Source organism: Myotis nattereri (genome assembly GCF_964212035.1).
Source record: "Myotis nattereri genome assembly, chromosome: 5".
Lineage (NCBI taxonomy): Eukaryota > Metazoa > Chordata > Mammalia > Chiroptera > Vespertilionidae > Myotis > Myotis nattereri.
Genome location: NC_138080.1, coordinates 68,393,006 through 68,537,184, shown reverse-complemented (window position 1 = coordinate 68,537,184; position 144,179 = coordinate 68,393,006). Strand labels below are relative to the sequence as shown.

The 144,179-nt window shown below is 40.2% G+C and overlaps 2 protein-coding genes across 4 annotated transcripts; both read left to right on the top strand.

The window, feature by feature from the left end:
• Window positions 1-50,602: 50,602 nt before the first annotated feature.
• INTU (inturned planar cell polarity protein) lies at window positions 50,603-115,986 on the top strand (the record flags this gene model as incomplete). Of its 3 annotated transcripts, none has more annotated exons than XM_081093009.1 (16): window positions 50,603-50,691; window positions 63,924-64,462; window positions 68,890-68,975; window positions 76,580-76,786; window positions 81,243-81,361; window positions 82,653-82,742; window positions 83,904-83,981; window positions 87,318-87,507; window positions 98,784-98,837; window positions 100,184-100,246; window positions 101,495-101,716; window positions 102,575-103,048; window positions 104,638-104,735; window positions 107,528-107,717; window positions 110,538-110,695; window positions 113,959-115,986. In XM_081093009.1, the coding sequence occupies 16 exons, from the start codon at window positions 50,603-50,605 to the stop codon at window positions 114,068-114,070; spliced, it is 2,769 nt and encodes a 922-aa protein (XP_080949135.1). In that variant the 3' UTR covers window positions 114,071-115,986. The 3 variants fall into 3 exon arrangements, with proteins under 3 accessions (XP_080949135.1, XP_080949134.1, XP_080949133.1); XM_081093008.1 differs by lacking the exon at window positions 50,603-50,691 and adding an exon at window positions 56,117-56,339 and having other exon boundaries at window positions 81,246-81,361; XM_081093007.1 differs by lacking the exon at window positions 50,603-50,691 and adding an exon at window positions 56,117-56,339.
• Window positions 115,987-121,414: 5,428 nt separating this feature from the next.
• On the top strand, window positions 121,415-138,935 carry SLC25A31 (solute carrier family 25 member 31; the record flags this gene model as incomplete). The annotated part of the gene is made up of 6 exons (XM_081091884.1): window positions 121,415-121,658; window positions 126,985-127,112; window positions 128,793-128,910; window positions 131,324-131,478; window positions 133,789-133,914; window positions 138,744-138,935. 6 exons carry the CDS (start codon window positions 121,415-121,417, stop codon window positions 138,933-138,935), a joined length of 963 nt encoding a protein of 320 aa, XP_080948010.1.
• Between the last annotated feature and the right edge of the window lie 5,244 nt (window positions 138,936-144,179).

Sequence of the window (144,179 nt, the reverse complement as noted above, 5' to 3'; positions counted from 1 at the left end):
AAGGAAGGAAGGGAAGGAACTTATCTAGATGACAAGCTACAAGGTAAATATTTTCAAAGAGTATCGGATTATAGACAAGAAGATAAATAAGAAGCGATTGTATACTTTCAAAGTCAATGGTGTGCTAACAATAAACAATGGTAATGTGGATGGACAGGAAGAGATGGATAAAAGAGTTGTTAAGGAGAGAGAATAAGCCATAAGGACTAAAAGTATTTGTAGAGGATAGAGGAATGGGATGCCTCTTGGGTTTCTGTTTTAGGAAATTACCCATTTGAAAAAAGCACAACTTATCATTAAAGGCCAAGGTCTTCTGTGAAGTATATTGACTTACCCAACCTTGACCTACCCCATGGCCTAAAATCTAACTCCACTCCTATGCCTGCCCTACTGATTACAATCACTCGTCTAATCAACCTGTACCCTCTAATGCAGTGGTTCTCAACCTGTGGGTTGCCAACCTGTGGGTCTCGACCCCTTTGGGGGTCGAACAACCCTTTCACAGGGGTCGCCTAAGACCACCGGAAAACATATATAATTGCATATTGTTTTTGTGATTCATCACTATGCTTTAATATGTTCAATTCATAACAATGAAAATACATCCTGCATATCAGATATTTACATTACGATTCATAACAGTAGCAAAATTACAGTTATGAAGTAGCAACAAAAATAATTTATGGTTGGGGGTCACCACAACATGAGGAACTGTATTAAAGGGTCACGGCATTAGGAAGGTTGAGAACCACTGCTCTAATGGATTTGAGTTTCCTGAAGTTGGAAACTAAAAAGGATCTTTTCTTGGTCTGTTAGCTTCCTTTCTGCTTTGGGCCATTAAGATGAGTTCCGTTTTGCCAGAAATTCCTAGATTTTGAGAAAGAGAGGGACAATTGGGAAGACAAAGAAGAAGACACAGTAAAACACATAGAAGCAGGTTTGGGAAGGAAATATAGGAAAGAAGAGCTTCTGAAGTGTCACTAAGGGTTACAAACTTGTTCATTTAATGTTATTTAAAAAGCCCAAATAAACGTGGGAATTACTTTTTAATTACTTCTGGTTGCTAGACTGTTTCTTTAACATGGTACTGTGCCAAGACTGGACCATATGGGGCCTAGGAATTTATTTGGATTAGAAATGAAGTATGCATGCATGAACCAAGTTAGTATGGGCATCTTCCATTAAAAGACTCTGTTTCATAGTATTTTGTGTGCGTTTTTGTTAAGCATGGGACTTTGGTTTCAGCCAAAGTTATTGCCTCTGCTGGGATTCAGACACAACTGAGCATGTCTGCTGAGGTAGTGGCAGCCCACAGGTGTCTGTTATACAAATTGATCTGCCCAAGGGTGCAGGGTGGCTGCAGGGAGTAGGGCTTTTCAAGGCACACCATGAGAGACACCTGGGATTGGAAGGGAACTTGTTGACTATCCTGCTCAGGACCCGTGGACTCATGTTTGAGCTCTAAAGGAGAGGTGCTACAGGCCAAAATGGAAAGAAGAAAAAAACAAACAAACAAAAACGGTTTTCCCAAAGGAACTTAGGAGACACAGGCTAAGACCCCCTTCGTGTGCCTGCTGACAAAATGCATTCTCTGTGGAGCACTGCTTGTTTCTGAGTCAAGGTCAATTGCAGGACATATGACTGCTTTTGGTCCCCCCAGCTTGTACCTTTGGGGAGCTCTAGGGGTGTAGGGACAGCAGGCACTAACTACTCTCAGAGATTTTCTCAGATAAGGGGACAACCACTGAGCAGAGGACTATTTAGGAGTTCAGAGGAAATACCCCCAAAGATACCCTAAAAACAGACTTGGTAGGGAGTTTTCAGGAGGTGAAGGCTCTCATTAGTTGGTAAAATTTGAATTGTTAGAGTGAATGTGACCTCACAAATGACAGCAGAAGCCTTGCCCAGGCTCCGATATAGCCATGGCAAGTATAAATACTTGCTGCATTGATAAGTAGATCTCTTGATCTTATTTAGTGAGTAAATCCTACCTCATTTCAGGAAGGATTCAGACAGTTGGATAGTTTTTTTAATAGCAAGTTACAACATGAAGCTATTCAATTGAAAGAAATAGTGGCGGGGGGGGGGGGGGCTCTTTCTAAAAATCTAAGAGGCCCCATGAAAGCCTATTTGTTGAGCATTTACTCACTGTGTTGTTACACTAAAGCTCTTCATCAAAAAAGCTTCACAAACATGACCCGTGTTGTTTGAAATGCTGCAGTATGAAATGGCCTGAGAACTCACTTCAGGAATGGAATGCTGAAATTAGAAGATTCTATTTATACAGAATGAGAAAAAGGAAAAATTAGCAGCCTGGCACAGAAGCAGGTGTGTCGTATCATGAATGTTGTGTGGAATACATGTTTTTGTTTTATTTCAAAAAGGGACCCTATAATCCCTGGCTGGGTGGCTCAGTTGGTTAGAGCATTGTCCAGATATGCCAAGGTTCCAGGTTCAATGCCTGGTCAGGGCACAGACAGGAAGTAACCAGTGAATGCATGAATAAGTGGAACACAAAATGATGTTTCTCTCTCTCTCTCTTTCTCTCTCTCTCTCTCTCTCATCAACCATTAAAATTTTTAGAAAGGGACCCTATAGAAGCCCCTTTTCCCCTTTACATTGCCCATTACCACCATTTTGCATTTTCATAGCATATGCACCCAAAAGGCTCACAAATCTCTTACTAAAAGATATTATAAAGTAGAGGATATGTGCTATTTTGTTTTGTTGGTAGTGAAGCTGTGCTAGTCTTTGAAAGAATAATTGACTCCCACAGATGCCTTTGGGTTTCATTGATAACCAAGTGAGAATGTTTCAGAGATGAGATGACCCGCAAAGAACTATATTATAATCTTTAAATAAAGAACAGGAAATGGATCAAAATAAGCCTTCAGAAGTCTAAAAATATGACATATCATGGTTCCTTTTCTATTTTCCTTCTGCACAAGTACTTTTATACTTTCTCAAAAAAAAAATTCTTTCTTCGTTTTTAGGAAACCCAACAAACACAAGAAAAATCTATAAAGCTATTGGTTTCACTTTTTCTTTAGAATTCCTGTATACCCTAATAAAAGATTTTCCTTGATGCTAATGCCAGCAAAGGGGATCTGAAATTTGATCCATTTCTGGTAGTAAATTTAATAAAGATTTTTAGACACTGATCAAATCTCATTCTGCTTCACAGATGTCACAATGAAAAAGTCAAAACTTGTTACAATTTCCAACTAGAAAACAGCTCCTTCTCATTGCCCAGCTTGCAGCTAAACATGGGTACCATGATAAATGTAGAGATACAGAGCATCCGGCCATGGTCAGACATTACACAGGTGTCCTTCATAAATGTCAGAGGCAAAATCAAGTATTCCTTGGAGACTGGAGTTTTCAGGGCTAAAGCTCTAGACACATCCATCACAGGAGCCAGCAGGATGCCATTGCCCCAAAGCAGGGCCAAGCCAAGCGTGCTCAGTTACATTAAGATCTCGCAGCACATTCAGTAATCAGGGGCCCTCAAATGGAAACCCAAGCACTAGAGCAGAAAAGTCATCATGGGGAGTGAAATCACAGACATTCAGTTTCAACTTGTGGAAGCTCACGGTAGAATTGCAGTCATTTGCTCTGGACTTTCTACAGCAAAAGGAAATCAAATTAGTCCAGGAGGAAAGTATGCTGTGGTTTTCTTTTCCGAGGAAAACACAATTTGCTCTCTCCTATTATGTTTGACTGAGGTCAGAAATGACATTGTTGCCAGTGTGTCTGCCGTTAAACGTCTTGAATAAGCCTTTAAATAATGGTAAGTAAAATACTGAGCAGACACAGAAAAACCCCAAAGGTTTTCTTTTTGAAGCCAATATGAATCATTCATTTATTTCAGTAGCTTGAGACACTTACGTATAAACACACTTAGGAGAATTAGTGATACTATACACAACATGAGTCATTTAAAACCTCATCTTCTTTCATTAGGAAGTCCAGTCTTGAACCTGGCTCAGTTTGAGCAAATGTTTCTTGATTTGACTGTACATTATTTTAATCTTAAGTCAACAACTTAGCTTCAGTCTGAATGTTATTTGACCTAAAATTTTAGCTTCCTTTAAGGCATTTGGGAATTTCTCATTAGAAACATTTATTCAAAAAGCCAATAGAATTCAGGAAGTTTATGCTAACCGAAGCATAAAATTCTTAGAGAAATCTAGGACAGTGATTAGTGACAGTTTAGGTTAAGCAGCTATAACAAAGACTCCCAAAATGCAATAATTCAAACAAGATGGGATTTTCTTTCTCTCCCGTGAAACAATTCGGAGATAGATGGCTAGTCCACAAAGCCATCCATGATCCGGATTCTTCGTATCCTTTTACTTTGCATCCCCTAAAGTGTTGTCCTGGCTATGTGGTCAAAACTGAGTCACCAGCTAGAAGGGAAAAAGATAGAAAGTAGAGAGCAAGCCACTTCCTTTAAAGAACTAACACAGAAGCTACCCACATCACTGCTGCTCACATTCTACTGACAAAAACATATTCACGCAGCCACGTCTGGTTACAAAAGAGATGGAAAATGTAGTCTTTTAGCTGGAAAGCCATGTGCCTAACTGAAATTCAGAGGTTCTCTTACTAAAACAAAAAGAGAATGGATACGGTGGGACAACTGCAGTCTCTACCACAGACAGTGTACCCTGAAGTGTATTAAGGAAACGCTAGTTCCATTAGATGTCAGCAGGCTTACTAGAACTCAAGTTCTTTACAGCTGGACTTCTCAGAGCCTAACGTTCAAATTCTTTGAGGAAGGAACAGCCTCGCTACATTTCCTAAATTGATTTGACCATGGAACCCGTTTTTCAAAGGTCAACTCTTAGAGCTAATACTTTGTGGAACACATTTTGGGAACTGCCACCCTAGATGTGCCACTCAGTAACGCTGGTGACCTATCACAGTTTACCCAAGTGAAAAATGAAAACACGGAAAGGGCTAAATATACCAAAGATTGCGTATTTGAATTCTCACAGTGACTCACGAAGATTATTCTGTGAAACCATCTTACTTTTTCCTTAAAAGGGGAGAAAGGGTATTTCTTTATAAAAGACAAAATGTATATATAAAAATAGCTCAAAGGTGTTATATGCAGCCACACTTATTAACTGTTTAACTTATTTAATGACATTCTGCCATTATTACATGGTTTCTCTTATAATTCTTCTTGGTATAAAATTTCAATTACCCTATATTCGCAGGCAATATGTTGTAGCAGTTAATATCAGAAACCCTGGAACCAGACTGCTTAGGTAAAAGCAGCTGCTGGGTGTGTGCTGTGGGGCCTGTTTTCTCAGCTTTCAAATGGGAACAGTAGAAGTGATTTCCTCACTGGGATGGTAGGACTATAAACTGACTCAATACATGCCAAGTGGTCAGACATGTTCTTGGTACACAACGACTAGAGAGACATTATTATTTCTACATAATCAGTGTTCTTTTGTCCCTTGCTCAGCCTCATCATCTGGAATCACTTCCCAGTGCTAGGGATGGAGCATGTCTCTAAAGCTACAGTTCTCGCCTTTGGCTGCGTGCTGGAATCACCTGGGAGCTTTAGAAAATTCCGATGCCCCAGCCCAACACCAGAACAATCAAACCAGCATCGTCAGGTGTGAGGCCAGGCATCAGTAGTTTTTAAGTCTTTTTAGATCATTTCAATTTTAGCCAAGACTGAGAATCACTGCTCTAAAACTTCCTTAACACCCAGGGATGCAATCTCAAAGATTGGCTACTTAACCTTAGTGACTGAAGACATCAATTTTATGGACTTCCTTTGCAAAACCCAACTAGGAACACTTTCTCAAATAAACAATCTATTTTTCTTGTTTGAAGTCTGCGAAGCCAGAATGATGCCTACCTTGTCTACTGTTGTACCCCTGCCCCTATGACAGTATCAATGTATTGGTATGTAGTAGGTCCTAATAGATATCTAATAAATGAATGCATGACTTAAATTACAAAATAAGAGTGTAGTGAGAGGGACTTTGGAACCTACCAGCCCTGGGTTCAAATCCTGCCTTCAGCACTTCCCAGCTATGTGACTTCAAACAAGCTATCTAACATGAGCCTGTTTCCTTGTCTATAATATAAAGACTATAATATCTACCTCATTAAGTTTTTGTGAGGATAAAATTAGGAGTTGTATTTAAAGTACCCATCACAGTGGCTGCTATATAATAGAGGTCCTAAAGATATTAGTTTTCTTCCATTCTTACCACTCTTTCCCAGGATAGTAATTAAGATAATGGGTGATGGAGACATTAATAACTAAATTTTACTCACACTCTGCCTCTTAGTAGCTATGTGACCTTGAGTCAGTTATTGAATCCCTTCAGGTCTTTGTTTCCTCATCCATAAACTGAATACTAATAGTTCTTACCTTACTGTATTATAAAGGATGAAATATAATATGAAGAAATTGGTACAGTGGCTAGAATACACTGTATTTCACCTAAGACTTTATCAATGTTAAGGTGCATCCTGATTTTAGAGATGTTTACATATGGATAAAAAATATGTACCTCTTGGAATTGATAAAATATGGTAGTGAGAGCTTAATACATTTTTGGTGTTGTAATCACATATAACTCATTATTTAGGAGTTTCGTGTGGAGACCCTGGAGTTGAGCTGACAGAGAGATTGGGAAGATCAATTTAACTCCTATAAAGCTAAAGGAAATTAGGAGAGTTAACCTTATGGCCACAATATAGTGTGGTTAAGGTAATAATAGAGGTATATCCGTGGTGTGGCGATACTAGAGAAGCTGCAATAAACTCTGACCTAGGAGTTGGGGCAAGGAATGGGGAAGCGAAGATGGAAAGCAAAAGCTTCACAAAGAACTGATTCAGAAATAAGGTTTGAAGAATGAACTAAGTGTTTAATAGCTTGGAGGGGACATCCAAGACAGAGGGGAACACAACTAAAACCTACCAAATACTGGAGAAACAGAAGATAGCTCAGCATTACTAGAAGGTAAAATGCTTTCCTATTGGATGAGAGAGTTCACACGAGTCTAAGAGGCCCATGAAAATAAGCCCTCTTCATTCCCTGAAGGGATGGATGGCTTTTAAGCAGAAGAATTTAAATCCATTCTGAGAGGAAACATAATAAAATAAATGTACCTAATCACCTAGCCCTGCAGGATAATACAGGAAAGATGAGTGAAATCTCTAGCGCAAAAAGATAAACAGACTTGGAGTTTGTATTTCCTAAGAAAAGTATGTACTGATCAAAGAACAAGCAATGACAAATTTGAGTAGCCTTCATGTTTCCAAGAGACTAGTCCCAAACAAGTCCATTAGAAAATAGGTTATTCCTTTAAAAAAAAAACATAAAAACATTTATTTAAGCATATTTTATGTCCATTCTAAATTTTAAAATTTACTCTTAGTATAATGACCCCCTCTTTTTGGTATTCAAGCTCACTGAGTCTTATTCCAGTTCTCGTGCTAATAACAGTTTTTAAAGAACAACAATTGGATTTTGTATATATTTGGAGGTACTACATCTTTTACAAAGATGTACAAGATAAACTCTGACTACCACATTATTTAGAATCAGTAGATAGTTGATGTTCGATACAAAAATTCCCTTCAGAAAGGTCAAGATAAGAACATATTCTTATATGAAGAAAACAAATAATCCTCATGCAGCTGTTCACTGTGGAGGATATGGAACCAACCTCCCTGAGTTTCTGCTGCACTCTTGAAATAGTACATGTTCAGTCTTTTACATATATCCATTTCTGACCACTTTGCATATATAATGAAATTCTGAAGGACTAGGCAGAAAATGGAAATTACTAATCTTATGCATATTGACAAATGCTTTTGGTTTTCAAATATTTTGTTTGGTGCTGTGTAATAAAGGATATACTGCGATCCTCCCGGAGATCCGGCCAAAGGCCACATGTATGTATACACAGCATGTGCTACAACTTAGCAGGGCTCCAACAATGAGCACAGCAGACATAAAATCTTGCTGTCAGGAAGCATATGTAGACTAAGTCAAACAATAAAAACTAAAAGCAACAAACCATGAGAATGAACCCCACACTACGGGGTTTATTCACTACTTACAGGTAGGTCCTTCCAGAGGAGCCAGAATTTGAGAGACTCCCATTGGAGCCTGCCTGACCTCTAAAGTATTGAAACCAAAGGTTGTACATAATCAGTGTCTGAGTTTGGACCTACCAGTCTGTTCCTTTCATCCTCCCTCCCCAACCATGAAATATAAATACCCAAGTGGACCAACACTATTTTAAACTGCAGTTGACTATCAAAATCTTAGCTGGAATTATTTGATCAGTCAGACTCAGGGAGGGTCAGAAAGGAAGAACAGGAGATGCACAACAAGGGAGACCCTTGACCAGCTCAGCTAAAGCTCAGGTACTTTCCACTCCGGACTTCTTTCGTTAGTATCATGACTCCTTTGGAGACTTTCTCAAAATAGTCATTCTTCTTTAAAAAGCAACATCTGCCCCTTGGTTCTCTAATCCAAAATCACCTGTTAAGCTTTTTCCACTTTAGTTCTATCCCCTGTTCTTCTCTGAAAGAATTTTCTCAAATTCCCAACACCCTCCTCTGCTGTGTTTAGGTTCCTTAGCAATCAGTAGGGGGCAACAGCTAATGATTTACAGCTTTTCTGCTTTCTTTGCAGACTATTTTAAGATAGAGAGGGAGATTTTCCTGTCACAAAATTGAGCTGTAACAGAAATAGCACAAGGGAAAGAATTTAACACCTTCCCTTACACCCTTGCAGCTCTGGCTCCCTGAGCATGGGGTGGCAGTTGTCCTGGGCTCTCTCTCCCCAGAAAAACCCATAGCCTGGGCACGAGGAATTAGCAGAGAATGAGTAATAACTAACATTCTCCCTTGCCCCAATCATGCTTTGTCTTCTAAGGGCACATACATGGCTTAGAAAAATGTTTTCTAGAAAGTGATTGTGCATTCAAAGGAGAGGGAGAGAGAAGAGAGAGAGAGAGAGAGAGAGAGAGAGAGAGAGAGAGAGAGAGAGAGAGAAAGAAAGGACATCTTTTAAAATTTTATATTTCAAAGGAGTAGTAAGTATGCACAAAGGAGGTAACAATGAATAAGAACAGAGGAGATGGAACAAGGGTGAAATGCAGTGGAGACCTGCTCCATAGAGGTGTCTCCAGCATAGCAGCTCTCCCACTGTAGTCACAGCTGGTCCTCACAACCAATTGGCCTGAATGTCAATTTCACCCAATGACACCAACAGCAATCAAGACAGTGCTCACAGCGCACAAAGGGGTGCCCCAAGAGTGTCCACCTCAGCTGATTGGGGAGGCTGAGCCACTGAGCCCTATGGGACAAAAACTACACAAGGCCACTCTACCAACTCAAGAAGACATAGTAGCTCTATTCAATACATAGAAACAAACACAGGGAAGCAGCCAAAATGTGAAGACAAAGAAACATGTCACAAATGAAAGAAATAAAAGAAAGCAAACTACTGGATATGGAGTTCAAAACAATGGTTATAAGGTTACTCAAGAATATTCTAGAAACCTCCACGGGACATAATGAAACTTTTAAGGATCTTAGTGAGAAAGTAAAAAAAAAAAAAAAAAAAAAGGAAAAGGACAAGTCAGAAATTAAGCATACACTGACTAAAATAAAGAATAATATACAGGGATTCAACAGATTAGAGGATCCCAAGAATCAGATCAACAATTTGAAATACAAGGAAGCAAAAAACACCCAACCAGAAGAGCAAAAAGAAATAAGAATCCAAAAATATGAAGATAGTGTAAGGAGCCTCTGGAACAACTTCAAGCATACTGACATTCGCATTATAGGGGTGCCAAAAGAAGAGAGAGAGCAAGATATTGAAAACTTATTTGAAGAAGTAATGACCAAAAACTTCCCCTACCTGTGAAAGAAATAGACTTACAAGTCTGGGAAGCACAGAGAGTCCGAAACAAGAAGAATCCAAAGAGGACCACACCAAGACACATTATAATTAAAATGCCAAGAGCAAAAGACAAAGAGAGAATCTTAAAAGCAGCAAGAGAAAAACAGTTAGTTACATACAAGGGAGTACCCATACAATTGTCAGCTGATTTCTCAACAGAAACTATGCAGGCCAGAAGGGAGTGGCAATAAATATTCAAAGTGATGAATAGCAAGAACCTACAACCAAAATTACTTTACCCAGAAAAGCTATCATTCAGCATTGAAGGTCAGATAAAGAGCTTCACAGACAAGAAAAAGCTAAAGGAGTTCATCACCACCAAACCAGTATTATATGAAATGATGAAGGGTATGTTTTAAGAAGAGGAAGAAGAAAACGATAAAAAAAAATGAACAAAATGGCAACAAATATATAGCTATCAACAACTGAATCAAAAAATCAAAATAAATAAATAAGAAATCTAATGAACAGAATAAACTGGTGAATAAAATAGAATCAGAGACATGGAAATGGAGCAGACTGATGATTCTCAGAGAGAAGGAGGTGGGGGTGGGAAGAGATTAAACAAAAATCTTATATGCATAGCCAAAACCGGTTTGGCTCAGTGGATAGAGCGTCGGCCTGCGGACTGAAGGGTCCCAGGTTCGATTCCGGTCAAGGGCATGTACCTGGGTTGCGGGCACATCCCCAGTAGGAGATGTGCTGGAGGCAGCTGATCGATGTTTCTCTCTCATCAATGTTTCTAACTCTCTATCTCTCTCCCTTCCTCTCTGTAAAAAAATCAATAAAATATATTTTAAAAAAATCTTATATGCATATATGCATTACCTATGGGAAATAGGGTGGTGAAGGCCTGGGGTGGGGCGGGAACTGGGTAGAGGGGGAAAATCGGGAGGAAAAGAGAAACATCTGTAATAAAGATTTTTTTAAAAAAGAAAATGTAGATTTTTATTAATTCACTTTAAAATAAATATAATAAACATTTTACATGTTACCATAAGTAATAGTTTTCTTTTTAAGGATAACTATATTTTCCAAAACAAAAATACCTTGTGGGAATATGGGCATTTCTCTTTCATTTTTTGCAAATTTATTTGCAAGTCTCTTTAATGTCTTGATTTATAGAAGACAATGAGGTTATTAGAGCTACATTCTCATCCCATCTATGATGATAAGGTATATAGTTTCTGGATAACTCCAACACACACTCATGAAAGAATAAGAGTGGAAATGCCAATATCATCTTAGTATCATTATAAAGATAGTTTAGACCTCAGACTATACATTGGAAACAGCTGGACTAGACCATGAGCGGCTTGTGGGTAGAGAAAGGAAAGGAGAGAATAAACCACTTATGAGTGTCTACCACATGGTAAGAATTTATTAATATTAAATCACTTCACCTAGAAACAATTTAAGGAGATTGTCATTATTTCCTTTGTCTATGCAGGTGAGGAAACAGACTCAGAAGGATGCCAAGTTCAGACAGCTGGTGAGAGGCAGAGCCAGTCTGAAGCTGATTTATAAACATCAAGCTATCTTAAGGAACGTGTTATCAATATTATATCACTGTATTAATTTTCTATTGCTGCATAACTTACCACAAATTTAGCAGCTTAAAAACACCCACGTATCCCCATAGTTATGAGTTATGGAATTTGAAGTCCTAGAGCTGCTCAGAAGGATTCTCTGCTCTAGGTTTCACATTCAAGCTTTAGCCCACCTGAGTTTCCATCTGGAGGTTCTGGGTATCAAAGTGCTTCCAACCTCACTGGAGCCATTGGCCAAATCCATTTATTTCCTTGTAGTTATAAGGCTGAGGTTCCCGTTTTCCTGCTGGGTGCTGGCCAGGGTCACTCTTGGCTCCTGTAAGTTATTTTCAGGTCCTGGACACCTGGCTCTCTCCACCATCAAGCCAGCAATGGGAAATCTCCTTTGTATATAAGAACCTTGCCGTCTACTTGCCTCTTTTTTCATTTCCCCACTTCCCCAGAGCTGAAATATGTGTACTGACCTCTCTCTGTTCCAAGAGGAATGCATATGTCTGGGGTCAGTTGCTCGGTCCTGTCCCAGGTGTACTTCATGGAGCCCAGCAGATAAAACCCACTGTTTCACAGCATCTGGGTGTATCTCCTTGCACCGTCTAGACTAGACTCTTGAATCTAGATTCAAAAAATCAGGCAGCCTTGGCTCTCCCCCAGACCCATGGTTCCATGTCCCCAGTTTTCTATGAGGAGGGGAATCCATTTCTACAGGTCATAATGCCAACCCTCTTTCACCTCCTCTCAAAATGTCTTTCTCCTCAGTCCTTTTCTTCTCATAAAGATAATTCCAGACATTCTGATGTCACTCTTCCCACCTGCACTAAATTTAGAAATCAGCTCTATAGAACATTGCTCCAAAACAGCTTCATTAGGTGCACAGTATATGCTTTTAGGATTAAAGCCTTTGGAATTCTACAAATTCTGGTCAAAACATTATTAAATATTAAACAGAATTAAAATATTTATTTTGTTCAGAGAAATTTATAAGAACATTGCAAAATCCTTTAGAATAACTGAAAACCAACTCCCTCTCCTCCTTTCCCCGCTGGGTTGCTGTAAAATTAATGCCATCCAAAAAGCATGGCAGGCTTCATAAGCAAACATTTGTTTTTTGTTTTATTTTTGGTTATGTAGTTTTTCACTTATAAATATTTGAAAAGAAAACATTCCAAGAATAATAGCACTCATTGCTTTCCACATGCAGCCATCTATTGTAATATCTGCGGAACACCATGGAATTAGCACAGGGATTTATGAATTGCTATAATAGTAATGACAGAGTGTGGCAGGGTCAAGGAGGGAGAAAAGAGGAGATGGGAGGAGACAGGAGGGAAAGGGAAGACAAGGCAATAAGAGCCATGAAGAAGAGGGACAGACAGACATACAGAACGTGATCATGCCATTAAAGAGAGGCAATGATAACAGCATCGTTATGCCTTGACTAATTAATTAATATTTGTTGGGCAGTTTTAGGATCTTCTGTTTGTGTATCCAGGGATATGGACAAGAAGTAAATACAACTGTCAATCTACCAGTCAGAGCTTTCAGAAATCCACATATCCAGGCCTGAGTCACTGGTCTAAGTCCCATGATTTTCACCTGAGGATCCAAGAGTAAATGCAATAAAAGGAAATGTCTGAGTCCACAGTCAACGTGGAGCTGCCTTTTTTGATTTATATCCATGCGTAGGAAACAGTAATATTCTAAAGAATAGAAAAGCATTTTTTTAGGACACAAAAAAAATCTGTATGGTTTGCTCACATGGTAATGTGATTATGGTTACTGAAGAATGAAAATTACACAAGGTCAATGCTATCTTTTTGACAGCCCTGTACCCTGACTAGTCTCAGAAGCTAAAAGTATAGACACTTTCTTTAGTATTTTTCTTTCTCTTTCCAATCACTCATAGGTCTCTCATTTTTCACAAGCCTCCTGCATCCTTCTGGTGTAGGTTTTTTGAAGTAGGTTTGCTGGGTTGCCATTACAAAGTACTGCAGGCTGGATGGCTTACAAAACAAAAGTATATTTCCTCACAGTTCTGGAAGCCAGAAGTCCAAGATTAAGAGAATGACAGTGTTGATTTCTTCTGAAGGCCTCTATCTTTGACTTGTAGGTGGCTGTCCTCTCGCTGTGCCTTTACGTGATCCTCTCTGAGTGTATGTGTCCTAATCTTCTCTTCTTATAGAGATATGAGTCAGCCCTGGCCAGTGTGGCTCAGTTGGTTGGAGCGTTGTCCTATACATCAAAAGCTTGTGGATTTGATTCCCAGTCAGGGCATATACCCAGGTTGTGGGTTTGATTCCCAGTCCCAAGCAACCGATCCATGTTTTTCTCCCTCTTTCTCTCCCATCCCCTCTTTCTAAAATCAATTTTAAAAATTGTCCTTGGGTAAGGATTTAAAAAAAAAAAAAGAAGAAGAAGAAGAGCTATCAGTCATATTGGGTTAGGACTCATCCTAATGATTACATTTTATGACGATTACCTCTTTGAAGACCTCAACTCCAAATGCAGCCACATTCTGAGCATTGAGGGTTAGGACTTCAACATATGAATTGGTGGAGGGCTGCGGGGGAAGGGGGAGAGAGAGATACAATTCAGCCCATAACACTGATGTTTGAGAAAATTTGCTTTTATAAAAGAAATTTACCAGTGGTTATTAGTCATCTTCATCAATTGTTGCTGTCATCTTTAAGGCATCTTTTCAATTAAAATGGAAATAAAACCCACCAAGGTTTCCACAAGTAAAAACTCTGAATGGAGGTTTTTTCAGAACAAGGGATGGACAAGCAAAGCCTCATTTCTTCCCCTGAGTTTTATCTCCTATTTGTGACTTTCTCACTTTCATTCTAACTACCACCATGCCATACATGATGTAAACATCCTGTTTTCATTTGGTTGTTTGTTTAAAGTTTTATTTATTAACTTCAATAAAAGGGGGTCATAAAACATTGAAAAATTGTGGAAATCATAGCTGTAAACTCAGGCAAGCCCTAAAAAGTCCAAAGTGATGGATCACTGAAACTAGTGTCTAAAATCATACCTCTTCCATTCATGTAATGCCAGGCCACCTACTATTTATTTTACTTTGGGCCTCAATTTCTTAATCTCTGCAACAGGACCCGTAATTGCTCTGTGGGGACATTGAAAAGAACATCCAAACCTGGCTGGTTCCCATAGCTGACATTGGCCCACTCCTGCCCTCTGGTGGCAATTTTTAGAAATGTGTAGGCAGTGACAAGGGCAAAAATAAAATAGGGAAACTGAAAAAGAAACCTTTCCTTATAATGCAGACTAGCTTTGTAATTGTTCATTTTCTTGCCTTTTCAGTGCTTTTTCTTTTCTATAAGTAGCTCAAAACAAACAATGCACAAAATTTCAAGTCACTTACCCCAGGGAAATTACAGTATACTTTTTATCTTTATTTTTCCTTTGTCCTCTAAATCACAGGGATTTTTAGCAGATATCCATTCTTGTATCATTAATGAGGCCTCTTTTACTATGATACAATGCACATAACATAAAACTGACCATCTTAACCCTTTTTAAAAAGAGTACAGTTCATTGGTATTAAGTACATTGACATGGTTGTGCTAGTTGAAAAGAAAACAATTTTATAGTGTTTTCCTAATTCAGAAAATAATTGCCATAATTGTAAATAGTTCACAGGGATTTTAAAAACAGAAGTAGTCCTAACTGGTTTGGCTCAGTGCATAGAGCGTCAGCCTGTGGACTGAAGGGTCCCAGGTTTGATTCCATTCAAGGGCATGTACCTTCGTTGCGGGCACATCCCCAGTAGCGGGTGTGCAGGAGGCAGCTGATCGATGTTTCTCTCTCATCGATGTTTCTGGCTCTCTATCCCTCTCCCTTCCTCTCTGTGAAAAATCAATAAAATATATATATTAAAAATGTTATAATTATTGAAAAACAACACCTAAAGTGCATTATGATGATTTATCTTTTTCCTATCAATTTATAAAAGCTATTTAAAAATTACTAACATACTTATCTACTAGTAATGCCAGTTTGTATTTTAAATTTTGGAAATTCCCTTTTACCTCAAGGCCATTCCACTATTAAAAGTAGGCCATGAGAATGGAATATTGCTTCAAGAGAGTGATAAATAGGAAGACAAAAAAATTCAAATTCTTGACTTTGAGTTCCAAAATAAGCACATGACATCTATAGTAAAGGAGGCAATCTCATAAGTCAGTGCCTTTAACTGCAAAAATAAAAATAAATTTCCTGGTCAATATCTGTCATATACCAGTATGTTGCAATTTTTTTCCTAGGTAATTTACCTTTCAGACTTATGGGGGGTTTATTTGTTGTTTGCTTTGTTGTTGCTGTTGTTGTTGTTGTAATATAGATCTTTGTTTTCTGGATTAGGTGTCATGCTTTTGAAAGGTTTCCACAGGCCCCACATCATAAAATATTCAACTATATTTTTTCCATTATTCTTATGGCTTCACTTCTTGTAATTAAATCTTTGATGCATCTATATTCATTTAAATGCAGGGACTAAAAGAAGAAATCCAGCCTTTTTTTCCAAATTATCATCAGTTTTTCCTAATTGATTCATTAAATAGTTTATATTTTCCTTGTTATATTTAAAGAAAGCTGTATTATACATTTATTATTTATATGTACAAAAGTTTATATCTGAATTCTGCTTCATTAACCCATATAGATTCTATTATACCAGACTGCTAAAGCTTCAGTATATTTTAATATGTGAGTGACCAAGTACCCTCTCATTAACATTTATTTTAAGAAATTTCCTGGATATTTTCACATATTTCACCTTTCAGATAAAATTTAATTTTGTCAAAATTTACCCAAAACATTCAATATAATTTTATATTCAATAAAAATTGATTATTACACTATTGTGACTTCCTATTCCAAAAAAATTATGAATTAACATATGGAAATTAATAACCTTCATAATCTACACTAATAAAAGAGAAAAATGGTAATTGGCGTACGGCGATACCGTTTTCATTGGCTAATCAGGGCTATATGCAAATTAACTGCCAACTAAGATTGGCAGTTAACTGCCAACAAGATGGTGGCTAATTTGCATACGTAGGCACAATGCAGGGAGGTGAAAGGGAAAGCAGGAAGAAGCCCCCTGCCACTGACAGTGATCGGAAACCCAGGGGGGAGCTAAGAGCTGGGGGGCAGGGCAAAGGCGGCCCTGGGGCCGCCTTTGCCCTGCCCCCCAGCCATGATCGGAGAATCAGGCGCCTTTGCCGCCCTGGCCAGTGATAGCAGGAAGTAGGGGTGGAGCCAGCGATGGGAGCTGGGCAAGGTCAAAGCTGGCAGTCCCAGGAGCTAGGGGTCCCTTGCCTGGGCCTAAAGCGAATCCCACGATCACGGCGCCCCCCGCTGCCACTGCAGGTCCCCGCTGCCCAGGCCGGACACCTAGGCCAGAGGCGTTAGGCCTGGGCAGGGGTGGAGCCTGCAACCGCGGGGAGCTGGGGGTCCCCTGCCCAGGCCTGACACCTCTGCCGGAGGCCTCAGGCCTGGTCAAGGGGCCGATCCGGTGATTGGTGATCGGAGGGTGATGAGGGTCAACTCCTCTGGCTGAGGCATCAGGCCTGGGTGGGGGGCGGAGCCGGGGATTGGGGGGATATGATGGTCCCCTTGCCCAGGCCTGAAGCCTGGGTCAGAGGCGTCAGGCTTGGGCGGGGGGTGGAGCAAGTGATCAGAGGGAGATGGGGGTCCCCTGCCCAGGCATGATTCCTGGGCCAGAGGCCTCAGGCCTGGGCGGGAGCCAGAGCCAGTGATCGGGGGAAGGTGGGGGTCCCCTGTCCAAGCCTGACACCTCTGGCGGAGGCGTCAGGCCTGGGCAAGGGGCCGATCAGGCGATCGGAGGGTGATGGGGGTCAACGCCTGAGGGCTCCCAGTATGTGAGAGGGGGCAGGCTGGGCTGAGGGACACTCCCCCCCACACACACACACACCCAGTGCACGAATTTCGTGCACCGGGCCCCTAGTTATTAATAATCAATAATTAATTAGAGGATGTAAGGGTAGGGGGAAAACCCATTTAAAATAACAATAAAAAAATTAAAATACTTGAGAAATTTTACCAAGAAATATGGAAAACCTGCATTAGAAAAACTTTAAATCACTCCTAAAAGACATAAAGTAGACCTGAATAAAAAGAAAGTCATGCTTTGTTCTTGGATAGGAAGACTTGACATCTTAAAGATGTCAGTTGTCCCTAAGTTGATTTATGAATTTAATAAAATCTCTCAATGAAAGTAACAACAAGCTTCTTAATGGAACCAGACTAAATTGATACTAAAAGTGTCATTTCAGTTCACTACAGCAAAAATTGACTTTTTCACAAGTGGACCTGGAACAACTGTTTAGCCATTTGAAAAAAAGGATAAAATTAGACCCATACCTCGCAGTACACACACATGCACACATGCATACACATACACACACACACTTCCAAATGGAATAGAGAGTTTAGTGTAACAAATAAAACTATGCAAGTATTAGATGAAAACATGGTGGAGTTCTTCATTAACCTGGTATAGGAAACAATTTCCTAATCATAACTAAAAACACAGAAGCAATTTTTTAAAGATTGACAAATTTGACTCCATAAATTTAACAACTTTATTGAAGGGAAAAAAAGGCAAAGTGAAAAACAACTGACAAACTGAGAAAAAATATTTAGGGTATATATCACAGATAAAGGGCTAATACCCCTAATGTATGATGAACTCTTAAAAGTTGAAGGCTAGAAGATCAAAAACATAATAGAAAAATGGGCAAAAGACTTGAACAGATAGTTCATACAAAAATTATATTAAAAAATGGCCCTTAACTATATGAAAAGATGTCCAACCTCACACAAGATAAGAGAAAAAGGAAGACAGCCACTCTCCTGGCAAGGTGTACAGCCACTCTCATACGGTGCAGATTGGAAAGCAAACACAACAATTAAACAAGAACATGATAGGAGAATAGTCCAGTGTTGAGCCCTCGCAATAAAAATGAGTAAGACCAAAAAAAAACTTTTTTAATGAATAAGACACACTCCCTCTGGATGGTAATGGGAGCAGGGGAGGAGAGAACTGGGGAACATCTGTCAACAATAAAAAATTTTTAAAAGACACACTCCCTGTCCTTGCATGTGCAGTCTCTGTCCCCATCTTTGAGAAGAAAACAGTGCAGGAGAGTTAGACACATCCTATCTAATAAAAGAGAAACATGGTAATTAGTGTACGACCGCTACCCTTCCCATTGGCTAATCAGGGCAATATGCAAATTAACTGAGAGCCAAGATGGCGGCCGGCAGCCAGGCAGCTGGAAGCTAACATGAGGCTTGCTTGCTTTAGTGACGGAGGAAGCCAAGCTTCCCCGCCTGCCTTGCCGGCCTCTCAGCTGCACTCTAAGCAACTATGTTACAAAAATAGAAGCTAAACAAAACCCTGGGCTTCAGCCAGCAGGACCGCAACATTGTTTCAAATACAGAAGGGTAAACAAAGGCCAGAAGCCTGCTTTTAGCAGCGGAAGTCTCATAGCTGGAGCCGAGCCTCAGAGCTAAAGCTGGCCCAGAATAAAAAAAAAAAAAAGAAAAAGAAAAAAGGAGCAGTTGGGAGCTTCAGTCCCAGCCTGAAAACAGCCCTCAGCCCCTCACCCAGACTGGCCAGGCACCCCAGTGGGTACCCCCACCCTGAAGGGTGTGTGACCAGCTGCAAACAGCCATCATCCCCTCACCCAGGCTGGCCAGGCACCCCAGTGGGGACCCCCACCCTGATCCAGGACACCCTTCAGGGCAAACCAGCTGGCCCCCACCCGTGCACCAGGCCTCTATCCTATATAGTAAAAGGGTAATATGCCTCCCAGCACCGGGATCAGTGGAGCCGCAAGGCCTCCCGGCACCGGGATCAGCGTGACAGGGGATAGCGCCCAAACCCCCTGAGCGCCCTGCGGCTCTGTGTGTGACAGGATGCGGCGCCCCAACCCCCCCCCCCCCGCCCCACGGGCCCTGCTCTGTGTGTGACGGGGTAGAGCCATAACCTCCCCATCGGCCCTGCCCTGAGTGTGACAGGGTGCGGCGCCCCAACTCCCCTATCGGCCCTACTCTGTAAGTGACAAGGGGGAGCTCCCCAACCCCTGATTGACCCTGCTCTGTGAGTGACAGGGTACGGAGCCCCAAACCCCCTGGTGGGCCCTGCTCTGTGAGTGACAGGGGGCAGCGCCCCAACCCCCTGATTGGCCCTGCTCTGTGCGTGACGGGGGTGGCGCCACAACCTCCCCATCAACCGTGCCTTGAGTGTGACAGGGGGCGGTGCCCCAACCCCCCAATCAGCCCTACCCTGAGCATGACTGAGAGTGGCATCACAACCTCCTGATCCGCCCTGCTCCGTGCATGACAGGGGGCGGCACCCCAAATCCCCAATCAGCCCTGCTCTGACCCCAACCAGGGGCTGCACCTAGGGATTGAGCCTGCCCTCTGCCACCCGGGAGCAGGCCTAAGCCAGCAGGTCGTTATCTCCCAAGGGGTCCCAGACTGCGAGAGGGCACAGGCCGGACTGAGGGACCCCCACCCGCCCCCCCCCCCGAGTGCACAAATTTTTGTGTACCAGGCCTCTAGTCCATATATATAAAAGCCTAAGTGACTGTTGCAACCAAAACAACCGAATGGACAACGGAACAGGCTGTGTGAGGTGACCAGGCCGGCAGGGGAGTTAGTGAGGGACAACCAAATGACTGAGCAGCAGTCTGTGTAGGGCGACCAGGCCAGCAGAGGGGGGCAGTGAGGGGTGACCAGGATGGCAGGGGGTAGGGCAGTTGGGAGCGACCAGGCTGGCAGGGGGGGCAGTAAGCGGCACCCAGGCTGGCAGGGGCAGGGGGAATTAAGGGTGACCAGGCCAGCGAGGGGCGGAGACAGTTGCAGGCGACCAGCCAGGCAGGGGGTCGCAGTTGGGGGTGACCAGGCCATCACGGGGGGCAGTTAGGGGTGATCAGGCAGTCAGGCAGGTGAGCAGTTTGGAGCCAGTAGTCCTGGACTGTGAGAGGGTGCAGGCTGGGCTGAGGGGACCCCACCCCAATGCATGAATTTCGTGCACGAGGCCTCCAGTAAAATATAATTTCAGTGTACCCTGCCAAGTGCCAGTCATGACAGCAAAGAGAAGGGCACTTGACAGATGACGAGGGGCGGGCTCCCTGGAGGAAGTGACGCCTAAACCAGTGCACGTGAGCCAGAAGGAAGGTGCGAGGGAAGGGCAAGGGCAAAACACTTGCACTTCATCACATCAGCAAGATAGAGCCACCGGGGTACCTTAGGAAAAGTGGCAATGTTTCCTTCCCCAGCAGATATAACCCTGCCAATGGGACCAGAATACCTGAAAGCCAAGAGGCCATCCCTCCTCAGCCCTACAAACTGGCCTGTCACTCGCCTTTTCTAGCTTCCAGGACTGTCTAACATTCTCCATGAGTGAGTGGATACATTCAATCAGATTGCAGTGAAGTCTGGCTCTCCTGGGGACCATATGGATTTTTACAATCTGATCTTTCTGTGTTGGTATTAGAGTCTCCCTCCTAAACTGTAATCTGATTCCCCACCTCTTGGGTATCACCTCACCACAGAGCCCATCTCAGGAAATAAATGGTCAGGTGTGCATTCCAAATACATATATCATTCTCTCTGTAATGCACATAACAGATTGCAGAGAGCAATGATGGCCCAATATGGAAGCCAGGTAGTAGAATATAGAAATAGTCTAGCAGAGAAATGATGAGGGTCCAATGAGGGCAATCCTAATGGGGATGGGGAGGAGGTACCAGAGTTACCTGAAGTCCTAATCCTTCTCCCACATACAGAGGAATTAATTATCTCATTATAATGCTGAAGCCTAAAAATATCTTAATCTAGTATTTAATTAATATTATCAAAAATCACCTATACAATAGGAAGGCTTTATAACTTCATTTTTATTGACCAGTTCAGAATTTGAGCACCGGTTTAATATTTTTCTTTAAAAAACAAAGGCAGCATTTGTGATCATGTTTATTGAGGTGGAATTTACCTGGCATCATACCTGTATAGACCTCATGTCATTCATGTAATTGTAGCAATGAAAACACAATCACAAAAGTGGCAGAATTAAAATAATGATCAGATCTCTTATTATGAATGAGCCTCGTGAAATGAAATTAGCCACTTCTCCAAAAATGGCTTTTAGCACTTGTTACAAAGAAACTGGAGGAGCAGAGTGCAGCACAGAGCAAAATCAAGCATTTTTTGTTTGTTTTCTGTCCACTGTGCTATTTTCCAAAAAAGAATTTTCTCTTTCCTCTTATCTATTTCTTTTTCTTGACAGTAACCTATCAACATTACTTACTGTAATAAATTTTAACTGCTTTCTATTTACATCTGCTTAAATTAGTTCCCTTAGTTCTTTTTAGATGAGATTCTTCTCTTTCACATCATGCTGTTCTCCATACAAATGTGTGTCTACATACATATATGCATGTACACATATGCACATCACAAAAAAAGAGATCTTTTTTTCTATGACTGTCCAGCAGCTTAGGGAGGTGATCTTTGCAAATACTTGCTATTGAGTTATAGAATCAATCGTTAGGTAGAGATTGCAGTATCATTAGCTTACTTCAACAGCAAAGTAAGATGAGAGTCTAATGAAATTTGCAAAAGTTTTCCTTTTAGAAGAGATGTACATTTAAAAAATTTGGCTATCTGGTGTTTTACAACTTGCTTGAGAATTGCTTAAAGTCCTACACCACACAAGCCTTTAAGTTTAACATATTTGCCTCTTACCGAATGCCATCTGGTGTAGATCAGCTTATTATATATAGCATCATCCCCAAAGAATTCTCTGTATTATATATAAATATTATAATATGGGTTGTAATAAGTTATGAAAAAAATGCAAACACATCTGGAGGTCATTTAACAAAAATCAATAAACCTTTATGAATTGAAGCATTATTCATATGTTAATCTGATTGGCTCACTAAACATTTCCATGGTTTCACTAAACATTGCCAGTTTGTGCAAATAAGCCTCAGCGTCGATCAAAAGACTCAGTGGCTACATAAACACTAAGTTCTTCATAACACTATTCCTTAGAAAGCTATAATCCTCTCACATTGGAGAATCTCTATTTAGGCAATAGAAATTCGAACACTTCCAGCTATACCAGCAAGGGAAATATAGTCATGGAGAATTGCAACTGTCTATCATCTAGGGAGTCTATATATGAGAAACTACTCATTAAAGATTACTTTGCTCTAATTTTCTAAATCATTACTTCAAACCTCAATGTCCCTTTGTCTATGCCAATATAACTATTAGATATTCCCATAAAAGGAGTCCTTATACATTTTCAGACCACCAAAACCACAGTCACACATATTTATGATCCCAATGGACTTGCCCTTGCAAAATTCCTACTGATTTCAGCGTGACACACCCATACCCCAGAGTATAGTCAGTTTCTCATCTACTCTAATGAGAGAAAACATGTTATTAATAAAGCAGGTGGCAACCATTACAAATGTCTTTTTAAATATTAAATAGTGGAGGATTTCTCTGAGCCAAGAAACAGTAATAGGCAATATCCATTATGTGCACTGTACTGGCAAAGTTCCTCTTTTATAGACTCTTACCAGGATTGAGTGGTTTAACATCTCACCCTAAAAGACAGAAAGGTCACTGTTTCTGACAGCCTACCTTGTGCCAAGCACAGTACTGGGCACGTTATATGCATTATTATTTTTATAATGTATACACAGAGAAGTAACTGAGGTTCTTACAGGTCACAACAAATTACCTACCAAAGGACACATGATTTTGAAGAGTCAGACTGACTTCAAAGCCCAAGCCCTTCCCAGTGTACCACACTGTACACAACCCTAACTATGGGCATGAAACACTAAAATGGAAAGGTGTTCTCAGTTAACTCACAGATCAGCCCAAGTGTATGGAGAGAAAGTAGCTCCCCCATTTGGAAGTTAATATGGTTTTTTCTCATGAGTCCCTACACTCTCCCTCTGGACAGTAGGAGCAAAATTACTAAATGTCAAATCTGGTTCATCCAGGAGTTTGCACGGTCTCCACAGGTGGCATCCCCTGGTCCCTCTGCCACAGAGCAGCAAGCCTCATGTTCTAGATGGCCAGGCAGTGGCGCCTACCCCACGAGTAAAATGCTCTAAATTTGCTCCCTCATATGGAAAAGGGGGTAAATTCAGGATTTTACAAAACCCTTTTTTACCAATAGCCTGGTTTGCAAGACTATGATGTTGGAGCACATTTGAACTCATGAGCTACATTCCAGCCACACCTTCCTTCTCTCCATCCCCACCCCAAGGAAATGGGTTTCCAGACTGGACGAAGCTAAGGTTATATATTCAGAAGGAGAAAATAGAAAAGTATGTTAATTAATTTCAAACTATGATTTTATCAATCATATAAGCATAGTTGGATGCAGCTAGTACAATAGAACCCCAACTTGGAGAAACTATTTTTCATTTGACAATATAAACTGTTTTTATTAATACTAGAGGCCAGGTGTACAGGTTCATGCACCAGTGGAGTCCCTCGGCCTGGCATGTGCCCTCTTGCAATCCGGGACCCCTCAAGGGATGTCAGAGAGCTGGTTTCAGCCCAATTCCCGGAGGGCCTCTAGTATGCATATAAGAGCTTTGGTTAATCTCTTCCCACCCTCCCCCTTCACCCCTTCCCTCTGAGAGTCATCATTCTGTTCCATGTTTCCATGCCTGTACTTTGAGCGTCTGCCCCCTGGTGGTCAGTGCGCATCATAGCGATAGGTAGAACAGTCAGTCGATTGGTGGAACAGTCGAATGGTCACTTTGGCTTTTACTAATATATATATAGATATTGTATACATATTTTTATTATACATATTATTAAAATAAGTGATGGATGATAAATTGTTGCAGAACCTTTTAAAGGGGTTTCCCCCCTCAATTTCATTTAACTATTAAAAATTAATGCACAAAATAAATAAAAATATATAAAATCATAATTATTTCCCTCGCACTCCACTCCCCAAGGTAACAGGAGTAATGTTACCTGGGGTCAGTGTGTACTGCAAACAGACAGACGGACATATGAATAGGAATTTTTGTATCATTATATACATAATCTACACACATTACTCTGTACTTGCTTTTCTCACTTAACACAATTGTTAAAACCTAATTCTCAAAATGGTTAAAACAAAGTTCCACACAAATATAATGGCCACACGTCAAATTTTTATTTGACTCATTAACGAGGAACTCAGCAGAGAGACAATATTGATTCAATTTGGATATGAGAAACTTGGACTTATATAAACAGTGAAAAAAGGAATGCTATAAATAAGGCTGCTAGATTAAATATAAAACTGGTCATTGTCCTACAGGGAAATAAAATCATGACCTTTGGGGTTATCTCCTTTACTATACAGAGAAAAAAATCATTACACCTTATTAGATTTCTACAAGTTAAACTTTAACCTTACAGACAGTCCTCAGGTTACGTCAGACTCGACATACGTCGTTTTGTGGTTATGTCGCCATCTCTCATTTATTTATAAAAAAAAAAAAAGTTCCGTCATTTCAATGTATGCACATATGTGCTTTATGTTTTTTATTATTTATTTACCACAAGTAAAGGTCAGTAATTGTTATTTTTCTTTTTTTCTTTTTAAAATATATTTTATTGATTTTTTTATAGAGAGGAAGGGAGAGGGATAGTTAGAAATGTTGATGAGAGAGAAGCATGGATCAGCTGTGTCCTGCACACCCCCTACTGGGGATGTGCCCGCAACCAAGGTACATGCCCTTGACCGGAATCGAACCTGAGACCCTTCAGTCGCAGGCCGACGCTCTATCCACTGAGCCAAACCGGTTAGGGCTGTTATTTTTCTTTTAAATTTTGTTTACTGTTTCACTTCATTACTGGGTGTACGTGCTCCATGTGAGTGACGTAGGTGCTTATGTAAGTGGGTTCCGACTTATGGCACAAATCGCGTTACATCACGCCGTAGGAACGGATCTCCGACATAACCGGAGGACCTACTGTACTGAGATGTAAAATGCTGGGCCCTAATCAATTGTGATCATTAAGTCAAGCCAAGACTCTCTAGCTGACCCTCAGACTGGTTTGTTAGAAATTGCTATAACAGAATATAAAGATCATGGAATCATCTTTTTGGCTTTATTTCCAAGTTTTGAAAATTTATATCCATCCAGATTAATAAATATGCCTTTAATTCATTTTTAATAACTGTATAATCAATCCACAGCATAAATGTTCTACAAATAACACAACAATCCTCCTATTGATGGACATACAAGTTTTTTTCAACATTTTGACCACTACAAATAATGTTACTTTAATATCTTTGTGTATGTTCTTTGATATGGATGCTTCTATTTCTAAAATAGAGTCCCAATAACAGGGGCATCGAATTCAGAGAAAACAGACATTTTAATTGAATAGCTATTGCCACACTCCTTCATGATATAGCCTCCAAAGTATTTTGTGGCTGGCCATCAGCATGTAATTACAGCTGCCCTTTAGAGCCAACATGAGAAGAATCAGGAGGAAGAGGTTGTGTCAGGACAGTTGGTGTTGCTCAATGGTTAAGCATCGATCTATGAACCAGGAGGTCACAGTTCGATTCCCGGTCAGGGCACATGCCTGGGTTCTGAGCTCGATCCTCAGTGGGGGGTGAGCAAGAGGCAGCCAATCAATGATAATCTGTCATCATTGATGTTTCTATCTCCTTCTCCCTCTCCCATCCTCTCTGAAATCAATACAAATATCTTTTTTTAAAAAAAAAAAAGAGGTTGTGTCAGGGACATGTGTCTTTGCAGCTTCCTCCACTTAACTCTACCCTTTCTTTAACCCAGCTCTCATCCATCGTCTCCCTAAATACACATCCGTAACTATTGCATTTATAAGTACACATTTATTTTGATTACACATTAGTTTAACCTGTGGAACTATAAACTCCTCCAGGCCAGAGTTTGGTTTTTTTTTCACATACACTTCCCACACTCGGTGGTAGAAGCCTTGAGTTCTCACCAAGTACTTTCTGATTGAACATCTAATGAGGCTCTCTAGCTCTGGTTTCAGGGAAATAGTTCCAAACTGAGGAAACAAAACCTCTGCCAGCACAGTGGCAACACCCTGCCTAAGTAAACAGAGAGATTGTAGTGTTTCACTCCTCTGATCTCTTCTGGTTTTGATTTTTTTAACAAGAGCACCACTTCAAAAACAATCCTAGTGTGGCTCCACTCAAATAACTCCAGTAGGAGGTGGTAGCCTCCCTCCATGAAAACCAAACCAGCACTCAATCCTTTTGTTCCTAGGTCACAGATAAGATCCAAAATCTACCCAGAGTGATACAGGCCAGAAATATAAGCCAAATACAATGCCTTCTCTCAAGACTTCTTCCTAAGTGTGCTTCCTACTGTTAAAAAAAGATAAACTGAGGCATATTTTAAAAAGGTTTAACAGTTTATTTGAGCAAAAATGTATTCAAATTGAGCAGCACCAAACCAGAAGTGGTTATGAGTTCTCCACCAACAGCAGCCAAGGACAAACTTTCTAATAAAAGAGAAACATGCAAATTGGTGTCACTCCACTATGCCCACCAGCCAATCAGGATAAGTATGCAAATTAACCCAACAAAGCTGGTGGTTAATTTGCATATGCAGGCATGGAGCGAAGACTGAAGGCTCCATCTGAGCAAAGACTGAAGACGACTGAAGACTGAAGAGGCTTGCCTTCTCTGCTACGGTAGGCTTGGCTTCTCTGCTGTGGCCAGAGTGACGCCTGGGTCCCAGGTGCCGAAGGAAAACCCGTGCCGGCAGCCAGGAGCCAGGGGGAGGAAGGCCTATTGCATAGGCCTCTAGTATGTATGTGTGTGTGTGTGTGTGTGTGTGTATATATATATATATATACTAATAAAAGGGTAATATGCTAATAAAAGGGTAATATGCTATAGACCGGATAGACCAGATGTCTTCCGGACGTCATTCTGGATGTCCTGCCTGACAAAGCTGGGGGCATGGCCCGCCTGCAAACTGCCCACAACCCCTCACCCAGGCCTACCCCACCCCCCAGCGAGGAGACCCCACACCCCAATCTGGGGCCCCCTTCAAGGCAGGCCAGCTGGCTCCCACCAGTGTACCAGGCCTCTATCCTATATAGGGCAAATTGACCCTAACGGCAGAACGACTGCTGGACCAGTCGCTATGAGGCACCCTGACCACCTCTTGGTCCCTTTCCCTGGTAGGCAGGCTCCAATCACTTGATGGCCACCCACAGCAGGGGCGGGACCGGCGAGCTGGCGGGAACAGCTGACTTCTTGGTCCCTTACCCCGACCATCAGGCACCAATCACCTGATGGCGAACAGGGAACCAGGGGGGCGGGGGGTGGGGCTGGCTGCAGGCAGCTGGGGAAGATAGCCCTGATCACAGGCCAGGCCTAGCGACCATACCCACACACGAATTTCATGCACCAGGCCTCTAGTATACATATATAAAGAAAGAAAGAGAGAGGGGAAAGGAGAGGGGGAAGAAGGAAGGAAGGAAGGAAGGAAGGAAGGAAGGAAGGAAGGAAGGAAGGAAGGAAGGAAGGAAGTCCAGTAGAAGCAAGGCCTTGAATAGCCAATAAAGATATCCATGTGGACATGGAGCAATTGCACTGTCACATACTCATCTCTTCTACTTCCTCTACTACTTTCTCCAAGCTAACAGAAACTGCTGCCCTTTCTCTTTAAGCTATATTTAACCAATTTTCTGAGTAGTCAACACATACAAGAACCCACTTTAGAATATTGGTCAGATGAAATACTATGGAGTAGTAAAAGCCATCTGTGCCCTTCCTGTATGCCCTCACGCTGGGCTTTATCACTTCTGTGCCCTTGGCCTGACCTCCAAATGCTAGTGTCTGCATCTCTTTGCCTGAAGGCTTTCTCACACTCAGAAAGGAAGTATTAGGGAATTAACACCCTATGGGGAAAGTCTTTGTGCAATGATGGATAAAAGGTGATGTATAAATACCCAGTTCTTTGCCCCTCGAGTGAGATCACTGTTCTCCATTGAGATGAAGCTCTAGTTTTCCAGGAAGATAACTTGCCTTTTACTGGCCACTTCCCTTCCCTGTATCACATCCTCATTTCCTTAGTGGTATTTACTGAGATCATGAAAGTCAAAGACATCTGAAAACCACCCAAATGTCTTTCAATGAATTAATGTTTAAATATCTATACATGGAATACTACTCAGTAATAAAAAGGAATGAACTATTAACACACACAACAATAGATAACTCTCTAGGGACTTACGCTGAGTAAAATGGGCTAATCCCCAAAGAATATATAGTGTATGATTTAATTTATATAACATTGTTGAAATGACAAAATTTTATAAGTAAACAGATTTGTGGTTGCGAAAGTTTAGGAATGGGGGAGACACAAACCTACACGTGATAATAAATTTCAGAGAAGTAGATATACAACACACACACACACACACACACACACGCACGCACACACACACACACACACACACACGAGTACAAGTAAATCTAAGTAAAATCTATGGATTTCTTGTAATATTAACTATAGTTTGGCAAAATGTTGCCATTAGGGAAAACTGGGTAAAGGATGTATAGCATTCTCTGTATTATTTCTTACAACTGCATCCAAATCTATAATTATCTCAAAATAAGAAGCAGCCTTTTAACAATTATCTTCAGATTTTAATCATCAAAATCATGCAATCTACTGGAACTAACTCTTAACCCATAAAAAGCTTTCATGAAGTTGGGACAAAGACCCCAGGTCTAAATCACTTCGCTCAGTCTTGATTGCTGCATTAAGCAGCATTTTATTATATGGTTACAATCAAAAGAATTTGGATCACCTCAGTTGAGATGTATGCTGCTGAGTAGGGAGCGTGAGGAACAGAAGGACAAAGGACAAGAGAAGCATGTGTTCGCTGCCTCAGCAATCCTCCCTCAAGCAAGTCAATAATTAGAAGGCAGAAGAGGTCATTGTCTGCAGTCGAACAATGGCCTATTCACAGAAGAAACCAACACTGAAGAAAACAATTGGGTTGGGACTGTTGTTCACCATAATGAAAAGCCACCCCTAGTTTGAATGACCTGGGCAAGGACACTGTTCTGCTGCTCCTGATGCCCACGCAGCAATGTGTATGCAAATCTGGCAGTTCCCTCTTTAGAACAAGGCCCATAAAATCATCATTTTATCCATCCAGAAACCTAAGGGCAGAAGTGGGAAGTGAATTGCCAACAACATCTCAGAGTTAGTAAATGACAAAGCCAGGATTCAAAACCAAGTTTCCTCATTCTAAGGCCAGGATTCCTTCCAAGGCCAGCACGGCTGCTCTGGCTTTAGACAGTTTTTAGCTAATAATCCTACTAAACATTTCAAGTGGTGGAGGAAGAGCTGCCTGATTCAACTGAACATTATTATCTTTCATCATATGGATGGTGAATGTTAGTTGGAGAGATAAACCTTTGGGTTCATATGCAGACAAAACTGTTGCATGTGAATATCTCATTTCATTAGTAGCATATTAAATGTGTTCAAGTACACTTGATCCTCACACAATCCTATAAAATAGGTAGGGCTGGATTTGTTATAACCATTTATTAAAGGGCGAAAAATGAGGCTTAGGGAGGCTGACTTGCCAAAGATGACATAGTTTTTTCTATTAGAGGTGAAGCTGAAACAAAACACATTTTTTATCTGCAAGAGTTTTTTTACACTTTTTTCTATTTTATTTTATTTTATTTCAATTTTATTTTATGCACAAGAGAATATATATTATGATCAAGCACTCAGCTTAAGAACTGAACCTCGCCAATGATGTTGAAGCCACTGTAATCTCCTCCTGAAAGGCCACTGTTCTTCACAAGTCCAGGTTTCCTCATTCCCATACACTTTATAATGGGAAGGGTGCCCCTGGAGTTGAGTGCCAGGCAGCCCTGCCCCCATCTCATCTCTACCTTTGGTCCTGAACTGTGTTTATCATTACCTTACTTTTCTTGATAATTCACCATATATCTGTATTGCTCTAAAAATGTGGTGTTGAAACAAACAAAATGGAAACAGACTCATAGATACATTGAACAGACTGTCATCAGAGGAAAGGGGTGGGGTGAGGAGCTGAGTGGAAAAGGTAATGGAATTAAGAAATACAAATAGGCCCTGACCGGTTTGGCTCAGTGGATAGAGCGTCGGCCTGTGGACTGAAGGGTCCCAGGTTTGATTCCGGTCAAGGGTATGTACCTTGGTTGCGGGCACATCCCCAGTAGGGGGTGTGCAGGAGGCAGCTGATCGATGTTTCTCTCTCATCGATGTTTCTCTCTCATCGATGTTTCTCTCTCATCGATGTTTCTCTCTCATCGATGTTTCTAACTCTCTCTCTTCCTCTCCCTTCCTCTCTGTAAAAAATCAATAAAATATATTTTTTTAAAAAAAGAAATACAAATAGGTAGTTGTAGAATAGTCACAGGGATGTAAATTCCAGCATAGGGAATAGAGTCAATAATATTGTAATAATTCTGTATGGTGCCAGATGGGTACTTGAAACATCATGGAGACCACTCTGTAAAGTACATGATTTTCTCACCACTATTCCAAACATCTGAAACTAATATAGAATAATATCAAACATAAACTGTAATTGAAAAAATAAAATATATATATAAATATATTATTAAATTTTGCCTATTTTTTAAATATTTCAAATGAACTCATACTGTTCATAGTCATCTACAACTTGTTCTTTTACTCCATGTTCTGTGTCTGAGCTGTAGCTGTATCAGCTGTAACTATACTTCATTCATTTTCCCCTGCAGTATGGTATTCCACAATATGAATTTGCCACATTGTGTTCATCTATTCATAGTGCCTCCTGTTTTCTAAGGTGAATAGTTCTGTGCATTTAAAATCATTATAAAATGAGTATGATTCTCCATCTACATAAGATAATGAGCAAAGTGAAAAATAAGTTGAGGTGGTTTACAAATGTGATTCTGTAAGAATTGGAACGTAAGATAGCCAAAAAGTGGACAGACGGAGGAACTACAGGTGTCTTAGAAGGTTGGAGAGGCCCGTGCTGCACACAGGTAACACTGTGAAACTGGCAGTGAGACATTTAGACACGGACTGGAAAATGAGGTCAACAGAAGAATCATTATGTATCACATGTCTACACAAAGTAAAGTGGATGTGTTTTAGAGTTCAACGTCCCCAAAATCATAACCTGCAGACATCAACACACGGGCAGAATGAATGAATCCATCTTTTTCCCCTCTGATAAGCAGTTTGAGCTGCAAACAGCAGTTGATGTAGGTAGAAAACTGTTTCCACTAAGTTCTCCCCATTCTAACACACTTTGTGTCTACATGGATTTGGGGGGAAAAGAAAGAGAAGACTTTGGAAGGATGTTCTCCTCTAAAATTAGATCCACTTGGTGGAAAGGGTCACCAATATCCAGAGCTTGACAAAATTCCTTGGGATCATCATTGACACTATGATCAGGCAACCATCTGACCCCAACTTGACTTAGGACATTTTTCTACTGAAGAGAGAATAAGATAGCCAGTCAATGCCAAGATTTTTTCCCACTCGGGAGTTACATACTTCAGTGTAAATATTGGACTCAATTTATAAGTTTGATTTAAATCCAGAAGCATCGCCACCTCCTCACAGGTGAACTAATTAATTCAATGTACACCGAGGTGAAATCCTTGATCAGGCACACATTGAGTGCCTGGGAAGTACACTGTTCCAACCCAAATCTGATCTACTCTGTAACAATGCCATTTATAATGTTTTCCAAAATTGTAATGTGTTTTTAAAAAAAAAAAAGTCAGTCTTTAAAATCACCCCAAACAATAAAATAAAGCAAAATTATTTTATTTCTGATTGCAAAATAAGAGTATAAAAGCATTTCCTTAAAAGCACATTATTATAATTAACTAGAGGCCCAATGTACGAGATTCGTGCAAGAGTAGGCCTTCCTTCACCCGGCTGCTGGCACCAGCTTCCCTCTGGCACCCGGGACCCGGGCTTCCCTCCGGCCTGGCTTCGTCCAGAAGGATGTCCAGAATGACGTCCAGAATGACATCTGGTCTAATTAGCATATTACCCTTTTATTATTATAGATCATTGGAATCTGTATCTTTAAATGTGCCTGTAATTTCAGGTGATTTCATTATTCTAAATGCATGGGAGATGACGCAGTAGAAGTTCATGGATAGATTTGGGAGTTAACCTCAATTCAAAAATATTTGTTGAGCCCCTACCATGTGTCCAGCCCTATTTTGGACACTGCTTGGAAAGATCAAACTGTGGATAAGATACTCCTCCTGTCCTCAAGGAGAGAAGAGTATAAAACAAATAGTATATATAGTATAAAACAAGTATGGTAAAATAACCATAATATGAAACAGGTCCTAAGACCTGGTAAAGACATAAACTAAATGTATATATCTAAAAAAGGGGATGTCACATTCAAACATGAAATGGGCCGGGGGTGGGGACAGTTAATAAAGGATTTGGTATTTGGGTGTCATCTTGAAGATGACAGAATTTTGGAAGATGGAAATAGAGAGTGTTCCTACTAAATGGAACAAATGTGTGAAAGTGAGAAAATATGGCACAATTTTAAGGGGGAAAAGCAAATTAATAGGTTTGACTAAAGTGTAGAGAATGGAATGGAAACGCCTGAGAAGTTATATTGGTCAAGTATATTATGGAGGACCCTAAATACGAGATGAAAAATATGTACTTGATTTCAAATATGCTGGTGTGTCACTGAAGGTTTTGGTCAGGGGTAGGAAGCAGGCTGAGGGTGAGAGAGGTTCAAAATAATGTTGGTAGTTCAAGAAGACAAAATGCAAAGGATTCTGGGAGAAGCTGCAGTGTTGGCCCCAGGCTGTTACCCTAAATGCCTCATTTTCTCTGGTAGTTGCCCAGCATATTTCCAAGGTTGAAAAAAATAGTTGCAGATATGCCTCATTTCCAAAGTAGATACAGTTCCTCCCAAAAGGTGGATAAATAAAATTTTAAAAGATCAAATTGTATTCTGTTTGCCCAGGAATCCTGCAGTGCTACCATTTTCAAAACAAAAGATCATTTGTGCTAAGAAAGCAATCCATGATTTATTTCTCAACCTTTTTTTAAAACCTATTGCCCCTTTATAAGAAACCTAAAAAATCTCAGCCCCTTTTTAAATGTTATTTGAAATTTCAATGTAAAATAATGAATAAGAATACTTCAAAGTAATTATACATGTAGACATGCTTTTTTAAACTAAATATGCTTGTTGGGATTCTGATGTCCCACCAGCTACCTCCCAGAGTACTCTCCTCCATACCACACCAAACACATCTATAATATTTGAACAAAAACACTGACTCTAAAATAGAACTATTGTTTAAAAAACAGTGCTTTGCTGTCTCAGAGAGAATTCCACACTAAAAAAAAGGGGGGGGGGAGCAGAGGGGCTTATTAAACTTCCTAAATATCTAAAGGCAGGAAAAAAGGGAATAATCCAAATAGTCAAATATGTTTTACTTTGGAATACTAACAGAAATATTTTCTAATTATGTTTAACTTAATCTCTTATTGCATTTCCTAATCCCATATTAATTTATAACAAGGAGACAGACTAGAAATAGCACTTATTGGAAGGAGCTAGTGAAAGTTCCAAATCATGTTGGAATCCTATATAATAAAAGCCTAATATGCAAATTGACTGAAAGGTGGAACAGCTGGCTAACCAACGGTCGCTATGACGCACACTGACCACTAGGGGGCAGATGCTCAACACAGGAGCTGCCCCCAGCCCGCAGGCCACAGGCCAGCCAAGGCAGGTGCCAGCAGGGGCCCCCTGATCACCCTGCCAATTGCCCCACAGATCGGTCCTGATTGCTGGCCAGGCCTTGGGACCCTACCCGTGCAAAATTTCATGCACTGGACCTCTAGTAATCTATAAAATAGATAACCCACACACAGAAATTTGACAACCAAGATAGTGTAAGGTTAATGACTCAAAAGAGATGCAATTGTCCCTTTGTAATTTTCTTATATTTTAGGTTGGTAGGCTTACATTACAATTGGAAAACATCACTGTCACAGTTCTATCATTTTCCTTTATTTGACAAAATTTTCCCTTGCTTTTATCTTTCTTGTTCCTCAGGTGATATACCTAGACACTATCCATCAACTAGGCTGTCATTTCTCAGGAAAGTACCAAAGCAAAAAGGGAGGATGGGTCACAAAATGAGCTGTTAACCCCATTTTTACAGATGAAAACACTGAGCTTATAAATATCAAAGTCAGAATTAAAACCCCCAAATGACAACTTCTTACAGTTAAACAGTACTTTATACTTTTTAAAAGGATTTCATACATATTATTTTAATTTATTTAACTTTCATTAGATTCTTTCTTGATCTGAAAAAAATGAGTTCCTAAAGGCAGGGTAGGATATGTTAAGATTTATATTTATGACATTTGGATTTTAAAAAGATGTTTTTCCACATTAAATATATAAAGATGGAGGGTAAAAATGCTAAGAAAATCTTTTCTTGGATTTTCTGTTAAGCCATGCGGTTTTATAAAATTACCTATTTATAAAATTGTTACTATGATTTTACATATTGTGTTACAAAATCAAGCAAATAAATATTTAGCCATATGTGCAGTCTAAAATAAACTTACCCAAAAGAAATTGAGGCTAAAACAAAGTGCTGCCTTTTTCAGTCATCTTCAGAGTAAAAGTTCGTGAGGATTTGCATTTAGTCTCCATTCTTTGGGAACATTTTGCTGTGGCATATAACAATACTGTGAGAACTGCAACACCAACTCAATACCTTGTACATGGAGAATGTGCCCAATAAAAGAGTTGATTTCATAAATGAATAAGTTAAATGATATAGACAGCAAATGAAGTGTAATAAGAAAGATTGAGAATGGAAAGTGGGGCTTTTTTGGAGATATTTCATAATAAAATTGTAATGAGTAATGTATAGATTCCCTTTAACTCATTGATGTTACTTCCACATCATAATTTATTTTCATATTTTTAAATTCTGTGTGCATTAAAGGTCTAAAGTTATGTTGTTTGTTTTTTAATTTTGTTTTATTGCTTAAAGTATTACAAAGAGTATTACATATGTCTCCATCCCCCCGCCCCCTGCCCCGACAATCCCCTGGCCTCCCCTACCCCCCAGTGTCTTATGTCCATTGGTTATGCTTATATGCATGCATACAAGTCCTTCGGTTGATCTCTTACCACCTCCTCCCGCCCCCCAACCCTCCCCAGCCTTCCCGCTGTAGTTTGACAGTCTGTTCGATGCTGCTCTTGTTGTTTGTTTTTCTATCTACTCTAGAAATTCTAAAACCTTTGATAATTTGTATTATTTGTTGACATATTTTAATAGAAATTTAAGTCACATTAAAAATTATTTCAGGATGCGTTTCCATTACAACCTCAGTGTATATTGGCTATTCTTGTGCCCCATGGCCCACTTATTCATTTTTTGTTTTTGCTTTTATTTTTTAAGTATTCAGTGACATATTTTAGAAAATGAAAATTTTCATATTTTATTTCTGAAGCATATGAGCAAATTGCATTGGAAAGTATAAAAACAAACTGTACAAATGTCTTTCAACAGAGCAATGAATGCCCTCTAGTGTTTCTTGCTAGAATATCAGTTTTAATAACAAAGATAAATTGAATATGTAAATTATATTTTCATAGCTATTTAAAAAGTAAACTCATAAACAATGAAATCTGAATGTGAATAGTGCTGTAAATGTTACCCAAAAGTGGAGTGGCAAGACATTTGGTGAAGTGTCGTCCTATCTAAATAACAGATATGATTGTGATGTACACTCAAAGGGATAGAAATCAGAGCTGTTCTGAGGTTTTCAGAAATGGGGAGCTGAACCTCTGAAATACGCCTTCTACCTTTTAGTACTATCACCCTCCTTGCTAACTCCAAACTAAAGTAATTACAGGAGTCATACTTAAGGCATCAATATACAGGAATTAGTCCCCAAAGCCGTACTTGTGTCCTGCCCATGGGCTCGCATATACAGATACAGAGCTTCTATCTCTGGAAGACAGAACCCTATTCCACTGGCATCCTCTGCCTTTGCTCGAGTACCCCTGTTGGTTATGCCATGTGAAAATAGAACACAGTAAAGCAACACAATTTACCTGGACACATGACAAACGGCAGTGTTCCCCATGTGCCTTAATTTATTATTATTTTTTTGTTAATCCTCAACTGAGGATACTTTTCCCACTGATTTTTGGAGAGAGTGGAAGGGAAGGGTAGAGACAGAGACAGAGAGAAACATCAATGTGAGAGATGAGACCCATGGATTGGTTGCCTCCCACACATGCCCTGACCTGGACTGGGGATCGAGCCTGCAACCGAAGTACATGTCCTTGACCTGAATCAAACCTGTGACCCTGCAGTCTCTGAACCAGCATTCTAACCACTGAGCAAAACCAGGTAGGGTGCCTTGCCCTAACTTGACGCTGCAGCAATCATACCAAGAATAAAAAAATGTCAGTGCCTGAGTGGTCACGAACTAGTGACTGGTGTATCGAAGGCAGCATTTGCTTCAAGAGAAGAAGCAGGGACACCAAAGCAGGTCATGGATAGCCAAGCTTGTCACGACTTAGCAGATTCCGGCATATTAGCTCAGTAACTAAGGAAAGTGATTGTAATTATCACAAGCCAAATAAGAGCATTGGGAAAAACTGCAGTTGAATACATCCATCAGTGGGTATTTGTTGTTTTTCTTACATGGTATCCTTACACCTTCCTTTGAGGGAACCACTTTTCTTCCAGCGCATGGAACTGGGGCTGAGTGGAGGGTATTTAACTCTCAGGAGCAAGGGGTAGGCACAGAACACAACCTTAGCCAGACTTCAACTTGAAGACTAGGAATCTTAGACAGAGTGAGGAGGATGAAAGGTTGTTCCCTACCTCCCCAGACCTGCCCATTCCCACATGTCCATGGCCTAGATGTTAACTTTTCCTAGGAATCTCTGTGAGATTCCAGTATCTTATTATTTTTTCCTCTTTGATTAAGGTAGCCAGAATAAGAGTGCTGCATCGAATAACTTGATGATAATAAGTAGGGGCCCAGTGCATGAATCTGTGCACCTTGAAAGGAACTGTGGGCCATGAGGCTGCAGTAGGCACAGGGGCAGGTGTCAGCCCATCCTCCGTGCCCCCACCTGGCCCCTCCCGTCGCAACCCCCAGTCCCGTCTGTTGGCAGCCCCACTCACGCCACCACTCCCACACGCTGACAGCGCCAGCCCCACCCACACCCGCTGACAGCGCAGAGCGATTGGTGCCAGCGCCAGCAGCGGGTGCAAGCAGGGCTGGCACCATCAGTGGATGTGAGTGGTGACAGCTGCCCCAATCACTCATCAGGAGCAAGAGGAGGTGGAGAAACCCTCAGGGGTGATCGGGGCTGGCAGCCGCCACTCATACCTGCTGATGGCACCGAGTGATCGGGACCAGCGCCAGGCACTGGCAGCAGGTGTGAGCAGCAGCTCTGGCGCCAGCTGTGTGTGCGAGTGGGGCCGGCACTGGCAATGGGTGCGAGCAGGGCCAGTGCCAGCAACAGATATGAGTACCAGGTGGGACCACGGCCCACAGAAGCAAAGAATTTTCAGTAACTACCAGAGGCTCACCCCGATGACAGCGACCGGTGCCCCGACTTGGTCTGGCGCCCCTTCTCACCTGCTCCACCATCCCGCCGTGGCCAACACCTGCCATGTTCTGCACATGTCCCCTGGTGGTGAGTGCATGTCATAGCGACCAGTTGTTCGGTTGTTTGGCTGTTTCGCCATTCGGTCTTTTTGCATATTAGCCTTTTATTATATAGGATGTTATACTTACCTCATTTACGGGTACATAAAACATGAAGAATAAAGTTAAATGGTAAATTATATTGTGTTTAAACTATAAGTGAATAATTTGTGCATAACATTTTGTTATAGAATAACTTTGTCAGCTACAGTTTTAAAACAAGATTTATAGAGAAGTTACTTTTTTTTTTTTTTTGGTTAATCTCACCTGAGGATATTTTTTCCATTGATTTTTAGAGAGAATAGAAGGAGGGGAGTGCCAGAGAGGGAGAAACATTGGTGTGAGAGAGACACATCAATTGGTTGCCCCTACACACGCCCCAACCAGGGCCAGGGATCAAGCCTGCAGCCAAGGTACATGCTCTAACCACTAAGTAAACAAGCTAGGGCAAGAAGTTAGTAGTACATTTTAATGTACTTTCATAACAACCTCCAGTAGAGTATAATAAAAAAATATTAGACCAAAAATATTTTTATTGCTATTCTGTACAAATTAATGAAACTATCTTCTTTAACTCTTTGCTTTAATTGTCAGGTAGGTATAGATAGGTCTCTTTTCTGCCACTACCAGACAAAATCAAAAGAGAGATTTACTTCTCTATCTCATCCAAATCCTTCTATTTAAATTGATACTACTTTTGTTTTTATTTTTAATCTTTCATACAATAGTTATATGATAAAATCATTTTCTTTCTTAGTAAAGTAATTCATATATTTTATGTGAAGGAAGCAAAGTAAAATAAGATCAACTGTGTTTATTTAAATTGTTTCAAAACATTTTTATTTAAGGAATCTCTTAGCATGGACTCTGAAATCCATAACTCCTATGTAAGGTCAGAACACCTGCTTGCCTACTTTAGCAGATAATGTCATTAGGAAAACAATTAAACAATGATAAAGTACCCTCCACATGCTATGTGCTTTCACTCACCCAGTGTTTCCATGTGAACGCTTTCATTTTAACCTAATGACTGTAAAGAGTCAAAGATTTGTAGCCCCATCTTACAATGAAACTGAGGCTAAAAGAGGGTGATCACGCAGTGAATCCAACTCAGACACAGATATTCCATCTTCCAGGCCGTGGTTCTTTCCACTCTACCACACACCACAGTGTGAAGTTTTATTTTCCTAGCATCGTATTACCTCTTAGAGTCAGTATCAGTGAAACGGAAGTAAACCAAGAACATGTCTTGACACAGAGCCCCGGGGCACGTTCCAGGGGCTGCAAATTACTGGTGCTCACTGCCTTTCTATCAGGAACTGCAAAGTGTCTTTCCAGATTATTTGCTAGAATATTCCAATAACGTATATCCCTTTTCAATGACAAAGTCAAACAAATCTGCATTTAACACCAGCACTTAATACTGAAGTGTAATACTGAATATAATTCACTCTGTGTATACAAAGATGACATTAAAGTCCCTCTGTGTATTAAAAAAAAAAAATCCATAAAGGTATTTTTTAGAAGAGGTATTGGACTTGCCCTGATTCATATCACCCTGGCCTAAATGCCCTATTGACTGGTGTAAAACAAGATGGTTGGCTAATTTAGGAGGCCCCCTTTGCATGCAGCATCAAACAGCCAAGTGGCCTCAGAAAACACATGTCCTTTTCCACACATGCACTAGTCAGCCAAGCTATGGGAGACACAGACCTGAGTTTAGTTAGTATCTCAAAATCTATTTCAATGCATGAAAGCCATATATTAGACAACCCAGATGTCAGAAAATGAGAGATGACTCCCCTTCCAAATTTTCCCTAAAACTTCCAGAACGAATATTGTGTTAGTCTGGGATCTCTCAGAAGCAAGTACCAAGACAAGATTTTACAACAAGGAAATGCCAATGTAAAAAGAAATACGGAGGGGGCTGGGAAAGGCGGGTTGAGTTATCAGATTGCATACAAATCTAATTCGAGAGAATGAGAAGTTGAGAGACGATTGAACAGACAGATCCATACTGCTGCACAATCCAAAAAAAAGTCTGGCAAAACCCTTGGGGCAGGCCTGGAGCCCAAGTGGGCCAACAAAGCAGTTCCATATGTCTCCCAGGTCCTGGTCTGTCTCCCTCACAGGGGGTAACAGCCAATGGGGGGTGTGGCCTGCCTAAAAAACCAAGGAGTGGATGGATTTAAAACACAGCGGCTAGGGACCAGGGTCTGTGAGGAGGCTTCTTACTGCTCCACTGCGGAGAGAGACTTTCTAAAACCCTTTAAAACATTTAAAGGGAAGGCCTGTTTTTGTCAGAAACGCATTCGTTCATAAAAGAAGGAATTTCACATAGTTTGGGAACAGTATCAATAGCAGTCGTATAAGTAGAATAGAACACTGGCAAAAGCCTTCTGAATGACAATTTTTAGAAGATGCACAAGTCTAACTCAGCAAATATATTTATTCAGTTTTGTTCAACACCAGGTGGAGCTCTTTTGCTTTTTAAAACAGTGAAAGAGAATGTTTTTTTCTTAATTTAATACAGGCGTAGGCTAATTACTTCATAGCTCTTAAGTCTTCTTTTTAAAATCATTTGAGAGCTTTCACACCGTATTTGTCACCATTGTAAACCTGATATTTTCCCCCAAAAAACCATGGACTAAATCAAACTGCAATATTAATAAAATAAAAGCCCAAGACTAAAAATACTGTTAAATCTCTAACATAAAATTGTAAATAATACCTTCTTAAACGTATGCTTCCTTTCAAAGGAAAAAGTTAAGAGCCCCCTTTAAACCTCACAGTAAATCCTTACACAAGTCAACAACTCGGGGAAATGCACTCCCAAACCTCTCATTTGCTCCACAAACCTTCTGCTTTATCCTATAGGAAAGATACTGCTTTTAAAAGGAGTTTTAGGTTTTAAAGATAAAGTGTAACATTTTAACAACTTTTCTATGCCAGTTCTCAAAAGGAGCTAGAGGATTACTGGAAGTTAACTTTGTTAGGAGCCGTGCTTTTTACAAGTAAACTGGGACTGCCCGGAGGCACTATTGAGTCTATGCCTCGGAATTCTTTCATTCTCATTGCAGGGAGACAGATACAGATGCAAATAAGTAAAATTTGTATCAAAAAAACATTTTTTTTAATGTCACGGTTGACATACCTTTGAAGGAACACACAGTCAGCCCTCCGTGTCCCCGGGTTCGTGTCCCCGGGTTCGCGTCCCCGCTTCCGCCTGCGGGGATTCCACGGACTACGAATCAGAAATTGGGGGGGGGGGGAGGGCAGAAAAAACACAAACCTCACCTGCCACTGACCTATAGCAAGCAGTCAGGCCTACTGGCCTACTGATGGTTGCTTGCGTCTTCACTGAACATGCAGACTTTTATTTCTTGTCATTATGCAACAACACAGTATAACAACTATTTACATAGCATTTACATTGTATTGGGTGTTATAAGTAATCTAGAGATGATGTACGTAGGAATTATACAAATAATATGCCATTTACATTAGGGACTTGGGCAACCCCACATTTATGTGTGTGTGTGTGTGTGTGTGTGTGTGTGTGTGTGTGTCCCAGAACCAATTTCCCGCAGATACCGAGAGACAGCTGTATTTAATGGAATAGTTTGTGTACCTATTTATCCTTTCATCCATTTAAAAAACAGTTACAGAGAGCGTGCTATATGCTGAAGAGAGAGGAATGAATACTGCGAACAGTGCCTTTGGAGCTTGAGAGATCAGAACACATACAACGAAGCAAGTAATTATAATAAAGGCTAATGTCAATTAGGGAATACAGAGCTATGGTAGAACACAGCAGAAAGACCTGGCGGCTGACCTAATCTAGGAGACAGAGAAGACCTCCCCAAAGAAAGTTAAGCTGATACTCCTCGGTAGGAGAGAATAAGGTGAAAAACAAAAGGCAGGGTGTTTAAGGTGAAGAAACAGCTTTTTAAAAAGGCCAGGGAGTAATCACCTTGTGATATAAATGTCTAATCACCTTGTTGTGCACCTGAAACTAATATAATATTAAATGTCAACTGTAATTGAAAAAAATTTTTTTTTAATTTCATAGGGCAGAGAGTCAAATTAGGTCAAATTCTCAAAGGTCAAAACATTTCCACATACCTAAGTATGAGGTCCTGGGAGAAGGGGGGAAAAAATAAAAGATTGGAAATATTTGTGAAAATCAGAATGTGGAGGATCTTTTGACTGAATTAGGACATTTGAATTTTATCCAAGAGCTATGGGAACTATAAGTCCAGAATGATTTAAACATGAAAGTATGAGTTTAAACTTGAAAGGATGTGATAACCAGCCTAGGAAATGGTCAGCTTACGTCACGCTGGGAGCCCTGTGGAACTTCCACTCCACCCAACAGGTGTCGCCACTGCGGCCGCCTGGATGGAGACCGCTGCCTCACCACCTGTGGATCTGCCAGTGGCCAAGACTCCACACCACATGCTCACTCTGCTTCTATCATGGAAGCCTCCGCTCTCTGTGTGTAACCTGTGTCTGTCTCTATTGGCTTATTGAGGAGGTTCCCCCTAATAAACCTGGCATTGTGGACAGACACAAACGTGTGTGAGTGACTCCTTTCAGAAATGCTCCCTTGTCAGGACACCTGCCCACTGCCCCTCACTTGGGGCGGAGTGGGGGGGGGGGGGGTTGCAGGGGGGCGGTGTTTACACCTATACACCTGGAGAAACATCAAGCCAAGAGGCCTACACTCCCCTTTGGGCCGCCTTTATATTTCCTCCTTTTACTCTGAGCTGTGAATATTTCTAACCCTGTACATACAGCCAGCTCTTCTGATGCAGAGACTATTGTATCGGTTGGTGCCCAGCCCCGTAGGGTGATTCTCCATGGGTGTTTCCAGACTCAGGCTCTGATAGGCCAAATGACAATTTTTTTGTTTTGTAAAATAAATAAATAATCGTGTTAAAATAAACCAGGACACTGAAAAGCAAGCGCAATGAGGAGAGCAGAAGCTGAAATACAGTCAAAAGCTCTGGAAGGGACAGCGCATAGTGCCAGTGACAGGTACAACAGTGGAACAGACCAGAAGTTCCAGAAACAGACACAAGTGCATACGGAAGTTACTTTGTTACTGCAACAAAGGTGGCATCTCAAAGCACTAGGGAAGAATGAAATTTTAAATAAATGGTGTCCTGCATAGCCATTTGGAAGAAGATAAAATTAGATCCACCCTTCTCACCATACACCAGGATAAACTTTGAGTGGATAAAAGATTAAATCAAAAAGAAACAAAGAAACCATACAAGAAGTAGATAAATTCCTTTGTCATCTGAGTGTGCTTTCTAAAAAAAAATGACCTGAAACCCAGGTGCCACAAAAGAAAGCATGAAATTAATCTGCATAAAAAAAGCTTTTTGCATGAAGAAAAGCAGACATCATAAACAAAGTTAAAGGATAAGTGACAAAGCAGGAGGAAATATTTGAACAGATGTTCTATATAAAGAGCTGATCTCCCTAATATGTTAAAAGAAAAATCATAAAAGGGAAAAGTCCCCATGATGGGGACCACCGCTATAACAGAATAGCAGATGCAGCCTTCTCTCCCATCTCAAACAACTGAAAAACCAGACAAAACACATGCAAGATGGTTGTCAGACACTGGACCGCAAGCAGCACAGGGCATGAGCCTCAAGAGAAGCAAAACAAATGAAGTCATGTCTTTGGTGGCCCCAGTTTACTGCCTGAAGGGAGTGTCCAGGCCACAGCAAAGAGAAGGGAACCAAACAAAGCCAGGCTGACTCCACTGAGTTGAGGAGACAGAGTTAGAATTTGGGGAGGTTGAGGTGGGGCAGAGACGGGGGTGGGGGTGGGGATGGGGGCGGAGGGAGGTAAAATTCAGAGGAGAAGGCTGAGCAGCTAGAGAACTCCAGAGACTGGAGAGGATTCCCTGGAATTTTCAGCTAAGTACTGATAACAACATGCATGTGAGGAAACCTGCGGAGGCCAGAGAAAGAACCACGGGAAAGGAGCAGATGAAACTATCTTCAGAGTTTATGCAGCACCGGGGATAGCTTATGTCCCCACCAGCAGAGGGGAGGAATCCTGGGAATACACCGGGTATAAATCTGTGGACAGAAAGGAGGAAGCTAGGGATGGCAGTGAGGGGGAAGAAAGGGGGGGATTACAGGTGGCATGAGGAGACTTCAACATGTACATATGCTAAAGCTCAACAAATGGTATATCTTAAATGGGTGCCATTTATTGTATGTTGATTATACACTGATAAAACTGTAAGGGGAAAAAAGCTTTTAAAAAATTAAGAGGGACAGAAAAGAGACCAAAACCCCAAATAGAAAAATAGAAAGACAGGAGCAGACAATTTAAAAACAAAATAACAAAAAAACAAAAAAAGATAAATATTAAAAAACACATAATTTCACTTCTAATAAGAGAAATGCAAAATACTTATGATATTTTTAACCTTTCATATTGGTGAAAAATTCAGGAGTTTTTCAATACACACATGAAGCTATGGAGATCCAGACATTCTCACACTTTCCAGGTGGTAGTACACAATCGTACAATCCATTGGGTGGGATTATCAATATCTCCCAAAACTGCAATACGCTCAATTAATATTTGACAAAGGAGGCAAGAACATACAATGGAGCCAAGATAGTCTCTTCAATAAATGGTGTTGGGAAAATTGGGCGGATATATGCAAGAAAATAAAACTAGACCACCAACTTACACCATACACAAAAATAAACTCAAAATGGATAAAGGACTTAAATGTACGACAGGAAACCATAAAAATTCTAGAAGAATCCAAAGGCAACAAAATCTCAGACATATGCCGAAGCAATTTCTTCACTGATACAACTCCTAGGGCACTTGAAACTAAAGAGAAAATGAACAAATGGGACTACATCAAAATAAAAAGCTTCTGCACAGCAAAAGAAACCATCAACAAAACAACGAGAAAACCCACTGTGTGGGAAAACATACTTGCCAATGTCATATCTGATAAGGGCCTAATCTCCAAAATTTATAGGGAACTCATACAACTTAACAAAAGGAAGATAAACGATCCAATCAAAAAATGGGCAAATGACCTAAATAGACACCTTTCAAAAGAGGACATTCAGAAAGCCAAGAGACATATGAAAACATGCTCAAAGTCACTAATCATCCGAGAGATGCAAATCAAAACAACAATGAGGTACCACCTCACACCTGTCAGACTGGCTATCATCAACAAATCAACAAACGACAAGTGCTGGAGAGGATGTGGAGAAAAAGGAACACTCGTGCACTGCTGGTGGGAATGCAGACTGGTGCAGCCACTATGGAAGACAGTATGGAGTTTCCTTAAAAAACTGAAAATGGAACTCCCATTTGACCCTGTGATTCCACTTCTAGGAATATATCCCAAGAAACCAGAAACACCAATCAGAAAGGATATATGCACCCCTATGTTCATAGCAGCACAATTCACCATAGCTAAGATCTGGAAACAGCCTAAGTGCCCATCAGTAGATGAATGGATTAGAAAACTGTGGTACATCTACACGATGGAATACTATGCTGCTCTAAAAAGGAAGGAACTCTTACCATTTGCAACGTCATGGATGGAACTGGAGAGCATTATGCTAAGTGAAATAAGCCAGTCAATGAAGGAAAAATACCACATGATCTCACTCATTCATGGATAATAGAGACCATTATAAACTTTTGAACAATAATAGATACAGAGGCAGAGCTGCCTCAAACAGATTGTCAAACTGCAGCGGGAAGGCCGGGGAGGGTTGCGGGGCAGGAGGTGGGGGGTAAGAGATCAACTAAAGGACTTGTATGCATGCATATAAGCATAACCAATGGACATAAGACACTGGGGGATAGGGGAGGCTAGGGGACTGTCTAGGGCGGGGGGATAAAATGGACACATATGTAATACCCTTTGTAATACTTTAAGCAATAAAAAAAAAAAAAGTTAAAAAAAAAAATATCTCCCAAAACTGTATATGCATGTATTCTTTGTTCCAGCATTCTCACTTCTAGGGATTTACCCTACAGATATATCTCCAAAAAGCAAACCAACAAACAAAACAAAACAGAAGTTTATTTAATGTGGCAATACTGGTCATAGCAAAATATAAGGAATAATGGAAATGCCCATCCATAGGAGCCTGGTTGAGTAAACTACTGAACATGCACACAATTGAGTATCATGTAGCACTGAAGTTGAATTTTAATATAAACAAAAGAAACAACCTACTGAATTGATAACATAATCACAGGAAAGGAGAATTGAAGTATCTTTAAAGTACTACAGTAGTCTGGCTGTACCCTTAGTGTGACATACTAACAAAAAGAACTGCTTAGAAGATTTGGCTTTGGTAGCGGACTTGGCGTGATAATTCTAATCTTTATATGAATTGTAGGAGAGAGCACAGGAGTGAGTATTTTGATATTTTGGGAACTGAGGTTCTCTCTGTGGAGAAGAGAGATATAAAAATGGATTAGGAGAATGAGAGGAAGAACCTTATGGCACTTCTTTGGAATAAGAGGTATTAGTACATTGACTCATTTTTTTAAATATATATATGTATTTCCCAGGGTTGTTTTCCCCTAGAGAGGCATAGAAGCAAGAACACACTGGTATCAGTGAACACACCTACTCCTGTGTCCACAGCTGTACAGGGTCTGAGATTTTATCCTCGCTGCAACCTAATAAGCTCGCTTGACATAGTTTCATGAATGCTAGCAGAACACAAGGAACTCATGGATCAGCAACAAAGGACTTTATTACTCTCAGTAATAGCAGTTGCCAGAGTATCAGCCTTTGTGCCAGCTCCTGCCCCAGTCCCACAGGGCAACGTGAAGAGGGCCAGATGATGTCTGGACAAACAATGGGTTTTGTTACAGGACCCTGCACCCAGGGAAAATCAGCATCTTGTAGAATGGGAGGGCCGTCTTAGATATGCCCCCAAAGGGAGACATTATCTTTGATATACTGGACAGTACACAAACCTGTCCTTTTCTCTGAAGGGATACAGTATCTGTATTTTCTAAGGCTGTTCACTACACAAACGTCCTAAAACAAAGGGCAGTTACTGCGTCACTCACAAGATGTACCGAAACATGAGAGAACCATGGAGAATTGTCTCCCAACACCCAGATCCTGGTGTCTAAATACCATACCCTACTTAAGAAAACAGAGAGAGAGAGAGAGAGAGAGAGAGAGAGAGAGAGAGAGAGAGAGAGAGATTGGTTGTCTCCAGTACTTAACTCGACTGGAGCCAAGGATGAAACCTGCAATCCAGATACATGCCCTTGACTGGGAATCAAACCCTCGACCATCGGGTGCGCAGGCCAACGCTGTAACCACTTAACTACATCGACCAGGGCTTTTCACACCTTTTAAATTGTCTACCCTCTTTACCTGATCCCATGATAGCATTGGGAAATTTCATGAAAGGCTCTTTGAATATAAAAAGTATGTATTGTATCTGTGTGTCCTTATTCATATATGTCCTCACAACATAAACATGAGCCAGATATGAAAACTACTGACTTTCTGTGTAGCCATTACCTTATTTCCTTTTAGGTTTTTCCTCTTAGGTTTTGTCTCATTTCCTTCTTTTCAGCTTTGTGGACACAACATCCTTATTTTTACCACTTCACCATGCCAGTACTTATATTTGTACCATGGCAGACTAAAAGGTACTTATCAAAGGCACAGGGGCTTTGTAGCACTTCTCTGCTGTTCCCACTTCCCACACAGGTTCTCACACATTCTTACAGCTAACCTCACCTTCATCAGTGTGATGCCCTTTAGGGTAGAGTGAAGGGTGTTGCAGTCAGCAGTTCACACAAACACACAGAAGAACACGTTCAAAACACAGCCCTGTATTCTAAGCCTGAGTTGTATCTTCCAACTCAAGAAGGTAGGGGTGTCATTCGTGGTCTCTATGCCACTTGACTGATCCCTAGATCCTGAAGATGGGGGGTACATGCCAGGCCCTAGAGAGAGCAGTAGGTGGAAGAAAGAGCCCTTCTTGCTTGTTTTGTTCTAAGGATTGGCACACAGAAGGGATTTGTATCCAAGAAAATCCAGCTTTATCCACCTATCGTTGTTGTTGCTGCACACTTTTATTAAAATGTTTAGGTTGAAAATGAAACCTGAATGGGGGTTCAGTGGGAAATGGCAAGGGTGTGTGGATAGGACATTGGATAGTGGAGACATAGATGTTCCTGCTCTGTTCCAGTGGAAGGACATTGGGAACACCCTGAGACAGGGCAGAGCCCAGCTGGTCAGAGCGAAGAGCCAATTCCTGAGAAAGTGACCAGGACCCCCGGCTCTGTGGGAGGCTGAGCTTCACATAAGATGCCTTCACTCTTTAGGAAGATGGAACTAGAACCAAGTGATAGAGGGCCTTTAAAATCCTTTCTAAATGATAGTACAGTGATATGCATTTAAGAGTAATCATTTAAATACTTGTTAAATAAATTAGAAAAAAAAGTCAGAAATGCTAAATTGTTATACCAGTTAGCTTCTCATTACACCCGCTCAGTATATGGAAGAGCATAGATTATCAGCAGAAGGAACACAATGTGACCAGAATTCAATCATGATTCCAGAGGGTACACACTTCTTCACTGCCTACATTCCATAGGCTGATGTGTACCCAAAGCCCTGTTGTTCGTTATTCTACTCAGCCTCCTCCTCACCTGCCTCTCACTCCATCCTGCCTCTGCCAGGGGACCATCCTTCTGGTGTCTTTTGTGGTCAAAGAGTTTTGTTCCGTTTTCTAGTGCAATGGTGGATTCTCAAATTCTTCATAAATGAGCATCTACTCAACAAGTAAAACCTCTCCTGATAATTGATCGTAATTTCAATCTATCTTTAAGCTACAAGACACCCCCCCCCCCCAACTGATGAGGTGTAAATGAAATAGAGAAGCCTGTTCTGCCTATTGTAAAACTAAAGAAAGCTAATCCCTTTAAAAGAGTAAAGACCAGATCAAGATATTTCTGTAACTTAAAAAATCTAGATATCCTATGTATGTATCGTCTGGAGGATAGAAATAAGACTAGCCCATGTTGTATCTTCATATTATTTTTTAAAATATATTTTTATTGATTTCAGATAGGAAGAGAGGAGAGAGAGAAACATCAATGATGAGAGAGAATTAATGACTGGTTGCCTCCTGCATGCCTCCCTACTGGGGATCAGTCCAGGACATGTGCCCTGACTGGAAATCCAACCGGAATCTCCTGATTCATAGGCCCACGCTCAACCACTGAGCCAAACTGGCCAGGCTTCTTATTATCTTGTCTGAATCTTTTTGCACAGCACAAGTTTTTAATTTTAATTAAGTACAATTTGTCAATTTGTTTTTCAGGAATCGTGCGTTTGGTGTTGTATTTACGAAGTCATTATCACACCCAAAGTCATCCTGATTTTCTCCTATACTATCTTGTACAGGGTCAAGCGTATTTTTAAAGCAAATAGATCCGCAGAAGAGAACGTGGGGTCCACAGAGACAGGTCAGCGACCACTTTTTCTCATCCTTTCATCCACAAAGACTAGTCCTCAGCCTGGCACATAGTAGGTAATCAAAATGTTTACCTGGATGGATGGATAGGGTGTCTTTTATGCAGCATTGAAACTCCCACCAAGAACCAATGCCTAACTTGCCTCTCTTTCCCACTCACTTTCCAGTCTTCATTGGCGCCAGCCCCTTCGACCTCGGTGGCCCTCCCGGCTGCAGGTGGGAGCTTCCTTTGCTGGGGGCGGTGCCTGGACATGGGTGTCCCTGGGCCAGCACTAGGCGGCGAGAGAGAGCAGCTCTGGGTAGCGGGGCCACTGGTGCGAGGTCCTTCCCAAGCGGTTGGACAGTAAAGAGGGAGGACCCAACAGAGTGCCCACCTGCCCCCGGGCTCCGGCGTCGGCGTGGCCGCGCGCCCATCGGGCTCCAGGCTCCTCCGTGTGGGTCACCGTGTGGGTTACCAAGACAGCTGAGGAGAAGCACAGCGCTGCCCTTCAGTCCCGGTTGTCGCGCGTCTGAGCTTCTGAAGCTGACCGGCTTTTCCTTCAGCTCCCGGTTTCCCGGGGCAGACCAAGCTGCGCCCGGGCAGGGCTGAGAGCTGGGCGCGCCCTCGCCTTCCTCCCGGGACCTGCTGTGCGCCTTGGCAGAGGCAGCGCGTGTCCGGCGGGCATGTTTCAGGTGGGCAGGTCCAGCGTCCCCAAACCCGCGCCCCGGAGCCTGGAGGACCTGGATTCAGTGCAGCGCGTCCTCCTGCACAGGTCAGTGCCGGCCGCCCTGCATCCTCGGGCTGGGCACGGGAGGGGCCGTGTTCCCCAGGCTCTCACACAAGTCTCCTGGGGATGCTCCCTGCTGCGGGGAGAGGGGTGGGACCCGCACTCACATCCCAGAATCCGTTCCTCCAGGTCCTCCCAGGCTGCCTGTGGGGAGGCTGGCCCCAGCGTAACCACCCACTCCGAATAACACCACTTCCCAAAGAAGAGAAAGAAATGATTAAGCAAAGCTGTTCTTTAGACACCTCTAGCCGTTCTCCAGGCAAAAAAGAACTAGGCAAGAGTTTTGTTTGGAGTTTGACTGGAGTTAGAACGAGCCACTTTTAAAGAAATCTAAGTTTACCATCCTCACCGCCCCCTGACCTCCTCCCCCCCTCCTCCCCCCCAATCACCACCACCACCACATACCACACAGGCACACACGCGTCCACACACATAACTACACAAAAGAAATCAGGAGTTCCAGAGGGATGAGAACCCCAACTCTCCACAGACTGCTAGCGTATTAATTTACTGTCCAAGCTTATACTTTATGCAAAATAGACTGGCATATTAAACCCCATGGTAACGGTGATGAGTTTATAGAAAAGAAAGAAATACGAATCCACATGGTAAGCAAATTCTCTTTCCATTTTAAGATTGAGAGGAAGGATGAAGTGCCAAGGAAGTTAATGCTGCTTTAACCCTAGCAAAGGCTGGCCCTATTAAGACATTATATGGGGAAAACTCTTGTAGAAATGTAGCGAAAGTATCTCTTGAATACATTTGTGGCGAGAAAAGAGTAAGTGGCCGCTTAGTAACTGTCAGGGGGAGGTTTATGTGAGTTCTCTCATCTGTAAACGTTTCAAGTGACCCTTTTAAGTCTATACAAAACCATATGAGCTGTAGAAACCCTGTACTGTAGGAAGAGTGAGTGAAAAAGAAAGACATTGTGCAAGGAAGGAATTGGGGCCCTTATATTTAAAAGCTGTCTTCTGAAACCCACAATTTTCCACAGTTGGTTTCCTTCCTCCCTCTCCCTGAGAACCCCTGCCATATATAATAAAATATTATCAAGTGGGCAGCTAAAAGAGGATTCTGCTAAATCCCCAAAGACCGTTTCCCCTGCATTTGATAAAATTACAGTCCAGAAATAATCCCCCTAAGTATTAACTAGCAACTCATGCACAGTGTGACTTTGATAAAGCGGGGAAGGCTGTTTGTTTTAGAAGCTTAAAACCCTCCTGTAACATAATTTCTTCATTTTTTCAATGTCAAAGGCCAAAAAAATTCTGAACTGATTAACGCTACAGTGTTTCAGATCCAAGGCACAAACCTGTCTGAATGAACCAGGGCAAAACAATATGTTTAAACGGCAGTAATCAAGACTGAGATGATTATTTCAGAAGGAGTGGAGTGTTTCTGAAATAAACCTGCTCAGTAAATGAAGTTACTTTATCTGATTTACAAATAACCGCTCCCACATGCTATAGGAACCCATGGAATCGGAAATCATAAATGTGTTTGTTGGTACCATTGCTAGCAGTGCTTTATTTTTAACAGTACATGAAAACTTTTTTGCAATGCATTATTTTTATCAGTGGTTCTTTACATTATTTAATGTTTTCAAGCACTGTTAAAATTTTTGATACAACAAACATTTCTCTTTCATTTAATGAAGCTATATTTTCACACAAGTTCAAATATGTTTTGCTTGTTGTATATAAATATAAACATAATAGAATTTAGAGATATTAGATAACCTCTAAGTCATATTCATATTCACTATAGTTCTCATTGTCTAGTCCAGTGCATGGCCTATGTTTTTTTTTTCAGATCAGTTTTACAAATGTTTTTCCTTTAAAACATCCCTTGAAAGAATATCCACAAAATGTTGGGAATTGCACTGAAGAGACCAGCAGCCTTGAGGCATAAAAAAATGTATAGACAAGAAAAACTAGCAGACTATTCTACTTGATTTTTACATCTTATTTGAAGGATGTCTTCTGAGTGTTTACTTTTTCATTACTTGTGTATTTTCTGTTACAAATACGGTTTTTAAAATGTAAAGGATTAAATTGCTGTGCTTTTGAAGAAGATACTTCAGCCAAACCAAAACTGAAGTAAAGTTGCATGTGGTGTTAGCTTCAAAATATGTCAATACTAAAATAACAGTAGCTTGGCAAAAACATGTTCAGCTATCCTGCCTTTTGATAAAAAAATTATATATACGTTGTGTGAGTCAGGGAAAATTGCACTTCTCAGTTGCTTTTACTTATGTAAATTAACATATATCTGTCATATTGATTATAAGAAGTACCCAAATAGCACTCAGTATTTTGCAAAGATTTTAAAAAGTGTGCACAAGGCTATTGCAATTTAATCATTCCCTTGGAATCGTATTTCAAACTAGTTGTGTGACTTGGCAAGATATTTAATTTGTCTATATTTTCCGTTTCTTTCAGTAATATGAACAGAGAATATCCACCTTACAGGGTGGTAGGGTGAATTTCTGATGATATATAAGTGCTCTAAAAAAATTAAAGTCCTGTGGAAATAAGGGATTATTTTAACAACTGTTCTAAAATATTAAAACAAAGCACAAAAAGATAGCTATTTCTAAAGGCTCTAAGAAAATTCAGTTAAGGGCCCTAGCCGGTTTGGCTCAGCGGATAGAGCGTCAGCCCAAGGACTGAAGGGTCTCGGGTTCGATCCCAGGTCAAGGGCATGTACCTTGGTTGCATGTTCCCTGACCCTGGTCAGGGTGCATGCAGGAGGCAACCAATTAATGTGTCTCTTTCACATCAATGTTTTTCCCTATCTCTCCCTCTCCCTTCCACTCTCTCTAAAAATCACTGGGAAAATATCCTTGGGTGAGGATTAACAAAACAAACCAAAAAAAAAAAAAAAAAAAAAAATTTAGCTAAGGGACTTTGCCCAAAGTCTACTGGCTAAAGAATGGTGCTGGCCCAGGCTTCAGTGCTGGTGTATTCTGATGCCTAAGCTAGCAGGGAAAGTGAGCTAGAGGTGAGCCTCTGAAAATGTCTGATGAACCTAAATGTCATACTTTGGTCAACAGCATAATGTGCATATTTAAGATATCTCAAATATCCGGAACTCTCGGGGTAAAAGTGTACCCCACTAGGCAATATTTCTGATGAATAAAATATCCTTTTAAACTCAAAAAGTAAAAATTAAAATAAATAGAATCAAAACTTTTAAAATATATAACATGTAGCATACATGTAAGGCATGAGATTCCAAGGGGTGTCTCATTTGGTTCTTAGCAATGCTGCATAGTAGGTGTGGATTCTTTTCGCTGTCTTCAGGTGAGGAAACTGTCCATGTCCATTGGTTTAGTACCAGAATCAGGATAAGAACCTGGCTCCTCTGACTGGGGAATGCAGGGCACTTAACAGATTGGCAAACATTTTCACAGTTGTTATCAAATTACTGTAAGGTTCCACAATGCAGTGGCTTTTTTTTTTTTTTTTTTAGGTGCTACTGAGGGCACTTGGCACTCATTTATCAGCTATGACTTTTTTTAAAAAATTCTTGTGTTGCTTTGGTTTTTTACTTTCCTTTTCATTGGCAGATTGTCAGCCATCAACAATTTCTGCTACTGTTGTATTCCTGTTTGAAGGAGGCCTCCCTTCCTTCTGGTTGGCAGCTACTGATGTCTGACAGCAGAACATTTCACTGAATTTATTATAATTTGTAAATGAAAATATCAAATAAGTATACATAGGAGTAAATGAAGGGCTTGGGGCTTGACTTTTGTGCCATCTACTTAAGTTACTTTTCGGTTTACTCCTGGATTCTCATCTGTATTCTGTTATTATTCAAATGGAGAATGCATGATCTTAAAACATTTTTACAGGTAATTCAATTTTTATATAGGCAAATGAGAATTTCTGATCATAATGCAGTTCTATAGACATCGGATTGCCAAAATGTTATTTTTACATGTTATGACTCTATCCCAGATTTTTTAAATTCCACATTGTAAATCTCAGTTTGTAAAATGCTAATTTGCTGACCCATCAAGTTATTCATTCATGATTTTCAAAATGGCCGTGGTTGTCAGAATTACCACATAGTTCATGAATTATTATTTCCATGTACACAAGTAAGGCAATAATAATTAGTTTCTAAGAACGTTTTAAGAAAGTTAATGGATATGACCTTTGGCCCTGTTTTCATTTACTTCTTAATGCTAGCTTCTATTACTCCTAGGGAATGAGCTCTTGAACCTACTAAAGACACTAAATATTTAATTATGTTCTTATCTGGTGTATTTTATGTCAGAATTGTATTGTTTGCCTAGTGGAGATGATAATCTATGGAAATAAGAACTTTAAGTCTCATATTTATTAAACTAAACATTTTTAGGTCTCAGAAGATGGCTGGTCATTTGAAAAGTGGAAAATAGAAAATGAAAATATATCCCAGTCTAACTCTTTTCTTTAAAAGTCTTCCTGCAATTGCTAATTATGAAACAGACAAAAATAGTATGTTTAGAAAGGCCCTGAAAATGGCATCTTACTCTTTTCCTTTCCTCATCTTCTCCAATACACCTAAAGTTGCTAAATATTAATTTAGTTAGTACAAATGTGACATATAAAGTTAGAAACGTGACTAGCTAATACCATGCCCTGAAATTTTAAATAAGAATTTGAAATGATTGCTACTTATTTCTTTTGTAAAAAATCAAGGTAACTGGTATCTTTGGGTGTGGGGGGGACATTTTGTCTATTAAGCTAACATATAGAAATAAATTAGCCAAGGAAGTTGACATACCTCAAACATATCTAGTGTGAAAGAACATTTCTTAAAACTTATTCTTTTATGTTGCAATTCTTGCTTCAGCTCAGCCTTGTATAAGAGGAAAAATTAAACAAAAAAACACACCTAGTCATTTCTCCTTGATGTGAAGCACCAGTCTACAACATCTGCTTGAGAAAACTGTAAAAATATTTGCAAATGCGAAACAATAAGAATACCAAAGGTGCATATTTACAGGAGCACCTGGAGGGTATTGCTTTGCTTCCATTCCCTGATTAGATGCAGAGGCCCTGAGGAAAGGCAGAAGGCAGTTTCCTTTACCTCAAGGGAAACGCAGGCTGAGCGTCTCCGAAGCTTCGGCGCAGAAACAAAGGGCAAACTGGAAGAAATGGGGCGGGGGTACCGAGTGGCTCTCCACCTGTCTTAGTAAGTGAATCAGCTTCGCAGCAGTGCGCTCAGGAGAGCCTCGCGCGGGGAAGTTTTAGCTACTCCAGTCCTCCGACACGCACTCCCAGAAGTTTCAGCTCATTGGCTCCTCTCAGTCTTCGTAGTTCTCCCGGAGAAGCTTCCCCGTCTCCCTGGCAACCCGAGCTCCCACCAATGGCAGCCGAGGATTGGAGGTCACGTGGCCTCTGCCGCGTCTCTCGCGGAGGAAACATGGCGGCCCTGGTGCGCGCTGGCTGCGGGATTTGAATTACTCGGCTCTCGGCTGCAGCATCCTTACTGATGGCGACTTCGGCTCTGTGCGGTTCGTGTCAGAGCCCGGTAGGGCTCCCTGGAGACCCCTCTTCGCCAAAAGAAGAAGAGGATTGTTATCGTGAAGATAGGGCCAGCGACTCAAGTTCCTATTCGTCTGCGAGTAGCGATTACGAGTAAGGTTCTGGAAGAGGGACAATTAAACCCATCCCTTCCCTGCCTAGAGTGTGCACGTGGGCTGGGGGACTGCAGAGTGTTGGCTGGTTGGGATTGAGTTACCTTCTTTAGCAGCGGCTTTCAACAGTTTTCATCTCAGCCAATTACTAAAATTCTGTAGCACTCCAAAAAAAATTTTTTTTGCCAATCTGACAAAAAAATAGGTATAATTCTGATTCATTCACACTGGATGGCTATTGTTGTGTTGGCTGTTGTCATTTTTTTATTTGACAGTCGCAGTGGTTCTCAACCTCTGTGTCCCGACCGCCAAAGGACCCTTTCACAGGGGTCGCCTAAGACCATCCTGCATATCAGATATTTACATTAAGATTCATAACAGTAGCAACATTACAGTTATGAAGCAACAAAAATAATTTTATGGTTGGGTCACAACATGAGGAACTGTATTTAAAGGGCCAGAAGGTTGAGAACCACTGAAAGGGAAAAGCAGCCAGTGCCTTGACTAAATAGTGATATGTTTTTAAAATTTTTGAGGCACACCGGTGAAAATTGATGTTCTAATGGACTGCCATGTATGGTCAGTTTTAGGGTGATATTTTATATGTATTTAGGAATAACAGTTACTACAATTTAATATGTATTTAGGAGTGACAATTATTTTCACCTATAGGTATGTAAAACATTTTTATCATTGTCTTTAGAAGCATAGAGAAAACCATCATTTATGGCTGCTTAATATACTATATAGGCTTAATGAGGACAGATTACATTCTTCAAGGCTTGAACAATTTTAAGAATATCACATATTTTGCATAATCTGCTGTGGTCATTTAAAAATAATGAGAAAATTTATGGTTATCAATCGAGGCTGCTGGAAGGAAGTATGGATTATACAGAGCCCATTTGGTCTTGCTATGGAAACCACAGACAGTGTGAAACCTCAAAGTCTTGGTTTGTCTGCATTTTAGCTTAGAGAGAATCTGTAACTTGTTTATAACTATACAACTGTGAATTGTCAGTGTAGTAATTTAGGAGACCTTATTTCAAATGGGGCACCCTGATTTTGGTGGAATGAAGATAAATGAGTTAATCTGTTTCCTATGAAACAATCTGAGGACCTTGTTAGGAAAAATCGTTACTTTAAACTTTGCAGCGGTTCTCAACCTGTGGGTCACGAACAATGAAAATACATCCTGCATATCAGATATTTACATTACGATTTATAACAATAGCAAAATTATAGTTATGAAGGTGCAATGAAAATAATTTTATGGTTGGGGTCACCACAACATGAGGAACTGTATTAAGGGGTTGCGGCATTAGTAAGGTTGAGAACCACTGCAAAGCATTTCACAATTCAGAATACATGTGTTATATTTTAATTTTTTAAAAAAATAGTTGTTAAGCTTTCTATAGCAATCATTCAGTGGTCACTCCCATGTTCCAGTGTCTTTATTCTCCTAATCATAAAAGGACAGTAAATCCTTATATTGTAAAATGTCTTGCTGGTCTATATTTTGAGTCCAACCAAGGTTCAAACTTTGTGGCTGCCCAGTCTTGGTGTGTAGGATGTGAGAGTTGATTTGTTGACCTGACCAGATTGGCAGTTTTGTTCCTTCCATGTGACATTAGCTATTTACCTCCCTAAGCTGCAGAGTCACCAAAGCAAGTAGTGGCCTTCCCAACTTGGACAGGACAACTTTTTGATCAAAGGAATAGGGGTGAACCTAATATTGTCTTTCATTGCCTGCATGAAGCTTTTAAGGCAGTTATGCTGCTTATTGATTCACATAAAATATCCTGAACTTTCAGGGTTCTAATTAGTTAATTATTTGCATACTAGAGGCCTGGTGCATGAATTTGTGCACTAGTGGGCTCCCTCAGCCTGGCCTGTGGGATTGGGCCGAAACTGGTTCTCTGACATCCCCCAAGGGGTCCCCGATTGCAAAAAGGTGCAGGCCAGGCCGAGGGACACCACCAATGCACGATCAGGGCCAGGGAGGGACACGGGAGGTTGGCCAGCCAGGGAGGGACTGCAGGAGGGCTCCAGGGCGTGTCCAGCCTGTCTCGCCCAGTCCTGATCAGCCGGACCCCAGCAGCAAGTTAACCTACCGGTCGGAGCGTCTGTCCCCTGGTGGTCAGTGCACAGCATAGCGAGCAGTTGAGCAGCCTTAGCATATCATTAGCATATTACACTTTGATTGGTTGAATGGTTGACTGGACACTTAGCATATTAGGCTTTTATTATATAGGATTCTTTCTGGAAATTATCATTATTTCATACATGCTTTGTAACTTAAAACCAGTTTGAACTGCATGAGATTGTCAATACAAAATGAGTTTAATTTGGGTACTTTTTGGTGACATACTTTTAGTAGATTTGTTTAAGACATTGTATAAGAGGAAAATTTTAGATTATTGCAGTATATCTTAACCTGGCACATTGGAAGTCCCTCGGGAAGCTTCTGAGGTAATATTGGTGGGTAGGTTGGGTTGAGGAAACCAGTGCCTAGTTTCAGTATTGAAATAACAGAAATCATACATTTACTTGCAATGCCACAATTCTTTGCTTTGGTTTACAATTATCCAACTAATTAAGCAACATTTGTTAGTTCATTTTGGCCAAAGTTAACAATTTTATGACTTAGATCTTTGATTTTTCAAGGTGACTTTTTGTATTGTTAGGTTGAAAGGCTTGACTGACAGAGAAACTGGGATGCTTTTTAAAAATAATTTAGCTATAAAAAGCTGAGGAACTTCCATTGAAAATAAGAATGACTGGAGCCCTGGCCTGTGTGGCTCAGTTGGTTGGAGCATCGTCCTGTATACTGAAAGGTTTCCAGTTCGATTCCTGATCAGGGCACATACCTAGGTTTCGGGTTGATCGCCAGTTGGGGGTTCGTACGGAAGGCAACAATCGATGTTCTCTCTCACAATTGATGTTTCTTTCTCTCCTTCCCTCCCTCTCTCCCTTCTTCTCTCTCTCTCTCTCTGAAAATCAATGGAAAAAATTGCCTCAAGTAAGAATTAAAACAACAAAAAGTTTACCCATGTGCTTCCCTAAGGCTACTCAGGTCCCCCACTCCTTACAACCACTTACTTACCTTCTTTTTGTCATTAGAGATGAGTTTAGTCTTTTCTAGAGTTCTATAAGAATTGAATCAGACAGTATGGACCATTATTTTTTTTTTGTCTTCTTTTACTTGGCATAATTATTTTGAGACTTATCCATGTTGTTGTCTATATGTGACCCGCGTATTACAAAAATCTGAATTAAAACTGCTAGATTTAATTCCTGTTTAAAAGTAAACCTTTTATTTTGGAGTAAGTTTAGATTTACAGCGAAGCTGCAAAGATAGTACAGAGTTCCTGTATATCCTTCAGTGGGTCCCCCGAGTGGATAACATCTTGCACAGCTGCGGCACATTATTCAGCACATAAGAAATTAATATTGGTACCTAACTATTAAGTAAACTCCAGATTTTTTTCAGATTTCACCATTCCTCTACTATGTCCTTTTTCTGTCCCAGGATTTAATCCAAGATATCATGTTGCATTTAGACAGGAAGCCTCCTTAGTGCCCGGTGTTCTGTGACAGTTCTCAGTCCTCCCTTGTTTCTCATAGCCTGCACCTCTTAGTTCAGGTCATGTCAGCCAGGTTTCTTCTCTGTGGTTACTGTTTTTCACTTTCCACACACTGGTCTTTGGGAGCATGGCATTAAGACCATCTCCTGGAATGGGGAGTAGCTGCACAAAGATCCAAGGTCTCGGTGTCTTCTCGGTTAATTTTGTTTTCACTTTATGCAGTACCTTCTTTTGCAGTCTCTTAAGTTCATTTCCTGTCTTTTTTTTTTTTTGTCTTGCTAATCTCCCTTCTTATAATTTTTTAAAAATTTCTTCTTCCTCTTAAAGCAGTGGTTCTCAACCTGTGGGTCGCAATCCCTTTGGCAGTTGAACGACCCTTTCACAGGGGTCGCCTAAGACCATCGTGCATATCAGATATTTACACTACGATTCATAACAGTAGCAACATTACAGTTATGAAGTAGCAACGAAAATAATTTTATGGTTGGGTCACAACGTGAGGAACTGTATTTAAAGGGCCAGAAGGTTGAGAACCACTGTCTTAAAGTGAAGTGTGGTTTTTTTTTTCATCTAAAGGTTAAGAAAATGGATTGTATTCATTGTTGTTGGACATGGGAATTGGTCTTTTCTTTTGGGTAAAGATCTGTATATGCGCATAAAGATGGTTACTGTATTGTTGTGGGGAGGGAACTGAACACAAAGCTTATCAGTAGGTGAATAACCAAATGTGTTACATCTCTAATTGGACAATTAATGCAGCCATTAAGGGTTTCTAAATTGTATTGTTAAGTGATAAATGAAAAAAAAATATATATATATATATACACACACACACACACACACACACACACACACACACAGGTATATAGATTCCACTTTTTATTAATTTTTAGATATATTTTTATTGATTTCAGAGAGGAAGAAAGAGGGAGAGAGAGAGAAACATCAATGATGAGAGAGAATTATTGATTGGCTGCCTCCTGCACACCCCCCACTGGGGAGCCTGCAACCCGGGCATGTGCCCTGACCAGAATCGAACCGGTAATCTCTTGGTTCATAAGTCAATGCTCAACCACTGAACCATACTGGCTGGGCTCTACTTTTTAAAAACAATAACAAAATAACCCTATGTGTTTTTATATAAGAACATAGATTTTTAACATTGTTTATGTCAGTGAAAGGTAAGAAGGGAAGATGATGTGTATGGTAATTATGTCCCCATTTGTGTAGAATGAGTCTATGCATATCTATAATAATAAAAGCATAATATGCTAATTAGACCAGACATCCTTCCGGACTACCTTCTGGATGAAGCTGAGGCTGCGAGGGTCCAGCCCCTTGCACAAATTTCATGCACTGGGCCTCTAGTGTATACATAAAACTATGCATCTGAGGCTCAGTGGTTGAGCATCGACCTATGAACCAGGAGGTCATGGTTTGATTCCAGGTCAAGGCACATGCCTGGGTCACGGGTTCCATCCCCAGTGTTGGGTGTGCAGGGGCAGCCGATCAATGATTCTCTCTCATCATTGATGTTTCTATCTCTCTCTCTCTTTCTCCCTTCCTCTCTGAAATCAATGAAAATATATATTTAAAAATAAAAGGATGCATGAAAGTATAGACACCAACTAGAAATCTAGTCAACATTCATCATTTCCTCTCTGTCATCCGCTCATCTAATCAATCTCATAGTCCTGGTGATTTTCAAGCTTTTCTTAAATGTTTTTCCTATTTCCATTTTTTCTACTGTTGCCTTCATTATCATCTCTGCCTGGATGATGGAAAAAGCCTTCTACCTGGTTTCATCTCTTGAGTCCACCTCAAATCCTTCTTTTGTTTTCTTGTCAAAGTAGACATATCCAAGGATATCTAACACGTAAAGGTAAACTTACCAATGCCCTACACTACAAAATCCAAGACCTTTCCCGTGGTCCAAAGGCTTCAAAAAATTAGCACTTAACTACTCCTGTCACTACCCATCTCACAAATTAAACTCTGGCCACCACAGCGTAGCTTTGACTATCCACACAGGCCATGGAGACTCTCGCTCAAGACTTTTGCTTATGCTATTCCTTCTCTTTGGAAATCTCTTTTCTTCCCCTTCAGCGCCCCAGGCTCCCCTTCCTGGTCACTTATTCTTTCAAAACTCACTTCTGGAGTCTCATCCACCAGGAAGTTTCCCCTGACCACAGTCTCAACCTTTGGCTAAGTTTGATGACTCCTCTCTAGTACATAGCATGTGTATTTTCATGAATTCTCTCTCAGCTCCTCTTCCCCACTAGATAAAGGAAGGAAATGCTGTTTCCTTCATTTTAGTTCTAGATTTTGCTGCAGTGCCTGGAACTGTTTATTTGCTTTACAATTGAATACCACTCACAGAAGCCCCCCTCCCCCCACCTGCATGGCTCTTAAAATCATAATTAAAAGTGGTTTCACATTTAGATTTTAGAGATTAAGATAAAACTGTCTTCACATTTAAGAAGGTAGAAATGTTTCTTTTGGGTCGTATATCTCTAATATAAATAATATGCCAAATTAAAGGGTGAGATTTGAGATTATAAAACAAATTCATTCATTGTTTAAATTGATAGTGTAGCTTCATAAGTGATTGTGTATAATCATGGTATTTACATTTTAAATGTAAATTTAGATTCTCCCTTCTGAGCAGGACTGGGGTTGTGAAATACTGATTTCTGAGGGTACAGGTAGAGATGGTTGGAACAGCAAATATGTGATTAATAACCTGCAGTAAGTGGTGGGTGCTAATGGCCTAAAATGATACCACATACTGGGAACCAACAAATGCCAATGAAATACTAGTTTTGATATTTGGGGCTAGTTATGCCTTTTTCCCCTCTTCATATACAGTTAAAAATTCTGTATTAATTACCACCCACAGACCAAGGCAGTCATTAGTTTCAGAGTTGAACAACAAACAGAATGGTGTATTTTTTAATTGATTTTCATAGTATTTAAAAAGAGATTTTTAAGTAAAAAGAATGAGAGCTGCTAATACTGCAGAAAACCAAACTGTCTTCTATCTGATGGAATGATTAGGACACAAATTATACCCTTTCATGCCAGGATTTTACAGCTCATGTTTCTAAAAAGCCTCTCTCCACTACTTAGTTTTTTCACTGGAACCGGTTTTGCTTTAAAGAATCGCAGTTTGAAAGGTAAATGTTCATAACATTGAATAGGGCAGAGTTTGTAATTGTGTTACCTTAAGGTAAGTATCTTTTGTTTTTTAGTCATTTTTAATAGCAATAGTTTTGTTTCTTTCAATGGTTTGCTTCCCAGTTAAAAGTTCATTTACAATCACATGATGAACTATGTAATATGTGGTTTACTTTTCCTACTACAGTTTTTCATAAAAAGGGATTTTACAGAAATTATAGGCTATAGAAGTGATCATTATTAACTATGATTATAAATGGTTTTCAGCAACGATTTTTATTCATGGTGAAGTGAATGTTTCTGTTTTGAAATTTTACTCTATAAATAACATCTATTAATACTGGTCTTTAGCTTTCATTTTAACATAACAGCCATGCTGAAAAATGTCTATGCAAATAGGATATTTTTATGTACAATTTCCAAATGGCTTACATCTGTGGATACAATGCATGATCAACTAGTAATGTAAATTATTGTCTAATGTGAACAATAACCACACAGGGGCTGAACTTAATTTCTTTTTTTAAAAAACACAAACTCAGATTCTAGAAGGGGGCCATCTCATTTTTTATTTGTTTTCTTTTCAATCACTATATCTTTTGGATTTCTCCTCCAACCCCTGTTCTTCAAGGCTCTACAAAAAGCATCCTCCAAAAAAAAAAAATCCTTGGTACTCACTTACTAGAAATAATGAGATTCTAATAATCAAATAACTTTTCTATCTCCCATTTCCCTGCCCCTACCCGCACCCCTGTGCTAGACAGGCATAACTTTTTCTTATGTTTGGCTGCTATCTATACTATCTATTTTTTTTTTCATAGTGACCTTGAGCCTGAATGGCTGGACAGTGTGCAGAAAAATGGAGAGCTATTTTATTTGGAACTGAGTGAGGGCGAAGAAGAAAGCCTCCTTCCTGAGACACCTGTTGTGAATCATGTCAGGTTCAGTGAAAATGAGATTATTATTGAAGAGGATGATTACAAAGAAGGAAAAAAGTATGAACCCAAACTCAAGCGGTTTACCAAAATTTTAAGAAGCAGAAGACTTTTACCCAAGCGCCATAATAAAAAAAAGAGCGATGAGAGTGGGCCGGTCTCCATTCTAAAGCATCAGTCCAATCAGAAAACAGGAGTCATTGTTCAGCAGAGGTACAAAGATGTGACTGTCTATGTAAACCCCAAAAAGCTAACAGTCACCAAAGCCAAAGAGCAGCTCAGGCTTCTGGAAGTGCTAGTTGGGATCATCCATCAGACCAAGTGGAGCTGGAGAAGAACCGGGAAGCAGGCCGGTGGGGAGAGGCTGGTGGTCCATGGCCTGCTGCCAGGAGGATCAGCCATGAAGAGTGGTCAGGTGTTAATTGGTAAGTGCTGTGGCTAAACATCAGGGCTTGTTTGCTGAGACACGGTATTAAAGATGCCAGTGAGGAACATGATCAAAACAGAATTATAGCCAGGGTCTTAACAGATTAAGGACTCCCTGATGATATTTGGGACAGTAGTGAAATTGTTAAGGGTGGTGAAATTGTTAAGCCAGGCACGGTGTTCTGAAAATAAACGCTTTAGTGCCTGGAAGATGTTTGTGTGCCTTGCTTAGGCCAGGGGACAGCTTAACTAATTTCTGAGTTTTGAATGATATAACTTGGTCATCTTGGTTATATTTACTGAAAAGTAAAAGAAAATAAGTTGATTGTACAGGGATAATTTAGGGTTGAATGACACGTCCAATAACATTAGACAAAAATATATAATTTTATGAATAAAAGAACTGTAAAATTGTATGTTTGCCCTTGAATGCACTGAGATCTTGGAATGGTTTTAACTGTTTCATTTGGCATGTTTAACAGCAGTGGTGGTGTACATAAATTTCCCTTTAAGGGTGCTTGCCATAAAACATCCCACCAATTTGGAGGGGGGAAAAATTAAACCCACACATTTTTCTGAATATATACTAAGGTGAGCATTTTGTGTTAGTGATACATTTTAAGCTGTTGTCGATAATGTTTGAGTTAGTAGTAATTTTAATACTTAATAAATAAATTAGACACAGATGAAAATATGTTATTAGGAAAACTTAACGGTATTAACAATGCTAGAAGCTGGCAGTCTTAAGTTGATCTAGCCTAAGAGATTAAAATAAAGGAGCTTTTATTGATACTTTAAAAACATTTATTTATTTATTTTTTTAAAATATATTTTATTGATTTTTTACAGAGAGGAAGGGAGAGAGATAGAGAGTTAGAAACATCGATGAGAGAGAAACATCGATCAGCTGCCTCCTGCACATCTCCTACTGGGGATGTGCCCGCAACCCAGGTACATGCCCTTGACCGGAATCAAACCTGGGACCTTTCAGTCCGCAGGCCGACGCTCTATCCACTGAGCCAAACCGGTTTCGGCTATTGATACTTTAAAAACATTTAAAAACATATTTTTATCATGTCTAAATCTGACTTGACAAAAAATTATTTGGGCATCTGCTAGGTGCCAGGACCACAAAGATTAATGGTCCAAATGCTCCTCTTGTGGAGCTCATACTGTGGTCGAAGAGATGGGCCAGAAATAGGCCGACAGTTTCACACAGTGTGGTCAGTGCCATGAAAGGGGTTTGCAAGGAGGACCCGAGTAGGAAGGGCACCTGTACCAAGTGTGTGTTACAGAGGGTTGCAACCAGATCCCCACATTCTCTTCTTACAATGTCATGCTGATCCGTGTTCCACAGAGAGTTATAGTCTGTGTGTCTCTCCCCGCCCAGCCCTCTGAATCTGGGTGGGCCTGTGACTACAGCTTATGTGGTCCTATGTGATTTACTTAAAAGGTGGGATCATAATGATTCGACATTGGTATATATTGCAAAGTGACGACCACAATAAATCAGTACGCACATAGTTAAACGTGATTGTTGCTTTAAGCTACCGAGTCTTTGGGTGATTTGTTATGCAGCACAGAGGTCACTATGTAAAAATAAAATGTACAGGGAGAATAATTAGAAGTCAGTGTAAATACAACAAGTGCTAATAGTGTTGGGTTAGTATAGGGACAGTATGGGTGATTGTTTTCTCTGCTTTTTCAAAAGTTTTTGTTATGGTTATGTTCTATGTTTTTAAAGTTATGTATTTTAGGAATAAAGAACAGACTATTTCAATGTCATAGGGGGTTTGCTAATCCCACAAAGAGCTTCTGTGATGGAAATTTGTCATAGTTCCCTTCACGCTGCGGTCTGTGGTTGAACTGTGAGGTAACCCACAGGACGGAGGATCTTGAAAACTGCTCGGGTGTTGGAGCTTGCTGGCATAGCTGCCTTCGTCTAACAGGAGAAGGACCCTCCTTTGACTGACGTGCTTGGTTAGCACAGTGAGACTGATGGCTTCCTTCTTTCCTTTCAAGACAGCAGATCTCTATTCTGATTCTTCTTTGCTGGGGTCTTGGAAGTTTTGCTGCCTTTTTAGGTGCCATTTTGCTGTTCCTTCTGCCAAGGACTTGCACTTTATTTTTTAGATTTCTATTCCTGGGTTTTTCTTCAAGTTTGACAGTCAGCTGGTAGCTCCTGGACTCCTATAGCCAACCCACACCCCCAGACCAGAGTGAATGGAAGTCCAGCCAGTGCTGCTCAGTGGTTAAGCCCCCATCTCTGAACCAGGAGGCCGCGGTGCAATTCCCAGCTCAGGCTGCCAGTGCTGAGAGGTCCAGGAAGCCTGAGTCCCTTCACGGAAGTGCTCGGAAAAACTTGAGGAAAACAAGTATCTGGGAGAATAAGAAGTAGATGTAACACTTTCTTATAGAAAGAAATTTTTCTACTAAACATTTAAAAAGATTTTACTACACTTGCTCTAAAATTTATTCTCATATATTTTATGATGATACATGTCTCCCACTTTTAGAGGTTTCTTAAGTGTGATGCTTTCAGGTGACACTCCCTAAAACCCTCAGCTGCAGAACTGTGTCCATTAGGATTTGGGGGGGAAAGTTATTTGGGACATTTTCCAGTGGAGTTTGAGTTTAAAGGAACAAGTTTTAAATGGGTTCACCATTTAGGTGTTCTGATCATCTTATGGACAATAGAACACCTGGATAGAATGGTCCAGAAGTGGGTTTCTTTTGCATCAGTACTCTGATATTATTCATTGTTCCTTTTCTTTAAAAAAAAAATCACTGCAGCTATAAATAATTTGATATAGTACACTTGTCTCCTGTTTTAAAAAATGGGGGGGGGGGGAGGAATGTTGCTTTTTTCTTCCCCAGGTTGAACTGAAGTTGGAAGTTTATTTTAGTTTACAAGTTCTTTTAAGAAAAGTTACCAGGTTGCTCAAAGTGCTTCAGTAATTGACCATCATAGTGACTCAGTGCCCACACCTTCAGAGCTGTTAAGTGAATAGCCTCTGAACCTAGTACAGGCCATTGAAAACCATCACATAATGACCTAAGGAATCCCACCTGCTCACTCTGCACTTAACCCTTTCCCCATGTGATAGAAGGTCAAGGAGAGCAAGGGAGGAAGCAGAGAGGGGAGAGAGAGGAGTAACAGTAGCTAAAAGAACAGCATTTTCACCTATTCCCCAATCCTCATTCCCAGGGTGACATGAAGAGGGCCAGGTGACACCTAAACACATACCTATAGTGAGTTGCATTAAAGGGAGAGGAACTTTGACCTTAGGGAAGATGAATCTTCTATAAAGAACAATTATTAATAATAAGATATTGAGGGAGACACTATCCTTATTATACTGCACATTGAACAGACTTGACCTTTGCTCTGGAGAGAGACACTATCTCCGTCATCCTAGGCTGTTCTCTATACAAACATCTTTGAAAAGATAATCCAGAACAAAGACTTTCAGTGCCTTGGGTTGCAAGATGGACAAAACATGGGAGACCGATGAAAAATTGTCTATCAACACTATTTTATCCATATATATGTTTATTATCCATTTTCCCCAAAGAGTATCAAGCTCTGTTTAGAGATTTTGGTGTGTTTAATTCAATTCTCTATCTGCAGTGCCTGGTACACAGTAGGTGCTCAATAAATATTCATTGGATTAATTAATGGATGAATATGAATCACTGATCAGTTTCATAATGATATATTTAAATATGATGAGAAATAACCTTATGTATATATTTCTATTATATAATTTACTGGTGTTTTGATATTACCTTTAATTATGTTTTGAATGTAAATTTCCATTTTAAGATTGATCTTTATTATATTAATCCCTCCAGATTTATAAACATACACATTTAAAGATAAGCCACGGCAAAGGAAATTTTTACCAAACATGAGATGGGCTCTGATATGGTGGGGCCTTTGAAAAAAAGAGCTATGTGTAGACACAGATCAATAACAGTGAATTCACAGCATACTGAGTTATGACGTACCACATGTATTTAATTAAAATTTCAGCTGAATATTTTCACTGTGTATAAGTGGTTAGATTCAGTTTTGTTAAGTGCAATACTTGGTTTATGCTGCAGATTTCCATTTGGCCTTTGGCTTTACATAATTCTCCCAATGGTATAAAAAATGAGAATATTCATCTCTATAATATTCATGGGTTGTATTCAGTCGCAGTACAATGTTGGTCTGTATTGTACTTTAAGAAAGAGTGGAATGGAAGATTAGCTCTGCCACTAGTGAGCTTTTTCGCCTTGGACAAGCCCTTGAATGTCTGGACCATATTTCCCACTGTACTTTAAAGAGGTCAGAATTGGTGGTTTTTAATGTTCCAATTCTAGGTCTTTTTGGTTTGGGGATATTCCCACGACTATCTTTTTATTGTTATTCTTTTCTCAGGTGATGTCCTTGTTGCTGTGAACGATGTTGATGTGACCTCTGAGAACATAGAGAGAGTTCTGTCCTGCATTCCTGGGCCTATGCAGGTATGGACGTTCTTTGTCTGGGGGCTATGATGAATTAACATAAGATGAGTGCATCTTGTGCTATTTTCTGTTTGTTTTAAGATTCTGGAAATTATCGTGTATAATGGAGGAGTTCTTACATACTTGGGTATTTAAAATATTTTAGATCTTGTTAACATTTTTAGCTTTTGGAGATTGTTCTTAAAAGAGAGAATCATATCCACAAGTGAAACTCATCCTCAGTAAAGGAGGAAGAAGAACAATAATAAAAACATATGCAATGAACAGTCTGCCATTATAACTACCCTATGTGCTGATGGAACTCCCGTTCCTGGAAAAGTCATTCTAAACAGTCCTGGAACTTTCTCTTCTCTGACTTACCATAGTCATTATTGCTATCAAGTTTTTCCTGTGCTTTTTATTATTTATTTATTTATTTACTTACTTATTTATTTTAAACCATACTATTTTCTTGATTTTTCTGTTATCTAGTTTAGCCTTATTCCTGAATTTTTGTTTAGCTAAGTAATGAATTACCTTCCATTCATTATAGGTAAAAAATAAAACTCTTTCATAATGTTATTTTGCTACCCAAAGCACTGATATTCTGTGTCAGAGATGACATTTTCAGGTCATTAGATGTATTTTGAAAGTAATATACCTCATATTTATGAATACTCTGCTCTTGTTAGCATTAGGAATTCTCTTTCTCTCTTTTGAGGGCTAGGGAGGATGATGTGCTTCAGGTAGGTTAGAGACTCTGTTAGGTGAGTGAGAGCGTGAAGCAGTTTTGGGATTGATGGGGATGAGCAGAATCCCTGATAAATCAGAATCTTATCTGCATCTAACTTGAGACTCTGACACAATAGAACCCATGATGGAAATACCTTGTTTTCTTAAAAAAAAAAAAAAATTCTCTATGTTCACTGCCTTCTCTTAAAACTCTTTCTCTCTCTCCCTTCCTCCCACTTTATCTCTATATAAATTTATCTATCTTTAGAAATGTAAAATGAAAGTGCTAGAAGTTTAGCAGATTTGCCTTTTAGGAATGTATCGTTCTGGATGGGAATGGGGGTTGGGAAACCAGGTGGTCAGCTTCAGAGTGGTCCAAAAGAGAGGTGATTAAGACCGGAGGGGAGGCATTGGCTGGAGATATGGAAGAGGAGGAGATTAGATTGAAGTCATGTGGGAGGACAGTACTTCCTGCAGGACAGAGAGGAGTCCAAGATGCCTTCCAGGTTTTGTATTCAGTAATTCAGTGAGATTGCCCAAGAGAACAGGACCAAGGAGGAGAGAGTTTGCTTGTTAAATGGTGTGAGTTGGAGATAGAAGTAGAGAGAGGGGGAGGAGAAACCAAGATGGCGGCATAGGTAAACACCGGAGATTGCTGCCTCGCACAACCACTTCAAAAATACAACTAAAAGACGGAACGGACATCACCCAGAACCACAGGAAGGCTGGCTGAGGGGAAATTCTACAACTAGAAGGAAAGAGAAAAGCATACCGAGACTCAGAGGAGGTGCAGTGCTGAAGTAAATTACAAAGGTGCGTGCGGAGCGGGCTGGCGGCTGAGGGCGCGGTTGTCTGTTTCAATCAGGAAGGAGTCTCAGGCTCTGGGCTCCAGTTCCGGGCGAGTCTTTGGGGACCCAGACTCAAACAGGAGAAGCGGGACTGTCTGGCATTGGCCGGAACTCGAGGGCAGCTTTCTCTCTGAGGGGCTTGCAGTGATTACCGGGACACTGAGAGGCAGAGCCTCTGGGGATGGGACTGAGAGCAGCCATAACTGCTTGCTCCACCCACCCTGTTAATTCCCTGGGACCCGCCCCGCTCAAGCCTTGCACAGAGGCATTTGCTGGTTAGCCTCAGGCAGAGGCTAGATTAGCGCCGCCCTAGAGATCCAGGACAGAAGTTCTCCCACTGCAGACACAGCTGATTCTCACAGCCAATTGGCCTGGAGGTCAAACCCTCCCAGTGTTACCTACAACAATCAAGGCTTAACTACAACAAGACTGCGCACAAAGACCACAAAGGGGTGCACCAAAAGTGTCTACCTCAGGTAATTGGGACACTTTGCACAGGAAGCCACTCTATCGACACAGCAAAGCATAAAAAATGCCGAGACAAAGAAACAGGACACAAATGACAGAACTAGAGGAAAGCAGGCTGCTGGATATAGAAAAAGGACCAACTAGAAATTAAGCATACACTGACTGAAATAAAGAATATTATACAGACTCCCAACAGCAGACCAGAGGAGCGCAAGAATCAAGTCAATGATTTGAAATGCGAAGAAGCAAAAAACACCCAACTGGAAAAGCAAAATGAAAAAAGAATCCGAAAATACAAAGATAGTGTAAGGAGCCTCTGGGATAGCTTCAGGCGTACCAACATCCGAATTATAGGGGTGCCAGAAGATGAGAGAGAGCAAGATATTGAAAACCTATTTGAAGAAATAATGACAGAAAACTTCCCCTACCTGGTGAAAGAAATAGACTTACAAGTCCAGAAAGCGCAGAGAACCCCAAACAAAAGGAATCCAAAGAGGACCACACCAAGACACATCATAATTAAAATGCCAAGAGCAAAAGATAAAGAGAGAATCTTAAAAGCAGCAAGAGAAAGAAACTCAGTTACCTACAAGGGAATACCCATACAACTGTCAGCTGATTTCTCAACAGAAACTTTGCAGGCCAGAAGGGAGTGGCAAGAAATATTCAAAGTGATGAATACCAAGAACCTACAACCAAGATTACTTTATCCAGCAAAGCTGTCATTCAGAATTGAAGGTCAGATAAAGAGCTTCACAGATAAGGAAAAGCTAAAGGAGTACATCACCACCAAACCAGTATTATATGAAATGCTGAAAGGTATACTTTAAGAAGAGGAAAAAGAAGAAAAAGGTAAAGATACAAATTATGAACAACAAATATGCATCTATCAACAAGTGAATCTAAAAATCAAGTGAATAAATAATCTGATGAACAGAATGAACTGTTGATTATAATAGAATCAGGGACATAGAAAGGGAATGGACTGACTGTTCTTGGGGGGGAAAGGGATGTCGGGGATGGGGGAAGAGACTGGACAAAAATCGTGCACCTATGGATGAGGACAGTGGGTGGGGAGTGAGGGCGGAGGGTGGGGTGGGAACTGGGAGGAGGGGAGTTATGGGGGGAAAAAGAGGAACAAATGTAATAATCTGAACAATAAAGATTTAATTTTAAAAAAAAGTAGAGAGAGGGGATCATTAAAGCAACAAGATTTGGGAAGTGAGGAGTTACAGTGAACACGTCCCTAGACCTGAGGAAAGACACATCCTCTCCTGAACTGGGAGAGAAGGAGGAAAGGAAGGATGGGCAAATTGTGCCAATCAGAAACAGTTTTGAGGGTGACAGGAAATGAGGAACCATGAAATGTGTCATAGGTGAATGTCTATGAAAGAACAACAGGAATCTTTTTTTATGAGAAGCTTCATATAAACTACCTTATATTAAATGTTTCTGAATAAAAGTTTTTTCCCATAAAACATAATATCCTCATATTTACATATATCAACCCCCTTTTTAAAAATAGCTAACTCTTAACTCTTCACTTGCTTATCTATCTCACCCTTTATTATTTCATCAAGGCAACCAGATTTCCTGACATTTATAGCTACTTAACATGTAAGCTTTTTCAAAAAGTCTTGCTAAAGTATAATTATTTTTGAAATATAGAGCCAACTTTACTTAAATCGGAAGAATGCTGGCTAAAATCATTCCTTAAAGAATTTTAATGGATGGTTCTGTGGTGTGTGTTGGTTTAAGTTTTTGTCATGGTAAGGGGAAAGGTCTGTGTACCACAGGAAAAAAGTGCTGGTGTGTGCCAAGTATAACATAACGTTGGTTTTCAAGTATCTTGTTCTTCATGAAGCATAGCAAACCAGCCTTAAATTTTAGGTTGCTGTTGCTGCCTAAAGTAAAATTGGTGAATTGTTATTTTAAGTCATTTCCTTTTGTCATTTCTGGGGAATCACGCCCTAGTTGACCTCTCCACCCACAAGAATCTCAGCTAGAAAAGATGTACAGCTCTCACAGACGCTCCAGCCCATGTGGCCTGTCTCTGTGATGCCTGCTTCCCTAGGATGTCACTCATCTCCTGCTCTTGCAACCAGCTTCCTCCCCCTCCTAACCACTCCTCCCCCAAACCCAGTGTCCAGGGGAACAGTCTTCAAAGCTCCCATCTAGTTTGTCACAAATTCTGTGCTTCAGAATTTCCCCAAATTCTAAATTTCTTGCATTTCCAAGGAACATCATCAAAGGCTCCCATATATTCTGTTTTGGATACTCCTAAATTCTCAAACTCAGATAAAAGAACCTCCAGACCCCCAGGCCATTCGCTTCATCAGATCCTTACTCAAGGATTTCATGTTTATATTTTTATTCTTGCATACAGATATTGAGAGCATTACCCACTGGAACAGATGCCACCCTCATAAAATAGTTTTTTAGGCCATATAATGTTTACATGTTGCTTGTTTAGGTCAAAACCTCATACCAAACACTGTTTTTCATATCCTTCTAAGATCATTCCTAAAACAATGTCTCTTCAACTCTTCCTTACCTTAACCGTATATTAAGTTCCATTAGATAAATTTTGATTGTTCCCATGTAGGATCTGTAATTTTTTTATATTTTTGTTTAGTTTGCTTAATATCTCTCCCCCAGATATGCTAATTTTATACTCAGCCTTTTTTGATACAGTGTTCTAATATCAAGGGTCCATTTCTCAATATCAGATTTACAGAAAACAAAAAATTTAATAAAGTTTGATCTTTTCCATTTGGAATGATATTAAATGTTTTGTAAAGAAAGATATCACCAGGCCTCAGAAAAATTTCATGAGGGATTTCTCCCCTCCTGCTCTCTATACAGATTACTGCTAATTGTGACCTAGTTTATCTTTATTCTGAATGTATACATATTGATGAATTTAGACTTCATGACTCTTTTCTTTTCTACTTGTTACTAAAATAAACTCTGAGACTTATTTTAGAAAAGATACTTATGTGACTTAATTGACTTTATGTAGACAAAGATAACTGAGTGCCCCTGAAATGCCACAGATAGCTACAGATAGCAAAATTTAACACAGTCATAGTCGCTCATTGCCAACAAAAAAGAAGACACCTAGATATTTTTCTTTTGGAAGGTTTTAGTCATTGGGGCAGATTTATTTATTTTATAGTATAATGCAAACAGTTGTTGGATGGGCTGGTGGGATTATGAATGAATTTTTTAAAATAACATGCTTCACATTTTTAATAAAAATATAAAAATAAAGCTCATTATTAAAAAGAGTTCCTAATGTGTTAGTATTTATCATATATTTAAAGTTGGACTTGAAAATAGTACCTCTTATAATACATTTCTAAAAATAGGGATTACTACTGTCTTGATAATAGTTTTTAGATATTTTATCCCTAAATGCAATTTACTATATACAAACAATTTGATCTGTTTTTAAATATTGAGCAGACTTCTTCCCCCCCAGCTTTCCTGAGGTATGCTTGACAAATAAAAATTGTCTATATCTAAGTTATACAGTGTAATTTTTTAAAGTATACAATAAACTTAATATTCACATATTGAGCAGACATTTTTCTTAATAAGCATGAATTTATTTTTTTACTTTTAAAATGTAATCTAATTTTAAAATAATCATTGTATGTTAGTGTTTAATGTTAAAATGTTATGGATTATTACACTTAGAATGTTCGCTTTACTCATCGATAGTCTGGTCAGTTTTAAATAGGAATATTTTGTGCCTCTCTAGCTTATGATGATGTCCCTGCTACATAAAACTAAGTATCCTATATAATAAAAGCCTAATATGCTAAGTGTCCGGTCGTCGTTTCAACCAATCAAAGTGTAATATGCTGCTGATATGCTAAGGCCACTCAACCACTTGCTATTATGTGCACTGACCACCAGGGGGCAGATAGTCAACCGGTTGACCAGTCGCTATGACGTGCACTGACCACCAAGGGGCAGATGCTCCTACTGGTAGGTTAGCTTACTGCTGGGGTCCGGGCGATGGGGATTGAGCGAGACGGGCAGGACATGCCCTGGAGCCCTCCCACGGTCCCTCCTCAGCTGGCCAACCTCCCGTGTCCCTCCCCAGTTCCAGTTGTGCACTGGTGGGGTCCCTAGGCCTGGCCTGCGCTCTCTCACAATCTGGGACCCCTCAGGGGATGTTGGAGAGCCGGTTTCAGCCTGATCCTGCAGGCCAGGCCAAGGGACCCCACTGGTACACGAATTCATGCACTGGGCCTCTAGTCTGTATATATAAAAGCCTAAGTAACTGTCCCACTAGTAACTATGATGCACAATGACCACCAGGGAGCAGACACTCTGACCAGTAGCTATGACATGCACTGACCACCAGGGGGCAGACGCTCAATGCAAGAGCTGCTGAGCTGTGGTGACTTGGCAGCTGTGGTTCTCAGGTGACACACCCGGAACCAGAGAGGAGGGAGCCCGATTCCAGAGTGTGTCACCCGAGAACCACCCTCTCGCAATCCGGGACCCCTCAGGGGATGTGGGAGAGCGGGTTTCAACCAGATCCCCGCAGGTCAGGCCAAAGGACCCACCAGTGTACAAATCCGGTATTTAAATATTCTTTAACTTCTTTTAGTCAAGATACACACTGATGCTTTAAAATGAGTGAGTTATCTTTGGCCAGCGGGCATCTAGACACTTAGCTCCTTTGTCAAGGAAAGGTAATTGAGGAGTGGAAGCTCCTTTCAACGTCTGGAAAAAGGCCATGTCCTGGACGCTTACAAAACTGGTTGGACATCAGGCCATGAAATGAAAACTGCATGATAAAACTGATAGATGATCTTATTTAGGCCATGATCCAAGATCCAGCACGTTGATTGTTCTTTGCTCTCCTGAGCCTTTAAAGGACCCCAAAGAATGTCTGAGAGAACATTTGAACCTCACCTCACTTGAAAGGAGCGCTAATTCTGGAGGTTGCTTTTTTTGTTTTGTTTTTTTGTTAAGCCTCACCAGAGGATATTTTTTCCATTGATTTTTAGAGAAAGTAGAAGAGAGGGAGGGATGGAGAGAGAGAGAGAGAGATTAATGTGAAAGAGACATATTGGTTGCCTCCCATACTTGCCCAGGACCAACAATGGAACCTGCGACCCTTCGGTGCACAGGCCGACATTCTAACCACTGATTCACACTAGCCAGAGCTGGAGGTTGCTTTTAATCCCGAATCTCCTTTATTTTCCCCAGAGGAGTCAGTGCTCATAATGTGGTATTAGTCTTTATTACACTATCAGATCACACTAATTTTTGTTTTTGGTGTCATTTCTTGTTTTTGGTGTCAATACTTACAATACAATTATTAAGTTTAAACAAATGAAATTTTGAACAGAGAATTATACATTCTTGCTCAATAAATATTTGTATTACTGTGTGCTGGACACCGGGCTAGGAACCGGGGAGCCCGTGCTGTAGGAAGATGTCTCTGCATGTTGTGTGCACCTGAGTGTATGTGCAGGTACAGAGCCTCCTTTGCGAAAGCTGCCGCTGATTTTCCCTTGTTGAAACATCAACGCGTTGTTTTAATTTTTAAAGGTGAAGCTGACATTAGAAAATGCATATGCTGTGAAAAAGGAAACGACTCAACCGAGACAGAAAAATGCACAATCGAAAACAGAAGGTGATTTAGTCAAACTTCTCTGGGGAGAAGAGACGGAAGGTAGCCAGCAGAATGTGCCAAACACCCCTCACGTGGTTATGTATCTCACACTAGAGCTGGACTCCGAGACCTCAAAGGAGGAGGTGAGTCTTCTCAAAAGTGCAGGGAAAACAGATGGACCTTGCATAGTCTTCCGAGCGAAGAATAAGCACCGTTCTCAGTCATTCTGTCTTCATATGTTTTGGTATGTCTCTTGCTTCGTCTAATTGCAGTAAATTGTAACTGACAAGCTCAGTGAGTCCATTTGTAGAGATTAGTGAAATACTTGAATTTGTTTCTGCTGTCTTCTTTAAAAATCCTGTTTGAACTGGTTTTCCAGAATACATATTTGGAAATATATATTGATTTCAGAGAGGAAGGGGGAGAGAGAGAGAAACATCACTGATGAGAGAGAATCATTGATCAGCTGCCTCCTGCACACCCTCTACTGGGGATCGAGCCCACAACCCTGGCATGTGCCCTGACTGGGAATCAAACCGTGACCTCCTGGTTCATAGGTGGACACTCAACCACTGAGCCACACTGGCCAGGCTTCTATGATATTTCCTTACCTATTTTGGGTTGCTTGTATCATTATTATTCTTGTTCTCTTTTTATGTGTGATTCCTCTTAAATTTTTATCACATTTGTCTTGCAAGATTCTAAAGTTAAACACTATCTGCACCGCTTTTCAAAGTAATTCAAAGCTTTAGTATGCCTTAATTTCAATCATCCCCTCTTCACCTACATTTTATTGTCATCAATGTCTTAGTGCCATCATTTTTTTTCATTCCACAAATTAGCACAATTATACTATTATTACTAATAATTATTATATTTTATACTTTATGAAAATATATAAATCATATATTATAAAATTACATATTTCAGAGATGAACCTTCTTTAAATTTACATATATGCTTAGCAATTTCTTTACTCACCATTCTTTCTTACATCTTAGACTGTCCTTACATGGTATTTTTTTCTTCTTCCTAAAACATATATGTTAGAAATTTCTTCTTAGTGAAAGTCTGTTCCTGATAAATTGTTTTTGTTATTTATCTGTTGATGTGTTTTTCACCCCTCCTGAAAGGTAGTTTTATAATTCTACTTTGTATTAGTCAGAATAGGCCAGTCGCTATAATAAGCAACCCTCTTGTCTCAGTGATAACATAATGGAAGTTTATTTCTCATTTCAATGTAAATGTTCCTGTCTGTGTGGCTCTGTGATCCAAGCCCTTCCTCTAGTGGTTCCATTCTTCCCAAGAGCTTCCCAGTCATCTGCTGCATCCAGTTGGCCAATGTGAGAAGAGTGGAAGCGTGCCGTAACGTCTGGCATATTTCAGAGGCCTGGCTTCAAAGCAGCAACATCACTTCTGCTCATGTGCCAGTGCCTAGAACTAGTTATATGCTCTCTCCTGATACAAGGAGGTAGGAAATGTAGTCTTCCTGTGTGGCCGGGAAGAAGATGGGGTCAAGACATGGTATTGCTTATGCCAGCCAGGTAAAAAGTGATTTTTTTCTCTAATCTGTTTGAAGATAGTATTCCTTTGTCTTCAGACTTCCATAATTGCTGTTAAATCTACTGTCATTCCTCTGTAAGATATGTCTTTTATTTTCTTTCTTCGTTATAGCTTCTGCTATGTCCATAGTGTTTTTTAACCTCTCCATTGTGTTTAATATTTACAGTTTTATTTTTAGGAGTTTCTGAAAATTTTCTAACTATAGGCTTATAGATCTACAGTGCTGTCCCTGGTAGTCTCCTGTTGCTTGCTCATCTTAGTGATTCCATACTTTATTTCTCTAAGCATTTCATACAGAGCTCTCTGCTCTGAATCTACCCATCCCACTATCTCTAAGTCCTGAAGGGACTCTGACTGTGGTGACTTGTCTTCTTACGTCCTTGGAGATCATTGATGAAACTTGCTGCTTGATTTTATCTTTGGGAGTCCTAACGTTCTAAAGTGGGAATGTGTTCCTTCAGAGAGAATTTGCTGCTTCTGCTTCTGCCACTGGCCTGGGGTTTACTCGAGGATCTAGGTGTAACACACTGGTCTTAGGCTTAGCTCATCTACTGAGCTGCTAGTCCAGTGCTCAGTGTCCTGATCAAATATGGTAGGCATCAGCCCTCAGGACAGCCCTGCCTCTGCCTTTCTGCCCACCACTCCCCACTCCCAGCTGAGGCCCCAGCTTGCTTTGCAGTGGTGGGGAAGGGGGTGTGGAAGGGTATGGAGAGGGTGTCCTTGGAAACCCTCTACTTCTTACATACCCAGCAGTTCAAACAAGTATGTTTTGGTCATGGATCTAGTTGTTTTATAACACAGGAGTCGCTTACAGCATCTAGTTTACCATAATGCTTGGAGCAGAAGTGGGATCTAAAATTAGGTTTTACCTAATTTGCATTTCTTTGCTTTTGAAATCTTTGCAGTCTGTATTCTCAGTGCCAAAGCCATTTTACACAAGGGGTGTATTTCCCTGGGTTGCTTTCTTCATATATCAAAATTTAGTCACTGATTCAAAAGGAAAAGAAGGGATTTACTTATACATATTTTTATTATTTTCTCTGTTCTGAAATGCCTAGAGACCTAGAGTTAATCATTCTAATTTCTTGCATGTATGATTAGTCCTTTATATCTTTAAAACAAATGAGAAGTTTAACCATTTATTGTGTAAAACACACACTAAGTTTCTGGGATGGTAGCACTCTGCCTCTTTCTAGGTTATCTGAGAGTAGGATGCTGCTGAGGCCTTTTGTCATCCTTGCCTTTCTTTCCATGGGAAAGTGTGTAGATGTTTCTCAGTCTGTTGACAGTCCTGTATCAACACTGTGATCAAGAGAGGCTTTTTATTCTCATTGAATAGAGTGGGAGGTCCTGCAAATGCATGCTGCTAGCAAGTGCTTAAAAATACAGCTAATTAAATTGGTTAGGAATTGTAGAGCTTGCCGGCGCGTTAACAGTGAGGTTTTCCAGACTGGTTCTGCAGCAGTTGGCATAGAGGTTTTCTCAAAGGACCTTTCTTTACTGGTATGACTTATCTTACAATAAGATGTCATAGGGTCATTTTGTTTTCCTGTGAGTTACATATCTAAGAAAAGCTTGTTTTCTTTGAATTAGATATTTGGAAATTTCACAAAATGAATCAAAGGAAATATGGTTATTTGTTTAAAGTGGTATTTGTTATTTGGCTACATACAATACATTTATTGACTAGCAAAGTTTTAAATGTATAAGTAGACATAATAGAAGATCTTAACTGATGTTTGACTTAATTTCTAGAGATAAAGTGTTTAACTGTTTTTACACTAAAAATACTGCAAGAAGATTTGAGTTGTTAGGCAGAGTGTATGGCCAACACATTCCATAGCAATTTGCATATATTGAATTTGTTTATTAATAAGCACAAAAAGCAAATGTGTATAGTTTGTCATTATTTATATTTGTCCTAATGTAAAAGTTGCCAAGATATACATACCATGTCACATAATTACTTCTTGTAAAAAGAGACCAAAGCAAGAAGTAGAACAGTCTTAGAGAGAGAACCAAGGAAAATATCTGATAATATTTTAAGAGTTTGGGCTTTCAATAGTGGCTCTATTAATATTTATGCATATTGCCATTAAACAGTATTAGTGGAAACTACTCTGAATTCTCCAAGGATTCTATCTGGAAATTTGTATTTTGCCTGCTTTTTATTTGCCTTGTAAGAAAAATGTCATGTTGCTTTAAGTAACAGCAAAAAAGTGAGGTCCAGAATGATTCATCCCTTTGGTAAAAGTTCTAGCACAGTGCACATCCTGATTTTGAAATTTGTTATTTTGTTAAAACTTCATGTTTCCTAGGAACAGGCTCCTCTTGAAAATTGAAAAGTGGTAAGCATTCTGAGATTTATCCTATAGATCTAGTATTTTACATAATTTAAAATGTGCTGTTTTTTAAAGACTTCATTTAGATTAATTTGTGGTAGGAAAACCCTTTCAAAATTTATAATATTATAATGTTTCTTTCTTCCTATCTGCATTACTCTAATGCAGTTTTGTGTTCTCACTTTTTAATTTCAGTATTGTTTTGGGGTTAAATAAAGATTTAATAATTTAACAAATTCACCAAAAATGACAAAGATGATCCTTTTAAAGTCAGTATGAAAGTAATTAAATTTAAGGACTCCTAAAAGTTACATATGATATCTACACAGATACCATATGTGTAAAAATATTTGTATAATGAAATATAATAAAATATTCATGTTAGAATTTATTGTAAAGGGGATTAAAGTTTAAAACATTGTTTGAAATTATTACAACTAATTAGTGTCCTATTCAGTATATATTTTGACATCATGACCAATTTTGACAGTCTCTAACTTATATTTTCAACTGCGTTAAAATTCTAAGCATATATCTCTTCTTATGTTTGAGTAAAACTACTACTGAAACTGAAAAGATTCTTTTTATTGTTGTTCTTTTTTTTAATACAAACTGAACTTTCCATGACAAAAAAATAATGACTGGAAAATTTGAGGAGTGTGATCATTTTTGTTTCTTTGTTTTCATTTAACAGCAAGAAATTCTTTATCATTACCCAGTGTCTGATGCATCTCAGAAACTTAAAAGTGTGAGAGGGATATTTCTCACGCTGTGTGACATGCTGGAAAATGTAACTGGGACACAAGTTACTAGGTAATAATTTTTACTTAGCTTTAATTATTTTTCTTTCAAGTTCTTTACCTTGATTCTGACAAAATGCTAATAGAAATATCTATTATACAAATATATTAGTATCCATAATGTAGCTATATCTGCATACTTTGCTTCTCACCTAAGTTATTTCTACCAGTCATCTTTTTAAAGTATCGGTTCTCAATATGGCTGTAGATCTGGGTGTTCTGGTACACTCCAAATCACAAAGTTGGACCAGTGACCTATACTTTAGAACTTATTTTATGAAGGTGGTATCTCTTAAGCATGGTATTATGATGAGTTTTGGCTTTTTCATGATTTTATCTTGATTGTTAACTTGCTGGGTGGGTAATACTTTGTGGTTGGTAAGAATGACTAAGTGCTTATTTTTCTTATGCTTCTTGCAACAGTGATAGAAAAATACAGAATATACTTTAGGAGGCATATTTAGAATGCAATATCGTCTGTGCAAATTTTTTCAGTGATGGATAAGCATGACTGATATCAAATAATTTTTGGAAAAATTAAATACATCATATAGTCAATTATACAACAGAGTATACCATTCTACACCGACTTAACCAGCCCTGACTTTGAGATGCCATAGTTAACTTATGGGAAGAGGAGGCTCAACAGCTTTTAAGTTTTGTTTTGGGATTGGTTTTTCTTTCATACAATAAGTCTCTGAAGTATAAGCTATTTTCTTCCTTAATATTTCAACAATCTTTGACTTTACAAAAATAGTTTATCTCAAATTTTAAGAGGCCTAAAATACTAATAAAATGTCAAGTTGGATTTTCTAGGCTTTAACTTTTCTTTTTCCATCTTCTGGTAAAAATGACATCACTCTAACAGTGTCCTTAAGGAACATGTTTAAATCTGACTTACATTTTCTTTATTTGTTTATGTAGCTGTGTCCCATATTGAATATCACCTTATAAGCTGGGACCATATCTTCCTTTTTTTGTAATCTCTTTAGTAAAGCAAGTTCATGCGCAGGCATCAAACCTGATATATTAAATTAACACACTGGGATGGAAGCTTTCTTATTTATTTATTTATTTTATTACTGTTATGGGTATACTTTTGTTTGAGTTTTTGTGAGGTTTTTAAAAATTACTTCAGAATATATTTTTGTTGTGCGATTATCTTTTCTGTGTGGCAGTTAGGGATATGCCAAGAAATGTGCTTGTTAGGCATGCAGTTCTTAAATCATACCATATGCAGTCTTTTCTGAATGACTTTATAATCTTAAAACATTTAAAGATATTCTAACTTTATTTTTTCTTAGCTCGTCCCTTCTTTTAAATGGGAAACAAACTCATGTGGCTTATTGGAAAGAATCTGACAAGTTGTTGTTAATTGGCCTGCCTGCTGAAGAGTAAGTTGAGGGTTTTATTGACCTTAAAGTCATGTCTCAAATACTGCTAACGTAGTCTGTTTCATTAAAATTATGCCATTTTTGTCAAAAGGCAAACTCCTTAAACAGCTTTACGATTTAAAGGTCTGTTGGACTAGTACAATAACTGTGTGTTCATGTGATGTGAATTTTTGTAAACCCATACTTGCAAAACAACCCAGCTTTTCATAAACCCGCCCACTGGCTTTGGGCAGTCTCCTATGCTATTTTATATAAGGGACTTGGGCACCTGCGGATTTTGATATCCATGAAGGGTCCTAGAACCAAAACCTGCAGATAGCTTGAGCCTCTTCACAGCATGTCCCTGGGCTTACTCCACAGCAAGATCCAAAATAGAGAAAGGGGGAAGCTGCAAGACCTTGTATAACTTAGTTTTAGAATAGAGACACTATCATTTCCATATATATTCTTTGTTGGAGTGAGTTACCTAGTCCAGCCCACACTCAAGGGGAAGGAATTAAGCTCCATCTCGAGAGGAAGAGTATCAGACAATTTATGGGCATGTTTAACATCACAAACAGGCTACAGTGAAAAATATTAAATGGGTTATGTTTTGAAGGTGACTTCAGTTTTCAACAGAGACATGATCTATCATAAATGTGGGGTTCAAAATTTTAACACGATGGGATAATGGTGTTATGATATACGCTAAATGATGGCTCTCTTTAACAAACTAATGTGTGTTTTTCTGTCTAAAAGGGGACTATAGTCGTCCCTTGCTATCTGCAGGGTTTTGGTTCTAGGACCCTACATGGCTACCAAAATCCACAGATGCTCGAGTAGCTTGTATAAAATAGCACAGGACCCTGCTAGGAGACTGCCCAAGGCCAGTGGGTTAGATTATGAAAAGCTGGGTTGTTTTGCAAGTGTGGGTTTACAAAAATTGTGGAACATCCATAATAAGATACTTTAGGGTAAATCATTTGTCTTTATTGTTTTAGTATCCCAGAAGGCAAAAGAAAAACAAAATACAATGTCAAGATAAAGGCAGCATAGGCCATGAGGAAGGGGAGAGGAAGCCCAGCTAAGGAACTGGGCAGAGGCTACAAATTTGGTCTGCTTCTTTCAGATATGCATCATTTGCTTATGCTACAAATAAACAAATGTTTTTACCTTTTTTAGAGTTCCTCTTCCTCAGCTAAGGAATATGATAGAAAATGTTGCCCAAACCTTAAAATTTATGTATGGTTCTTTAGATAGGTAAGTACTTTTTTGAATTGAATCTCAAGTTTTAAGTGTCTGAGCCTAAATCATCTCTTGCACATACTACTATTCCTTCGTTGGCAAGTTAGTTGTTTGAGGTTTTTTTCCCCTCCTTATTTTCTCATCCTTTATTACTGGCTTTTAATTATAGCTCTAAGCAGTTTTTCATTTCATCCCTTGCTGCTTCTTTTTTTGATCTCATATGTTACTTTAGTGAAATAGTAATGAACCACAATTATATTTTGATTTGATATATTTCTGTAGGGGTAAATGTAAGAGCATTTGTTCATAACAGAAGATTTTAAGTGTTGTTGTTTTTTTTTTTATGTGTGTGTTTTTCTGGTTACAATACCAGTGCCAAATTCACTATCCTAAAATGTGATACTTCCTTCTAAAATTTTTTTCAAGTAAAAATGAATGCACTATTAAAATAAAAAAAAATCACAATAGACTGTTTAGTTTCCTATGTATCCTTCTGTGTATTTTTTATATAATATGAATACTCTCCTTTTGAACACGTGTGGGCTCATACTATATATTTTTTTCTGCCTCTTGCTTTTTTACCTTACCCCATAATGTGATGCATCTATCTTGATCTGAAGAAGGATAGTTGAGGTAACCGTTCAATATTTTAACAGGTAAAATTATGATGGAAAATACATTTTTCTCTTTGTGGGATTTTTATAAGTCCCAGTACCTAAAGAGCTAAAATGATACCTTTGCTTTCAAAGTCTTCAGCGTCTATCAGTACATAAATCAATCCGTTTATACAATTTTCCAAACGCAGTAGTATCAGCTCTCTGCTTCTCTATGTAGATATTTGCTGTCCCTGTTCTCAAAGCAGTCTTAGGGATTTTCTGTGATTGTGCCATCTGGGAAAATTGTCTGGTTTGCAGTGTTCTCCAACAGCTGCTTAGGAGACACATTCCTCTCAATTACTTACTTATTAGCATTTTCCAAATGTGTGAACTACAAAAGGCCAGGCAGCCACAAACAGGCTTTTACCATTTATCAATGAGGACATTTTTAACCAATGAAGTGTAAGGATGTGGTTATAAACTATCTCCTTACATTTACACTAGATGAGCAAAGCTTGCTATGTTTTACCCTAATTAAAGCTTTCTGTTTTCATAAAATCAGAGATAATCAAAGAATAAACTCCTGCAATAAATTCTATTCATGAAGATGATCAGTTGGAGTTGTTCTGCAGATTTCGATGGAGTAGTTTGGGGGCAGAGGTACTTTTACTTTCTCTGAAGTTCATCTTGAAATTTAGCTTCCATTGATTTGGAAGTGTTTCCAAGATGGCAACAAACTGAACTAGTTTCTTCTTGTTCAAGTGGGAATTTGAAAGGCAAACCATAAATGTGAAGATCCATTTAAATGTTAAGATCTGAGTTCTTAAACCCAAAAAGCAGTATGTATCCAATATGTTGTTAATAGTTGTTTTGCAATAATTTTTAATAACAAGATTTTTTCTGATTATGAAAGATATGAAAGGCCCTTTGAGCCACAGAAAACTGATTGTACATAAACAAAATTTAGTGTTGTGATCAAACTAAAGATATAACAGTTTCCCTCACCATTCCCAGCCAGTCCATCAGCAAGTCCATATCAGCCAATCCATCCATTTCTCTCCATCTTCACTATTACCCTCTCTAACTATAGCCATCTCTCACTACTATAGTAAACTCCTAACTGGTTTCCTTGCCTCCATTGTTGCCACTTTAATTAGTTGCCCTTGTTTTTCAAATTTAATTTTTTATTGAATTTTCTGGGGTGATATCTATAATAATAAAAGCATCATATGCTAATAAGACCAGACGTCCTTCTGGGCATCCTTCCAGATGACCTCCGGACGAAGCCGGGGCTGCGAGGGAAGCCCAGGTCCCGGGTGCCTGCCTGCAGCCGGAGGGAAGCCCGGGTCCCGGGTGCCAGAGGGAAGCCGGTGCTGGCAGCCAGGGGAAGGAAGGCCTACTCTTGCATGAATTTCATGCATCGGGCCTCTAGTAGGTTAATTAGGTTTCAGGTGTACAATCCTATAATAGGCCATCTGTATATTGTATTTTATATTCACAACCCCAAGTCAAGTCCACTTTAATTAATTTCCAAATGCAGTTAGAGTGATCTTTCTACAATATCTGGTTTTGGATCTCAAACCACACCCACCCCTCTGCACCGTTCTGTAGGCACCTGGCCAACCTTGTTTCCCCCCTTTGGCTTTTGCACTCTGCTCCCACTGGACCTTCTAGACATTGGCATCTCAGCTTAAATGCCCCATTCTAAGAGACTCTTCTCCAACCATTTGGTCTAAAATAGCCAACCAGTTACATCACACATTCACAAGGCCCTGTTCTATGCACAGTCCTTTGTAAGTGTTCATGTTTTTACTGTTTGTTCACTTGTCTTTCTCCACTAGAATGTGACCTCCATAGGAGCAGAGACCTTGTCTTTTGTCTTGATATTTTTATTGCTGTATAGCAATAAAAATATCAAGACAAAAGACAAGAACAAAATATCAAGAGTATACTAGGCACTCAAGTAATTTGCTGAATGAATCAGTGAGTAGTATTCTGCTAATATTACCAATTACATTATCCAGTGAGCTATTCCAATGAATGCTGCAGCAATGTTGTATTATTTGGCAATGTTGTATTATTTTACATGGCTAAAACCAAGTCTCTCTTCCTCTTTTGAATTTTTCAATAATTATGCTTTCCTTAAAGAGGGGAGGAAATAACTTAGGTTAATTTATGTGCTTACTAAGTAATGAGCCTTATACGTGCTTATACTAATTATATACTAGATAGTTTGAATGCGAATTAGATTGTAAGATCCCTATTTTTACAGAAATGGAAACAAAGTTCAGAGAAAGGTTAGATTATTTTCCTGTGATATATACCTAGTAAGTGTTGTGATAAGACTCGAAGCTATATTACAAAGCTCAAAATCTCTTTATTTTTCCATATTGCCTGAAAGATTTTGAGAGTTGTAAATGGTTGATAGTGAGAGGTAAAAACAACTCACATTTTTTACAAAAAGGGCACCTGAGCCCATTCTGCTGTAGATATACCACTTGTATTAGCATGTGGTTCTTCCATAGTACCACTACTCAGTGCATTTGAGAGTAGGTTTTAGGGTAAAAAATACTGACAAGGTAAATTTCTTAACACTTTCCATCAGCAACATTATAGCAGTAATTCTTACTAAGAGACAGGAGTAAGGAAGAGAGCTTATCTGGTTGGGAAAGATCCAGTCCTCCTAGCAGCACACAAAAGATGACCACCGTTTATTTCCACGCGTTGTTCTAACTTAGAGCTCTTGGTTCTTCAGTGCCTTTTGCCAGGTTGAGAATGCTCCTCGGTTGGATCATTTTTTTGAACTGTTCTTTCAAAGAGCCCTCCAGCCTGCCAAGCTGCACGGCAGGGCCAGTCCCAGTGCCCAGCAGTACGAGGCCTCCAGTGCAGTTCTTTTAGACAATCTCCCTGGAGTGCGGTGGCTCACACTTCCTCAGGAAATCAAGGTAATCTTAAGTGTCATAAAGTAAGAATCAGGACCAGCTGCTTTACAATTCTCTGTCTTCTCTTCCCCTTTCTCCCCCCTAAAGCTTTTTGTTATTTTCAGGATTGTGGGTAAGAGTCAGAAAGGTAATTGGTTGATGAAGCAGGGGTCCAGTGCAGTGAACTTAAGTCAAATTTTCCTTTCTAAATAAAAGTTAGCTCTTTCATTTTACAATGTTTAAGCTTTGTCCAAACTTGGATTACTTTTCAGAAATCATAATTATTTGTTGTATTTTTATTTATGAATTTCGTAACTTTGATTTTACAATGTAAGGTTATGTTAGAGTTATGTTTCTATGTAAAATAACGGTAAATGAAATGATTGTCTAACAAACAATATTCTTAGTTAAGTATAGATCTCCACTAATCATAGCAAAATCTTTCCTTACATGAACATATGTAATTAGCTTTTGCCTTGTCCCCTGTATATCTTAACAAGGGTAAGGCTTCATGATGGTTAAGTATCATCAAAGTGATTTTAGTCATATCTGGAGACCTAGAATAACTTTACTGCTGAATAACTGGAAAGATCATTTCAGAAATTTTCATCACCAGCAATGTTTTCAGCTACAGCATTTGGATTAGTATTAAACAAGACACTATGCCATAGCCAGTTCCCTGCCCATGAAGAAACCCAGCCTGTTGTAGTAAAAACCCAATTCAGGGTTCCACTCTTCATGGAATTCTTTAATATACAATCAAATAAATGCTTTTTTAACAGTTCAGTAATTATTTAAATTGATATGTCAGTTGCTTTGTTGAATTTTCTTATCTTTAAAACGGGGACAATAATAGTAGCTATTTGACAGAGGAGTTATGTGCTGTTACATGTAAAGTGCTTAGAATCAAGCCTGGCCCATTGTAGTCATAATTGTAGTGATTAGAGTATTATTGTATAATTTTTATTTTGAAGGAGGTTAGAGCAAATTTAGAGGAAACTTTTACTTTAAAAAAATTTTTTTCTTTATTGATTAAGGTATTACATTGCCCCACCATCCTCCACCCCCAACTCATGCCCTCACCGCCCTGGTGTCTGTGTCCATTGGTTAGGCTTATATGCATGCATACAAGTCCTTTGGTTGATCTCTCCCCCTTACCCCCACCTTCCCCTACCTTCCCTCTGAGATTTGGCAGTCTGATCAATGCTTCTCTGTCTCTGAATCTGTTTTTGTTCATCAATTTATGTTGTTTATTATATTCTATAAATGAGTGAGATCATGTGATATTTAACTTTCTCTGCCTGGCTTATTTTGCTTAGCATAATGCTCTCCAGTTCCATCCATGCTATTGCAAATGGTAAGAATTCCTTCTTTTTTACCGCAGTGTAGTATTCCATTGTGTAGATGTACCTCAGTTTTTTAATCCACTCATCTGCTGATGGGCACTTAAGCTGTTTCCAAAACTTAGCTATGGTAAATTGTGCTGCTATGAACATAGGGGTGCATATATCCTTTCTGATTGGTGTTTCTAGTTTCTTGGGATATATTCCTAGAAGTGGGATCACTGGGTCAAATGGGAGTTCCGTTTTTAGTTTTTTGAGGACACTCCATACTGTTCTCCACAGTGGCTGCACCAGTCTGCATTCCCACCAGCAGTGCACAAGGGTTCCTTTTTCTCTGCATCCTCGCCAGCACTTGTCATTTGTTGATTTGTTGATGATAGCCATTCTGACAGGTGTGAGATGGTGCCTATTGTCATTTTGATTTGCATCTCTCAGATGATTAGTGACATTGAGCATGTTTTCATATGTCTCTTGGCCTTCCTTATGTCCTTTTTCAAAAAGTATCTATTTAGGTCTGTTGCCCATTTTTTGATTGGGTTGTTTATCTTCCTTTTGTTCAGTTGTATGAGTTCCCTGTAAATGTTGGAGATTAAATCCTTATCGGTGATAACATTGGCAAATATGTTCTCCTATGCAGTTGGCTTTCTTGTTGTTTTGTTTATGGTTTATTTTGCTGTACAGAAGCTTTTTGTTTTGATGTAGTCCCTTTTGTTTATTTTCTTTTTAGTTTCCATTGCCCTAGGACAGTAATGGCAAACCTTTTGAGCTCGGTGTGTCAGCATTTTGAAAAACCCTAACTTAACTCTGGTGTCGTGTCACATATAGAAATTTTTTGATATTTGCAACCATAGTAAAACAAACACTTATATTTTTTATATTTATTTTATATATTTAAATGCCATTTAACAAAGAAAAATCAGCCAAAAAAATGAGATCACGTGTCAACTCTGACATGCGTGTCATAGGTTCGCCATCACTGCCCTAGAAGCTGTATCGGTGAAGATACTGCTTCAGCATATGTCTGAGATATTGCTGCTGCCGATTCCTCTAAAATTTTTATGGCTTCCCGTCTTATGTTTAAGTCCATTATCCATTTTTAAGTTTATTTTTGTGTATGGTGGAAGTTGGTTGTCTAGTATCATTTTTTTTGCATGTATTAGTCCAATTTTCCCAACTCCATTTATTGAAGAGACTGTCTTCACTCCATTGTATGTTCTTGCCTCCTTTGTCAAATATTAATTGAGCATAGTGGTTTGGGTCGATTTCTGGGTTCTCTATTCTATTCCATTGGTCTATATGTCTGTTCTTGTGCCAGTACCATGCAATTTTGAGAATAGTGGCTTTGTAATACAGCATGATATCTGGTATTGAGATCTCTCCTACTTTGTTCTTCTTTCTCAGGATTGCTGCAGCTATTTGGGGTCTTTTTTTATTCCATATGAATTTTTTCGAGAGTTCGTTCTATGTCTGAGAAATATGCCATTGGTATTTTAATGGGGAGTGCATTGAATCTATAGATTGCTTTGGGTAGTATGGACATTTTAATGATGTTGATTCTACCAGTCCATGAACACGGTATGTTCTTCCATCTGTTTATGTCTTCCTCTATCTCTTTTTTCAGTGTCCTGTAGTTTTCCAAGTACAGGCCTTTTACCTCCTTAGTTAAGTTTACTCCTACGTATCTTAATTTTTTTTTGGTGGAATGGTAAATGGCATTAATTTTTTTAGTGTCTCTTTCTGTGAGTTCGCTATTGGTGTATAAAAATGCCATAGATTTCTTGGCATTAATTTTGTATCCTGCTACCTTGCCAAATTCATTTATTAAGTCTTATAATTTTTTGATGAAGTCTTTAGGGTTTTCTATGTACAGTATCATGTCATCTGCGAATAAGGACAGTTTTACGTCTTCTTTTCCAATTTGGATACCTTTTATTTCTTCTTCTTATCTAATTGCTATGGCTAACACTTCCAGTACTATGTAAAACAGGAGTGGTGAAAGTGGGCATCCCTGTCTCATTCCTGTTCTTAGGTGAAACGATTTTAGTTTTTGCCCATTGAGTATGATGTTGGCTGTAGGTTTGTCATATAAGACTTTTATTATGTGGAGGTATGATCCTTCTATTCTCACCTTGCTGAGTGTTTTTATGAAAAATGGGTGTTGAATTTTGTCAAATGCTTTTTCTGCATCAATTGATATGACTCTGTGGTTTTTTTCTCTCAATTTGTTTATGTGATGTATCACGTTTATTAATTTGCCGATATTGTACCATCCTTGCATCCCTGGGATAAATCCTACTTGGTCATGGTGTATGATCTTTCTGATGTACTGCTGGATCCAATTTGCTAGGATTTTGCTGAGGATTTTGGCATCTATGTTCATGAGGGATATTGGCCTGTAATTCTCTTTCATTGTGTTGTCTTTATCTGGTTTTGGTATTAGGGTGATGCTCATAGAATGAGCTTGGAAGTGTTCCTTTATTTTGAATTTTTTGGAATAGTCTGAGGAGGATAGGTTTTAGTTCTTCCTTGAATGTTTGGTAAAACTCCCCTGTGAAGCTGTCTGGCCCTGGGCTTTTGTTTGCTGGAAGCTTTTTGATGACTACTTCAATTTCCTCCATAGTTATTGGCCTATTGAGATTTTTAGAATCTTCCTGATTGAGTTTTGGAAGGTTGTATTTTTCTAGGAATATTTCCTCTAGGTTGTCTAGTTTGTTGGAATAGAGTTGTTCATAGTATTTTTTAACAATCCTTTGTATTTCTGTGGGATTGGTTGTTATTTTGCCTCTTTCATTTCTGATTTTGTTTATTTGGGTCCTCTCTCTTTGCTTCTTGGTGAGCCTGGCTAGAGGTTCATCAATCTTGTTTACCCTTTCAAAGAACCAGCTCTTGGTTTCATTGATCTTTTGATCAATCGTTTGTATTTTTTTTTTTTGTCTCTATGTCATTTATTTCTGTTCTGATCTTTATTATCTCCTTCCTTCTGATCACTCTGGGCTTTTCTTATTGCTCTCTTTCTAATTCTTTAAGTTGTAGAGTTAGATGATTTACTACCATTTTTTCTTGTTTTTTTAGGTAGGCCTGTAGAGCTATAAACTCCCCTCTCAGGACTGCTTTCACTGTGTCCCATAGATTTTGGATTATTGTGTTTTCATTGTCATTTTCTGGATGTTTTTAATTTCTTCTTTGATCTCTTTGGTAACTCAATCATTGTTTAATAGCATGCTTTTCAGCTTCCAAGTGTTTCAATTATTTTGATTGTTTCTATTGTAGTTTATTTCTAATATTAAGCCATTGTGGTCTGAGACGATGCTTGATACGATTTCAATCTTTTTGAATTTGGAAAGACTTTGCCTGTGACCCAATATGTGGCCTGTCTTTGAAAATGTCCCTTGTGCACTTGAAAAGAACGTATATTCTGTGGCTTTGGGTTGAAATGTTCTGAAGATGTCAGTTAAGTCCATCTGATCTAGTGAGTCATTTAGGATTGCTATTTCTTTGCTGATTTTTTGTCTAGAGGATTTATCCAGTGATGTCAGTGGGGCATTAAAGTCCCCTACTATGATTGTACTGTTGTCGATCTCTCCCTTGATATCTTCCAGGAGTTTTTTTATGTATTTAGGTGTTCCTGTATTGGGTGCATATATGTTTACAAGGGTTATATCCTCTTGTTGTATCGATCCCTTTAGTATTATGAAGTGGCCTTCCTTATCTCTTGCTATAGCCTTCACTTTGAGGTCTATTTTGTCAGATATAAGTATTGCTACCCCAGCTCTTTTTTTCCATTTGCCTGAGAGATGTTTTTCCATCCCTTCTCTTTCAGTCTGTGTGAGTCCCTTATTCTGAAGTGGGTCTCTTGTAGACAGCGTATATATGGGTCATGTGTTGTTGTTTTTTCCATTCAGCCACTCGATGTCTTTTGATTGGAGCATTTAGTCCGTTTATGTTTAAAGTTATTATTGATAGGTACTTGTTTGTAGCCATTTTTATTTTTTGTGCCTGTGTTCCTTCTTCCCTTTTTATTTCTTCTTTTTACACCATTCCCTTTAGCATTTCTTGCATTGCTGGCTTGGTAGTGATAAACTCCCTTAGCCTTTTTTAATCTGTGAAGCTCCTTATTTTCCCTTCAATTGCTGGATAGAATATTCTTGGATTCAGTCCCTTGCTTTTTATCACTTTGTAAATTTCCTTCCATTCCTTTCTGGTCTGATGTGTTTATGTTGAGAAAACATTTGATAATATAATGGGAGATCCCTTGTACGTAATTTTCTGTCTCTCTTTTCTTTTTAAATATATTTTATTCATTTTTTACAGAGAGGGAGGGAGAGGGATAGAGAGTTAGAAACATTGATGAGAGAGAAATATCGATCAGCTGCCTCCTGCACACTCCCTACTGGGGATGTGCTCGCAACCAAGGTACATGCCCTTGACCAGAATCGAACCTGGGACCCTTCAGTCCGTAGGCCGATGCTCTATCCACTGAGCCAAACTGGTTAGGGATTCTCTCTCTCTCTTGTAGCCTTTAAGATTCTCTCTTTGTCCTGTACATTTGCCATCATAATTACAATATGTCTCAGTGTGGATCTTTTGGGGTTCATCTTGTTTGGGATTCTCTGTGCTTGTGTGACTTTTTTCTTCCCCACAACAAGGAAGTTTTTTGACATTATTTCTTCAAATAGGTTTTCTAACTCTTGTTCCTCTTCCTGTCGTTCTGGCATCCCTATTATTCATATGTTGCTTCGTTTCATGTTGTTCCAAAACTCCCTCAGACTCTCCTCCTATCTTTTAATTTTTTTCTCCAATTGCAGTTGAGTTTGGGTGTGTTTTGCTTCCCTGTCTTCTAATTTGCTAATTTGGTCCGCCGCCTCTCCTAGTCTACTGTTGAAACTTTCCATGGTGTTTTTTATTGCAACTATATCACTCTTTATTTCTTCTTGGTTCTTATATAAGTTGTTAATTTTTTTCATCCCTCTGTTTTATGATCTGTATGACCCTTATTCTGAATTATTTTTCTGTCAAATTGCATGCCTCTGTTTCACTTAGCTGCTTTTCTGGCGATTCCTCCTTTTCTTTCCTTTGGGGGTTTCTTTGTCTTCTCACTTTTGCTCTCACTGAAGGATCTAGATGTCGAATAGAGCAGGGGCTGCTCCTTGGGCGGCAGTGGCTCCTCAGGCCGTGGCTATTCCTCAGGCGGTTGCAGCCGACATTGCTCCTCAGTTGGCGGTGGCTCCTATGGTGGGCGCTCTTCACAGCAGTGGTGGCTCCTCTGGCTGGCAGGGGTAGGCTGCCTGCGCAGCTGCTGCTCCTCAAAAGGGGATGGGCTACTCGCACCACTGGTGCTCCTCAGATGGGGGCAGGTTGCTCGCAGGGCTGCTGCTCTTCATACGGGGACGGTCTGCTCATGTGGCTGCTGCTCCTCAGACAGGGGTGGGCTGCTCACGGAGTTGCTGCTCCTTGGATGGGGGCAGGCTGCTTGCCGGGGCTGCCACTCTTGGGGGCGGGCTGCTTGCGCGGCTGCTGCTCCTCGGACTGGGGTGGGCTGCTCACAAGGCTGTTGCTCCTCAGACAGGGGCAGGTTGCTTGCAGGACTGCTGCTTCTCGGACAGTGGTGGGCTGTGTGTGAGGCTGCTCCTCGTACGGGGGGGGGGGGGGGGGGGCGGGCTGTTTGCACAGCTGCTGCTCCGCAGACGGGGGTAGGCAGCTCGCGCAGCTGCTACTGCTCTCATGGCAGCAGGTCGCGTGAGGCTGCCTCTCCTCAGATGGGGCAGGCTGCTCACATGGCTGCTGCTCGGGTGGTCGCGGTGCCCTGGGCGTTTTCCAGGCATCCTCTTCCCTTCCCAGCTGCGAATTGTCTCACCAGCTGTGTCTACTTTGCCAATGAAGGGTGGATGTTATTCGATTTAGTTGCTCGTTCTATCGGCTCCAGGACAAGACTGGGGACCGCATGTTCCTCTTATCCCAGCATTAATGGAATCAGAAAACATGGCAATGAAGTCATCACTCCAATTCTCTTTTAATAGCTGGCACTAGAATTCTTGCACAAGATCTATCCTTATTGGGAAAAGACCTAGGTTGGACCACTTGGGAAAGGGGAATACCTGTGGGGTCATGGATGTTGGCTGGCACCATGGATTCTGCAAAATCACCCAGGATAGGATGAGTTGCCTATGACACTCAATGTGTCAGGCATTGTGCTAGGCTGTGGAACACCAAGGTGAGCAAAGCCAGAGTTCTTGCTCTCCTCGTACTTGCACACCGAGCACACGGCAGCGGCAGCGGCCAACCATGGGCTCTGCGTCTCTCTCGGGGAAACCAGAGGTTTCCTTCCTACGCCTCCCCAGTAGAGAGGAGACCTGGGAGAGGAGGGTCGGGCACAGATGCCATGGCCAGATAGGATGCTCGTTCTCCAGAGAGTCAGCGCACAGCGGTGGCGGTGGCGGCGAAACTTTTACTTTTTGATACTCGCATTTTGTCTCTGCCTTGTCAACTGCTGCTGCTGCAATTTTTTATATCTCAGGCCAACAATTACCATTTTCATGTTAAAACTAAAAAGTTTGTGATATATATACATATAATTCTACCTCCACCAGTATTTTTATAAGAAATTATAAGTGTTCAATATAGACAGACAGTTAATAGAAAACTTTACCTTTAAGATAGAAAGACACTGGCTCCAAAGTCTGTTGTATGCCCATTTGGGGGTCTTTTCTCTTCTGAAAGACAGAAGGCCAATTTCGTGAGTCAGAAAGTGCAATTTCATGAGACCTGCCAGACTAGAGGTATTTAATGTTTTGGGGAACAATGTCTTTAGACTTTGGATACGTTAAGAGTAAATATTATCTTCCCCCTAAGAAGTTTAAGACATTTTAAAATAGAACCTGTTTTGGTCTTATAAAGTCCATGAAGGTTACCTCCTATATTCTTTCTTACTGGCATTTTTTCTTAATTTGGCTTTCTTATTGGCATTTTTTCTTAATTTAGCATACATTTTATTAAATGCTTTTATTTATCTCAACCTAAAAGAATATTGAACTGAGATCTCACTCTGTGAATTCTGGTGTATATTTTTTAATTTGTTGCCTCAAGTCATACCAATTGCTTATCTTTAGTTGCTTCTATCCTTGTTAATTCTAACACTACTGTCTGGAGATCCGTCTTCATTGTGCCAGGTACTCGGATTTGTGTTGTGTTTTGGGGAATCCAGGAAAGGCTCCTCTGGATTCTCACAGTTCAGTTGGGTAGGTGAGATTAATACACAGAAAATACTGAGGACATAGCTTAGACTTTTTCTGTATTTTGTAGTCTGGTTAAGAAAAGTAAGGACAAAATTTTGGAAAATGAAATAGACATCTTCTGTAAAGTGATCTAAAGGTCTCTAGTGAATGTAAAGTTTTAAACACTAGCCCTTGAAATTACCAGCAAACTCAAATAATTTACACCAGCCGTGGGCCGGATCCGGCCCGTTTGAAATGAATAAAACTATTGAAATAAAAGATCATACCCTTTTATGTAATGATGTTTACTTTGAATTTATATTAGTTCACACAAACACTCCATCCATGCTTTTGTTCCGGCCCTCCGGTCCAGTTTGAGAACCCATTGTGACCCTCGAGTCAAAAAGTTTGCCCACCCCTGATTTACACACTTCTCTTTGAAATTGCTTACTGTGTTAAAAAAAAAAAAATAGTAGTGTTTAGTGACTATATATTTTCCAATGAAAAATATTAAGGATTTTTATGCCTCAAAAAATCTAGCCCTGGCCAGTATGACTCAGCTGGTTGGAGCTTCGTCCTGTACACCAAGAGGTGTCAGGTTTGATTTCTGTTCAGGGCACAAACCCAGGTTCCAGGTTCAATTCCCAATTGGGGAGCATGCAAGAGGCAGCTGATCAATGTTTCTTTCTCACATAGATGTTTCTCTCTCTCTCTCCCTTCTTCTCTCTGAAATAAATTTTACAAATATATAGTTGAAAACATATGCATGTGAGGTTACTTATACCTAATAAATTTAGGTGGAAAGTTATTTTAACTTAGAAAAAAAACTTAACTTGTTCTGAGTTTAGTATACAATGAGGTCTTCAGTGTTCTTCCCAGGTGTTTGAAAATTTCCTTATTTTGTTTTTTTGTCAGATGTTATGTTTTTTAAAAAAATCATTTTTCCTCAGGAACATTGGAATAATTAAGAGAAAAGATACTTTACCTTTTCTCTTAAGAAATATGAGGAAACAATTCTAATGACCTTTTACATTAGCCTATATATTGAGTTCTTTAGCAGGAACAGCAACCCATTAAACAGTAACATTTCTGAAATAAAAATCACAAGTGGGTAATTTTCTTTTTGTCCTGTAGTTTTTCTCAAGAGAAACTATAGCTGCAGAAAGGAGAGCATGAATTATTTGCTAGATGCAGAAAAATGTAGGTCACAAATGAGTAATAAGCCTGGTTAAGAAAAGCAATAAAAAGCATGACTAATGTTTCCAAAGCTTTTGTCATCTCAGTAAGACACAGTTTGTGAAACAGTCCTGCAGAGAGTGTCTTGGACTTGTTTTTTAGAGGATTATTTTTCACAAATAGCACATATGCTACAAACTTTCATTGCCAATAGTTTTTAATTCATGTATATTCATTACAGATGAAACTGCTAAGTTTATTGTTTTTAAATTGTGAAGGCTTTAGGGAGAAAAAAAATTCATGAAGGAGTTTAGGCAATTTCCATAGAAACAGAAGCTAAATCCTAAGTAATATATTTTTCTAATAACTCTGTAGGGTAGATAAGCTGTGCCAGATTTCAAGAGAACACCTGCCTTCCTGTTTTAATCCATGAATAATTATTAACAGTCCTTTTATACAAAACAATAGAGGCCCGGTGCACGGATTCATGCACATTGAAAAGAAATTAATTAGAAGGTGGCCGGAGGGGCGGAACTGGGCAAGACAGGCCGGACATGTCCTGGAGCCAACCTCCCACAGGCGGCGCTGCGGCTCAAAGGGTGTCTGCAGAATGAGTGGGGTCCCTCTGGCAGGTGGGGTCCCTTGGCCTGGCCTGTGGGGATGGGGCTGAAACCGGCTCTCTGACATCCCCCCAGGGGCCCCAATTTCGAGAGGGCGGTTCTTGGGTGACGCTACACGGAATCGGGCTCCCTCTGCAGCTCAGCAGCTCAGCAGCTCCTGCATTAAGCGTCTGGCCCCTGGTGGTCAGTGTGCGTCATAGCTACTGGTTGGAGCATCTGCCCCTTGGTGGTCATTGTGTGTCATAACTACCAGCCAGTCACTTAGGCTTTTAAATATATAGATAGATAGGAGAGAGACAGGGAAGAATGTTGATATTTTCTAAGAATCCATCTGTTGAGAAATATATAGAAAAAACAGAAAAATAAAAACAACTCAAAATAGATTAGCTACATTATGATTGATTTTTCCTCTAAGAATTTTATATGTTAAAATTTTTTCTAACTTAAAACTGAAAGCAATTTTTTAATCTCATAAATTATCTTATATTGAATTCAGAGGGAAGCCTACTTTTCAATTGTGATTTAATTGAAAAATGCCTATATGTTAAATTAACTTTTTGTAATTGCAAAGCTTAAAAACAAGATGTTCTGTTTGGGACTTTGTTTTTTTAACATGTTTGTTGTTTTTTTTATTTCAGAGAGAGGAAGGGAGAGGAAGAGAGAGATAGAAACATCAATTATGAGAGAATCATCGATCGGCTGCCTTCTGAACACCCCTACTGGGGATCGAGCCTGCAACCCAGGCATGTTCCCTGACCGGGAATCGAACCAGTGACCTCCTGGTTCACAGGTTGATGCTCAACCCCTGGGAGGGACAGTTCCTAAATAATACAAAGGAGAAAGATAATTATTCAATTCTTTAAGTAATTATTAAACACTTTTATATGGCCATGATTTGAAAGTAATTATCAGTTAATTGTTTGTGTTACTCTTCTTTCTCCCCCACACAGATGGAATTAGACACAGCATTGAGTGACTTGGAGGCTGCAGATTTTGCAGAACTGGTAAGAGAAGCAGTGAGTTTTAGGAAAGACAGTGTTGATTTCTCATTTTGTAAATCAGTCATGCTAAAAATATTGCAAGTGAGCATGCGATAATCTTGAAATACATAACATTAGGTCTCTATTTTGACAATGGCAAAGTCTGTTTTGCTTACCTTAAGATTTTCTACTCAGTTGAACATATTTGTGCCTGGCCAGTTGAACATCGACCTATGAACCAGTTTGATTCCTGGTCAGGGCACATGCCCAGGTTTCAGGCTCGATTCCCAGTGTGGGGCATGCAGGAGGCAGCTGATCAATGATTCTCTCTCGTCATTGATGTTTCTCTCTCTCTCTCTCTCTCTCTCTTTCTCTCTCTCTCTTACTTCCTCTCTGAAATCAATAAAAACATTTTATAAAAAAATATTTGTTACATAACATATATGTAAAGATTACATCAGTATCATTAAGAACTGGGTTTTGTGAGACAGGATATACATGTAATGTTGATTAAATTAAGTGAAAATCCTGTGGATCTGGATTTAAATTGAAAGTGTAAGTATGGTTTTTAATCTTTAAAAAAAAAGTAGTGTTTCCTAGTTCTGTTAAGGGAAAAGGCCTAGAAATCGTGACCATCCCCAGTAATAAGGAAGACCACTCGCACCCAGGCCATGGTGCGTAAGTAATATTTCTTGCTACAAAGAACCATGACTCCTAAGGGAAATGACTGGATCCAGATTAGGGCCTGAAAATAAACATGTGTATCATCAGGAGTGCCATTTTAACAAAAACTAGATCATAGTGATATTTTGTTCTGCAGCTTGCATTCTTTGCAAAACAGTATATTCTAAAACATTTTGTGACTACTCAGGTATGATACTGTGTTATATATCTAATTTTGTTAACCATTCTCTTTTGCTAAAAATCACTTCCAATTTTTGCATATTACAAATAATTCTATTAAAAAGTGTATGTTTTTTAATTTTTTTTTACATACCACACAGTGGCCCTCAAATAGGTTATACCAATTTGTATTATCAAAAATAATATATGTTAATGTTAAATATCATAGATGATGTGTAGGTAGATGCTTTTTGTCTTGATACATTTATTTTAATCCCTCATGGTATAACAAATCTTATGTTTATTTTTAGATGTCTCTGGTCAGTAGTTTCTTATAAGAAACAAAAATAAAACTGTTTTAAATCAAAATACTTGCTTTGCACACTACCTTGCACCCTAATATCCTAGTGTATTGTTTTCTAATAAAGGCTGTGGAAAATTCAGTTACTAAAGAATATAATTGCCATTTTAACTGTTGTTGCTTAACTAGGATTTTTTAATCCACTGTGGTTTTCTCCCCCACCCAGTCTGAGGATTACTATGACATGAGGCGGCTGTATACGATTTTAGGGTCTTCTTTGTTTTACAAGGTAAGTTGAAGCTTGAATCTTTGTAAATGTCCAACTGCTATAGGACCTAAATTTTCTCAAACTTTTGCAGACATGAAAAATGTATCTATCTCTTTTCCTCTGAATGTAGGTACCCTAAAATTAAGATCTTAAAACTTGTACCTAGACAATAAATATTTCTGGTTTCATTGTGTTCTAAAGCATTTGTAAATTTGTAAAGAAGAAACTACTCAAAGAACCAAGTGTGTCAGAGATGGGAGAGTGGTGTCTGGTTTCCTTTTGCAGTAGTATGCTTGTTTCTTATCTTCAGACTCACTATGCATCTTTTTATTTTATTTTTATTTTTTTACTATGCATCTTTTTAATAAATCCTTTAACGTGAAGTAGTTAACTTCCACATAAAGAAAGTTAAATATCCAGAGGCATGGGTACATGGAATAGACTAACAGCTGTCAGGGGGGACAGGGGCAGGAATGGATGAATAAAGGTAAAGAGATTAGCCAAAGAACATCTATATTATAAAAGGCCAATGACGGTAACGCCGTAACGACCAAATGACCGGTCACCAGGAGGTTCATGGAGCACCTCTCGGGCCCTCCCCACCCCCACCCCCTAGGGCACCGGCAGCATCAGCAGAGCGTCATGGGGTGCCGGCAGCATCCCTGGAACATCGCGGGGTTCCAGCAGCATCCGCATAGCGTGTGAGGCGTCGCAGGGCTGCAGACATGGCCCTGATGGCAGGCTAGGCCTAGGGGACCCTACACACTCACGATTTCATCGTGCGCTGGGCCTCTAGTATATGCATAACCCGTACACACATGCAGTGATGGTCAGAGGAAAGGGAGGCTACGTAGGGGTGGGTGGGGGGTCGAGTAGGAATGGGGACATCGGTAATAGGTCAGCAATAAAAATAATGTGTTTTTTTTTAAAGAAAGTTGTCAATTGAATTTAAGTGTTTTCATTTTTCAACTCCTCATTCTCTGCTTTCCATCCTCAGAATTCAGTTCTATTCTACTTTTGCCATTCAGGCTTATACTACTCAGAGATGATCTTGTTTTGTGCTACCATCTACCTGTTGCTGACTTAAGTTATCATAAATATTTGATCTCTAGTTGACTTCAGTGGGTGGAGGGAATTATTTTTACTCTGTCTTAAAACTGGGATATCTTAAGCCAACTGAAGAAGTACCTATAAAACTCTTAGAAATATATTATGGGATTATTGCTTTATATCACTGGTTGATTTTTGTTCTTTGTGGTTCAATTCAAGGGTTATTTGATATGCAGTCATTTGCCTAAGGATGATCTTATTGATATTGCCGTATATTGTCGCCACTATGGCCTACTGCCTTTAGCAGCAAAACAAAGAATTGGTCAGCTGGTAATATGGAGAGAAGTGTTTCCTCGACATCACCTCCAACCTTCTACAGATTCAAACACTGAAATCTTTCAGGAACCTGAGGGGAGATATTTTTTGCTAATTGTTGGCTGGGTGAGTTTGCCTTGGTTTCTTTCTTGTTTGTTTTTTTTTGGTTTGGTTTTGTTTTTGCCATTTATTATGTAAATAAATACACAAATATGATCATTTAAAATTATGAACATATCAAACATCAGTATTCAAGAAAATGTTACATGCCCCTTATTCCTTTTTTTTTTTTTTAGCATCCATTTAATACCCATGGAGAAATATTAATGAAACCCAGGATGAGATTTTAGCAGGTTCTTAATATCTTTTGTTCCCATTTTTAAAATATATTTTTTATTGATTTCAGAGAGGAAGGGAGAGGGAGAGAGAGCTAGAAACATCAATGATGAGAGAGAATCATCGATCGGCTGCCTTCTGCGCGCCCCACACTGGAGATAGAGCCCACAACCCAGGCATGTGCCCTGACCCAGAATCGAACTGTGAACTTCTAGTTCATAGGTCGACGCTCAACCACCGAGCAATGCTGGCTGGGCTCGTTCCCATTTTTATAGTGGTTTTATCCTCTGATTTTTTTGGGGAAATAGAGGGAGACATAAAAAGAACATAGAATCAGAATAAATATATGATTATAAATGAAAGGACTTCTAGTAATTGAGGCTCTTAGAAAACTACCTTAGGGAATTCCATGTGCCTAAGTAGTGACTGATGTTGTATCAGGACAAGGCAATACAAGATTTGTTTTCAAGGGTGATCAAGAAGCACTGAGCATATCTGAGAAGGAAAGGGAAGGGAGGAGTTTTTAATAATCATCACATGGTTATGCCATATGCCTATATGTCTTCAGTATTCATAAATTGATACAAGCATATTGCATATAAATATCTTTATGTAGCTAAATCTATACTAACAACTTTTTTCTTATAGAGGCATTATATGTTGTGTGTACTATTAGAAGCTGGAGGCTGCTCATCCAAAGCTATTGGGAACCCTGGACCAGACTGTATATATGTGGATCAGGTCAAAACAACTCTTCAACAGCTGGAAGGAGTAGGTGGCCGCATAAATGAACGGCTGGCATCTTCTCCAAGCCCCTGCTTATCTTGTGCTGACTGGTTCCTTGCTGGATCACATGAAAAATTAGATTGTTTGACAACCTCTCCTATCCTCAGTAGGCTACAAGGTATTTCCAAAGCAGCAACCTCTCCAACCTGCAGAAGAACTCTTTTTGGTGACTATTCCTTAAAAACACGTAAGCCCAGTCCTTCCCGAAGCAGTGGAGGATCTGACAGTGGTTGTGAAGGTGGAGAAGGTGTTGGCCCGAGCCCCCACACTACACCAGATGCAGTACGGAGGCAAAGAGAATCCGATGGCTTGGAAGAAAGTGGGGCCTTGCTTAAGGTGTGTGTGTGCGTTCAAGTTTGTACATTCTGGGAGCTAAGCTGTCTTTCGAGTCCTTATTTTATAATTGGAATAGAATTTTTTAATATATTTTTATTGATTTCAGAGAAGAAGAGTGAGAGACAGAAAGAGAGAGAGAGAGAGAGACATCAATGATGAGAGAGAATCATTGATTGACTGCCAGAACATGCCCCACACTGTGGAGTGAGCCTGTACCCAGGCATGTGCCCTGACCAGAAATCAAACCATGACCTCCTGGTTCATAGGTCGACACTCAACCACCGAGCCATGCCGGTGGGGTGGAAGAGTTTTTTGGGTTGTTGTTTTTTTTGAATAGAATTTTTAATGGCAAATCATTCTTCATTTGAACTGGTGGTTGTTTTAGTCACTGTTGGGAAACCAATGATTTAGAACCCAAAAGAATAAGAAATAATACGTAATATCCAGGACATCTGCTTCGACACTACTGACAAGAAGGGTAACTTTAACCCTGCTTTCCCTGTTCATCTCAGTCCTCTCTGTTTACGATATTAATAGGGAACAGCCTAGCTATGGGGCACTTAGGGGGCTCATCTGACTAAATAGCCAATAAAATGTTCAGCAAAAACAAAAAGAAAATCAGTAACTTAAAATATATGTGTGTGTCTTGTTCTATGTTTTTATAAATTTTTAAAAATCTGCACCTGTGAAGGTCTGGTCTCCATATCAAGAATTGAAAATGAGACTATTAAGCAAAGAGAATGTTTGTTTTTCAGACTGCTTATTTATCATACTTTATGCATGTATTTTTCCATGAAAATACCATATTATATCTAAATGATTGTCAAAATAATCACCCCGGGAGGCTTTCTAAAGACGTTGCTTTTTTGAAACATTTTTAAAAGTTGTCATTTAAGTGGATGGAGGTGATGAAGCATGACGAAGGAGAAGTCTGAGAAGAGGCAGGAATAAAATGAGAGTCTGCATGTCATGGCAGAAATAGCCATAGATTTTATCTCCTAATTCCAAATAATAGAGCACTCTTGGAGCCCTAAGTGGATATATTTAGGAAGTGTTCACATATGTACTGTACTTACTATCATAGTCAGTGAAATTGGTAGGAAATAAAGTTTAAGGATATTTGGAAAGAATTAGGAAGCCATGAACAACTCCTAAAAAAACCCTGAATTAATCTCTAAGATTTAGCTATTCGACAACTGTTGATTGAACACCTACTATCTGCCCAGGTCTATGCTACACAAAAGAGATAGATACAATGATGAATAACATATAGCCCCTGCCCTTGAGGAGTGCAGTTTGGAGAGGGAGACAAATACACATACATGTAAATTATAACAAAACTTGGTAAAGGCTCCATAATGGCTGTGGTAGAAGGTTTTGGGGGAGAACTTTCATTTCTTTCTATGACATGGCTCTGGGGTCTCTGACAGCAAAGGATAAGCCAAGAGGCACAAGCTAGCATTGAAAGTATATAAAGGTAACATTGCAAAATAGTAAATAGTTCTCTTAGAAGGATATTTAGTTTTTACATTACTTCTATTTAATTCTATTCTTAAGCATAAACTAATCTACTTAACTGTATTTTTCAGGTCACCAAAAAGAAGTCTACTCTTCCAAATCCATTTCATTTGGGAAACTTGAAAAAGGAACTTTCCGAAAAAGAATTGGAAGTATGTAACACATTGAAGTAAGAATCTTCCTTACAATATTCTTTTTCACTTAAACTCTTGCCTTTAAGGAAATTTTACAATGAGAATTTACAAGTCCATAACATGTAGAGATTTTATGCAACAATTGTAATTATAATCTTAAATTATATTATATCTTAATTGTAATTGTAATTATATCTTAAATACCAAAGGTATGCTATTTCTCTAATGTTCTTCATTACACAATAGGAAACATACTCATATTATCCTATATAATAAAAGCCTAATATGCTAAGTGTCCGGTTGTCCATTCAGCCAATCAAAGCATAATATGCTAATGATATGCTAAGGCCACTCAACTGCCCACTATGACATGCATTGACCACCAGGGAGCAGACAGCCGACCGGTAGACCAGTTGCTATGACATGCACTGACCACCAGGGGGCAGATGCTCCGATCGATAGGTTAGCTTGCTGCTGGGGTCTGGCCAATCAAGACTGAGTGAGGTGGGCCAGACACACCCTGGAGCCCTCCCTCAGCCCCTCTCCCCAGCCAGCCCCACCCACGATCAGCCCCCAACACCCCAATCAGGGGTGGGGCTGGCCAGCCAACTGCCCATGGCCCCTCCCCCCAGCCAGCCCCACCCTCGATAAACCCCCATTGTGTGGGCCAGCCAGACCCCACCCATGCATGAATTCATACACCAAGCCTCTAGTACAGGGGTGGGCAAACTTTTTGACTTGAGGGCCACAATGGGTTCTTAAACTGGACCGGAGGGCCGGGACAAAAGCATGGATGGAGTGTTTGTGTGAACTAATATAAATTCAAAGTAAACATCATTACATAAAAGGGTACGGTGTTTTTTTGGTTTTTTTTAGTTTTATTCATTTCAAACGGGCCGGATCTGGCCCGCGGGCCGTAGTTTGCCCATGGCTGCTCTAGTAAGAGATAAAACACATACAACCCAAGCCTGTTTTGCTTAGTAGTTGGAGCATCAGCTGCCGACTGAAGGGTCATGGTTTTAATTCCAGTCAAGGGCATATACTTCAGTTGCAGACTTGATACCCAGCCCCAGTCCCAAGTGTATGCAAGGGCAGCCAGTCAGTGTTTCTCTCTCTCTCTCTCTCTCTCTCTCTCTCTCTCTCTCTCTCTCTCTCTTCCATTCTCTCTGAAATATCAATGGAAAAGGTATCCTCAGGTGAGGATTTTAAAAAAGACACATATAAAATAATAGTTCAAAATGTGAAAGCCACCCTTTATCCCTCTTCAACAGGTAACCTCCCTTTTGTGTGTCTAATTTTTAGAGTTTACTATTTTTATGCTTTAGTAGATGCTGTGATATGCTGCTCAGGTACTCCTTATCCCAGAGTGCTCATTCCCAGTATCTCACAGAGATAAGGAGGCAGTATCTAGGCTAAGAGCCGAAATATGCCTTTGCTTGCCTCTGTGCTCATGGCTGGGGAAAAAAAAAATCAACTGAAGAAATATTTTACTATAGATACCAGAATTAGAATGGGGCAACCTGAATATTTGAGATGCTGATGGGGAACTGCTGTCTATATATTTAAAGATTGCCAATCAGAAGTCAGCAGTAGAGAAAAAGAAAGCAAGGTATAGTAGATCAAGTTACAGAGTCTGCTGAGCTGTGCCACTTAGCTATGTGACTTCAAGAAAGTTAATCCAAGTCCTCTGAACATTGATTTCTTCATGGTTAAAACAAGGATGGTAATATTTACTACCCTGCAGAGTCATTATGAGAATTAAGACTAAGATATTTTAAAGTATCTACCCTGGCAGAAAGAGGGTATTCAGTATATTATTATTATAGGTTCTGCTGGCCTATTTGAGACTTAAATAGGGGATGAAAGGATAGAGAAGAAGAAAGGAGAAATAAAAATACTAAGAGAATACCGAAGAGAAGTAAGACTATTAATGAGAAATAGAATACAACTAGTAATTGCCATTGTAATCTAGAATATTAACCCAACTCTGCAGTTAGTAATAACTTTATTTTTCTTCAAGATCATCAATTTAACTATCATGGTAAAAGGCTTTAACGCTGCTAACTTAAATGTATTTAGTTTGTTGAAAGATGTTTTTATATGTGGTCCACCCTTGACTGATAGCATGTTTATGGCTTGAAGAGATCTGGGCCAGACATGGGCTAAGTTATTTATTACCAACTATGGAAACAAAGGGGATTGGCCAATTTGGGTTGTGTAGCAAAGGGGTGAATTAAGTTACTTGCAAGTGAATTGGTGTTTGTTTATCCTTGCATAATATATAATACTTGCCTCCATTAGGGAATTGATAACAACACTAGTCTGTACTTCAGTTAAAGAGGAAGAGGAAATTAAATAAGGAAATGAAATGTTTGGCCTAGTTTTTCTTCCCTAATTAGACTCCTAATATCTATATCTATATCTATATCATCTATATCTATATCTATCTTGCACTCTGGGACCCTCTTGCACTCTGGGACCCCTTGGGGGATGTCAAGAGCTGGTTTCAGCCTGATCCCCACAGGCCAGGCCAAGGGACCCCACCTGCCAGAGGGACCCCGCTCACTCCGCAGACACCCTTCGAGCCGCAGTGCTGCCCCAGTGTGGCCAGCCAGGGAGGAACTGTAGGAGGTTGGCTCCAGGGTGTGTCCAGCCCATCTAGCCCAGTCCCACTCCACCAGCCACCTTCTAATTAATTGCCTTTCAATGTGCATGAATTCATGCACCAGGGCACTAGTATTGTAGATAAAATAGTTATTAGGAATCTACACAATTCAAAATAAAGCAATATTTTTACATTTGCTTAAATATCTTTTTTTTTTTCAAGATTGACATCTGGTCCTGAGAACACACTTTTCCACTATGTTGCTTTAGAAACAGTGCAAGGGATCTTTATTACTCCTACCCATGAAGAAGTGACCCAGCTAAGCGGCTCTATCCACCCTCAGCTAATAAAGAATTTCCATCAGTGTTGTCTCTCCATTCGTGCAGTTTTTCAACAGACCTTGATGGAAGAGGTAGGGCACTGCTATAAATACAGTTTTATGCCAGTTTCATTTCTATAACTAAATATTCTCTCTAAAAGCTCTTTAATTAATATGTCCAGCTATGGAAATTCTCAAAGCAAGAAACAGTGGCTTCTGTAATCTGGATGTATTCTGGCGGGTAAGCCAGAAGGGTTTGTTGATGGATTAAATAAGGGTTATAAGAGAAAGAAGAACCAAGGATCACTCCACTATTTTGACCTGAGCCTCACAAAAAAATATTTATATTTCACATAAGTCATTGCTTTGCTAATGATTTTATCAATGGGAAATTTAGAGAGATACATCTGTTTTAAGTTTAATGTGTTTTAAGTATATTATAAAATCATCTGTTTATTTACTAATCTACACAGTAATCTACTCTTTATTAATACATTCATTAAGTACCTACTATATACCAACAACTTTAAAAAAAAATAATACAGCTCTAGATGATTTACCTCAGTGGATAGAGCTTCAACCTGCGGACTGAAGGGTCCTGGGTTCTGTTCCAGTCAAGGGTATGTACCTTGGTTGTAGAATCCTCCCTAGCCTAGTCCCTGGTCGGGGCATGTGCAGGAGGCAACCAATCGATGTGTTTCTCTTAACATTGATGTTTCTCTCTGTGCTTCCCTCTCTCTTCCACTCTCCATAAAAATCAGTGGAAAAATATCCTCGGGTGAGGATTGTTTTTTTTAAAAAAAATACTACAAAGATGCCCTGGCTGGTTGCTAGTGGTTAGAGAGCTTCAGCCTGTGGGCTGAAGGGTCTTGGGTTTGATTACCGGTCAAGAGCCTGTACCTGGGTTGCAAGTTCAATCCCCTACCCGGTTAGAGTGCACGTGGGAGGCAGCCAATCGATGTGTCTCTCTTACATCCAATGCTTCTCTCTCCCCTTCTCTCATTCCTCTTCCCTCCCTTCCCCTCTCTCTAAAAAATAAAAAATAAATGGGAGAAAAAATCCTTGGGTGAGGATTAACAAAAAAAACAACAAAAAGAAACAAACAACAACAAAGATGAGAAGTATATTGTCTCTGCCTGGAAAAGAGCTTATCCTGTACTGGGGAAGAAGGTCCTATAAACTGCTAATATAATCCTATATAATAAAAAAGAAACATGAAAATTAACCATCCCTCTGCTATGCACAAGCCACGCCCACCAGCCAATCAGGACCAAGTATGCAAATTAACCCAACTAAGATGGCGGCAGCCACTGAGCTGGAGCAAGCAGGAGGCTTGGGTTGCCGCCAGCAATGGAGGAGGCCAAGCTTCCCGCCTGCCCTGGCCGGCCCTCAGCTCCGCTCAAGTCTACAAAGTTTCAATTATAGAAGATAAATAAATCCCAGAAAAAAAGGAGAGGCTGGGAGCTTGGGTCACTGGGGGGCATGGCCAGCCTGAAAACAGCCATCAGCCCCTCACCCAGGCTGGCCAGGCACCCCAGGGGGACCCCCACCCTGATCCGGGACACCCTTCAGGGCAAACCAGCTGGCCCCCACACGTGCACCAGGCCTCTATCTTATATAAGAAAAGGGTAATATGCAAATTGACCCTAACAGCAGAACAACTGGGAATGACTGGTCACTATGACACACACTGACCACGAGGGGGCAGATGCTCAATGCAGGAGCTGCCCCCTGGTGGTCAGTGTGCTCCCACAGGGGAAGCTCTGCTCAGCCACAAGCCAGGCTGACGGCTGCCAGCACAGTGGTGGTGGATGGAGCCTCTCCTGCCTCAGCAGCACTAAGGATGTCTGACTGCAGCTTAGGCCTGCTCCCCGCTGGCAAGTGGACATCCCCCGAGGGCTCCCAGGCTGCCAGAGGGATGTCTGACTGCTAGCTTAGGCCCATTCCCCCGGGGAGCAGGCCTAAGCCTGCAGGTGGACATCCCCTGAGGAGTCCCAGACTGCGAGAGGGCATAGGCCGGGCTGAAGGACCTCTCCCCCACCCGAGTGCACAAATTTTTGTGCACTGGGCCTCTAGTATAACAAATACTAATACAGGACTATGAACAAAATGTTCCCTGTAAAAGTCAAGGGATACTTTTATCTATGAAGTCTTTTATAGGAGACTAGAGGCCGGGTGCACAAAAATTTGTGCACTGGCAGGGGAGGTGGGTGGGGGTGTTCCTCAGCCCCACTTGTGCCCTCTCCCAGTCTGGGACCCCTTGGGAGATAACCACCTGCTGGCTTAGGAGACGGGTGGCAGATGGCAGACCCGATCCCTCGGTGCCTGCCCTGCCTCCCCGGGTCACGCACACGGTAGGGCCGATCCGGAGGTTGGGGCGCCTCCCCGGGTCGCAAACACAGCAGGGCCAATCTGGAGGTTGGAGCACCACCCCAGGCCGGGTCGCATACGGGACGCCCGGGCGGGCCGGCCGATTGCTGCTGCCCCGCCCAGCCACCCCAGGTTGGGTCGCACACGAGATGCCCGGATGGAGGCTGGGCGGGCTGGCCGATCGCTACTGCACCGCCCGGCCGCCCCGGGTCGGGTCACACACAGACACCTGCCGATCCAGGTTGCAGATAGCATGCTCAGATGCTGGGGGAGGAGGCGCTGTCCTGCCCTGCCTGCAGTATGCAAATTAGCTTCCATCTTTGTTGGCGGTTAATTTGCATATCGCACTGATTAGTCAATGGGAGGCATAGCGAAGGTATGGTCAATTACCATGTTTGTCTATTATTAGATAGGATGGTATTTAAAGTATGAGAAAAAGTAAAAATTTTCCTGCAGGTAAAAAGAATATTATTTCAGGCTCTTAAGTACTAGGATCAGCACTATTAATACCAGTTAATACTAATAATATCTATTAATTTACAGAAAAAGAAAGCACTAAACACTGCAGATCACTCAGGTTCTACAAATTTGGTGTCTTCTCTAAACCCTGTGAAAGAACATGGAGTGTTGTTTGAATGCTCACCTGAAAACTGGACTGACCAGAGAAAAGCACCACCAGTTATGGCTTATTGGGTAGTAGGGTAAGTGGAAAAAAGTATTTGAAAGTGAAGTAAAATGTTAGAAAAGTGAAAGAATTGTGGTAAAGTTTTAGGATGTAGGCATGAAATTATTAATCTAACTATAATATTTTAATATATTTTAGAATTTTATTTTATTTGCTAAGTATCTCCTTTAAATTCCTCTCAAGTCTTTTCTATTAAAAACAAATAGCTTGCCCTGGCTGGTTTGGTTCAGTGGATAGAGCATCAACCTGTGGTCTGAAGGGTCCCGGGTTCAATTCTAGTCAAGGGCACATGCCTGAGTTGCAGGCTCGATCCCCAGTGGGGGGTATGCAGGAGTGGTTCTCTCTCATCATTGATGGTTCTCTCTCCCTTCCTCTCTGAAATCAATAAAAATATATTTAAAAATAAACAAATAGCTTTCTTAGTTATCTTACAAAATTATATTAGTGATAAACTAAAAAAATTTTCACAATTTTATAGCTATTTCCTTCTACCCCTACTTCCTCCTTTTCTTCTATTCTTTCTTGCCCTCTTCCCTTTGTTCTCCTCCTCCTCATTCCCCACCAACTAACTATAAGTCCTTGCCTGACCTGGCCCCTGCCCACCTCTCTGGTTCCACCTTCTGTCACTCTCCTCTTCCATCCCATATGCATAGCCACATTGGCACCCATCAATCAAATCTTGTTTTTGCTATTCTTTGTGTATTGGCTCTTCTGCCTCTTAACCTTTGCATGTCCAGCTCCTTGAGATTCAGACCAGTTCTAAGAAGTCATCTCCTCAAAGAGAGGATCCATAATCTCTTTCCTGTATTAACAGAGCTACTCAGTTACGCTCTGTTATATAACCCCTTTATTATTTATTTTCTTATTTGTTTATGGTCTTTCTCCCCCTCACTAGAATGTTAGCTCTGTGAGGTCAGGAATCATATCTGTCTTGACCACTGGCACCTAACACATATATTGATAAATATATAACAATTTAGTAAATGGAACTCTGCTTAGCAAACTGTGGTGGTGGGTGGGTGTTATGGAAAACAGAAAGATAAATTCACACTCATTGTATCTAGCAGTCTTACATCTAGCAGAAGAAATATGAACTATGCTCATATATCTATATATTTATGAAATACTAGAGGCCCAATGCACGAAATTGGTGTAAGAGTAGGCCTTCCTTCCCCCTGCTGCCGGCACTGGCTTCCCTCCAGCACCCAGCACCCAGGACCCGGGCTTCCCTCACAGCCTCAGCTTTGTCCGGAAGGAAGTCTGGAAGGATGACCGGTCTAATTAGCATATTACTCTTTAATTATTATAGAATATGGAGACAGACTAGATAGATAGATAGAATAAATTAGTTGATACAACCAAATGCTATGGGAATCTCTAGGATTACAAAGAAAGGCTTAGAGATTCCATTTGATCTGGTTTAGAAAATTAATTGGACTTGAATAAAACATTTTAGGAAAAAGAAGGGATGAACAAATCATAAGGCATAGCAGTGAGTAGACTGGTTTGCCAGAATGGTAAAGGAATGCCATATACCAGTGGTCAGCAAACTGCGGCTCATGAGCCACATGCAGCTCTTTGGCCCCTTGCGTATGGCTCTTCCACAAAATACCGACTTCTGCGCATGGGCCACGAAGTTTCAATCGCACTGTATGTGCGCAACCGCAAATGATATTTTGTGGAAGAGCCACACTCAAGGGGCCAAAGAGCCGCATGTGGCTTGCGAGCCACAGTTTGCTGACCACTGTCAAAGAGAAAGTGAAAAAGACCAAGCTGGAAAGCAGAGAGCCTTCAATTCTAAGGAATTAAATTTTGAGGGAAATACTGAGCCAACAAAGAGTCTCTTAGTTGGGGGTAAAGACTTGGTGGAGGAAGGGGCAGGAAGTTAGGTGACACCAACTGGACACCTACCATGTAGTACTAAATTGTATGACAAACACTTTACAAACATTATCCAAAGCAGTAATTCCTGTGTTCTGGTCCATGGGATTAGAATCACCTGAGACACTTGTTAAACTCAGAGATGCCTACACCCTACCCCAGGGGTGGGCAAACTTTTTGACTCGAGGGCCACAATGGGTTCTTAAACTGGACCGGAGGGCCGGAACAAAAGCATGGATGGAGTGTTTGTGTGAACTAATATAAATTCAAAGAAAAAATCATTACATAAAAGGGTACAGCTGCCCTACCCCAATAAGCTCCCTTGTAATTCTGATGTATAACCAACCAAGCTTGGGAGCATCAGTTCAGTTCTGTAGTGTGATCAGAGCTGTGCTATTGGATAAGTAAGCATTCCAGCAAATGGAATGGCATGGATACACGAGAGAATAGAGATAGGAACAGTTAGGCGCACACACAGTGTGCAGTGGAACAGTTAACTGTATTCACAACAATTGGAATAGAAAGAATCAGGAGGTGTCGAATTCTGATGATGCAGGTCTATGTAGAATAGAGACATTTAAGGAGGTCAGGCAGAACTGCTGATTTGTTTGATTTATATAGTATTGATTAAATAGATTTTAACTCTTTAAGAAAACCAAATAGCCCGGCCAGTGTGGCTCAGTGGTTGAGTGTTGACCCATGAACCAAGAGGTTCGATTCCTGGTAAGGGCACATGCTCGGGTTGTGGGCTCTATCCCCGGTAGGGGGCGTGCAGGAGGCAGCTGATAGATGGTCTTCTCTCATTAATGTTTCTACCTCTCTATCCCTCCCCCTTCCTCTTTCTAAAATCAATAAAAACATGTTTAAATTAAAAAAGAAAACCAGGTAAAATTTCATTGTTAATCCCAATTCAATACTATCTGCAAAAAATTACTATCATATATTTAATATTTTAATAATAATTAACTTTTAGAAAGTAAATGTCAATCTTTAATAACTTGTACTTAAAATGATGGTATCACCATTGGCTTTACCATAATAATAATGACTAAATTTAATATTTAAAAACAGGGATATGGTAAAACATATTGATAAAATACGCTTTTTTACACTGTAGAAAAATAAAAATAATGACCTAAGGCACATATCATTTATTTAAAAGTAAATCTAACTGCATTTCCCTCTACTATAGATTTGGGTTAGTGGTTTTGTTTGTTTGTTTGCTTGTTTGTTTGTTTGTTTGTTTTTGGTGGCCCATATGGGGAGATTTGGATTAGTGTTTTAATTCATTACTGATACTTTCAGAAACAAAAAAATAAATAAAATAAAATGAATGGAAATTTTTAACTTTTCTTTGTTATATGAATTTCTAAAATAATATTTTCTTTTCCTCTTCAGGAGACTCTTTCTTCATCCCAAAGTTCAAGAACTTTATGTCTGTTTTCATGACTCAGTTACAGAAATTGCCATTGAAATGGCTTTTAAGTTGTTCTTTGGATTGACCTTGTAACTGTTTTCTTGCTACACAGCAACACTGTACAATAAGAAGCACTGAGCAGTGGTAGGATTGCTGAAATCCATACACAGAAGATACAGTTTAGTTTCTTTTCACTGAACTTAATATTGTTAAATATTGAGATCATATGGTGTTGGATTTGATGCACTAGATCTTAATTAGTATTGTATTAGAAAAGTATTAGAAAAGATACTTGATCAAAATATGAAGAAGGAGTTGTTAACTTATTTCCATTTTGGTATATAACATTAATTTATTGACTAGTTTGAAATAATGTGAAGTGTTTATGTAAAATTAATATAGAAATATTTATCTTGGAAAAATACTCAATTCGTTGTGTATTTATCTCAAGACTAATATTGAATCTGGTGAAAGAGTCAGGAAATTGAGAGAACGTGACCAGTCCTGTAACAATTAGTGCTGTAACCATGAGCAAGGGCACTTCTCTGAGCTCAGGGCATTAAAGTATCATGGGTATTAAGGCACTGTGTTTAAAAATATTTATTAAATGTCTTCAATTTCTTGATATTTAAAAAAACAACACTATGATCTTTTTTTAATACCGAGAATTATTAATAAATGCAGCTACTTATCACCTCAGATTTTCAAACAGACTGAAAACTTGGGGTTGTACCATAGCAGGCTTTTTTTTCTTCATTTAATAAAATTTTAGTCTATTGAACTGCTTTTCTGGTATCAGAGAATCATACTGACCACCACTGAAAAACTGAAACAGAAAGATAAAGCAAACTGCAGATCTCAATAAGGAGAAACCATTTGCTATGTTATAGATGTATACCGTAATGTCTACATTGTAAAGACATCACATTTTTTCAAAATGAAACCAAACATCATCTTGGTTTTCATCTCTAAATGGATATTAAAGTAAACATTGCAAATAAACTTAGTATACCTTTCTTCCAAATATGTTCTAAGTCACATCTGAAAATAGATTAGTTAGAATACTGGACAATAAATACTTACCTGCCACTCTATTAAATAAAGGGGGCAAAGTGACAGTGCAGATACCACAGAGGTATATACTCTTTGGCAGGTATAGAAACATTAAGTTGGATTTTGTTGGCATCCTGCAAATGGGCCCTTTCACAAAAGCCTATTGATGCAAATGATTATATAATTGCCATTTTGAAAAATATCAAGTACTGTCTTATCACCGTCATATACAAGGTGGGGCAAATATAAGAATAAGCTGTTTTTTGCATACTCACAACTATAAACCTACTTTTGTCCCACCCTGTATTTTAAACTCCCCACAATTCCATTTTAGAGTCTACTGCCTTTCCTCCCTCCCTTTTCTTTAGCTATTGTTGATTTATTTTTATGGGGTTAAAGAACTATACTCAGCAAGGGACTTTGTGCCAAGGGACTTTAATGATGATGCCTACAGGCAAGATAGTAAATTTGCAGTGCCTGCTTTTTTATATTTCTAATACAAATGGGAAAACCTGTGAAACCAACTTAGTAGGTTTGTCTGCTTTGAGCATTCTTGAGAATATTGTGAATAAATTGTTTGTTGTGTGTGTGGGTTCCCTCTAAATAGTGCTGGCACATGTTATGTGCTATAAAAGTGTTAGCTGCTGCTACTATTATTATCAAATATCCACTGGTTGAAAGCCAAGGAGTCAGCTAAATCATACCTGCTACTGTACAAAATGTTGGAAAGAAGCTGAGGAAAAGTATTCAGCACTAAACATTTTTGAGAATAGGATTTATACTTTGGCAGTTTTTTTTAAAATATTATTAAATGTTACTAAAACTTTAGGGACTAAAGTTTAGTCTATACACTAAATTGTGTGAAAATAATTTAATTTTGTAGAGCTATATTTCTATATTCTATATAATTGAAGCTATTTTTATACTGTATTGATAGTTTTTAATAAAGATGGTTTGGAGTTTGTGGTTGTGTTGCCTTTCATGCATTGGTCCAAAAAATGTTTATTAAATTTTTACTCTGTGCCAAGCGCTGCTCTGAATGCTGGGGAAAAAAACAAATAAAAATCCCTACCCGCATGGGAGTGAGGAGCACAAAGGCCATGAGACTCGATACTTTTAATATTAACACGTAAATCACCAGAACTGAGTCTGTTCCCTAAATCAGTAAATAAAATGCAATGCAGCAAGTTAAACATTTTCAGCTCAGTCTGTTGAAAGAGCTGATCTAAAGTTCTTAAAGTAGAATAAAAATATGGAATAAAAAGCCATATTTGTAAGTACTTTCAGTTTTGCTATCTTCTATCAGTGAATATATACCATAAATTAGTAAGCTTGAGGATATCATAAAGGAATCTATACTAATAAAAGAGTAATGTGCTAATTAGACCAGATAGAATGGATGTCCTTCTGGACATCCTTCCGGACAAAGCTGCGGCGGCTGCAAAGGCCAAGGGCAGGCAGCCATGGTGGCCAGCAGTGGCGGCAGCAGCGGGGTGATGGAGGCAGCGCCTTCCCCCGATCAGCCCGGTCACCTCCTGCAAAGGGAGGCCAGACTGCTGCTTATCCCCTGAGGGCTCCCGGACTGTGAGAGGGGCCAGGCTGGGCTGAGGGAGCGCCCCCTCCAGTGCACGAATTTTCGTGCATTGGGCCTCTATCCTATCTAATAAAAGAGAAACATGGTAATTGGCGTACGACTGCTACCCTTCCCATTGGCTAATCAGGGCAATATGCAAATTAACTGTCAGCCAAGATGGCAGCCGGCAGCCAGGCAGCTTGAAACTAACATGAGGCTTGCTTGCTTCAGTGACAGAGGACTCCAACGTTCCCCGCCTGCCCCTGCAAGCCTCTGAGCTGCAAGCAACTATGTAAAAAACATAGAAGCTAAACAAAACCCCAGAAACCCAGCAGGATCGCAACATTGTAAGCAAAGGCCAGAAACCTACTTTCAGCAGTGGAGGCCTAAGAGCTGGAGCCAAGCCCCAAATCTAAAGCTGGCCCAGAATAAAAAAGAAAAAAAGGAGCAGTTGGGAGCTTCAGTCACTCCCAGCCTGAAAACAGCCCTCAGCTCTTCACCCAGACTGGCCAGGCACCCCAGTGGGGACGCCCACCCTGAAGGATGTGTGACCAGCTGCAAACAGCCATCATCCCCTCACCCAGGCTGGCCAGGCACCCCAGTGGGGACCCCCACCCTGATCCAGGACACCCTTCAGGGCAAACCAGCCGGCACCCACCCATGCACCAGGCCTCTATTCTATATAGTAAAAGGGTAATATGCCTCCCAGCACTAGGATCAGCGGAGCCGCGAGGCCTCCCGGCACCGGGATCAGCGTGACGGGGCAGCGCCCAAACCCCCTGATCGTCCTGCGGCTCTGTGTGTGACAGGGTGTGGCGCCCCAACTCCCCCCCCCCCCAAGGGCCCTGCTCTGTGTGTGACAGGGTAGAGCCATAACCTCCCCATCGGCCCTGCCCTGAGTGTGAGAGTGGCGGCACCCCAACCCCCTGATCGGCCCTGCTCTGTGGGTGATAGAGGCTGGCGCCCCAACCCCCTGATGGGCCCTGCTCTGTGCATGACAGGGTACAGAGCCCCAACCCCCATGATGGGCCCTCCTCTGTGAGTGACAGGGGGAAATACCCCAACCCCCTGATTGGCCCTGCTCTGTGCATGACGGGGTGGCACCGCAACCTCCCCATCAACCCTGCCTTGAGTGTGACGGGATGGTGCCCCAACCCCCCAATTGGCCCTACCCTGAGCGTGACTGAGGGTGGAATCACAACCTCCCGATCGCCCTGCTCTGTGTATGACAGGGGGCAGCGCCCCAACTCCCCAATCGGCCCTGCTCTGAGCCCGACCAGGGGCTGCACCTAGGGATTGGGCCTGCCCTCTGCCACCTGGGAGCAGGCCTAAGCCAGCAGGTCGTTATCTCCCGTGGGGTCCCAGACTGCAAGAGGGCACAGGCCGGGCTGAGGGGACCCCCTCCTCCCCCCGGAGTGCACAAATTTTTGTGCACCGGGCCTCTAGTTATGTTATAAACACTATTGAGTCAAATGCAGGGGTAAGGGGAAAGGGAGGCGAGAAAGGAAGGAAGAGAGCACGGCCCCAGGGAGCAGCTGAACATTTGCTTTTCTGTCCTCTGAGATACGCATGTTCCCTGCGACCAGAGATGTTTCCTTTGACAACTCTTGGCACCTTGGAGTGGGATTCAGGTAATCAATCACCCCTTAAATTTCTCTCTGAGTGCTTGTTAACGCTTCAAATTCCCTGTAAGGAGATTGAAACTGTCATTTTTCAGAGTTTTGCAAATAAGACACCAATCATTTATTTCTTTTTTTTTTAAATATATTTTATTGATTTTTTACAGAGAGGAAGGGAGAGAGATAGAGAGTTAGAAACATCGATGAGAGAGAAACATCGATCAGCTGCCTCCCGCACACCTCCTACTGGGGATGTGCCTGCAACCCAGGTACATGCCCTTGACCGGAATCGAACCTGGGACCTTTCAGTCCGCAGGCCGACACTCTATCCACTGAGCCAAACCGGTTCCGGCCAATCATTTATTTCTTGATTTCACAAAGGATCTTAAAATCAATGTAATGAGAAGACTTTAATGTTTTTAAACCTAAGAATAATGACTAGTCCAGTGATGGCAAACCTATGACACGCGAACTCATTTTTTTTTGGTTGATTTTTCTTTGTTAAATGGCATTTAAATATATAAAATAAATATCAAAAATATAAATCTTTGTTTTACTACAGTTGCAAATATCAAAAAATTCTATATGTGACACGGCACCAGAGTTAAGTTAGGGTTTTTCAAAATGCTGACACACCGAGCTCAAAAGGTTCACTATCACTGGACTAGTCCAATTTCTTCAGAAAGATTAATCTGGTGACAACACGTAAAATGGAGAGAGACTTGGGCTGAAAAACCAGTTAAGAACTGAATAAGTAACTATAGAAAGGAAAGTAGCATGAAACACCAGACCAGAAGGACTTGCCAACCTTTTATGTGAGGTAATCAAAATATTAACAAAACTAGAGGCCCGGTACACAAAATTCATGCACTGGTAGGGCCCTTAGGCCTGGCTGGCGATCAGGCCGATTGGGGCCTTCTGGCTGCCAGCCGGGGCCTCCCTTCCCCAGCTGCTGGCTACCGGCTGCCAGCTAGGGCCTTCCTTCGTACCATGCTGCCCTCTGGTGGTCAGCACACATCATAACACGCAACCAAATACCCAAGGGGACACTTTGCATATTAGCCTTTTATATATATAGATTCCTACTCTGGAATCCTTTTGGCCTACATATTTGGGTTTTTACTAGTGGCAAGTAGCATGAAAAGTGTTAAAACACACTTAAGATAATGAAGAAAAACTTAGAACGTAAGTTCAAAATTGTCAATAACTCATCCTGGGTTTTCTGGGTATGTGTGTTTCAAGGCTGCAGATCCTACAGCGTAAGAGATGATAACACAGTGTCTCCATGTATGAGAAACTATCAAACAGGCTATCAGAAGGAATCGGGAATCTATTATAGAGGGATCTCTAGGATATATGATTTTTTTAAAAAGGGAGGTGGAAGGAAATGGAGGCAGGCATGATGTACTAAGTGAGTATTCTTGCCCAAAGAAGTCAAACCTGAGTCTGCTCAGCCTCAGAGGAGTTCTCAAAGTGCAGGAAGGAAGAAGTGTAGATGTCACCAAGACGTCTGGGCCTCCATTGAGGTCAAAACTAAGATAACATCTGCCAGTGTCACTATCATTCTCTCATTTGTGTAAGTGCTCTAGCAGCCACATGGGGTGTGACACTGCCACAGGCGGAACAGCAGTTATGTAAATCCAGCTGTCTTTCCTTCAGACATGAGCTTTCCACACATATAAAACAAGGCTATGCGCACTACATTTTTTTTTTGTTTTGAAAAAATATTTTAATTATTTGTGTTACTATTTTAAATGAATTAATAGTTTTACATTTTGTTCCAATTTCTGAAATGGCACATACCAATTTATGTCCCACAAAAACGGAAGCTTCTTTGGGCTCCTAATTTTTAACAGTGAAAACGGGGGTCCTAGAATAAAATAGTTTGGTCCTGGCAGGTGTGCTCAGTGGTTAGGGCATTGCCCTGCGCACCACGGGGTGGAGGGTCCAATTTCCGGTCAAGGGCAAGTACGTGGGTTGCAGGTTGATCAGGGAGGGCCCTGGTTGGGGGTGTGTGGGAAGGCAACCAACCAATGTGTCTCTCTCACATCAATGTTTCTGTTTCTCTGTCTCTGTTTCTCCCCATTCCTCCCTCCCTCCTTTCCATTCTCTCTGGGAAGCAATGGGAAAAATATCCTGGAGTGAGGATTAGCAAACACAAAAAGGTTGTGAACCGGAAGGCGAGGGCCTTGGCGCTGGAAGAAGGTCCTGGCGCCAGGACTGGAAGCTTCTCGCGCTCCCTGTGGGGTTGGCTCTGCGGGTTGCATCGCTGGGGAGGGAGGGACGCAGCTGGGGCGACCGGCAGGCCGGCAGGCCGGGCGGGAGTGGCTTCTGGGGGTCCCCAGCCTGCGGAGGGCCCTCCAGGCCGCCCTCGGAGCGCCGCCAGGTACGTGTGTTTTCCATGTTTCCTGGCGTCCGGAGCGCACTCGGCTGAGGGAACAAATAAAAACCTGGGTGATGTGTACGGGAAAAAAAAAAAAAAAAAAAAGTTTGTGAACCTCTGTCCTAGAATAGGTCACTGGCAGCCTGCACATTAGCATTGCCTAAACCCAAGCTGTAACATGAAAAGCCACTCCATCTCCTTTGAATGTGCAGTTTGGACTGAGAGGCACTGCTCCAGATGGCACTGGCCAATTTCAGTAAAATAAAGGAGAAAGAACATGTTGACTTATGCTTCCGAGGTACAAGCAGCAAAAGCAGTGACAACGTGACTAAGTGACCCCTGCAAAATTAAAGGAGCAGAAATTAAAGCGATTTCTAAGAGAAAAATGAAGAGTAACCCTGGGAACGAAAACTAACCTCGGTTCATCCGACACTGCTCTGCTCTAATTTGCACACTATCTTCTTAGAGAAATAGCTGTTTGAGGCTCAGAAGCCACGGGTTTCTTCCCGGCAGCAAGGAAAAACTCGGGCACCGACACTTACCCAGACAGCACGCGTGCGCGCGCACACACACGTGCACGCGCTGGTAGCTACGTGTCGGGAGTCACGTGGCCGGCACCGGGTGGCAGCAGGCGGTTGGAGGCGCATGCGCAGCTCCCCAGCCCCGCCCCACGTGGTGCGCTGATCTCCCAGCATCCTCAGCGCCGCTTTCCCGCCAGGACGACGCTCAAGCGGTTTTCTGCTTCCCTTCGCCTCTTCCGAACACGTTTCAGCCTTCTGCTGCTGGATTTTTACGTCCGTCATCCCACCATGCAGCGTGACCCTCCGAAGAAGAAGCCGGAGAAGAAGGCAGAAAAGCGGTTCTTTGACGCTGTGTCCTTCGGGAAGGACCTGCTGGCTGGCGGGGTGGCGGCGGCCGTGTCCAAGACGGCCGTGGCGCCCATCGAGCGGGTGAAGCTTCTGCTGCAGGTGCAGGCGTCGTCCAAGCAGATCTCCCCCGAGATGCAGTACAAGGGCATAGTGGACTGTCTGCTGCGCATTCCCCGCGAGCAGGGTGAGTAGGGGCGGCCGCCATGCATTCCCCCCCCCCGCCCCGTGGGTCAGGAGGGGACAACTGCAGGGGCCAGGGCCGTGTCCTTTGGTGGGTGATGGGTTTGTTTCTTCAACTTGAAAAATTCAATAATAGTAACCAGTCTAAGAGGCTCTGCTTTCCCAGGGCCTGCCCGTGACCAGTCCTAGTGCAGGGGAGAACACCACCTTCTCTTTCTCTAAATTTCTCCTTCGCAGCAGGATTTACATACCCCTTGGCGCCTCAGTGCCTGGCTCAAAGGCAGTGTTTGACTCCCAAGATTAGAGGAGATGCTATTAAGCATTTTGCTGTGTGTCAGCAAATGCCCAAATTGCTTAAATACTTGTTGAAATACTATGTTCTCCAAATATGGGACCATTGGGGCCTCCCGGTACTCTGATCCCTGTTCGGTGAAAAGAGTTTCTGTTTATTCTTGAAAGCTACTGAAGAGGCAGTCACCTCTGCACAGATTTGAGGGGGGAGCAAAATAACATAAGAAAGACAAATAATATTTTAATGCAGTATTTTTTTAAAATCCAAGATGAGCAAAATAAAATTTTGAAGACAGGATCAGCATTACCAATTTTTCTTTTACATTAGATCCTGTCTTTGTTTAAAATTTTAATGTTTTTGTGGAGTCTCCTCTCCCCCCCCCTCCCCCATTAATATTGAAAGAAAGATTTCAAGGGCTAAATAATGCAAGCGCTTTGTTAGCCATTAAATGCCTTCCGGTTGCGGAATGGCTCCTAAGTTAGCTCAGAGAATGTCAGGATAAATTTATCAGAAGTCTTCTATAGTCCATCCATATAGTTGGATTCAATTGAAACCTCTGTACGAACTTTTTTTTTCTTAAATATATTTTTATTGATTTCAGAGAGGAAGGGAGAGAGAGAGGGAAACATCAATGATGAGAGGGAATCATTGATTGGCTGCCTCCTGCACGTTGGACGGAGCCAGCCACCCAGACAGGTACCCTTCACAGGAATCGAACCTGGGACCCTTCAGTCCACAGGCAGACACTCTATCCACCGGCTAGGGCTCAGTACGAACTTTCAAAAGGAAATAGACCTATTGACTGTGTGTTCAGAACAACACATGACATGGCTTCAACTCCAGTGCAGTTCCCTCTTCCACTCAAGTCTGGGTCAGGGTATACTCTCCTATAAAAGGAGCGTTCTCTTCCTAGGGATAAATCTTTGGACACAATATGTAGAGTCCAAAGGAGACTCTTAAGGCATCGTCTAAATTATGAATTTTAAATGCCCATCTGAGAGCAGAACCCAGAAAGCATAAGAGTGATTGACATTCTCCACACCCCATTTATTTTATTAGAGCAAGCTCCCCATTTCCTTTAAGGTTTTTACTAGAAAAGTAGGAACGTCTTTCTCCTTAGTTTATATTCTAAAACCTCTTCAGAGAAGTAGGGACTGCTTTATTATTAGCTGATCTACTTTACATATTTATGCTTCATTATTAGCTAATCTACTTTACATATTTAGTCGGGTGAAGTTAAATATTGTGGTCAGATTGTGGTGACCAGTGCTGATTTATATTTTAAATGTTCTTGGTAATATTTAAATCTGAACATATTCAATATGGCTCTTATAAATTGCGATCATTCTGAATAGTATTTCAGTTTCTGGTTTCTATACCTTCAAAGATGAGATGATAAAAGCAGAACTTGAAGATGTTTCCTATTCTTGTATACAGGGCCTTCTTATGAATACACCACAGTATATAACCTACGGTAAAAGGTTAATAATTCACAACAGGGTTAATATTGCCATCTAGGGGCTTTTTGTGAAACTTGTGGGGAATTTTTTAGTTAGCACAAAGATAGAGGGGTGTAATCTTTAATTGTAATAACGTGAAAGATAAAATCCAGGGAGGCTAAGCATCTTGCTGCTATCCATGACCAACCTTGCACAAGGAAGATTTATCCTGTATCCTGAAAGACTCAGATTTCTCCTACTGGATATTCATGTAGCAGTAAAACCTGTTTATGATTATCTAAGCCTCTAACCCAGGGGTGGGCAAACTTTTTGACTCGAGGGCCACAATGGGTTCTTAAACTGGACCGGAGGGCTGGAACAAAAGCATGGCTGGAGTGTTTGTGTGAACTAATATAAATTCAAAGTAAACATCATTACATAAAAGGGTACGGTCTTTTTTTTTTTTTTTTAGTTTTATTCATTTCAAACAGGCCGGATCCAGCCCGCGGGCCATAGTTTGCCCACGGCTGCTACCCATGGGTTCTCAACCTGTGGGTCTCGACCCCTTTGGGGATCGAATGACCCTTTCACAGGGGTCTCCTAAGACCATCGGAAAACACATATAATTACATACTGTTTTTGTGATTAATCACTATGCTTTAATTATGTTCAATTTGTAACAATGAAATTGGGGGTCACCACAACATGAGGAACTGTATTAAAGGGTCTCAGCATTAGGAAGGTTGAGAACCTAACCTAACTCTGATTTAATCTAAATACAAACTATCTGGGCATGGTTTTATTAAACACCTCTGCTTTCTTTCTAGCCCAAGGATAGATTTCTCTATTCTTGCTCTGAACATAACTTTAAACATCTCTCTGGATGTCTTTGATACTTTTTATAAGCTTTCCTTGGATTATGAAAGCTTCTGGATTTATCCTGAGTAATGCTGTTCTAAAAGATTTACTCTATTCTTCAGTTGGTTTTATGATCTTCAACTTTGTGGGTTTTTTGTTTGTTTTGTTAATCTGTTAATCCTCACCTGAGGATTTTTTCCCCCATTGATTTTAGGGAGAGTGGGAAGGAGGGAGGAAGTAGTAGGAAGGAGAGAGAGAGACAGAGACAGACATCAATTGATCGCCTCCCACACGCACCTCAACTGGGTCTGGGATCGAACCTGCAACCCAGGTATGTGCCCCTGACCAGGAATTGAAACCAAGACACTTCAGTTCTCCAGTCACTGCCAGGGCTGATCTTCAACTTTGTATGTGCAGTTTTATTTAATACTTAATGTTTAAATTTGTATTACACAAGTAATGCATGTTTATTATAGACAATTAGAAAAAATAGAGAAGCAAAAAAGTAAAAACAAATAACTGCTAAAATCACTACAGTTAACATTTTGGTGTCTTGTGCTGTGATGTTTCACTGAGCAAAATATGCATATGGAAATATATTCTTAATTAAAGCAATTGTTGTATTTAATATATTGTGAAATAGCCTTTTAAAAATCTGAACTCTGCAGTCTCATTTTTAAGAGCCTACCAGAACTCTTCTCATTTAGGTGTTCCTGGCCATGAGTTCATCAGCTATCTTTAAACTTTTCCAAACTTATTTTTTTGAAGGCTAGAGCAGTGAAGTTTTTATTTGAAGAATGTTTTGGGACATGCAAATAACATTCGATATTTACTTTATTTAAATAAAATGGGAAAATAAGCTTTACTGATATTTAGTGTGTGAATTGGCACTGGCATTTATAATTGGGCCAAAAGTCAGTTACATATCATGGGACACTAAGGCATTCTAAAAAAGGAGTAGGGGTTAGTTCCACAATGTAGAGGGGATGACAGGCACTCGTCCTCAGGTATTACATAATAAACATGTTATAGTTTATGTTTGCTCAGCTAAATGGATCTACAGAGACAAGAAGACTATTTGAATATTTTAAATTTATCAACAAGAATATTTGAAATATAATGTACACTATTCTTAAAAATTAACCTCGCTCTAAAGATGCCTTAAGATAGTAGGAAATGATGGCATAAAAACATCATGTGGCTGAAACCGGTTTGGCTCAGTGGATAGAGCGTCGGCCTGCAGACTAAAAGGTCCCAGGTTCGATTCCGGTCAAGGGCATGTACCTGGGTTGCAGGCATATCCCCAGTAGGAGATGTGCAGGAGGCAGCTGATCGATGTTTCTCTCTCATCGATGTTTCTAACTCTCTATCTCTCTCCCTTCCTCTCTGTAAAAAATCAATAAAATATATTTAAAAAAAAAAAATCATGTGGCTCAGTAGTTGAGTCAGCCTATTAACCAGTAGGTCCCAGTTTGGTTCCTGGTCAGGGCACACGCCCAGATTGGGTGTTCTCTAAGCTAGGTGGAGAGGTATCTTATTCAGAGTAGTAAGATGAAACCATTTGACAATTTGCAATCTAGTAAAAAGAGTTATAGCTACTGAAGAACAAGCCTGTTGCATTCTGGGGCAGCTCTGGATTTTATAGGCAGCTCTGAAATATATAGGTAACACATATTAGGATTGGTCAATCTATTGAGATTTGAAGTGGGAAGATCATTAATCTCTAAAGTTTCTTCCTATCAAGACTTCAATTATAAATTGTTCCCTTTTCTGTGTGGGTTCCAGAACGTAAAGATAAGGATGCTTTAGACTTCTTTCACTTTCTCTTTCTCATAAGTATGTATACAAACCAATTCTGTTCTAGAAGCCTTACTACTATAAGAATTGTATGTCAGGATTTGGAAATGACCCTTAGAATTACTAACTTCTCTGACAAATACTCCTGAACTGTTTTTCTAACTAGTGAAGAAACCTATATTCAACTGATAATGGTTTTCCAGAGGTTGTTAGGTATTCAAGGCTTTTTATTGGAAACTAGAGGCCCAGTGCATGAAATTTGTGCACAGAGGGGAGGGTGTCCCTCAGCCGAGCCTGCCCCCTCTCACAGTCCGGGAGCCCTCCTGGGCGGGAGGTGACCTGGTGATCAGGGGAAGGCAACGCCCCCATCACACCTCTGCTGCTGCCACTGCCGGCAGCACAAGCCTCGGCCAGCCCTGGTTACCTGAGCCTCGGGTGGCCCTGGATGGCTGGGCAGCCACCATCCGAGGCTTGCCTATGCCTTGGGCTGGCCCTGGGGGGCTGAGGAAACTGGGGGACTCCAGAGGAGGGCGCACAGAGCTGCCGGGCCCACCTGGGGTGGGACCGGCCTTGCCGTGCGCCTGCCGCCCTAGCGGGGCTGAGGGGACCGGGCGTCGCCATCTTGTGGCTGTGGGGACTGCCATCTTTGAGGGCGTGGCAGTCAATTAGCATATTCCCTCCTTATTGTCTGTGGGTGCCCAATCTTTGCGAAGGTGTGAGGGTCAATTAGCATATTCTCTCTTTATTAGATAGGATTAACAAAATTGGAATGGAAATACATGGAGTTAATACTACTTTTTTTCTTCAGTGGAGACACAAATTTTTTTTTTCATGAGAAATGGACTTGCTTTTAAATAGTTCAAATAACTAAGTTTGTTAAAGCTATGGGAATTATTTAATGATAATACAGTATAAGTTTATATGTAGTATGTTTTCTTTTGTAGGTTTCTTCAGTTATTGGCGTGGCAATCTTGCAAATGTCATTAGGTATTTTCCAACACAAGCTCTAAATTTTGCTTTTAAGGACAAATACAAACAACTTTTCATGTCTGGAGTTAATAAAGAAAAACAGGCAAGTATAGATAATATCTCTCAAATTTTCTAAGAAATGGTTGGTTTGTCTTACGTATGATGGGAGGATGTGCTCAAGTGGTAAAAAAAAAATATTTAAAGCAGTTACTGTTAACACAATATTTCTAAGTTGTAGAAATTATATGTGAAAACCACAACTTTTACAAATTTCTTTGAACACAGTTTTAATATTTAAGGCATCTCTTGTCTCAAAGCAGTATTTCTCTGAATAAACATTAATTTTAATGTAATTATATTTTATAATCACTACTACACTAGAAAAATTTAGCATTTTGTCTGCTTTTATTAAGCAAAAAAGAAAAATCAGTCAAGAGGTATGTATTTCTGCCCTAGCTGGTTTGGCTCAGTGAATAGAGTATTGACCTACGGATTGAAGGGTCCCAGACAAGGGCACATGCCTGGGTTGCAGGTTCTATCCCCAGTAGGGGGCATGTAGGAGGCATCTGATCAATGATTCTCTTTCATCATTGATGTTTTTATCTGTTCCTCTCCCTTCCTCTCTGAAATCAGAAAAAATATATTTTTTTAAAAAGAGATATGTATTTCCAACTCTGAGGTAATTTATTCCTTAAAAAAGCAAGTTGTTTCTTCTTTATTACTAAGGACCTATTTAGCTGATTTTTTTTGTTTTGTTTTTAAATCCGCACCTGAGGATATTTTCCCATTGATTTTTAGAGTGAGTGGATGAGAGAGGGAAAGACAGAAATATCCATGTGAGAGAAACACATCAATTGGTTGCCTCCTGCACCAGCACCACCAGGGTATGGGCTGGGGAAGGAAAGAATCTGAAACTGGGGTTCTAAATTGAATTTGGGACCCTTTGGTCCCCAGGCCGATGCTGTATCCACTGAGCCAAACCAGCTAAGGTTAGCTGACATTTAAAGTGCATAGTATAGCCCTGGTTTGGCTCAGTGGATAGAGTGTCAGCCTGCGGACTGAAAGGTCCTGGGTTCGATTCCGGTCAAGGGCATGTACCTAGGTTGCGTGCACATCCCCAATAGGGGGTGTGCGGGAGGCAGCTGGTCGAAGTTTCTCTCCCATCATCGATGTTTCTGACTCTCTATCCCTCTCCCTTCCTCTCTGTAAAAAATCAATAAAATATATTTTAATAAAATAAAGTGCATAGTATATATAATCTAAGGCAGGGGTGGGCAAACTTTTTGACTCGAGGGCCACAATGGGTTCTTAAACTGGACCGGAGGGCCGGAACAAAAGCATGGATGGAGTGTTTGTGTGAACTAATATAAATTCAAAGTAAACATCATTACATAAAAGGGTACGGTGTTTTTTTTTTCTTTTTAGTTTTATTCATTTCAAATGGGCCGGATCCGGCCCGCGGGCCGTAGTTTGCCCACGGCTGATCTAAAGGCATAATTACCTCATGTGTCCACTCTCGCTAATTTGGGCTACTTTTTCTGGAGGCCATTAAAGTATTTTGCAATTTCAGTATGTCAGTATCTAAACAGTACCTCCTAGACTGCCTGGTAAGAAACAAAGGACATGTAGACAAGTATTCTGGATAGTATGATATGCGTTGTTACAGATGTTTACTTTAGAAAATCAGTTTGTAAATCTGGCCTTTCAGCCTTTAGAAAAATAAGGATTTCACACAGTTAGGTTCTGTAGTTTAATAACCACATTTTAATTTAATATGTTTCAGTTCTGGAGATGGTTTTTGGCAAACCTGGCTTCTGGTGGAGCAGCTGGGGCAACATCCTTATGTGTAGTATATCCACTAGATTTTGCTCGAACCCGAATAGGTGTTGATATTGGAAAAGGTATGGGATTTTTAGAAATACTAACCCTTTCTTCTTTGTGTTTTGAATAATGTATTATTTATTCTAAAATTATGCTCTAAAAAGTGTTAGTTACAGTCTAAAAATTGTATTCTCAACCAAATGGTAAGGTCATAGGGGCTAAAGATTACTACTTTTTTTCCTTTTCCCTTAAAAGAGGGAAGGGGAAGGCCAACACTCTAGTAACAAAAGAGCAAACATAAAGACTGTTTATAACTTACTTCCTTTTTTATTTCCCTGGAGAGCTACCTCCTAGATCCCTCATACACTTACTCCTGCCTCAACTATGACTCCTCTCTAGGTTAGATGTACAGCTCTCATGCTAGAGATTCCCTTTCCCACTGTTCCTATGTATTTTATTTACCATATCTTCTATATTTTTGTTATGCAGCTGTTTTGGTAGATTATGTTCTTCAGTAGCTTTCTGAGCTTTCTGAAAAGAGTGGAACAGGAGATAAGTTGAGATCTTGCTTATTTAAAATTATCTCTGTTTTATCCTCTTAATTCTTCGCCATATAAAAAAATTCTGGGTTTAAATTTAATTTCTTTCACAATTTAAAAAGTATTACTCTGGATTCTAGTTTCTAATATTGCTCTTAAGAAGTCAGTCTCTTACTGTTGATCCTTTTGGATGTACCTTTTTTTCTTTTTAATCACCTTATATCCCTGATGACCTGATATTTCACAAGATGTATCTTTGTGTGAGTCTTCTTTCTGTAATTGTGGAGGCAACTCAGTCTGGAGGCTTATGTTCATTTCTTAGGATGGCAGAGGAGAAAGAGACTTGGCTGCTCAGGGTGAAGTAGATTTTGAGTATCCAAATGCTACATTGCTTTCACTACAGGAATAGTACAGTACTTAGTCCCCCTAATTTCTAAGTTTTTCTGAGGTTGGAGTCCAGGGCTTTCTTCTCAACAATATCTCCTTCTGCAAGAAAATAAGTTTCAGTTTTCTCTGCTCTACTTACTGAGGTTCCACTCCTCCACCTCCTTTCCGTCATGCTAAAATTTGTGGATTTTTGTCAATATTCTTCTTTGCCTATATGGCTTTAAACCTGTTTTCTTTACTAGAGGCCTGGTACACGGATTCATGCACTGGTGGGTCCTTTGGCCTGGCCTGTGCCCTCTCACAATCCAGGACCCCTCGGGGGATGTCAGAGGCCCAGTGCATGGATTTGGTCCAATCCCCACAGGCCAGGCTGAGTGGCGCCACCAGTGCACAAATCCATGCACCGGGCCTCTAGTATGCATATAAGATCTTTTGTTAATCTCTTCCTACCCTCCCACCTCCTCCCTTCCCTCTGAGATTCATCAGTTTGTTCCATGCTTCCATGCCTGTGCGTTGAGCATCTGCCCCCTGGTGGTCAGTGTGCATCATAGCTACCCGTTGAACAGTTGCTTAGGCTTTATATATATAGTATCATTTTAATAAAATGTCTTAAGGGAGCAGAGATTCATTTAATAAATATTTCTTCATTGCATGCTGTGAAGCAGGTATGCACGTGCGCGCGCTCTCTCTCTCCCCCTCTCTCTGTCACTTTCACACACACGCACACAAAATATAAAACATGGAATTTGCAGCTCATGTACCTTATAGTGTAGTGGGGGACACAAGTAAAAAACAATGAAGCAATGACTAAAATATACTGCCACTTAGCAGTAAATGTCATAAAAAAAATTAGGAGAAGGGAGTGACATCAATTCTAGATAAGTGATCAGAGAAAATATCTCAGAAAGGATAACAGTTTGAGGAAAAATGAAAATATGGGTTCCATCTTATCATGTTTAACTGGCAGTCCAAATTTTCTTGTTATTGCTAAGAAAGTGAAAATAATTCATGTTACTTATTTAAGTTCAGTAGTTTTGTTTTCTCTGAAAATTGGGAGAATTTAGCTTATTTTGAAGGATTATATTCTACACATAATATTTCAATTATTGGCAAAGAGTTCAAGTCAGGGGACAATAAAACAAAACCAACAAACACTCAAAAACTGTGACACTCCATCTAAAATGTTAATGATTCTTAAGTTACTAGTTTTTAGTTTGTCTTTTTGCTCTTCAACTAAAACAAGTCATGAAGTTTTTCATTCCTAATGAAAACTAAAAATTTCTAAATTCCTAGTTGTTCCATTTCTAGTAACTTCTGGTAATTTTATTGAGCCTATCATATTGCTTGAATTAGATTGGTTTTATAAGAGATTAATATTTTAAAAAATTTAAAGATACTATTTGAAACCTTAATTATTTGTTAACTAATGGGAGAATTTTGATGTGTGCTTTTATTTTGTTAGATTTTTAAGTGGCAATTCCAAATACTTTAAATCTGTAAAATGTTTAAATAAAGTATTTATCTGATATATAATGCTGCTAATAAATTTTAAATGGCTTTATTTTAGGTGCTGCAGAGCGACAATTCAAGGGTTTAGGTGACTGTATTATGAAAATAGCAAAATCAGATGGAATTATTGGTTTATACCAAGGGTTTGGTGTTTCAGTACAGGGCATCATTGTGTACCGAGCCTCTTATTTTGGAGTTTATGACACAGTTAAGGTAATTTGGGGCTTTAGTGTATATTAAATGGTTCGTTTCCTTTATTTAAATTCTTTATTGTTTAAAATATTACATATAGTATTACATATGTCTCCTTTTTCCCCTCATTGACCTCCCTGGCCACTATCTCCCTCCCCCCCCCCACTACCCCCCGCTCCGCACATGCCCTCACCCCACTAGTGTCTGTGTCCATTGGTTATGCTTATATGCATGCATACAAAGTCCTTTGGTTGATCTCTTACCACCACCACCACCACCACCACCCCCGCCTTCCCTCTGAAGTTTGACAGTCTGTTTGATGCTTCTCTGTTTCTGGATCTATTTATGTTCATCAGTTGATGTTGTTTATTATATTCCACAAATGAGTGAGATCATGTGATATTTATCTTTATCTGACTGGTTTATTTCGCTTAGCATAATGCTCTCCATGTCCATCCATGCTGTTGCGAATGGTAAGATTTCTCTCTTCTTTACAGCAGCATAGTATTCCATTGTGTACATGTACCAGAGTTTTTCAATCTGCTCATCTGCTGATGGGCACTTAGGCTGTTTCAGATCTTAGCTATTGTAAATTGTGCTGCTATGAACATAGAGGTACATATGTCCTTTCTGATTGGTGTTTCTGATTTCGTGGGATATATTCCTAGAAGTGGGATTACTGAGTCAAAGGAGAGTTCTATTTTTAATTGTTTTATTGTTTTAATTAGTAACATGTTCAGTAGATATGTTTACTTATAATTATATAAATCAAAATAAATGAATAAGAGACATTATAGAGTTGTTTAATCATGACTTTGCCATACCTAACTAAATTATAACTCTATTGTGGATCTGATTTGAGATATAGAGCATAAACCCAAACATTAAGTTTTTTTGCTGTTTACACTAAAAAACTCACTATACATCGTATTGCAAATATGAAGCATTCTGGTTAGGCTTACATTACAATCAACTCTTTGACATATAGAAAGGCTCTGACAGAAATCCCTGATTTTACATTGAGTTTATTATCTCATTTTTCACATGCAAATAAAATAGTAAGTTTACCATCACCATTTTAGAAAGTAGGCAAGGCATAATTAGTTAAATATAATAAATGCTACTATAGCTCAGGTGTTTATTAGGTACTGTTAGATTCTTTATTGTATTCTCCAGATTGTTTTAGCAATTGCCTTTTCATTTCAGATTTTAATATCATTTCTATAAGGTAGGAAAGAGAAAGAATGTAGCAATGGCTACCATTTTTGAGCTATTACTTAGTTCTAGGAACTTCGTTAAGTTCTTTACATCCTCACAGTGTTTTATGATAGCTTTTTAAAAAAATGTTTCTATTGATTTTTGAGGGGGGAAGAGAGAGAGAGAGAGAGAGAGAGAGAGAGAGAGAGAGAGAGAGAAACATACATCAAGAGAATCATTGACCAGCTGCCTCCTGCACACTCCCTGTTGGGATCAAGCCTACAACCCGGGCATGTATCCTGACCAGGACTCGAACCAGTGACTTGTTCAACCACTAAGCCACACTGGCTGGGCAAGGATAGCTTTTAATATCCCCATTTTAAAGAGAAATAACTGAGGAGTGGTTAAGTAACTTATTTACATGGCAAGCAAAATATCCCATTATCTTAATAACTATATCATAATGCTTCCAACATTAGGCAATGAAATTAATATTAGTATTATTTACTAAATTAGATTAAAAGTTGATGGAAGTTTTATAATAGTTTGCTGTATTATCTCTACCCTCTATTAAATATAGTTGCATATCATTTTTATTATGGTTCAGACATAGAACTTTTAGTTTATAGTGTTTTTTCTGTTATATTTACTTAATAACAGAAAAGTTTATGTGCACTTTCCCTCTTTGCTCTATTAGCACCTCTAGTAGCTGTGAAATTTAGGAATGTTTCTTCACTAACTTAGTGCTTTAAAGCTGTTTATCAAATATTATCTTTTGATGATAATAGCAGGCATTATTTCAGTTTTTTTCAACTCTGTGAAGAACCGTGAACAACTTTTTTGGTCACTGGCTGTTATCTTCCCTAGTTTTAAGTGCCATTAATGACAAATCAATTTAGAAAATATGCTTTTTTCCCCAAATATGTTTTTATAGTATAGTCATGTATGACATTCTCCTTTCTAACTGATATCCTACTAATATTTCAATTTTTCCACATTAAATTCAACTGTTTTTAATTGCATCTTAAATATAATTGAGCCTTCTTTCATATATTCCTAAGAGTTATTCTTTGACTTAAGATTTAAGATGCTTTAGAAATTTAGATAGTTACTTTATACATTTTTTTTTCCTAGGGCTTATTACCCAAACCAAAGGAAACCCCATTTCTTATCTCCTTTTTCATTGCTCAAGTTGTGACTACATGCTCTGGAATAATCTCTTATCCCTTTGACACAGTTAGAAGACGTATGATGATGCAGGTATTTTATATTATTATTTGAAAGTTTAGTTGAGTTTTCCACTATCTCTGATACTCATGTATAATTTATTCAAATTTTAGAGACATTTTGACTGGAAAATAGGTCGTTTGTTAATAAATGCATGCTGTGCTCTCGCCCAGTGGCTCGGTTGGAGCATTATCCCATACACCAAAAGGTTGCCGTTTTGATTCCCAGTCATTTGCGGGTTCAAACCCCTACGGCAGGCAACCGATCAATATTTTTCTCGAATTCATCTCTCTCTCTCCCTCTCTCCCTCCCTCCCCCTATCCCTCCTCCCCATCCTCTCTAAAAATCAATGAAAACATATCTTCAGGTGAACATTAAAAAATAAATAAATGCATGTAGTTTTGACTTGTATTTCTTTACTGTTACTATTGTTAGACAGCCAGCATCCAGCAAAGCTTTTTTTTTTCTTCTGCTGTGAGAACAGAAATGCTTTCTACTCCTGTAGCATATATTGTTTGAAGGGTAGAGGAAGATGGTAGGGATTGAATGAGTATGTCTGTCTTAACTGAATATTAGATCAAGTAGAATAAGGCTAGTCACAACTTAGGTAATATCATTAGTTGTAGTATATTTCAATAAAAGTAAATAATTTTCACTTCAAAGATGAAAACTTGTTAATGATCTATGTTCTAAATATAGTCAGTTTTGATACATTCAATCTCCAATGCTGTTACTTGTTAACATTCATTCATTCATTCAGCAAATATTTGACTGCCTAATCTATGCTAAGTTATGGTGACACAAGTAAAATAAAGCAGAACCTGCACCAAAATTCATAGCATAGTATTGAAGGCATACAGTTAATGGTTTAAATAGAAATGTGCATAGGTTCCAGGAATGCAATAGAAGAGGGTGCCCAAATGCTTACTGTGATCAGATTTGGCCTCTTGCAGAGCTCATCTCAGTAAATAGGAATTTTCCCTGGGGAGAGAACATTCTAAGCAGAGTGGAACAAACATAGTACATAGAGGTACACTTGAGAAGTAGTTACTTATACCCAGATGATAGGTTTCATGGGGCAAGTGCAAATAATGAGGCCAGAAAGCTAGAAAAGTTCTGTATGGCATACTATGCCAGATACTGTCCTAAGCATTTTACACTTTAACTCATTTAATTCTCAGAGTAATCCAAAGAGGTGTGGTTACTATCATTACCCTCATTTTATGTCTATGAAATGGTCCTGGAAGAACACACTAGGTCACCAGAAAGGGTAAAACATTATCTAACCTATTACATCATTCTTGGACCATCCTTAAAAGTTATCCCATTTATACCTTTGTTTCTTCTTGATCTATATCTAGCTCTAGTTTAATATATTGAGAACTTTTTATCTTCACCCAAGGACATCCTTAGAAAGAGGAAGGGAGAGAGAAAGAGAAAGATCAGTGTGAGAGAAACATCAATTGATTGCCGTCTGTATGCTACCCTGACTGGGAATCAAACCGGCAATCTTTTGATGCACAGGACAACACCAACTGAGCCACTCTAGCTGGGCTACATTGTAACATTTTTTTAAATGAAAAATTAATTTGCACAGTATAGTAATAAGTCTGTATTGTGGATTAGTAAATGGTACTGTATCAATGTTAAGTTTTCTGATTTTGATAACTATGCTTTGGGTATGTAAGAAAATATTCTTAGAAAATGCACACTGAAGTGTTTAAAGATAATGATCATGATATCTGCAACTTACTGTCAAAATAACTGAATTTCAGTGTATTGCTAGGGCTGCTGTAACAAAGTACAATAGATAAGAGATTTATTTTCTTTTTTTAAAAAATATATATTTATTTCAGAGAGGAAGTGAGAAGGAAAGAGTTAGAAACATCAATGATGAGAGAGAATCAGCTGCCTCCTGCACGCCCCCTACTGGGGATTGAGCCCACAACCTGGGCATGTGCCCTTTACCAGAATAGAACCTGGAACCCTTTAATCTGAAGACCAACACTCTATCCACTGAGCCAAACTGGCTAGGGCAAGATTTATTTTCTTACTGTCTTGGAGCATGAATGTTCAAGTCAAGGTGTCCACCAGGGTTAGTCCCTTCTGAGGGTATGTCTCCTTGGCTTATAGATGGCTGTCTTTTCCCTACGTGTTCCCATGGTCCTTTTGTCTCTCTTCTTAAAAAGATGGCCATATTGTATAACAGTGCACCCTAATGTGCTCATTTGATCTTAGATACCTTTATAGTTATCTAAAGATAACTATAGTCCAGCCGTGGGCAAACTATGGCCCGCGGGCCGGATCCGGCCCTTTTGAAATGAATAAAACTAAAAAAAGAAAATACCGTACCCTTTTATGTAATGACGTTTACTTTGAATTTATATTAGTTCACACAAACACTCCATCCATGCTTTTGTTCTGGCCCTCCGGTCCAGTTTAAGAACCCATTGTGGCCCTCGAGTCAAAAAGTTTGCCCACCCATGCTATAGTCAGTCACATTTGAGTAAGTATGTTGAGTCACATATAGTTAGTGTGTGTGACTATATAGTTAGTCACATTTTTAGGTGTACTGAGGATTTAGACTTCAATATGTGGACTTTGTGGGCACACAATTCAGCCCATAACAGTACTGTTGAATTTTTGTACTTTTATTTTATATCCCACAACTTTCTTAAACCCTATTACGAATACTAATCTATGTGTACACTCTTTGAATATTTTTATTTTACACACAGAGGCCTACAATCTGCAAAAAATGCCAGGTTCTTTCATTTCTTTTATCAATACTTATACCTTGTATTTCTTTTTCTTGCATTTATGCACTCCTGTTTCAGTGGTATATTACAGAAGTAATTGGCCACCTTGTCTTGCTCTAATCTTATAAGGCAGTGGTTGGCAAACTGCGGCTGGCGAGCCACATGCGGCTCTTTGGCCCCTTGAGTGTGGCTCTTCCTAAGCCTTAGGAGTACCCTAATTAAGTTAATAACAATGTACCTACCTATATAGTTTAAGTTTAAAAAATTTGGCTCTCAAAAGAAATTTCAATCGTTGTACTGTTGATATTTGGCTCTGTTGACTAATGAGTTTGCCGACCACTGTGACAAGGAGTGCCTTCAGTGTTACATAATTTAATGTTAGCTGTGGGGTTTTTGTAGTTATCCATTGTCAAGCTATGGCTGTTCCTTTCTGTTTTGGGTTATAATAGGCAGTAATTATGAATGGCAGTCATGCTTTTTTTATATCTATTGACATCAGATCATATTTTACTTTTCATGTGAATATATAATATCTTAATCTATTCTTTAAAATATATTTTTATTGGTTTCAGAGAGGAAGGGAGAGGGAGAGATAAGTAGAAACATCAGTGATGAGAGAGAATCATTGATTGGCTGCCTCCTGCACATCCCTCACTGGGGATCAAGCCTGCAACCTGGGCATATGCCCTTTGCCCTTGACCAGAATTGAACCCGGGACCCTTCAGTCTACAGGCTGACACTCTATCCACTGAGCCAAACCTGCTAGTGCTGTTTATCTATTTTCCAGAGCCAACCCAACCTTTTGTGCCTGGAATAAATCCAGCTTGGTCATGATGTGTTGTATTTTGTATCCCTTACTGGGTTTGATTGGCTAGTTTTTGTTCAGGATTTTGGCATCCATGTTTCAGTGACATTGGCTTGGAATTATTCCTTCTTATATTGTCCTATTCTAATTTTGATATCAAGGCTTTGTAAGCGTCATAAAATATGTTGGGGATTCTTCTTAATTTTCTCTTCTCTAGAATAATTTATGTAAGATTAAAATTAAATGTTTACTGAATGTTTAGTAGAACTTACATATAAAGCACCTGGTTTTCTTTATGAGAAGATTTTCAGTAACTGAATTTAATGAATTTATTCCATTTTTTTTCTATTTTGTTGGTAAATTATGCTTTTAAGAAATTTATTTTTTAATTAATTTATTTTTTAATTAAAACTTCTAAGTTTTCCAAATAATTGCCATGAAGTTTTTTGTAATACCATGTTACTCTTCTTTTTTTTTCTTTTTTTTTTTATTGATTTCAGAGAGGAAGGGAGAGGGAGATAGAAACATCAATGATTAGAGAGAATCATTGATCAGCTACCTCTTGCACACGCCACACTGGGAATCAAGCCCACAACCCGGCTATATGCCTTGACCAGGAATCAAACCGTGACCTCCTGGTTCATAGGTCAATGCTCAACCATTGACCCACACCAGCTGGTCTATCATGTTTCTCTTAATCTCTGAATCATTTGCTATTTCTAATAGTTTTGGTGCCAGAATGTTTCCAGAAATGTATCAGTAAATTATTTCAAATAACTAATTTTTGGCTTTTCATGCTTTCTGTTGTGTTTATTTTCTGTTTCCTTTATTTTTTTTATTTCTACTTCCTTTCGGTTTATTCTTTGTCTAAAAATGTTTAGATTGCTCATTAATTTCCTTATAAGTTACCACTCAAGCTGCATCTTAAGGAGTTTTGTGGTTATTACTAGGTTTAAAATATTTTCTAAGATGTGTTCTTCTTAATATCCAAACATGATATTTTTCTAGTTATTTTTTTTCTTTACTACTGATTTAGCACTTCATTGCAGTGTGGTGAGAGTATAAATAATGGTTTGTGATACCATCTTTTGAAATTTGTTAAGCCTAATATTTGCTCAGTTTTCAAGTATGTCTGCAAAGTATGAGTATTCGACCACTAGATATACATTCAATATATGCCCATTAGCCCAACATACTTACTCAACATGGTATTAATTTTACCTGTACTTAGTGCTGAATAAAATCTATCTTAACGTAAAAGCTCTTATAGTAATGGTAAACTATTTTTCTTTATGTAGAGCGGTGAGACTGAACGGCAGTATAAAGGAACTATAGACTGCTTTGTGAAGATATACAAATATGAGGGAGGTGTTGCATTTTTTCGTGGTGCCTTCTCCAATATCCTTCGTGGTACAGGGGGCGCTTTAGTGTTGGTATTATATGATAAAATTCAAGAATTCATTAATATTGGTAGTGGAGGTAGTTCATAGGAGATTAAATTGAGAAATGCATACATTTAACTTGTTAAACATGAAAATTATATAGCTGCCATTTGTATATATTTTGATAGTTTGTTATTACTGTCAGCATTTTTTAAAGTGGTAATTCTACAATAAAGCATAAGCTTTTTCAAGCATTTAAATAAAAATCAGATTAATGTGGTTTCCTTCCCACTAAGACTCAAACTCACTTTACTGAGACATTCTACTTAGTATACGTTATTTTTATTAGTTAAAATCTTTTTCTTTTGTGATGAAAAATTAAATGTATAATGTTAAAATATAAGAAATTAAAGTTCTTTAAAAATGCTATTATTTTAATGTAGTTGTCTTCCCTTCTTTTAAAATCATATGACATATATTTCTTTAAAGCTTATCAGAAGATGTCATCATTATATCTTTGGGCATAAGTAAGCTTTCTTCAACATCTCTACTAAAACAGCTCAGTTTATTACTAAGTATAGTGTTTATGGTATTATATAGCTTTTAATAAACCCAGATTCTGGGTCTCATAAAAAAAAACACCTGATAATGACATTAATGACACTGTAAGCCTGTAGTTAGGGGAAAAAAAGATACAAAATGGCATATATCTGCTAACTTTTTTCTTTAAATAAAATCTTGCTAATGTGAATATATCTTGGAACAGAAAAAGTCCCCTCAAAAATTAGTTTGTGTATTTTGTATTAATAAAGTAAGTTTAAATGTTATATCTGAGCTTTTTTTAAAATTAATCTTTATTGTTGAAAGTATTATAGATGTCTCTCTTTTTTTTCTTCATTGATCCCCTCCTCCCCCATCTCTTCCCCTCCCCAGGCCTTCACCATACTATGGTCTATGTCCATGAGTTATGCATATCTACACTAATAAAAGAGAAACATGGTAATTGGCGTACAACTGCTACCCTTCCCATTGGCTAATCCCCCTGTCACTCACAGAGTAGGGCCGAGATATGCAAATTAACTGGCAGCCAAGATGGCGGCCGGCAGTCAGGCAGCTGATGTGAACAGGGAGGATTGCTTGCTTCAGTGACGGAGAACTCCAACGTTCCCAGCCTGACTTGCCGGCCTCTCAGCTGCAACTCTAAGCAACTATGTTGCGAATATAGAAGCTAAAAAACCCCCAGAAACCTGCTTTACTCAGCGGGGCTTCAGGCAGCTGGACCGCAACATTGTATCAAATATAGATGGTAAACAAAGGCCAGAAACCTGTTTTCAGCAGCCGAGGCCCCAGAGCTAAAGCTGGCCCAGAATAAAAAAAAGAAAAAAAGGAGCAGTTGGGAGCTTCAGTCACCCCCAGCCTGAAAACAGCCCTCAGCCCCTCAGCCAGACTGGCCAGGCACCCCAGTGGGGACCCCCACCCTGAAGGGTGTGTGACCAGCTGCAAACAGCCATCATCCCCTCATCCAGGCTGGCTAGGCACCCCAGTGGGGACCCCCACCCTGATCCAGGACACCCTTCAGGGCAAACCAGCCAGCCCCACCCATGCACCAGGCCTCTATTCTATATAGTAAAAGGGTAATATGCCTCCCAGCACTAGGATCAGCGGAGCCACGAGGCCTCCTGGCACCGGGATCAGCGTGACAGGGGGCAGCGCCCAAACCCCCTGATCGCCCTGCAGCTCTGTGTGTGACAGGGTGCAGCGCCCTAACCTCCTGATCGCCCCTGCTCTGTGTGTGACAGGGGGCGGGGCCCCAAACCCCCCCCGCCCTCCACGGGCCCTGCTCTGTGTGTGACGGGGTAGAGCCATAACCTCCCCATTGGCCCTGCCCTGAGTATGAGAGTGGCGGCGCCCCAACCACCTGATCGGCCCTGCTCTGTGGGTGTTAGAGGGCGGCGCCCCAACCCCCACCCCCCCACAGGCGGTGTAGAGTCATAACCTCCCCATCTGCCCTGCCCTGAGTGTGACAGTGGCAGCGCCCCAACCCCCTAATCCGCCCTGCCCTGAGTGTGACGGGGCAGTGCCCCAACTCCCCTATCGGCCCTACTCTGTGAGTGACGGGGGAGCTCCTCAACCCCCTGATCGGCCCTGCTCTGTGCATGACAGGGGGAGCTCCCCAACCCCCTGATCAGCCCTGCTCTGTGCGTGACGGGGTGGCGCCGCAACCTCCCCATCGACCCTGCCTTGACTGTGACGGGGTGGTGCCCCAACCCCCCAATCGGCCCTACCCTGAGCATGACTGAGGGTGGCATCGCAACCTCCCAATCTGCCCTGCTCTGTGCATGACAGGGGAAGGCGCCCCAACTCCCCAATCGGCCCTGCTCTGAGCCCAACTAGGGGCTGCACCTAGGGATTGGGCCTGCCCTCTGCCACCTGGGAGCAGGCCTAAGCCAGCAGGTCGTTATCTCCCGAGGGGTTCCCAGACTGCAAGAGGGCACAGGCCGGTCTGAGGGAACCCCCCTTCCCCCGAGTGTACACATTTTTGTGCACCGGGCCTCTAGTCCTATATAATAGTCCTATATAATAAAGAGGTAGTATGCAAATTGACAATCATGCCATCGCACAAGATGGCCGCCCCCATGTGATCACAAGATGGCTGGCGGGGAGGGCAGTTGTGGATGATCAGGCCAGCAGGAAAGGGCAGTTGGGGGAGACCAAGCCCACAGGGGAGGGCAGTTGGGGGGGGGGGGACCGGGCCGGAAGGGCAGTTGGGGGCGACTGGACCTGCAGGGGAGAGAAGTTGGGGGTGATTGGGCTGGCAGGGGAGCAGTTAGGTGTTGATCAGGCTGCCAGTGGAGTGGTTAGGGGGTGATCAGGCTGGCAGGCAGAAGTGGTTAGAGGCAATTAGGCAGGCGAGCGGTTGGGAGCCAGCAGTCCCAGATTGTGAGAGGGATTGGGTCTAAACCGGCAGTTGGACATCCCCCAAGGGGTCCCATATTGGAGAGGGTGCAGGCTGGGCTGAAGGACACACATACACAACCCCCCCCCCCCAGTGCACGAATTTCGTGCACTGGGCCTCTAGTATGCATATAAATTCTTCAGTTAATCTCCTCCTGCTGCCCCCTCCCCTTCCCTCTGAGAATCCTCAGTTTGTTACATGCTTATGGCCATGTTACCCTCCACACATGGACTATTAGACTTTCATTAACTTGGATACTAAGCTACTCCCAACTGTAACATGGAAAGGAAGCTCCAGATACAGGCCTGCTCCTGGAACCCCAGCTACACCTTTTCCAGGACTGTCTTCTCCCAGTAAACTTTGGTTCTATTAATCGTTTTTGTCCACAACTTCATTCTTCAATTTCGTAAGACATTGAACTGGACTCGAACACCCACATTTTTTGTTTCAGCGGGGAAAGAAAAGAGGGACATCTGTAATACTCTCAAAAAAATTTTTTTAAATGACTCCATTTATTTTTTATGTTTTTATTGATTGTAGAGAGGAAGGGAGAGGGAGAAACATCAATGTGAGAGAGAAACATTGAGCAGCTGCATAGGATCAAGCCGACAACCCAGGCATGTGCCCTGATTGGGAATTTAACTGATGTCCTTTTGATGCATGGGATGATGCTCAACTAACTGAGCCACACTAGCCAGTCTCATTTTTAAAAAATATTTTTTTTTTATTGATTTCAGAGAGGAAGGGAGAGAAACAAACATCAATGATGAGAGAATCATTGATTGGCTGTCTCCTGCACACACCCTCATGGGGATCGAGCCCACAACCCTGGCATATGCTCTAACCAGGAATTGAACTGTGACCTGGTTAATAGGTTGAAACTCAATCACTGAGCAATGCTGGTCTGGCCAGGTCCTCATTCTTGAAAAGGTAAACTTCTTTCCTACAGGATAAAGACTTACTATCATGGCATACAATATCCTTCATGATGTAGCTCAACTTCAGCTGTACATCATATCTGCCCTAGGCACCACAGGCATACAAGTAACTTCTGATTCCTCAAATACAGTATGTTTTTTGATACTTTCGTGCTGTTGCACCTGTTAGTATTTTTATGTCATTTATTTATTTTGTAGAGTTAAATAACATGCCTAAGGCCGTACTGCTAGTAAGTTAGGCAAGCCTGGGACTACAAATCTCTTTGACCCCCAAAGCCTGTTATGCTCTAGTGCGTCTAGCCACTAGGTACGCTCATTTCTTCCCAGGAAATGTAAAGAATGTGGTAACAATCTCTTGCTCCTGGCCTCAACTATTTACTTTTACTCTGGTATTTTAAGTGTTGTTGTTTTTTAAAATAGAAAAATCATTCTCACACCCTCGTTATACAGACAGAAAGCATGGGTAATTATATGGCCCTAGGAGATGCAGGAGATTCTGGGATAAATCTAAGTGGTGGGCCCAAGAGGATGATGGCTGCACAGGCAACTGAGGGGGAGGGTCAAAGCCACGTGCCACTGGGGGCGGGTTTCTGTGGGAGCCCAATAGCCAATCCCCATTGTGCTCGCGCACTGGCCCACGGGAGGCCCCTCCCCAGCCTGCCGTGTCCCTGACAACGGCGATGTCCACCAGGAGCGCCAGTGAACTTGTGAAGATGTGACTCCCTAATGTAGAAAGACCAGAGTCAAAGCAGTACTGTACACTCCAGGCTCTCAGTATTGCTCTTGAAAATGGACTTCACGGTCCCTATAGCAATAGCAGCAGGAGCTATAGCCACACTTGCTGCTATTGCTGTTATAGCATTGATAGTAGTAAAAAGCATAAATTCTTTTAAGAAGTGGACAAATAATGACAATACGAGCACTGGAAAATTTGGTGAAACCGTCAGTTTCAAGATTGAAACAAGTAGGAAACAGGATAAAGAATCGATCGAGAAGGAACAGAAAATATCCGAAGAATTAGTAGAAGAGGAACAGAGAACATCCCAAGAATTGGGTGAGAAGAAACAGGAAACATCTGACGAGGTGGATGAGAAGGGCCAGGAATCATATGAAGAATTGGGCAAGAAGGAACAGGAACCCCATGAAGAATTGAAGCAGAAGGCACAGGACAGCCAAGCTCCGTAAGTGTGAACTATGACTTGGTTCATTTCAGAAGGACAGACAGCAGATGCTGATCACGGGAGAGGGACACAGGGCTGGGCCACACCAGGCTGCTATCCTGCCCCCTACAGGACAGATGCTGGAGGGAAGCCCTGGCTTGCAGGGTGTAGTGGTGGCGGACACACCGGTTTTTGGCAAGGGTTAGTGGAGGGGACTGCATCTTTAGAATGGGGCGAAGGAAGTTACATGGAGGGAAGGTTGTCAGTGTGCTGGTTTCTTGACCGTTTGGTTGGGGTA